The sequence below is a fragment of the Pteronotus mesoamericanus genome, unplaced genomic scaffold (genome assembly GCF_021234165.1).
Source record: "Pteronotus mesoamericanus isolate MK-2021 breed Mesoamerican mustached bat unplaced genomic scaffold, CSHL_Meso_final contig_100, whole genome shotgun sequence".
Classification (NCBI taxonomy): Eukaryota; Metazoa; Chordata; class Mammalia; order Chiroptera; family Mormoopidae; genus Pteronotus; species Pteronotus mesoamericanus.
In genome coordinates, this window is record NW_026554999.1 from 19,166,019 (window position 1) to 19,305,896 (window position 139,878).

A 139,878-nucleotide genomic window follows, 5' to 3' on the forward strand; every position below is an offset into this window, starting at 1 on the left:
GTAGATCGGAGGGGGCTGGGGGGCTTCCAGGAAGAGGCAGCATGTAAGCTGAGATCAGAAAGAAGCACAGGAGTACGGAGGGCAGGCTGCATTCCAGGGGCAGGTGCTGAGAATGGAGAGAGGCGGCCTGTTCCAGGGTCTCTGAAGAGATGTGTGAAGGTGTACAATGAGCCCAGAGGTGTGAGAACCCAGCTGGGGCAAGGACTTGGTTTCCGTCACACTGAGAGCCATGGGGAGTCAGCAATGGGTTCTGAGCAGGACGGTGACGTGTCAGGTCAGTATTTTTGAAATGATCGCCCTGGCACCTGGTAGAGGTCTGGAGGAAGCACAGTGAGGAGCGGTCTGTGTGAGAGGGTGATGGGAGTGGCCTGACTCCGCAGGGATGTACAGTTAATGCTGCCCGAACTTGGTAATGGACTCGGTACGAAGGTGAAGGAGAGAGGAGCCATGGCAGTGCCTGATTCTAGTGGGATGGCTGTGGGAGGGCAGGGGCACCATCCGCACGAAGGGAATCGTAAGTTCTGTCCAGGACATGCTGAGTTTTGAGCGTGCCTTTGAAACTGTCAAGAGGTGATGAGTAAGTTAGAATCTGGGGGCTGGACAGGGCAATGTGAGTTTTCAGCACCCTGGAGCATGCCGAGGAGGAGGTCACTTTCAGGAGGGGTGCAGAAGCGGGCAGAAAGGAGAGGGCCCGGCACCAAGCCTGGGGATGCTCCTAACAGTCAACGGTCAAGGAAAGGAGGCTGCCCCAGGCCAGGTGTAAAGGAGTCAGGAGAGCTCCTCCTCCTCACAGGGGCCAAGGGAAGTCTGGGAGGAAGGGTCAGCAGGTCCCCACTTCCCAGAAGATGCAGGAGAAGGAGACTGAGTGCCCCCTGGAGGTTGCTGGTTACTGCAGCAAGATCTGAGTTGGGTGGAGGCAGGTTCTAGATCACAATGGCTGGTGGAGGGTGAAGGCCATGGGAGAAGGCTGACAATCTTAAGAAGTTTAGCTATAGTGGAGAGAATGAGAAGTACAGGATTTTGGAGACAGCAGAGGCTTGAGCAAATGTGACTGCCAAAGGGAAGGACGTTTACTTTCAAGTCTTGCATACTGACAGGAAGGCAGAAAATAGAGGGCGGGAGGTAGTGATGGAAAGGGGAACCTTAGAGCAAGGAAGGGTGAGCAGGAAGGGGCCTGCCGGCCTGCGAGGGAAGGAGGGCTTTCCTGGAGAGGTCACGCAGCTGGCGCAGCTGGGGGGAGCGCTGCTTCGCTGAGGGCAGGGGTTGGGGGCACTTTGACCATAGGCTCTCACTAGCTGCTCCAGCCCGGCTTGGTTCAGGAACAGGCAACGGTGTCTGTGTCCACGGGTCCTGGGAGGGGCCAGGCAGGCATCATAACACAACTGGACCCTGTGTGACAATTGGGAGTGAGACAGGGTCCGGCTGATGGGACCCTGTGGGGATGCGGGCCCAGGTAGCCCAGGTGCTCCCACTCTCTCCACCTGGTGTCATGCGAGCTTCCTTCCTTACTCCCCCTTTCTCTCACTTGGTGTATAGTTCTTTGTTTTCCCCTTATCATCCTTCCCTTCTGCTCTGTGCCAGCCACTGGCTCTTAATAGGTGAGCAAGACAAAAGTCTCACCCTGCAGGAGCTCATGGATTGGTGGGGACCCAACTCAAGACTCAGCTTAGTGACCAGAATCTGGTGGGGGTTGCCTGCGACCCACCCCAAGTCCGTGAGGTAGAGGAGATGGGAGGTGCGGGGCAGCTTCTTGGACACTTGGAGGACAAGCAGGAACAGGAAGCAAGAGCATTCTGGCCAAGACGATGAGGTGCTGAAGGGTACACGAAACAGGCACCAGGGGGGTGTTTTGGAGCAAGCAAAGCTGAAGGGAAGGCAGGGCCGAGACCCCACAGCTGTTTAATTTTATGTAGAGATGACCAGGAGCAATGAAAGGGCTTAAGACAGAGGAGTGACTGCTCAGATCTGCATTTTAGAAAGATCCTCTGACTGCAGTCTGGCCTTGGGGGCAACAGTTGTGTATCGAGTGGAGACAGGGAGGTGGCGGGGAGGCTACAGTCACCCAGGAAGGTGGTTGATGGTGTCCTGGGCTGGGAAGCCAGTGGGAGGTGGAGAGCAAGATGAACACACCTGGTATGTTACTGACCTGAGCCTTCACCGTTTGCCAGGCCCTGTTCTAAGCACCAGAGACAGGTAGGTGTATTACCTCATGTAACCCTGCAAACAACTCTTGGAGATATACCCTATTATTATCTCCATTTTACAAGGAAGGAACTGAGGCTTGGAGAAGCTTGGGGACCATATAACAGGAGAGGGCGAGAACAGAGTGAAGGGTGTGCTGATGGCTGACGACAGGAGGACGCAGAAGGGATTCGGGGGGTTCCAGTCTCTGGCTCCATAAGGTGAGAGTGCCACCCACAAATCCCCGGCTATGGAAGAGGATGGGCTAGGGATTGGAGGAGTTGGGTTTCAACATGTCATCCGGGGGCCTATGTGACATCCAAGCAGAGCCGTGGCCTGCAGAGTTGGACATTCATTCAGGCATGAGGCTCTGCAGAGAAGATGGGCTACAAGTAGAGATTTGAGGGTCATGGCGCAGCAGTGGTGCTTGAAGCCATGGGCACAGACAAGGTCGGCCAGGGAGCACGGGGTGAGTGAGGAGAGACGCCCCAGTGGAAGGGCTGCTGAGGCAGAGTGGTGGCAAAGGGGCCCCAGGCTGCCTGGGGGGCCTGGGGTGGGAGTAGGGGGGAGTCCCAGAACATGGGGCAGGAGTTGGGGCAGGGGTGGGGAATGGCTCTCCATAGCATTTCACACTGCAGAGACTGGGTTAAAGAAGTATCCACTGGGCACAGAGAGCAAGGGACACTGCCAGGCCTTGCTCGAGAAGTTTTCACCCAGTGGGTGGGCTGGAGGGTGGCAGAGGAAGGAGCTGGGAAGGTCAAGGGGGGAGGTGGAGAAGCAGGGCCCAGGGTGAGGCCCGTCTCAGTGCAGGACAAAGTGGGTAGAGGTGACTGAGTGCTTACTGTTGATAAATGAAGTTTTTCTTTTAGCATGTCCTAAAATTTTCCACTTACAGCCTTGATTTTAATTAATTTGCAGAGCTTCAGTAACTGAATCCTACTGGGAACTTACACAGCACAGTAAATTTCAGCTACCTAGAATTCTTGGCAAATGAGCCACTCCGGAAAACCAACATTTACTTGGATGAAAACACTTGAAATAGAGGATTAGTTACTTTGTAAAAATGTGTTTTTTATGAAAATTATCAAACATATAAAAGTAGAGGGAAGACTATAATAAACCCATCATCCAACCTGAACAGTTACCAATTCGAGGCCACATGCTGTGCTGCGCTCTCCGCACACCCCATGCTCTGGGGTACTTGGAAGCAGATCCCAACTATTATATCAATTTCTCCAGAAGACTTTAGTACGTTTCTCCAAAAGACAAAAGATGTTTAAAAATGTAAACACAATACTGTTATTATCCCCCCAAATTTTAATAATTCCTTAATTCAATCAAATATTCATTGCTCAAATTCCCCCAGTTGTCTCATTTTTCCCCAGGTGGCTGGTTAAAATTAGGCTTCAAACAAGGTTCACACACTGCATTTGTTTGCTCTGTGTCTTTCTATTTTTCATGGCGTTTATTTGTTGAGGAAACCAGGCTACTTGGAGGCATGAGCCTGTGGGAATCTGGCAGAGAGCTGAGCATGACAGTGGAGAGAGCAGGGCAGGGAAGGGCGGGGTGGGTGCTGGCCACTCAGTCAGGACATCCACCTGCATGACCAAGGCAACAGGTACCGCGCGGAGGCCCGTCTCGAGCCAGGAGGAGAGCCCAAGGCTACTGAAAGGTGGGTTTGTCTCTGGTCCCTGAGGTCCCTCAGCTGGGGGAGCTAAGGGAAAGTGGAAACATGGCCTGAACTGAGGAGCAGGGGCAGAGCTCAGACTGGCCAAGGGTCAGAGGCTGCTCCCTGGCAGACTGGAAGTGAGGGAGGGCCAGGGCCCGATGTCTGTGCAGTGGGGAGGGTGAGTGCAGTGCCAAACACCAGCTCCTAGTCAGCACCCAGCTCCTTCCTGCCTGGCCCATCGCTGGAGGCCCTCCTTGGCCTCCCGGCTAGGGATCCACCCTGGGCCCAGACAACAGATCTTCTTACAATACTCTTGGTCAGTAGCCCTGATCCCTTGCTCTGCCTTCTCCTTCTCTTGCTCCTGGCCCCCCACAGCCCTGAGGGGGACTGCCCTCCTCAGCTTCAAAGGACGAAGGCTGGCATTGCCTGGATCTGAAATACTATCCTGGAGCCATAATGGAGGTTGAGGGTGGGGTGGGGACCAGCCATGTTCAGGGTTCCTCCACGTGCCAGTGTGTTTGACTGCCCGGGCTGGCTACGACCAGTGAGAAATGGGCCTGCTAGTACCAGCCTCTGCCCAAGACGGGTTCAGAGCTGGGGCAGGCAGTGCCAGGGGTCCAGAACCCCTCCCAAGCTTGTCTTCTCTTCCACCCACCACAGCACATCTCTATCCACCAGCCTTGGCTTCTCTTCTCTGCCTTTTTCCTTCTCTGCCCTAGCGTTTTTCTTATCTACTCCTTCTGCCTCTCCATGGGGGACCTCCCATGCCACCTACCCCGTATCTTAGACTCAGGAACACACATTTACACGCTGAGTCCCAGACACAGAGACACAAGGCACCTTGGGCCAGCACAAACCTCCAGCCTCCTGGTTCTACACCACTGAGCCTATGACTGTCCATGAGAACCAGGGTGCTGCCTGAGTGGAGCACCCTCATGGCCAGTTCTTCTGCCAGAGGGACACCAGCTCTGCAGGCTTGGGAGTGTCTTAGCCCACAGGTCTGTGTTCAGGGCCTTCCAAACCCAGACTTACTGAGAGTCTGTCTTCCAGTAAGAAGAAGAACGACTAATCTTGTTCAAAAAGATTTTTGAGGACTTACAAGGACCTATGCAGTGGAAAGGAGCTTAAAGTAGGAAATGAGTAAGAAGAATGAGGCTTGCCCTAGCAGGTGTGGCTCAGTGGGTTGAGTGTCATCCTGCAAACCCTAAAGGTCACCTGTTCGATTCCCAGTCAGGGCAAATGCCTGGGTTGTGGGCCTGACCTCATGTTGAGGTGCATGTGAGAGGCAACCAACGGATGTTTCTCTCTCTCTCTCCCTCCCTTCCTCCCTCTATAAAAATAAATAAAATATTTTTTAAAATAAAAAGTAGAAGAATGAGGCTTAGGGTTGGGGTTGAGGCATAAAATGAGACCAGGAGCCCTGGCTGGGTAGCTCAGTGGATTAGAACATCGTCCTGATGAGCCAAGGTTGCAGGTTCAACCCCTGGTCAGGGCACATACAAGAATCAACCAATGAGTATGTGCAGCAATAAATCAATGTTTTCCTCTCCCCCTTCCCCTCTCTAAAATCAATTTAAAAAAATTAAGTGAGTCCAGGAACATGGTATGTTGCCAAAACATAGGTCTGCCCACACTTCAGAGCTGGGCCATGGATCTGATTCAGAGCCTCCTAGACGGCAAAGCAAAGAGAAAAAGCAGGTCCACTGTGTATTTCTGTGTCTATGAGATGTTAAATTCTGGAAAACGGCACCACTATTCCTGACTGGGACCAGAACAGATATCCCTTTAAGATGACAGGCCCTATCTCAAGGCCCAATCCTGCTCACAGAGGCACGAGGAGGTAAACAAAGGAGGGCCTGTTTCTCACAGGGCCAAGCCAGGCTCTGCCTCTAGGCCAGGATGGCGGGGCCTGTGCCACACTCACTGTTATGGGCCTTAGCAAGTCTGGGATGTCACAGACCCTGTGGGGGAGCAGATCACCCAGTGTATGCTCATTGTCCGTTCATTCGTTCATTGATCTTTTTGTTGGACTCCTTCCCCTATGTCCCTCTGAGCCCAGCTCTGAGACAGGGGACTGCACCGGGCTCAAAGGTGCTCACAGTCTGGGGCAAGGTCCCATGAAGAATCTACATGAGGCTGAAGGCATATGTGTAGTAGACAGTGGACAATCCTTGCCTCTTGCTAGTCACTTCAGAGGCAGTGGTGGCTTCCAAGGGGCCCCCAGGACTTCTGGCCTTGCAGCCTCTGAGTCTCCCCACCTCCAACCCTGGCCTTTGCTGAGTGAACAGGCTGAAATAGCAGTCTCTGGAAAGTCCTGGCTGGGACTGGGCCCTGGGCCCTTACACCCCCCACCAGGAAGGTTCCCCCACCCGCCCAACCCCAGCCTCGTCAGAGCGCCCTGGAGTCCCCATGTGGCTATTCTCTCAAAGGGCTCTCCGGTGTTCTATGGTCTCAGGCATGTCCTTTTCCCTCATAGGGCCTCAGGTTCCTCATCTGAGAAACAGAAAGGGTTGGGCACAAAGCTCTCTCCTGGTGGAAGCAGCTCAGACTTTGGAGTTAGATGGAGCTGAGTTCCAATCCACTTATTTACTTACACTTTTCTGAGCCCCAGTTTCCTCATCTATAAAATGGGGTCTGTTAAAAACAGACTGCACGGACTTGTGGCGAGGCTCCAATAAGGATGCAGGCACAGTGCTCTGCATGGGTCGCATGTACTTCCATCCCGTGCCAGGCTCCAATGCCCTCTTCTCCAGCGGATTCCTTCCTGTGTCTGACCAGCCAGTCTGGTATTTAATGGAAGGCTTTTCTGGTACCTGCTTCCTCCTCCCAGAGCCCAGCCAGGCAAGTGAGAGAGAATAATGGGGAGGAGGAGGAGGGGAAGATGGGACCCAGGCTCTGAGTTGCCCCGGTCCACAGACAACATGCCAGGCCTGGAGGAAGTGCTGGCCCCATCCATGTGGAACTGAAGTGGCACAGTGTGGAGCTCCTGTCCTCTTCTCTGGCTCCTGTCCTCTTCTCTGGCTGGGAGGCGGACATGCAGATGAGAGTGGCCAGGCTGGGGCACCAGGGAACCCAGGGCCTGGTGAGTGGCTCCTACCAAGGCCCGGCAGAGGGGTGGGTCAGCGGGGGGACAAGCCCAGGGACCCACTGTCCCACAGGGTAGTTGAGCAGCTGGGCCCCATAGGCCGTGTGGTACCCCCGGGGCAGGGGCCCAGTTGGCTCTGTCCTAGAGGGTTCTGCCTGGAGGGATGGTATCAGGATCCCCTTCGACTCGTCAAACCAGAATATCCAGCTGAGTAGTGGTCTCCTGCCTCCTCCTTGCCCACACCCGCACCCGCACCCTCCCCTTTGTGCCTGAAGCTCAGGCTCCTTGTCGGCTCCCATGGAGACAGCCCTACCATCCATGTGCCAGCCAGTGAAGAGCACAGCCGTCTGAGCTGCTTTGGGAAGCACCTTGGCCTCCCCCCGACTCCTGCACCGCATCCACACTGCCCACTTGTGCCCCAGCCCCAGCCCTGACAAGGAGCCCACGCCCCATAGGGCTGTGCCCTCCCTGCTCATCAGACATAGTGCCTCCCTGGGATTCCTCCCACTCAGTCGCAGCTGTGCCTCCTCGGGGAGCCACCCCAGGGAGTCTCCAGCAGCCGCAGATCAGTGGAGGTAGTGAAACGATGCAGGTGAGGCTTGTGCTCAGCGCTTTCATTCACATCGCTGTTTCATGCCCAACACTCTTGAGAGTGGGGAATATCAGTTCCCAATTACAGGTGAAGAAGGTATTGAATTCCAGAGAGGTTAAGTGACTTGCCCGAGGTTCCACAGCTCTGTACCTACCAGAGATTTGGGGCCAGGATTGCCTGTGGAGGGTCCACACCCATCCCCCAGCCAGCTCCCACGCCCTTCCCACTCTCCAGAGGACGGGCCTACCCCTCCCTCCCCACCTACTGCGTCCTTAGTAGCTGGGCCCGTTCCCCAGTGTCTCTCGCAAACATCCTTTAGCTCATCACAATTAGGATAATTGCTGACATTTATGGAGCGGAGCTTACTGTATGCCAGGCGCAATGCCAAGCACTCCATATTCATTGTCTTAGTTAATCTTTGGCACAATGTTATGAGGTAGTTTCAATAATTATCCTCATTTTGAAGATGAAGAAGTGGGAGTTTAGGAAGGTGAGGTCACAGCTTCAAGGCGCACGCAGGCGGCTGCTCTGCTCAGAGCTGGCTTCTCCCTGCTCTGTGCCAACTGCCTCTGGTCTGAAGGGGGCAGTGACAGGCACTCTGTCACGAGCAGTGTCTGTGTGCTTAGAGAAACACAGGAACTCTCAGGTTCGAACCACACCCTTCCCCTAATTCCCCAGAGCCCGCTGCGCAGCCCTGCAAGGCAGGTCATATTGTCCTCATCCACTAGGATTCATCTCATGTTGTCTGTCCTGAGTTGGTCCTGCTACAGCCCAAGCTTGGCAGAGGGACGGGAAAGAGACATCCTACCCAGAGACACAGGGGAACTTGGAGTTCAAGGAACAGGGAAGGAGAGAAGACGAGCAGGAAGAGGTGGTAGCCCTGCGGGATTCAAGGCAAAACCCCACTTTGGGTCCAGCCTCGGTCCCCCTTAGGAAGAGTCAGAGAAAAACCCTTGGCCTCTTCTGGAAACTCCAAGTGCTGGCACTCTGCCAGGCAGACGTGCTCTCCTGCCCCTCTCTTCTGCCAAGGGAGCAGACTCTATAGCAAGGGAGATTCAAGCCAAACCCCAGGGACATGGCCCACAGCAGGTCATCCAGTTGGGGGGAAGTGGCACTGGAGGCCTGGGCAGAACTGCCTCTGGGACCACCCCACTCTCCAGGCCTCGGGTCATTGTGGCCCTGCTGGACTCCAAGTCTCCACAGAGATGGAGCCAGCCGGGTGCCGGGGCCCTTGTTACCAGGACTTCCGGAACTGGCTTCAGAGCATAGATCACCTACTGGGAGCAAAGTCTGCCCACGAGCAAGCCCTACTCACACACAGCTGCTTTTGTTTTTGCAGGGCATATGAGTGAGCAGGGTGTGCAGATTACAGAGCTCAGAGCTACATAGATCCTGTGTGGTCTGTCACCCATGGCCTCAGCAGACTCATGCCTGTGACACCATGCAGTGTCCCTGGAACATATGAGCAACACATACATGAGATCTTCCTCCCTACACAGAATCCTAAGTGGCCCAGAGAACATGCCTGTGAGGGCCAGCATGAGACCAGGATGCAAACCTCTCCCTGCCATTCTGACATCCTGCCCCACTTTAGGGCCAGGGGAGCCTGAGACTCACAGTTGGGGACAATTTCCCCAGCTGGGGGCGGGAGAGAGGAGGGGGCTCCATCTGCAAGGTGCTCACTCCCTCCATGCCCCTCAGGTGTCCCTCCCAGAGACCTGGATTTGGTCTGCATCAACGTGTGGCCCCCGTTTTGGTCCCCTGGAAGTTTCTTTGAGATCTCCGCAGCCACCAGAACCCTGGCAGGTGAGGGCCTTGTGAACAGGTAAGAGCAGAGGAACAGTGCCTGATGAGTCATCCGGAGCACACACACCTTCTCAGGAGCACTGGGTGTGGGGCTGGCCATTTCCTCAGTGCGCCACCCAGGCAAGTCACAAGTCCTCTCCTGTCTGCTCAAAGAGTTGTCGAAATTCTCAAATAGGATGGAACACGACCAGCTTTTATTCCAGTGTTAGCCCCTTAAGGGCCCCTAGCTGGGAGCTGTGGATCAGGTGGAAGAGGGACAGTGACAAGGGACGTGTGGGGAAATGGCGCAAAGGAGTAATGGAGAGTCCATGGAGGGACCAACGGTTGGTGCAGGCAGACAGCGGGAGTTCGTGAATGCCAAGACTTTGGTCTTCAGACTCTGGGCACTGGGGAGTCAAGGAAGGTTTCTGAGGAGAGCCTGCTGCCCAGTCCTACAAGGCATGACATGGTTAGAGCCATGCTCAAGAGATGACCACGACGTGGTCGCTCCTGTCAGTAGCGCCCTGGCAGTGCAAAGGTGTTGCTCCGTCTGCCCCTGTGCCTCTAGCTCAAGGTTGTCCGATTTTCCTGTTCACTGGAGGCCCACTGCTGGCTAGGGCAGGGGCAGCTCTCGCAGCCCACCGATCTGCTTGTCTGACCCTCACACCTTTCTTACTTTCTTGAAGTAAGTATGATAAGGGTCAAAGCCGCCTAAGGCCAAGCGGGTCTCTTGCCTGTCTGAAGTACAGCGGAATCTAGGGGGCGAGGGCTGAGTGAGTGGGCTGCTTGGGAGGCAGGTCTTCGCTTCCCTTCTCTAGCCCCCTTTCCAAATGACCGTGGTGTCTTGTCCTCTCTGACCTTCAGTTCGAGTGAGCCAGGTCCAGAGGTAGTGTCACCCCTGGGCCAGCCTTGGGGGAGGGCTCGGGGAGAGGGAGCCCAGGGGCCCCTTCCCTCCCATACGCCATCGGACCTGCCATTCCAACCATTATCTCTACCTGCTCTTCAAGATTTGCCAGGCCTTGTGCTGGGCAGTGCTGGGGGCAAAGGTGACCCAAAGCCAGGCCTTGTCCTCAAGGACCTTCCAGGCTGGCTGGAGGCTGGCACAGAGAAGAGGTCCTAGCCGGCCAGGGAGCAGGGAAGTCCGCCTGCAGGAAACGAGCGTGACGGAGCAGTCAGCTGCGCACAGGAGTGGTGTAGAGGAAGGTCTGCGGCCTGAGAGAGCCGCGCGGCTCAGAGGCCCAGGCACTGCAGGGCCTACCGCTGAGCTGAGAGAGAACCAAGGCTCTTCCCTGGCTGAGGTGAACTTGTGGTCAGGGAAGGGGACTGGTGTGTGGGAAGCCCTGCGAGAAGGCTCCCCTCGTTCCCAGACCTCCCATAGGTTTCAGGCCCAAGTGTTTGTCTTTCTCCTCCAGGCTCCACAGCAGCCCTTCCTGTAGATGAAGCAGCTCTGCCTGGTGAGGCAGCTGGAAGGGCTACAGGTGAGGCTGGCCCTGGGTACCAGGGAAGACATGATTCCAAAGCTGAGCTCCAAAGAGGGTAGGGACCCAGGGAGCAGGCAGGTGGGGCAGGGGCCAATTTGAGTATCATAGGATCTTCTCTTTCAAACCAGCAGTCCTTTAACCAATGGGGAGGTGGAGGCTATATCTAAGCAGTCGCTGGGGCTTAGGTGCTCTCTCTTATCCCCACCCCGCCACCCAGACACATTTTTCCAGGGGGGAGTCTTGGCGGCAGAAGTCATGTCTTTCTGCTCCCCCCTCTCCAAGAAACCCCCAGGAGATAGGATCCATCGTGTCACCCCAGCTAGCCGACTGTCGCAGCCCTGCACCAGCCCCCAGGGGAAAGAATTTTTGACCTGGATGAGGCATTAAACAGACACAACCAGATCCGGCAGGGTCTCTCTGAGCAGTTGGCCCAGGCAACTGGAAGAGCAGCTGGGGACCCCAGGCAAGGCCGGGCCTGAGGGAGCCTGGGTGAGCGGCCCCGGGAACACCCTTGCAGTCTGGAGAAGCTGAGCTCCCTACGCACTGGATCCCGGGCACCCGTGGGCTCCCTGTGTCCAGAAAGAGCAAGCACTGTACTTGGGAACTACTGTCCCCTAAAGTCTGGAGGGAAAGAAGGACAAGGGTGAAATGCTGCAGGTCACAGCGCCGGGTGGGGGGATTGTGCAGGAGGGTAGCTCTGCACAAGCAAATGCCCAAGGAGCCTCACAGCTGGGCCTGGAAAGAAGAGATGCCAGGGATTTTGACATGGGTCTGTAGACAAGTGATAAAAATAGACTGAACGCCAATTTGCATGTAGCTCCACACGTGACTTGATTCACGCACGGCTTGCTTAAGGCTCAGCTGCACCAGAGTCCTCGTTCCATCTCCTCCATGGCCATCTGGCCTCTCCCTAGGGAATCAGGCCCTGTGGCAGGGCCAGCCTGGGGTCTGGGAGTGGGACTCAGCCAAGATGTTCGATACTGAGCAGAAGGGGCCAGCGACTCCTGTGTTTTTTGCTGAGCTCTGGTAGCTCGAAGTGTGAATCTTATGTCCTCAGGCCAGAGCAGCTGAGGCTGGGCTACAGGAGTGGGGAAGGGGGGTGCGCCACACTCCAAGGCTAGGTCTCCCCAATCCTACTTCCAGGCCCAGGATCCTTCCTGCCAGGTTCTATTCACTTCAAAGAGGCCACCTCTCCAGACTGCTCAGCAAGGCAGGGGCCCAAGCACTGGGAGCTGACTGGTACTGGCCGCAGCTTGGACTGTGCCCTGGGGGAAGCGGGGAGGAAAGGACTGAATGGGGCCTCTGCCTCCTGCAGGGGCAGAACCACTTCTGGAAAGTGGAGGGGTTCTCAGAAGCCCCAGCAGTGGCCACTGTCTTTGGGGACAGGGACCACCCTCAGGGAGAGGAGTTGGAGAGGAGGGGGAATCCAAAAGCCGAAATGGGCAGGGGTCAGATAAACTCAATGTGTCCATAATGAGGGGGCCCAGGAGTCCGGTAAGGCCTCTAGAAGGGAGAGGAGTGCAGTGCCATGGGAAGGTGGACTCTGACAACAGAGGGGCTGTACCCCGGGCCCTAGAGAAGAGGCTTGCTTTTCTGCGGGACTCTGCCAAGGTCAGCACCCTGGGCTGTGGACAGTGGACTTGCCCCAACACCTGCAAGAGATGAGGTGAGGGCACAGGGCTGGGAGGGGTCATGAGGGCGGCGGGAAGAGAGGCCCCACTCCACCATTTGCTTCTCTGCCCGAGGTTCATCCATGAGCCCGTGATTCCTTCTGTCCTTTCCAGAGCACCCAGCCCAAAGCCCATCACATAGGGAGGAGCTGGGGGCAGAGTTAGGTTTATTGAGTTGACCTGAACTTAATGGAATCAACTTTAAAGTTCTGAACGTCCTAGTTTAAAAGCATGAGAGGGCCCCCACTTGACATTCCCACTCCAGAGAGGGTTAGCAAATCTGAGCTCCTGGCAGGAGGGGACATTTTGATGGGGTTCTTGGAAGGAGCACAACAAAGACCCAGTCATGGTAGGGTGTCCCTGACTTCCTTTTGCCCCCTCCAGTCTCCCAGCCTCCCAATCTAGGACAGGTGTCTGGAGCTACCCATAGAGCCCTGGGGGCAGGGGGTCACTTTGATGCCAGGAAGGAGGGAAGCTTCCGGCTGAATGCTGTGGCTGCAGCCCAGCTCCTATCCCCACATCTTGCCTGGGAGTGGGAAGATGGGATGAGGGGGAAGAGTTAAATCCCCTGGGAGCAGGGGGTGAAGGGCAGGGCCCCGGGAGCCTGAGGTTGAGACAGGAATCTTCAGGGAGATCTTTCTCTGAGCTGAAGCTGTCTCAGGATTCAGGAAGAAGGTTTGGGGTAAGAACGGTCCCCAAGAAGGGGCCCTATGGATGGCACCTGTTCCCCACCCAGTTGCTGCCTCTGGGAATTATGAGAAATGGTTAGGCAGTTTGGGTGCAAAGGAAGGAGGAAGGAGTCCTCTCCCTTGGTTTCCACTCCCCACCAGGGATGCAGCAACTCACATGGCTTCAAGAACCCAGGTCTTCTATGCATCCGTGGGCATCAAGCATCTTTTCTTAGAGCTGGCTCAGACCTGAGCCTCCTGTAGAAGGACCTCCGGGACCCAATGGTAAGGGGGAAGGAAGGGGCACCCATGGGGGTTCCACCCTGAGACCTGGGCTCAGCCCCTTTTTCTAATGCTTCTGCAGCCCCAGGCCCTCCTATCGTAGACCGCCTCTCTTGGGACCCCTGGAAGGCACACCTGTGTCTGTATCTGTGTGTGCGTGCACACGTGCACTCAGGGACACAATTCATCTTCTCTCTGCCTTCTCTGCTCTCTGGAGAATCCCACAGACTCAGTGCCAGCAAGGCCCTGGAGACCACTTGGTAAACTCCTTCAACAACTAGAAGAGAAATGGGAGTAGGCTGTGCCCAGGGTCACTCAGAGCAGCCTGCTCTTCCCCATACCCCTGCCTCATCTTGTTCTTTTTCTGGCTTTTACCACTACCCTGTCTCTTGCTCTCTATTTCTTTATCTCATCTCAAGAAACTTTGGGCCCCTGAGGATCCCGGGCCCCAGGGCCTCCCAGCTGTCCCCAAAGATGGGAACATGGAAGCTGAGGTAGGGGAAGCAGCTTTGTTCTCTGCCCTCTCTCTGGGTGCCCTGGATGAAAACCGGAGCACCCCAAAGCCTGAGATAGGAAAGCAGAGCCCACAATGGCCCAGATTCCAGGTCCTTTCCCTCCTTCTGAGTAAGAAGCTGATCCAGGACCTTAGAAGTTTCCTTTTCAGAAAGCAGCAGCCAAGGACCCCTACCCACCTGGCCAGCCCCCAGGGGCTTCCTTGTGCCTGCAGCCCAGCATCTTCCTGTTCTTCCTCCTTATCTAGACTGTAGGTTTCTTCTACTATGCACACAGTCCAAGTAGGCCTTCCCATAGGCAGCGCTTTCCATACCTACCTGGCTTGGTTCTGGGGCACAGTCATTTGATTTGTGAGGGGAAGCAGTAAGGCCCAGGTCCACCTGCCTGGCCTACCAGCTGGCAACGAGCAGTGCCCATTTGCTCAGTAATCACTACTAACCATGTGCTCAGCCACTGACCCCATCTGGATCCTGCCCTCACAGAAATCACTCTCTAGCGTGAGAAACTGACAAGTACATGCTAGTCATATCCTATGCGGTCAGAGCCATGATGGCAGGGGCTGTAACAGTACAAGAAAAAACACTTGACTCAGCTTGGAGAGATCAGGGAATCAACCTCGAAGGAACACTTGATATGGGTCATCGAGGCAAGTAGTTTTCCAACCTAGGTAAAGGCATGAATACCGAGGAAACAGCATGAGACAGGGCATGGAAAGATGAAAGAAACACAGTATTTTGGAGAAAAAATAGCAAGAGTAAAGAGTGGGATCAGTTTGTGAAAATGGGCAAAGAGAATCACAAAGATTGGGAGGAGGTCACTGTTTCTGCTTGGTGGACATTTGTTAAGCAAATGAAACATTTAGAGATGTAGGGTGTGCGGAAGAGCTCAGAAATGAGATGGACAGTTCTTGTTGATGGAATTTCAAAACAAGAATAATCAGTGTACGCAAGTGTGGTCCTGGAGGAGCAGGGAAGTGTGCTGAGCTTTCAAAGCAGTTGAAGAGGGGATGGCAGCCAAGGTATGAGGTGGAATGATGATGGGTTTATGTGTTACATGGTAACATATAAGGCTGGAGCTACCTGGACAGACCTTGAATGCCAGGGGGAAAGTGTGGTCCTGATAGGACAGGCCAAAGGGGCTATGGAAGGTTCCAGAGCAGCGGATGCTGTGGTGCAGTGAGTGTAGTAAGTGTAGTGAGCCTGTTCTCAAAAGCCCAGAAGGGAGAGGCCCGAGTAATCTTCTTCTCTCCCTAGGAGCAAGGTGGACCTGGACAAGAGCCTTCAGGGCTGTCTGCACGCAGGCAGCCTTCCCCTTAGTCCTACCCATGCATCCTTAGGGCCTGGTGGTTCTGAGAAGGCAGCCCCTTCCCCCAGCATGCGTGCATGACCCACCTCAAAGCCCTGAAGGAGTGCCCACTTCTCATCCCTGGGAAGTGGGTGGTGTCTGGAGGCTGGAGGGAGAGGCCACCTCCCTCTGGGTGCCCAGCTTCTACTCACACCTCAGCTTTTGGGGAAGCTGCAACCTTATTAAAGGTGATTTCTCTCTCCCCATGCTTTGATACCCTCATCCACCTTCCAGGTTTTCCTTCATCTGAAGGCTTCTGTCTCCTCTGGAGAGGTAACTGGGAGTCAGCTTCAAGCACGCAAAGAGGCCAAGGGCTGGCTTGACCACAAAAAGACTGGATGCCCTACAGACCTTGAGCCCTGGACAACTGTCCCCACATTCATCAGAACAACAAGAGGCATCGCCAGGTGCCTTTCATGGGTCACCCCAACCTGCATCACCATGGACAACTCTCTCTCCCAACTCCCTTCCGCTCCAGGGGTCATAGGGGCAAGCATGTGATGGAGAACTCTGTGAGGCAACCCATGGAGCCATAATTGGTATTCCCGGTCCTCGGCTCTCTCCACCTTTCCGGGATTGAAGCTCTCCAAGAAGCTGCTGGGGCAGCAGGTTGAGGGGAAGGACGGGGTAGGGCCCAGGCCTGGATTTTTGCCCCTCACTGCTACTCTCTGGGCAGAGTAGGGAGCAGGGTTACCCGGGACACACATCAGCACAGCCCACTCACTCCCCTGGGAGCAACCCCACCTCCCAAGGCCCTAATTCATGGCCAGCGGCCCGGGGCAGAGCTGGGCGTTGGAGGCGGCAAGTGGGAGAGGCGGGAGCACCGAGCAGGCACGTGGTCCCGCCACCTCAGCCCCGTGCCCGCCCCGCGTCCGCCCTGCGCCCTGTGCGGAGGGGTTCGCTAGATGGGGGCGGGGCCGGGGGTGGAGAGGGAGCCGCGGCGGCGGGAGCTGTCCGTGCGCCCTAGTGCTGAAGTGGGCGCGGACGTGCCTGGCGCCCGGTTCCGGGGCAGCGAAGACCATGGCGTTCATGGTGAAGACCATAGTGGGCGGCCAGCTGAAGGACCTCACTGGGAGCCTGGGTGGCGGCGAAGACAAGGGGGACGAGGACAAGTCAGCGGCCCAAGCGCAGGGCATGAGCCGAGAGGAGTATGAGGAGTATCAGGAGCAACTGGTGGAAGAGAAGTGAGTGGGATCCCTTCCCGGCTCCAGGGTCTCTCTTCCCCACTCCACCCCTCAGCCGCCCGGCCCACCCCTAGGGCAGCCTCAGACTCCAGGCCCCTCCTCTACTTCTCTAGACTGGTAAGAGGCTGGGGTGTGCACTTCTAGGCTGCCCTCCCCACCCCCAGCCTCAACATCTCAAGGCCAGGACCCCGCCCCAGCTTTGCATTTGGCCTAAGGAAGTGGGGGCAGGGGCAGAATGGGCCTGGGACCCCGTGGGGGCACGTGCATTTCTGCAGAAACAAGTAATCCTTTAATCCGATCTGGTACCAACATCTGTGTCTTCCAAATGGAGCTCCTGAGGCTCTGAGAAAAGTGGTGCAGCTGAGGGGGGCTCAGAGTCAGGGAGACAGATCCTGAGATGGGGGCATTCAGAGATACTGAGGCCACTTGAATGCGTACAATGCTGGGACAGAGAGGCACCTAGGGTGGAGTTAGGAGCTGGATTCCAAAGCTTCTTGGGTCAGATCCTAGTTTTGCTTCTTTTTAGCTGGGTGATTTTAGGCAAGTTACTTAAACCCTTCTGTACCTTGGTTTCCTGTTTTGTAAAATGGGGATGGTAATTGTAAGACATGCCTTATATTTTTATGAGGATTAAATTACTTAATACAGGTAAACTGCTTAGCACAGCACCTGGCACATTGTAAATCAATAAATGTTAGCTATAATTATTTCACTTAATGTTGATAACAGTTTTGTGAGTTGCAAAATCTTATTCCCATTCTACAAGAGAGGAAGGTAAGTGACTTACCCAAAGACAGACAAAAAGCGGTAATGGAGCCATGCATGAACCCAAGTCTGTTTCAAATGCTCTCCCCCCACACTCCAAACAACCTGTCAGGGAGGGAAGGGGCAGGCTGAGTCTGAGGTCGAGAGGGATCTTTGTTCGGAAGTCAGGCAGACTGATCCTCTCTCCCCATAGCTCTGTCCAGAGGCAGGTGGGGGGACTATAAAGGGCGCCCAGCTGGGGGGACAGAACACAAAGGCCAACAGCATCTGCCAGGTCCCAGCATTCTGCTGACACACAGGCCCACAGGCGCTCCTCCCTTTAGTGCTGGCAATGACTCTGCCCTGGCGCCCCTGTAGGATGGAGCGGGATGCGCAGTTCACACAGAAGAAGGCAGAGCGGGCCACACTACGGAGCCACTTCCGAGACAAATACCGGCTGCCCAAGGTAAGCTTAGGAGCCAGGGCTGGAAGGCATATCTGTTCCCTGAGCCCCGGGCCCCAGACTCCTTTGTTCCACTCTGGGAGTCATGACTCTCAGCTCCTAAGACTGATGGAGACCATTTGTTCTTTCACTCATTCACGATTAACTGGAGCCCACCTATGACTAGGGCTTGGTGAGGAGGGGTAGCCCAGTCCTCTGAAACTGATAGGTTTGTGTTTCTGGAGCCACTCCAGGCCCCTTCTGTCCTCCAATCCACCTTCTCCCAATTTGAGCCAGGCCCAGGCAGATGAAGAGTTGGAAGGCAACGAATTTTTCCAGGGGAGTGAGGGTTCTTGGGGCTTCTGAACACTGGGGGAGGAGAGATGGGGGGAGAAGGCAGCACCCTGTGTGTGCCAGGCACTTGACCTTCCCGTCTTTATCTCCCTAACCCCTCAGTAGTTCTGCTGGATAACTGTCACCTACATCTACAAAGAAGGAAGCTGAGACTCAGATAGACTGATGGACTTGGCTAAGATCATAAAGTCAGTGAGTGATGGAGCTTGAGCTTGTGAATGCTGAGCCTGCTCCAAGACCCCTGGCTGCTTTCCAGGGTACGGGTCTGTCTCTAGAGAGCAAAGTAACTCCTTGGTTGGCTGGGCAGCCAGGAGGATGGCTCCCCTAGGCACTGCTGCACCAGATGGGCTGTAAGTGTTCCATTCCTGTTGCCTAAGGAGAGAACTGGGGCACAAGCCACTCTCAGTGTCCAGAACTACAGTAGACCCTGAGGAGAAACAGAAATACAGTGCTATAGTATGCTGACCTTGATCTTCCACTTGAATTGGAAGATCAGATATGTAAATATCACTCCCACTCATCCAACAAATATTTCCTGAGCCCATGGCTGCCTCTTATTCCCCGCAGGGCACAAGTCTTTTGGAAGCCTCTCAAAGAAAGAACAGGTCCAGAAAGCTTGCCTTTCTGGGAAGTAACCGAGTTAAGCATAGCTAGGAATGGAGTCATTCCTCAAATGTTTGCATTAAGCATGTGAGGGACACAACTCCTGCCATCAGGGAACTCTGAGCCTAGCAGAAGAGGAAGACTTGGCTGTAATTGAGTAGGACATAAAGTGGAAAGCCCAGGGCCCTCAAGGGATAGGAAAGTGCAATGACAAGCAGTAGGCATCTTGCAAAGAGAGCACAAATATTGGGATCAGTGACATAGGTTTAAATCCAGCTCTCCCACTCCAAAGTGGATAACCATGGGCAAGTTACTTACTTAAATTGTTTGAGCCTCAATTTCCTTATTTGTAAAATGGAAAAAGCAATAACTACCTCACAGGGTTGTTGTGAGAATTAAGGGCACTCAGCTCAATGTCAGCCATATAATAGGTGTTTGATGAATGGTATCCATCACTATTATTGGTAATGTCCTCAGTGTAGTTAATGATAATCAATACACAACTGACTGTAACAGTTTGACTCCTAGGTATTTCCATTTTGTCCATACTCACTCTGTTAATATCTCAGAGTGAAGTGAGGTGGTCTGAATGTCAAAAGCTTGATCCTGGGATGTGAGTGGGATCTGAGTTCACAGGAGCATGGGTCTTAGAATCTAGGAGACTGGAACCCAGTCCAGGTGTCCTCCCTAGCCCCTTAGCTTGGGGTCTCCACAGACCTCCAATGCCAGTCCAACTCCCTCTTCTCTTCAGAACGAGACAGATGAGAGCCAGATCCAGATGGCAGGTGGAGATGTGGAGTTGCCCCGAGAGCTGGCCAAGATGATTGAGGAGGACACAGAGGAGGAAGAGAGGGCCTCAGTCCTTGGGCAGCTGGCCAGCCTTCCTGGCTTAGACCTTGGCTCCCTCAAGGACAAGGCCCAGGCCACACTGGGGGATCTCAAGCAATCAGCTGAGAAGTGCTCCATCATGTGACTACTTCCCCTGGGGTTGTTTGACCAGAGAGCTGGAGCCATATGACCTTGAAGAGCATGTCTCCACTTCCGTGGACCCGCACTCCACCTTGGATTTTTTCCCCCTGCACCAGGCTAGCCCGAGGACCCTTCTCTGCCCCAGCCTGCTTTCTGGCTTCTCTCCCTCTCCTCTGGGAGCAAAAGTCCCCACTCCTCCCTCTACCCCATCAGGACCCACCCTCCCTACTCAGCCTGGGGAAGCCTCCCAAGATTGTAGGAATAGGCCATGGACCAAAATTCCTGCACATAGATGCACCGATACAGACACCCAGGGGAGCAGAGACCTTGGTGTGTGTAGAGGTGTACACCATAGATGCATCCAGGCACACGCAGACACATACATAGGCCAGCTCCCTGGTGACGAGCCTCTCTAGACACCAACAGAGGGGCTTAGAGGGGGCTTTAGGCAGGTACCCTCAGCAGACAGGAAGCCTGAGTTTGAATCTCCACATTTATTCTCCTTGAAATCCACTGCTCTTTCCAGGCCTCATTTCATCACCTATAGAATGGGAGTGAACAGGGTGATTTTTAAGATTCCTTCTAACTTGGCCTCCCTGGGCCCTCATAGCCAATCCTATATCCCTCTTTGTGCAGGGCAGCCGCTGCTACTGTGGGCTCTGGCTATTGAGAGTTAAGTGATGCTGTGCAAGGGACCAAGTACCAAGGGTGAAGTTGGCACCAAACAGTAGCCCAATTCGCTCCAGGACTTCTCTGAGCTGAGGGCCCAGGGCCTAGACAATTTCTGTTTTGCTTCTGCAGAACTCTCTCTCTGGATTCCATAGCAAGATTTCCTCTCTCAGCTCAGTAGGTTGGGTGTTGTCCCTGCAAACCAAAAGGTCACCGGTTTGAATCCAGGTCAGGACACACGTCTGAGTTACAGGTTCAGTCCCCGGTCGAGGCACATGCAAGAGACAATGGATTGATGTTTCTCTCCCTCTTCCTCCCTCCCTTCCTCTCTCTCTAAAAGTAAATAAATAAAATCTATGAAAAAAATAAAAATTCCAAATGACTTATCTTCCTACTTCTTACCGATCTCCAAAAGTCTTGGGGTTCACAGCCTCCCCAATCCTGCATTGGAGGGATGTCCTCTACCTCTTCATTACAGCTTCCCAGGAGCACTAGCTCCTATACGATGTTCAAGCTCTACCCTCTGGACAAGGACGGGATCCCCCAGCATTGACCAAGTACTAGGTCCAGCTTCTGGGCTTTAAGGAGATTACAGCATCCAGCTGCATGGGCAGGGCCTCTGGGGCGTTGCTGAGACTTCAGGAGGTGCCACAGCTCAACCACAGCTGTCTCTGGCACCTGTGCCTCTACTGCCTCCTCACCTTGGAGATGGAAGGTGTGACCAAAGAAGGCAGGGCAGCTGCATTCCAGGCCTGGCATTGTTGTGTGATTTTGACAAGGTTGATTTTCCCCTCCGAGCCTGTTTGCTGTACTGTGTAATAAAGAGCCCTGCCTCCTCAAAAACGAACAATACATGTTTCAAAGGGTGACCATTTTAAAGCACTTGGCACATGATAGGCCATGCCCATAAATGGTAACTCATTCTTTTAAAAAACTGAAGAGCCCAAGTCTCATCCAGCTCATCTGTGGAGTGTCCAGGGAACCAGCCAGGAGGGTCTATCCCTGAAGTCTGAGCAGGAACAAGGTATCAACACCACCCCCTACCCCATCCCTGGCACTGGCTTGTGGAGGGGATTTAGAGGCAGAACAACCATCAGAGGGTTTGGTTTCAAGGGCAGTTCCCATTAGGCCTCCTTTGCAAAGCAAGAACAAGGCACATAAAACCTGTGCAGTAGGTCATGTGGGCAGCATCACGTGGAAGAAAGAAGAAAGGATGAGAAATTAGCAGGGTGAGGGCAGGGAAGGACACAGGCCCAGGATTGGGCAGTGCTGTTGTTGCTGTCATGCTGGGTCCTTCTTGAGGATCACCTAGGCTGTCCTTAGGTTTGTCACTGGACAAACCGCCCTGCTGATCTTCCTGGGGCTGGAGCAGACCCAAGTCCAGGCTCTATACGGTGCGTGTGGGAGGAGGGGGCATGGGCCTCCTCACAGTGTCAGCAGAAAGCCCACGTCAGCACTCCCCCCTCCAGAGGCATCCTGCGTAATGGGACTGGACAGACAATTTTACCCTCAAGGATTTACAGGACCAAGAGTGAAAGAGACAGCGAGACTGGGCTGTGGGGAGGCCAGGGCTCACACTCACCGAACCCTCACCGAACAGAATGGCAGGGGTCTGGGGTCAGGGATTGGGAGGAGGCTGAGCACCCCCTCCCCACAGCCTGAGAACCCCAAGAAGCCCTGACCCATCCGCATGTTCTTGGAATTGGAGGAGGAGGCCGTGAGGTAGCAGGAGTCATCTCTGTGCTCTGCAGAAATGGGCAAGGCAAGCAGGCAGAAGGTCCCCAGGCTCTGCAGGCATCGTCCTGCTTCTGCTCTTCCTGCCTTTGCTCGCTGGCTTCTCTGTCAGTTTGTGCCTCTCTCATCCATGACCCTCCACCCTCTGGCCCATGCCTGGCTCACACCCATCCTACACGGATGCCCTCAGCTGGGGGCTACCTGCCCCATTCCCAGGCCCTCAGGGCCTATCTCAGGAGGACTACTCTCTTCACATCCCGTTTCTACTCCCATTTATTTAGATAATCACTTGCTCCATGACTAGTCCACCCACCTGGTATTATATGCGGGCAACAAAGAAAACCACTTGCCAGCAGAACTTCCCTTTTCATAGTGATTAAAATCCCACCAATAAGGCCCCTTAGTTCAGAGGAAGGCATTTATCTCCCCAGTCCCTCTCCCCCGTCCCTCCGGTTCTTCTTCCCTCTTTCGTCCTCTCACCCTGCGGACAGTCTGAAGATACAGATGCTGAAAGATGATGAGACAACCCCACCTACCACTCTTTCAGGAAAGGGACAGAAAATATGGCTGGCCTGCTGTCCCTCACCCCTACCCTTAAGCTCTCTAGCCCCACAATATGGGGGGTTTCAAAGAGCTTGGGTGAGCACAGGTCCCTGCTCTGCTCAAATCTCCTTCCACCCATCCAGACGGCCGAGGCCTAGTTTCCAGAGGGATAGGGGTGTGGATCATAAGTGAGTGTCCTGAGGCCAGTTGGTTCCTGAGGTTTGCATTTGGGAGTCTCCCCACTTCCACCAGCGGCCAGCCAGTGCCTCCTCAGATGATGGAGGCTCCAGCAGGCGAGCTGGAACATCTGGGAAAATGTTTGCTGAGCTGAGCTGCTGCCAGTGCCCACTGACCCAGCTCACGCTTGAGGCTGCTTGGGGTGGGGAGCCACAAAACCTGCCACCCAGCCTCTGGTCCAGTACCTGCCAGGCAGAGCTGTTCCCAGAATCCATGTGAGGCTCCAAGAGAGCAGGGAGGCCAGGATGGGCTTTGTCAGGGGAGCAGCAACGTTGAGGCTGCCTCAGCCTTACTCAGAAAGTGTGCCTGCCTGAGGCCTGTTAGTTTGTGGGATTTCAAATGGATAGGTGTGGGTATGAGTCACTCTGGGGAAAACGGTTACTGATATGCTCCCCTCCCTTGTGCCCCAGAATCAGGGTTGTGTCGTCCCCCTCTCAGAGAGGGCAGGAGCGACAGCAGTCTCCTAGACAAGAGCCCTCCTCGATGACCTGCAGGAACCAAGGTTCAACGACCTTCCGAATCTCCCGTTAGCCAAAGGGTCAGGCCGGGCACAGGGACACCTGGGCCCCTGTCTGCTCCAGAGGCCCATCCACTGTCCCTAGGGCTGGCTCCTTGGGAGACAGAGGTTCCCAGGCCTGGGGGCTCCTCAGCCTGGCTCAGTGCTGGCTTTGGGGACTGAGAGGATGTAGGAGGACAGGGCAGGGTGAGGCACCCTGACGCTGGCGGGGGAGGGGTGGGGGGGGTGTCTACCTTGCTATAGGCACTTTCAAAGTGTTAAAGGTGAGAGGCAGAAACAATTATCCCTAGGAAGAAAAGATAGGTATTTTTTAAAAGCAAATTAGATTATTTCCCATAGGCTTTTGCCACTTGAAGGGAGCCCTAGAGGGAACCCCGCCTCCTCCCGATCCCAGCATTCCACCTGGGCTGCCTCCCTCCTTGGCAGGTGGCTCAAACACAGGGCCAGCTTGGAGGCCATCTAAAAACTCTGCCCAGAGAGGGCCCAAGCCCCCCAGGGTCCCACTCACCCAGTCCTTACCCAAGAGAGCAGAGAGGCCAGAGGACTTACCCAGTCCTCTCCCGGCAGGCAGCCAATGTAGATGACAAACGATTGGGGTCTGCAGGCCAACTCCTCCATCCCATCATCTTAATCAGTCTCTCCTTCCCATTCAATCTTCTCCATTCACCCCGAGCAGCTCCATTCCTTCCTCTCCTTCCTTCCCTCCTTTTACTGAGACTTTTTTGTCCAGCTCATTCCCAAAGATAATCTGAAGTACAATTCTCTCCCTACACCCGAAAACATTTTATTGAATTCTGTGCACCAGGCTCTCGCACAGGTGTTCATTACACCCTTACATGCTTCCCCAGGGCACTTCACTTCATCCTGGTTCTAAGAAATTAGCTAGCCCAGCAGTTTTCAACCATGTGCCATGAGAATTTTTACATCACGCAGTTACCTGACTAGTCAGGTGCACTGACCTTTCTTCCATTAAGCTTTTGGCCCCAACCTTTTTGGCACCAGGGACCAATTTTGTGGAAGACAATTTTTCCACGGACCAGGGGGGTGGGGGGGAAAGGAGGCAGAGCTCAGGTGGTAATGCCAGCAATGCTCGCCCCTCGCCACCCCCCCCCAACTCCTGCTGTGCAGCCTGGTTCCTAACAGGCCACAAAAAGTTACCAATCCGCAGCCCAGAAGCTGGGGGCTCCTGCCTTAGACTGTCAAAAAAATGACAACAGCCAACACAGCCTTTTGGTGTAAATGAGTCAAAAGTATACCTATTTTGTCAGATCAGCAAAATATATACATTAAATGTTTTATTTTTAGAGAGGGAAAGGGAGGAAGAGGGGGAGAGAAACACTGATTGGTCGCCTCTCACACCCCCAACCAGGGACCTGGCCAGCAACCCAGGCACTTGCCCTGACTGGGAATCAAACTGGCCACCTCTCAATTTGCAGGACACACAACCCACTGAGTCACACCAGTCAGGGTGGCAAAAAATACATTTTTTGGTGTGATGTAGAAGTTTAGTAATTAATTTATGTGCATGAGATGAAAAGATTGAAAATCTCTGGGCTAATCAATGGGTTTCTTGGCCAAATGGCAGAGCTAAGACTGTAGCCCTGCCTCCTGCCCTCCGGACCACTACCCTGCATTGTCCCCTGATGGCCAAGGCAAGGACTCGAGGGAAGTTTCATTTCTTTAATGCTGGCTGAAAGGTTATCTTGGTGGTCGGTGTCTGGTAAGTCTATCCAACTCCTGTCTTGGTGCTTCTTGGGGCTGGCGGTGGGGTGGGAGGTGGGCTTCCTATCCCTCAAGTCCCCAAAGATGCTTCCAAGTGCTTTTTAGGCCAAGACCTTCAGGTGGAGGGTGAGACTGCTGGAAATTACCCCAGCTTTCAGGTATTCTGGAGGGCTGCGCATTGAGTATGAGCCACCTTGAACAATGTACTCGGCCCCAATCCAGCTTCCTGCTCACTCAACAGCCCAAGGAAAGGAGTGGGAGGCCAGGGATCACGTCTAGAACAAGGGAGTGTGCAGTACAGAGCACAGGTTTTACAAGACTGCGCTCCCACCACGGAGACCACCCGTCTCCAGATGCTAAGAGAACAGGCCTAGGCCTGGCACCCAGGCCTGTGCCTGTCCCCTTCCCACCAGCCCTTTAGGTGGTGGGCAGGAATGGCAGCTGGTCAGTCTGACTGCTGGGGCCTGAGGGCAGGAGGCAGACGTGGCTCTCACTCTGCCCACCACCCTGTGGCCTCCCCCAGCCCTCCCTGAGGTTACCCAGGTTTTCCTGGGGCCTCTATAGCACTAGCCTAGAAAAAGGGCTACCCACCTGACCTGCGCATGTTCTCCTTCCAGGACAAGACAATCACAAGTTCAGAAAACAGATTAACAAGGAAACAATGAATGACACTCTTCAGACTCTCTGGCAGGGGAGAGAGACAACCCCTGCCCGAAGGAGGCACTGAAAGGTGGAAGGGCTAGAAATCATCAACAGCTTTTCAGATTTTAAACACAAACCCCCAATAACCCTAGGTGTGCACACTCTTCTCCAGATGAAAGTCCTTTGTCCTCCTAAAGCCCAGGTCGGGGCTAAGGAGCTATGAGCAACACCAACGGAGAGATGGGGAGACCCAGACCCAGAAAGGGGAAAGTGCTTGCCCAAGTGCAAATGCTGGGGTAGCAGCCATGTCAGACCTGGAAGGTTTTCTGGCTAGTGGGTCCCCAAAATCTGAGGGGTCAGGCAGCCCCCATGCCTCCTGCTCCCAGCCAGTAGCAGCTCTGTGGCACACAGGTGTTCCTCCAAAAGGGGCGGAGGTGGGAAGGATGAGGATAAAGAAACCCTCCCCTGATACTTCCTGGGCCAGAGCAGGAACAAGGTATGAGTTTCTCCAATTTGCCCCACCCTACAAAGTATATTATTTTCATGGCTTGAAAGATTAACTTAAAATACTGAGAGGGTGGGCAGGCATCAGCTTCCAAGAAGACTGGGAGTTCTGTGGGGCTGAGCACCGGCTGTGGGGTAGGTGGTCCCTGAGGGATCTTAAGAGCGCCCTGGTCCAGCGCTAGGATAGAAGTGAGTTGAAATAAGGGCTCCCAGGAATGACAGGGGTGGGGCACAGGGTACAGCAGCCCCTTGCCCTCTTCTCAGAGCAAAAACAGAGCCTAATGCCCCAAACTGACAGGCTGAGTCCAACAGCCACCAGTTAACCAAAGTCATCTGAAACACTCTTCTCCCCAAGGCCTGCTCCCCTCCCCTGGCAGCCAGGCCCAATGCTCCCTGCACGTACAAGGGCTGGGCTGTCAGAGCCTTTGAGGGGTAGAGTATCTTGAGGGGTGCTGGGGACTCTGAAATGCGGTGGTCGCAGAGTTGCCCATTCAGGAAGACTGCTTCACCAGGGTGCACAGGGCCACAGAATTCTGGGCATCAGTCTGGGTGAGTGTCCCCCAACTCCAGGTGGCCTGTGGTCTGTCCAAGTCATCCTTTTGGGGTCACTGCAGGGTACAAGCTGTGGAGGGATAAGGGGCGAGGGTCAGTGCCAGGTTTCTGGCAAAAGAGGCAGAATCCAGGGCTGCCCTCAGCCTCCCTCATCCTCGGGAGAGGCCGAGACCCCGGGGCAGGACTCACAGCTCCGAACAGACTCTGACAGCCCCTCCTTGTCCAGGGTCTCATCTTCCCAGCGAGACTCCCTCATCTATGGAACATAAAGGTAGCACAGGGCGTGAGAGGAAACCGGGCGCAGGCACAGGAGCTACATCAACAGCCACTGAGCAACGGGGAGTGAAAGACAAAGAAAGTGGTGGAGATGCCTTCAGATGGGGACCCGGAAAGAGGGACACGTGGTGGTGGGGTGGTAAGGGGAGCAGAGGACAGAGAGCCACAGGCAGGACACACATAACCTTGCTCCAATGGCGTCCCCCCATGTGCCCACCTTGACCTGTTCTTTCAGGTATTCAGCTCGAGCCATGAGATTCTGAACCTGCCAAGGGTGTGGGGGAAGGGCCTTCAGCGTGAGGTAGATCCTCCTCACTCCTGCCGCTCTCCAGAAGCCTCTGTGCATCAGAACAACTTTCCTCTGAGTCCTTTACCTGCTCCCTCTTCCAGAAAGCCAACCTGACTAAAGCAGCCCGGCCAACTTTCTGTTGCTGAGTTCCATACCCTGCCTGTCCCACTGCCTGACCTGAGCTCCCAAGTCTCCCTGTGGAGCGCATGGGGCCCCCAACTTATCAAGTCTGTGAGATCTGACTCCCAGACTTGAAGCACCCTAAGGGAACCCAAGGAGGTCCTCCCTGATGGAAGTAGGGTCAAAGGAGAAGATGAAGCTCCCCAACTCTCCCAACCCTAGTGGGCACCTCAGTGTGAAGCAGCTCCCGCCTCCGGCCTGGGGGCTCCCCTGCAAAGAGAGGGAGGGTGCGCAGTGAGAGCAGGGCAGCAGGGGCTCAGGGAGTGTGGTGATGGGAGTCTTACCGGCCAGCAGCAGCAGCAGCTCCCCCAGGCTGTGCTGGTACAGGCCTAGGGCCTCCTGCTCCCCTCCACCTTCTTCCTCCTGCAGCCAGACACCAGGAGGGTCAGGACTCAGATTCCTCCCTGCCCCACCTGGACCCCTCCCACTGGGTACAAACCTTGGCCATGGCAGCTGAAGCCACTTCCAGGGCAGCGAGGAGGCGTGGCTTGTCCCGCGCCATCTCTGGGATGAGGGGCAAGGGCTCAGGGTGAGGGAAGCAGCTTGTTTTTTGTCTCAGGGAGCCGACCCCAATCTGCTTCCCGCTCAGGCCGGAGGGAAGCTGCTGGGGGCCTGGTGGTCAGTTGAGCTGGACTTACCTCTGAGCAGATCTCGGGCAGAGGCCCCCTGCCTCAGCAGGGCCCGATTGGAGGACGACACGACGGCCTTGAGCTCCTCAGCCCGGGACACATACTGCCCCACCTGCGAGGGCACGGCACAAGGGGCTGTCCCACCCTGCCTCCCTCACTAGCACCCACCTTTAAGTTCTCCCTCTAGATCTTCAGTGACTGTCCCTTGCTGTAATGTCAGGGGCTGCCCTGACCCTTTCCCAGGGCAGGAAATTCCAGTTCTAAGAGAGCCAGTCCCCAGTGGCCCCTTGACCCCTTCACCTGTGTCTTCCAGGAGACTCACTCACCCACCTTCGCCTTAATCACCTCCTTCCGCTGGGCATCTACTTCATCTGCAAACAGTGGTGGTTTACATGAGGACCTTGCCCCATGGCAAACCCTCTAGAATCTCCCAAAACACCAAGTTCCAGATTTACCCTCTGCCTTGTCTCCCATAAAATTCTGAATGGAGAGTCGCTTCTGGAATCCCTCCACAGCAACCATGGCCGACCCACCCCTGATACACCCAGGGCCTCCAGGCACTCACAGTGCAGGGCAGGCACGAAGAAGTCCAGGGCTTTGCAGTAGAGAGATAACGCGGCTGTGGCATCCCCCTCCTGATCCTTCTTCACAGCCTGCACCACCAGGGCGGTCTGGGGGTGTGCAGACCAGGAGTCATGCCCACCCTCTGTTCACCATGAAGCGGGAAGAGCAGGTTCCCTGAGACCTCCCTCTGCCCTCTGTGGGGCAAGTCACCTGTTTACCCCCAAAAAGGGTAGATGAACCCCCAACCTGCCCTCACCCCAGCCCATCCCGGGAGGCCTGCTCACTGCTCGTGCCAGGCTCTCCCCACTGGGCATGTGCTCCAGGTCCACCCAGGGGTGGGCAAAGAAGTCCTGGAAGGAGATGCGACAACCAGGGTCCCGCTCCAGGAGCCGCTGCAGCAGGTCCCGGCAGTCTCGGGAGAGAGGGGGCCGAAGCGGGAGCTGAGGGAAGAGCAGGGGACAGGTCATACTGGGTTCCAGAATCTCCCCCACCCTGTCCTGGTATGTCCCAGAGGCACATGTTTGACAAGTGGAGAATCTGAGAGCCTGGAGGAACAAGTCTGGGTGACGAGGCAGGAGAGAGCCAAGCCTCCTGCCGAGGTTCCTGCCCACACCCTCCTGGAACCCTGGACTGTTGTAGAACCTCCCTGCTTATGCTCGTGGGAAGGCGAGACCTGTCTACACAAATCTGTGGGCTAATCTGGGTCCCGAGAACTGGATGGCGCTTCAAGCATGCCCAGCACCACAAAGCAGCCTGGAGCCAATATCCCAGTCTGTACAGGGGTAGTGCAGTCCCCAGACTGAAGACTCTGACTCCCTCTGTCCCCCAACAGATAGCTGAGGCCCTGCAGGACCCACCTCGATAACCCGGTTACTCCGGATCTTCTCTTCCAGTTCCATGAACGACCTGGAGGCAAAGGGGGGCTGCCCGAAGAGGGCTTCTGTGGAGGGAGGCAGAGGGCAGGCTGGGACGTAACAGGGTCCAGCCTGGTCTGGCCCACTCCTGGGAGGGCCTCATACCCGAGTCAGCCTTCTCATTAAAGTCCTTCAGGAGTGGATAGACAGGGCTTGCCGGAGGACACACAATGCAGGCCTCACAGGGAGGGGGCAGGGGACAGAGCTCTTACCGTACAAGATGACCCCCACGGACCAGAGGTCGACACGGGCGTCATATTGCCTCTGACACACCATCTCAGGGGCCATGTAGAGAGGGGAGCCGCGGAGCACATGCTTCTCATCCCATGGAGACATGTGCTGTGCAAAGCCAAAGTCTGCAGGCAAGAGGCCAGGCAGAAGGGCTCAAATTCCAGCTGCCTCTACTCTTGGCCTCTGAGGTTTCATCCTGAGCTCAAGCACAGGACTCATCTCTACCCCTCAGGCCCACCAGGATCAATCCCGCTTCCCAGCCTTTGCTCACCATTAACCTCGAACATCCTCCTCCATCTTCCTGTGGGGGCATATATCCTACCCATCCTACACAGCCCCCTCAGGCACCTTTTTCCAGGAAGCCCACACTCACACCAGCTATGAGGATAATGGCCCACTAGGAGGTGGAACCCTCCCTTGCTGTCCCACCAAGCTCAGGTTATACCACACTCTCTGCACTACAGCCTCAAGTCAATTCTTCTCCAAACCCTATCAGGAACCACAATCACTCTTCCCCCTCCTCACACCCTCTAACACTGCCATAGGCTGAGTCATAGTTTGAGCCCCAATCCTGATGACATACCAACTTTTGACCCTGGTCACACAACGAGTTCTAACCCTGATCCAAAACCATTATACTACTAGAGTCGAGTGTGGGTACCCTTTTGGTGATGGGGCCTGTCCCTGGATCTCCCAGCCTGTCACTGTTTGAACTCTATAGAAGGCTCCATGAGGACCAGGGTGGTTGTGTGCACAGCCACCCTCCAAACACCAAAGCTCTATTCAGTTCTAGGGACCCAGATCAGCCCAGAGATTGTTGTGTAGACCCAGGCCTAGACTTTCACTGCTGTTTCAGACTCACACCTGCCAGCTTAAGGTGGGGCTTCTCCAAGGAGGTCAGCAGAATGTTCTGTGGCTTCAGATCCAGGTGAGATATGTTCCGTTCATGCAGAAACTGCAGGGCACTAGCTAGGGAGCAGGACACATGCAGAGAAACAGGTCAGAGGAGCCCATCTCCCACCTGCCTCTTGCCTCCCCTGGCTTAGATTTGCTCCTGCAAGCCTGCACAACCCCAGTTCTGGCCTGGCTGGTCTACTGAATGCCTTACAGAGAAGTACGAGGTTCCGAGGTTCTGATGCCGTCTTTCCTCTCTTGGGCCCCTTGACAAGTCTCTACTCTTTCTAGAAGCCTTCCTGGATGCCCCAGCCCTTTAGGCCCTTGCTCGTTCTCTTGGCAAAGCACTTGGGTACTACCCACTGGGCCCTGGACTTCTCACAGATCAGGGCTTCTGCCTCTCTGACTCTCGTAACATCCTTAAGCTAGGGATTGGCACGTGGCAAGGATGGGGCCCCATAAATCCAAGTTGGGAAAGAGACACCTGCCAAGAAAGCAGGGGCTCTAGGTCTGTGTAAGGGTGTGGTGGGAAAACAGACCATGGGAAGTCTGGATCAGAGGCTTTTACCTAACTGCTGCATGAAGACACGAGCCACCTTCTCAGGCAGAATTCGACGGGTATGGATGAAGCGAGACAGGTCACCCCCTGCGCAGAACTCCATGATAAGGTAGATGTTGTCACTGTCCCACTGTGGTTAGAGGCAGAGAGGCAGCTTGAAGAGAGTGTCTCTTCTCCAGCCTCGTTTGGGGGTGGCCCCACCACAGGCCTGCACCTGGAAGTCTTTCAGCTGCACGATGTGGGGGTGTCGAATGCCCTTGAGGATCTCAATCTCTGTCAGGAGGTTTTCCACGGATGCCTTGTTTAGACTCTTCTTGGCCACGCACTTTATGGCAACCACTTCTCGAGTGTCCTTCTGCTGGGGCAAGAGATTTGAGGGCTCTGCCTTGAGGGAGCCAGGGCCCATGCCTGGCCAGAAAGGCTCTGGTTCCCTCTGCCCTGCTCTCCCTCACTGGGCCTACCCATTCACACCTACAACCAAGCTTCCCAGCGTCCCTTTGTCAGGCCAATGAGGCCCCTCATTTTGGAATCCTGGCCTCTTCACCCAGTCTGGTGATCTCCAACCTTCTGCTCCATAAGCCCTATGAGCCTTTCTAGAGTACCCTGCTAAGTAAGGCATGTCAGTCAGTGCTCTGGAAGTGCCTGCTCTGCTTCCTAAGCGGGTCCAGGCTGCCAGAACCCTGTCCAAGACTTCTCCCAGCCGACCAGGTATCCTGTTTTGAGCCCATTCTTCAGCCACTGACATAAGGCTCCATCCAGGTCTCCACAGGCATGTCCGAAGGTCAGATTGGGACGTGGCAGGCCGTGGACACCTAACTACCCTTATATAGTCTCTAACCTCCCCTAGTTTCCCAGCCTGGCACCCTCCTGGGCGCGCTCAGTGTCCAGTGGGCAAAGGGTCAGGCCCTCAAAGTTCTCGTGCCCCAATGCTGGCCCCGCCCCGCACCCACCTTGGCATAGGCCTTGTATACCGTGGCATACGTGCCACTGCCCAGGCGTTCGGTGAGAATGAAGCCGTCCAACCGCGGGGGCGCCCAGCCAGACCCCGCCATCCTGACCACCAGGCACTTCCTGCTTCTCCGCACGGGTTCCGGTTCGGAGCTGAAAGGGAGGAGAGTGCAGCGACAGAGCCCGACTCCCACGCTGCCCCTAGCGGGGCCCGCCAGAAGTGCAGCGCGAGGGGACGGGCTGGCTCTCCCGCCCATGCTCCCCGCCCCCTCCAGCTGCTCTGCTCTGAATACTGCCCACACCTCCTCGGTCTCCATCCGCAATGGGAATCACATGATCCGCAAGCTCCTTCTGGGAGTACTGTGGCCCCGCCGAGCTCCGCTAACGAACTAGAGGCTAGCAGATGAGGTCACTGGGAAACTCTTCAGGGGCTCGGATAGGGTCTTAGAGATCGCCCACGTGAGGAGCAAGGGTTGGGGGTGGGGAGAATCAAAGAGGCCCCTCCCCGCAACACCAGCAGCCCCGAAAGCGGAATTACTGGGACAAAAAAGTAGCATGGAAGAAGCCAATAGTTATCTCAGGCAGGGGCTCGCCCCTGAGGGATAGACCTGTCCCAGACGAGCCAGGGAGCAGGATGGCCAGATGCAGCATCTTGACTGACCCCTCACACCTATAGAGGGCCCTTTGCCTCTACGCCCCGTAGGCCACCCTCATCTCCCAAATCCAGCAGACGTTAGAACCAGTGTTGTCTGATAATGTCTTTTTATTTAAGCACAAAATTGAAATACAACATATACATTTGTACATGGAGAAAAAAAATACTAAAAAGGAATTTACAAAACCTTGGTCACTGTCATTAAAATATCATTCAGTGGCTCTGGAGTGGAGTAGGCTGGCAGCCTCTGGGTTGACCAGCTTTTTGAGAAGTCCCCTCAGTCCCTGAACCCATTCCTACAGCCTCTGGAGGATATATGGTGCAGGTGTTAACTGTGGACTCCTAGGTGCCCATCACAGTGACACACGTCCTAAGGAATCCCCAGAACCAGTGGAGGAAGGTGACCTAGACTCTACTCCTACTCAAGGTATAGGAGAACACTAAAGGATGAGTCTGGACTGATTGGCCCAGCCCTTCCTGAGAGTCACACAAACTAGATATTGCTGATGTAGGGGGCAGAGTGGGCAGAATCAGAGGCCAAGGCAGAGCACAGCTGACCCCTAGAAGAGGAAATCAAAACGGATGCAACCCACACCAGGACAGACTCCCCACTCCCAGAAGACTGCTAAAGCATGGGCAGGACAACTTGGGGTTGTCCTCTGTCCCTCCCCATCCCCCAAACCAACCAACCCCAATGCACATTCAGTAAGTCTAAACAGGGAAGGGCTCAGGGAGGGCTCCTGATGGCCAAGGATGCTGCGAACACAGGAAAGCGCAAGGGGGCCGAAAGGCCTATGATTCTATTTGCAGGAAACATGAGATAGGGGAGGCTGAGGAAAGCAGGCCAGAGACCTGTCCAGAGTGATCTAGGGAACAGAGCTGTCCACCAGCCCAAACCACAGCTCATCTTAAGGGGAACTCTTGAGCCTTGGCCAGTGTGGCTCAGTTGGTTAGAATGTGGTCCTCCTGTAAACCCAAAGATCTTGGTTTTGATTCCCGGTCAAGGCACGTGCCTAGGTTGCAGGTTCAGTCCATGGTCAGGGTGCACGTGATAGGCAACACATTGATGTTTCTCTCTCACATCAATGTTTCTTCCCCCCTCTCTAAAACCAATAAGCATGTCCTCTAGTGAGGATTAAAAAAATAATAAAGAATAAAGGGGAGACCCTTGTGGAGTCATCCCATGCTAGCAGGAAGGGAAGACAGAACTGTGGAAGCCACAGGCTGGTTCTGTGGGTTGATTCTGGCCGGGCTGCTTGGGGAGGAGTAGGGCTCAGGGCCCTGGCAGAAATACAACTCCAGCTGGGGTGGGCCCAGGTTGGCCAGTTATCCCATGTGTGTACATGTGTGCATGTGTATGTGCATGAAGGGGAAAGACAACTTCAGTTCCACTGCTTCCAGGGAGACAAAAGAATCCTATCAAACCACCATCAGAGGACAAAAGACAGCTTTGATTTTTTTTCTTTTCTCTTGTGCAAAAAAGTCCCTATCCCTCCCTCCCCTTCGGTGGAAGGGAGAGCTGGTTGATGAGGAAGGAGGAAGAGCCATGGCAAGACCCTCCCTGGGTCTGTGCTGGGCGTAAGTACTGCTCAAGGCACCCATGGAAAGTGCAGCTCAGAAGGCACGCAAGAGAAAAGGCGGGGGCAGAGGGAGGAGAGTCAGGAGGACTAATTCCCCTGGAAGGCTCCTTGGGCAGCAGATGATGCAGCACTTCGGAAGGTCCTGTTGCTGAAGATGCCCTGGGAAAATTCCTCTTGGGCCTGCTGGAAGCTGGCCCCCGTCCGGCGGTACAGGGAGTGCACCTGGGAAAAATGCTGTGGTGAGGGAGACCCACCCTGTGGGCCCACAAGTAACCCAAGCCTGTCTGACCACCCCCCACCTGGCCGAGCCTTGGAGAAAGCCACTGGACCTTCAGGGATTCAGGAGGCCCAACTGCTGTGGTGAACATCCCCATGGTGAAAGCAGGAGAGAGGTGCCTGCTTCCTCGGGTTTGCTGCTGGCCCAGCACCCACCACTCACCCGCTTCAGGAGGAAGAGTGACAGCACGGCACAGAGGGTGAAGAAACCAGCCACCACCATCATGATGATCGACACAGCCAAGTTGTGCTTCAGGATTGACAGGGCTGCAATCCAACCACTACAAAGGGAGGAGGAGGCCAGAGAGGGTATAGTGGGAGTGGGTCCCAGAGATCATGGGGATGAGGGGCTCTTCTCCAAATGGCTGCTGTATGCTGACCACTGCCTAGGCCAATAGGTCCCACAGAGCCCACATGGACTCTCTGGGCCATGTGAGGTCTGGAAGGGATGTGGCTGCTGCCCTCACAGTCAGGACTAGCCCTAGGTAGGGCCTTTTTCTGCTGTTTTGGGGGCTGGGGAGACATGGAAAGCCTGGCTCCTCACTCCTGAGGGCCCAGACTCTGGAAAGGAGAACTACTGGCCCACCCACTGCATTCATCCTGTCACCTCTCCTCCTCCCACTGGGGCCCATCAGTTGGTCATATCTCCTTCCTGAGCTTTAGCTTCTTCATCTATAAAAGGAGATATCCTCATACTTCATGAGTTAAAAAGTTACAACATAGTTGTCAAAATAGTGTAGTACTGGTGCGAGGACAGATATATATGCTATATAGATCAACAGAATAGACTCAGAAGTCCAGAAACAGCCCTACCCCTAGCTGGTGTGGCTCAGTGGATTGAGTACTGGCCTGCGAACCAAAGGGTCGCTGGTTCGATTCCCAGTGTAGGGCCCATGCCTGGGTTGCAGGCCAGGTCCCCAGGAGGGGGCGCGCAAGATGCAACCACACATTGATGTTTCTCTCCCTCTTTTTCTTCTTCCCTTCCTCTCTCCAAAAATAATAAAAAAATCTTAAAAAAAAAAAATTTAGCCCTGGCTGGTATGGCTCAGTGGATTGAGTACTGGCCTGCGAACCAAAGGGTCACTGGCTCGATTCCCAGTCACGGCACATGCCTGGGGTGCAGGCCAGGTCCCCAGTACAGGTGCATGAGAAGCAACCACACATTGATGTTTCTCTCCTTCTCTTTCTCCCTCCCTTCCCCTCTGTCTAAAAATAAGTTAATTAATTAAATAAAATCTTAAAAAAAAAGTCCAGAAACAAACCCACACATCTGTCATCAACTGATTTTCACAAGTCTGCCAAGAACACTGAATGGGGAAGGATGGTCTCTTCAATAATGGTGATGGGACAATTGGATATCTACAGGCAAAACAATTAAGTTGGACCCTTACTTCAACCATATGCAGAAATTAATTCAAAATGGGTAAGTGACCTAATGGTAACTCAAACAATAACATTCTTACAAGAGAACAGAGGCAGCTCTTCATGACCTTGGATTGGCAATGGTTCTTAAATATGACATCCAAAGCACAATAAAAGAAAGATAAATTGGACCTTATCAAAATTAAAAACTCTAGCCCTGGCTGGTGTGGTTCAGTGATTGAGCATTGGCCTGCAAACTGGAAGGTTGCTGATTCAATTCCTGGTCATGGCACATGCCTGGGTTTTGGGCCAGGTCCCAGTTGAGGGTGTGTGAGAGGCAAACAGTTGATGTTTCTCTCTCTCTCTCTCTTTCTCCCTCCCTCCTCTCCCTCTCTATAAAAATAAATAAAATCTACCAAAAAAAAAAAAAATTAAACGTTCTAGTATATCAAAGGACACTATCAAGAATGGAAAAATAGAATAAAGTCATAAATTACATATCTGATAAGAAGCTAGTATCCAAAATATATAAAGAACTAAATGACAAAAAGACCATCCAATTAGCAAAGACCTTAAATAGACATTTCTCCAAATAAGATATACAAATGGCTAACAAACACATAAAGGATGACTAATCAGGAAATGGCAGTCAAAAACCACAATGAGGTATCATGCTTCTAGGTCGGCTATAATAGAAAAAGGAGAGTGGAAAATAAATGTTGGCAAGGATGTGGAGAAACTGGAACGCTCATACACTGCTATTTAGAATGTAAAATGGCCACTGTGGGAAACAATTTGGTAATTCCTCAATAAATTACACACAGAATTACCATGTGACCCAGCAATTCCAGTTGAGATAAAAACCTCAAAGAAACAAAAACAGGTACTCAAAAACTTGTGCAGAAATGTTTGTAGCAGCACTATTCACAACAGCAAAAGGGTGGAAACAACCCAAATCCCTATCACCAGTAAGTGGATGAACAAAATGCAACATATCCAAACAATGAACTACTACTTGGCCATAAAAAGAAATGATGTACTGCTCCATGTTAAAACATGAACCTGGAGGACATCATGCTTAGTTAAAGAAGACAGACAAATCCAGAGACACAGAAAGCAGTTTAATGATTGCCAGGGGCTCAGAGAAGGAGGGTATAAGGAGTGACTGCTTACTAGGTATGGAGTTTCCTTCTGGGGTGATAACAATGTCCTGGAACTTTCCCTGACCAGTGTGGCTCAGTTGGTTGGGCATTGTCCTACAATATGAAACGTCTCCAGTTCAATTCCCAGTCAGGGCACACACCTGGGTTGTGGGTTCAGTACCTGGTCACAGTGTGTACAAAAGGCAACTAACTAAGTTTCTCTTTCACATCGATGTTTCTTCTCTCTCTCTCTCTTTTAAAGATTTTATTTATTTTTAGAGAGAGGGGAAGGAAGGGAGTAAGAGAAGGAGAGAAACATCAATGTGCGGTTGCTTCTTGCGCACCCCCTGCTGGGGACCTGGCCTGAAACCTAGGCATGTGCCCTGCCTGGGAATCGAACCAGTGACCCTTTGGTTCGCAGGCTGGCACTCAATCCACTGAGCCACACCAGCCAGGGCCACATCAATGTTTCTCTCCCTCTCCCTCACTTCCCCTGTCTCTAAAAATAAATAAATAAAATCTTTTTAAAAAATGCTGGAACTAGATAGTATTAGTGATTCCCCAAAACTGAGAATATACAAAATGCCATTGAACTGTATACTTTAAAATGGTTTCAGAGATACATAAAATGATATATTTTATTTTAGGTGTATCTTACAATCAAAAGGGAGTGCTATGAGGTGAGATGAGAAAGGCATTGGGAGTCTAGAGGCTGCAAAGTTCATCCAGGTAGGCAGAGGTAGGGCAGTGAGGGGCAGAGCCAGGACCGGAAATCAAGCTTTCGGACATCTCGTCCAGGGAGCAAACAGCAGTTATTAATCATTGCCTTTTTACCAAGATCTCACTTACGGTAATGAGTAATGAAATTGGGTCACCAAAGAGAAAAGGGGCCAGATTATAAACAATAAGATGAAAAAGAAGAAGGGTAGTGGAGGGCAGGGTGCACTTGGCTCTGGGTTAGGGGTAAGTCAGCCCCCTCCCTACTGCTCTGGACTTGCCAGCTCCACTGGAGAGATGGGACCAAAACAGCACATCCCTTACAGGCTCAGGCTTTTAGCCAAGTGCCAGCCTGACCTTTCTGTAATGTTCCCTGTGCAGTGAGACAGAAAGGAAAACATCAGCTATCAGCTTTTCTTTCTGAGACTAATTTTGAGTGGAGGACTACAGCACCCAGGAAGCTCAGCCAACTGTATGCTCAAAGGAGCTCATCCAGGAGAGGCTAGGATTCCATCTCTTGAGGTTACAGGGTCTCCAGACAGTCACAGCTCAGGAGCTGCAAAGACCAGGGCATCCATCAGCAGCTGCCCAAATGCAAGAGCGTTTGGCACCTGTGGAAGTAGCACCAGCTTCTCGAAGGGTGCGGCAGAAGGAAATGAAGAGTCTGCAATCCAGTGCAGGACACAGCCCAGGTAGCCTAAGGATTCAGGCCAAGTTCACCCACAACACCCCAAAAAGTAGTAAGCAAGGCAAGACAGGGAGTGGCTACTGGTGAAGAACTGAAGGCAGATCCAAGCTGGCCCAAGTTAACACTCTCTGCCATGGTGGGAGACGGGCCAACTGTAGGGGCTCTCAGGGGCCTGCAAACAGGGCGAGAGAGGCTGAGCCAAGCCTCCAAAGCATAGTTTCCTCTGTACTGCTCCAGCTCTCACCTGTCCCCCAGGCTAGGGATGCCGATCAACTGGATGACATAGATCCCTATTTGACAAAAAAATACAAAGAAGAACACGAAGAAGCTGAAAGAGTTGTCGGACCTGTGGAAAGAGGGGGGAAACCAGGAGTCACAAGAGGGTCTAGGACTCATTCTTCAGCATTTTTCACACGGTCTGACATTCCTCCTTACTAGAAGCCAGTAGGCAGGACTGGAGAGCAGACAGAGTACCAGAGGACCAGGCACACTGTCTGCAAGGACACACACAGAGATACAACGCCCCCACCCCCTCCGCCCATATCCAAAAAGGGCTTGCCTTTTTCACTGCCTTCCAATTTAAGGGGTCAATGCTTGACCCCTTTCTCAAAGAGCGAATAAAGTTGCTTGCCCAAAGGACAGTATAAAGAGCTTAACAGTCCATTTCCTGGAGTACTTATGTGCATTTCATAATAGAAAAGAAAATCTAAGTCAAAGGTATAAATCTTTAATAATTAAACTGTAGGCCTGAGTGGCAGAAAAGGTATTTGGGGAGTAGAAAACACTAGACAAAACTGGTGTTTTGAGTACCTCCATTTCCATGTACTTGAAGGCTAGAGTACAGGGAGGGTTCAGGTCCTACCTGCTGAGTGCTGGGGTGGGAGGGGGGTGGGGGCAGGTTCTTCCACTGCCCTGCTCCCTGTTCCTGGGGCCGACTGGGCTCCCAGCTCTGAAAGCATCAGCTCTGAGGCACAATTCCAAAACCCTAGGATCCATTAAAGTCCACAGTATCTATTCTAGGTCAACAGGTCAAATGCTGGCACTCAGCAATGCCCTACAGTTACTTGGGAGGCAGGGGGAGGGGCATAAGCAAACATGCAGAGATAAGCCATTCAGAGTGTATCTCAGAGCCTGACTATCACAGAAGCATACTCTAGAGCAGCGATTGTCAACTTTTTTCATCTCATGGCACATGTAAACTATTTACTAAAATTCTGCAGCATGCCAAAAAAATATATTTGTCAATCTGACCAAAAAATAGGTGTAATTTTGATTCATTCACACCAGGCAGTTATTGTTGTGTTGGCTGTTGTCATTTCTAATTTGACAATCTAAAGTAAAAGAGGTGAGCACCCCTGACTCAATAGTCAGGTACTGCATGTTTTAAAAATTCTTGTGGCACATTAGTTGAAAATTGCTGCCCTAGAGCCTTGGAAGGGAACGAAGAAGTCCCCTCCCTCTCCCCAGTGACTGAAATCCTCCTGTACCAAACAGACTGGGTGCCGTGGAAGGGCAAGTAAGGCTCCTGCTCCCTCTCTAGATCTCTAGATCTGTCCTGGTCAAGGGACAAGGCCCAGAGCAGACCTCAGGTACAACTGAGGAAAATGGCTCCTGATACCTACCAACTCTGGCTGTGGGAGGGAATGGGAAGTGAATTTCCCACAATTCTATTCTGCTCCGACTGGAATGGAGCCTCAGGGGTCATGGCCCTAGACCTGCTACCTGGGATGCCAGCTAAACACTCCCCCATTGCCCCAGCCACACTCACCTGAAGGCCTTATAGATGGGTCGGTACCAACAAAGGAAGGCACAGGGGGTGAAGATCACAAACCACAGGATCGAGAGGCCAAAGTCTACTCCCTTGCTGCTGTCAACTAAGAACCAGGCCAGGCAGGCAAGTAGGTTCAGAAACAGGGTCACTGAATGCACTGTGGAGGGGGGAGACAGACGTGGGCTGGTGCCAAAGTGGCTGAAGGGCTCCTGGACACGGCAAACCACCCCCTGGAGAGGAGATGAGGTCCATGCTGTCAAGGCAGCTGCAGCAAGAGTAGAGGACCTCGATCTATACACAGGCAGGGCTAGTTCCCATCCTTGCTGTTCTGGGACCTCACAACCAGGGACCAAACCAAGCTCCTAAGAGGTGGTGACACAGCCCAGGTATCTGAGGGGTGGTGGTGGAAAGGGTGCAGACCCAGGAACTGATCCTTGGGGAATGGAGTCTTTCTCTAAGCAACTCTTTTCCCTAGCCCTGGATGGCCCACAGGGGAGCAACAGGGAGTCTTTTATCCTCACCCCGAAGCCCAGGGGTATGTAGGGAGGGGAGGGCTTCACCTAAGAAAGACCTTTTAGAACAGTGAGCTCCACAAGGACTCAGAAACCTTCTAGATACATGGTATGGACCGGCCCTTGAGAGGAGGTTCCCAGGACAAAGAGCAGACTTCAGAGGGCCAATTTTGTGGGCAAAAGGTCCCATTGCAGTCTGGCCAGCACTGAGGAAGGCTGGAGACCAACAGGGAGGAGCAGCCAGAGCATAGATAGGGCTCTCAAGACACAGCCCATTTTAGCCTTGAGCCCAGAGGGGCTGGACTCACACATCCAGAGGTAGTAGAGCATCTTGCATATGCGCTGGTAGTCAGCAGGAATCTCTGTGGAGAAGTCCTGATAGAAGCAGGGCTTGACAGGGCACCACAAGGGCAGGGGTGGCCAATTGTTCTCTCTCACTGTAGAGAAAGAGATGATGAGACAAGGCCCAGCTTCAGCAGCAGCACAGCGCAGTGCACATGCCGGCCCAGTTTATGGGCCAAACCAGGGCTCCCAGAAGGGCACCAGCAAGCAAGGTCTTCAAGGGTATAGAGTGGGAAGGGAAAAGGATGATAGGACATAAACACACACAAACTCAGTCCAAGATAATGGACTCCAAATGCTTTGGGGAACCCAGAGCTAAACAGCTTAAGTGATTATTTTTTGAACAGCCTATAACCAAGGAATTATGGGAGCAGTGCCCCAGCTCTATCTTCTTTAGAACTGGAAAGGAGTGCAGAAATAATCCATATCCATTAAGATTACATGATAGGCCCTGGCTGGTATGGCTCAGTGGATTGAGCGCCGAACTGCAAACCAAAGGGTCGCTGGTTCGATTCCCAGTTGGGGCACATGCCTGAGTTGCAGGCCAGGTTCCCAGTAGGGGGTGCTCAAGAGGCAACCACACATTGATGTTTCTCTCCCTCTCTCTCCAAAAAATAAATAAGTATTTAAAAAAAAAAAGATTACACGATAGGTCTGACTTCCACCTTACTGCTCTCCCCAGGAGTAACACCATTCTAAGATGATCAAGAGCTAAGCAAAGACCTGAGGCTGCCCTAGGAACAAGCAAGCTGAGGGAACCCTCCTGTACCAGGCCTGGTAACCCAGGGCTCCATGCAGCCTCCCTTACCATGTAAGTTGGCCACAGAGTTCTGCAGCTCCCGCTCCTTGCGTTCCAGCTCGGCTGCCTTCCTGTCCAGTTCTTCCTGCTGCCGCAGCAGGCTTGCCTGGGCTGCAGAGGCCACAGCCTGGAGCGAAAAGGGGAAGTGGGAAGCAGTGAACACGAGAGACAGAGGGACAGTGCTGGCCTGACGGGAAGTCACAGGGCCTGTGCCCCATGCAGGGAGCGCCAACTGGGAGTCCCAGAGGAAGTTCCCACCCCCAGTGTCTTGGGCACCTGAGACCATCACAGAGAGGCCGCGGTGACCTGTCCCCTACTGCCCTTACAACACCTCTGGCCCCCTCACCAATACAGGGTTCCCCTCTCCCTTTCATTCTGAAGCTTGAGATAGAACCACCCCGCAAGGCTGTAGTCCAGGCCAAGTTCAGTTATACTGACCTTTGGGGTGTCAGCAAGGGCAAAAGGCCTCACAAGAAACTGTCCTGTAGCCAGAAACCCAGAGGCCCAAGCCTCGATGGAAGAGCCTAGAAGGGGTGTGTGTGAAGGGAAACAGTGCAAACCTGCTAGAGTAAGTGGGCAGGAGAGACGCTTGGGCCATACTGTGTGTACCTGGAGCCTGAGGAATGTACACTGAAGCACCCTCCCCTGCTCCTCACCTGACGTCCACCTGAACTGTAGCTGGCTATATCCCAGGATAGCCCCTCAGGGCTGGCCCAGCCCTGCCCTGCTTGGCTTTCATGGCATGCGGAGCCCAAGCTTTGTCCCCTCTCCAGACAGAGTAGTGTCTCCAAGTGAGGCATCTACGGGACTCTATGTGAAGCTTAGCAGAGTTGGGGCCAGAGTTCCAGCCCATGCCCTGCCCCTGCTGGGTGCTACAGCTGTTGGGGCCCAGTTCCTCCTGAAGGCCACAGTCCTTTTTAGGGAGCAAATATCAAACTTCTCATCTCATAGGATGATAAGCCAGGCATAAGTGTATATACATATGTGTGTTCTCTCTCCCCCAAAATGAGTTCTCCAAAGAGCTAAAGCTACCTTCAGTGGGTAAATTTTAGGCACTAGGCAGCAGGACCAGAATTGACCTCAGTGAGGGTCTTAGCCTATTTCCCCAAGCCTCTGACTTCAATTGAGCAGGACCCAGGATGACATCACCCTGCTGAGCAAGTAAGTCCCCTCTGCCTCACAGGATTCTAGGGCCATGTGTGGGCCCCAGAGTCACAAGGTTCCAGGGTCCCATGCAGGGGAAGCACTTTCAGAGGAAGTCTGTCCAGACAACGGGAGCAGCTTGCGACCAGTAGAGCTCAAAGCCCAGCTTGGGCCGGGCCGAAGGAACTTTGCCTTCACTCCTGCTCACCTATACTTTGCCTACCTTCGGAAGTTTTCGTATGTAGCTGTCTCTGAGAATACTATTTCCTCCTAGTAGCACCTGCCTCTCTGAGAGGTCACTCACTGCCAGGAATCTGGTAGGCAGGAACTTGCTGGCCTGTCTAAGCAGGAGCTGCAACATACAACTCCACTGTGGGTCATGCTCACCAGGGGCAGTGCAGAGCGTGGGGAAGAACAGCAAGGCAAGAGGGTGGAGAGTTGGGCACCAACCAGACAAGAGTTACAGTATTTGGTGAAGGGACAAAGGCAGGAATACATGAGGTTAGAAGAAAAAAGATAGATTCTGGACCCTGAGTAAGAGAGAACAAGTCAAAGGCCTCAGGAGGATCTAGAATGGCATGATGGGCAACGCTCTTGTCTGAAGATATCCAGGACTCTAGCTTGGTGGGTGGGGCTTATTTTTTGGTGTTGGCAGTGGCATGTGGGGTAGGGAGTGAAGGTATAGGTGAGCAGTCTCTCCATATGCAAGTGACCAACTCCAAAGATATTATTATGAGGGCCCCTGAAGAGAAGCCAGGGAATAAGGCCTTTTGCCCACCCCTCCATCTCAGGACTCAGCTACTAGTCTAGGTGCAGTACTTCCCTTTCTGGCAAGGAGAGGCAAAGGGGATCTTTGTCAACAGTACCTGGGGGGTTGGCTGGGCAGGCTCCACTGAGGGTTGGAGAACTGCTGGCTGCGAGGGCCCGGGGAGCTGGGTGACGGGAACCGTTGTTGCTGCATTTGTCTGAGTGGGAGAATCAAAGGAGTGAGGAGAGTAGGACTCCACCAGCTGACCATGTAGGAGCAAACCACAGGAGGGTAAGTGATGTGCCCTTACCTGTGAGGAGTACTCCCCTGGGCCTCCCTCTGTAGCTTCTCGGCCAGCAAGCCTCAGGCCCTGGGCACTGTGATGCCTAACCCAGCACTCCTGGCCTTTCTGGACTCAGAGCTCCTGGCGCTGCCCTGCCCTCTTCAGGGAGGGGCCCAGGTCACGGATCCCAAGGGGAGATTTGGTGTCTACCTAATCTTACCCCCATCCCCCACATTCATGTTAAGACTGTCCCTTCGAGGACTGCAGCTTCTCAGAGAACTGTGTCTTGCTAAGGCTCCTTGCTCCAGAGACCCTGGCACCAGCCAGAGGACCTAGGCACTCAGAAAGAAGGCATGCTCACCAACCTCTGAGAAGGGGTTGAATTCAGCCAGGCCACCTTGTGAGGCATGGGTCAGCTGGGTCACAGACGGGTCCTGAAAAGGTGAAAAAGAGCCATTAGATGCTGAGGAAGAGAACTTTAATAAGGAAGGGACATCACCGTCTGAGGGCTAGCAGGTAACCCCAGGGAGGCTTGGCTGAAGTGAGGCTGCTGATGGCCCTCCCCAAAGAGCCTCTTCTGAAGGCTTCAATGCCCAGCCCCTGCCACAGAGCTGCAATCCTTTTCCTTTTCTGGAAAAGGAGGGGTTCAGCCCAGATGATTTCCCAGAAGAGATACAAAGCAAGTTTTACACTTTGAGGCCTGGGAATCAATACTGCACATGTTCTTGCTAGTACCCTTTATAGATTTGTTAACAGTTCATAGTATTTAATTCCAGGGAGTGGGTTTTTTTGGCCAGAGTGGCGGTGAATGGGTGGATACTTTTCACTTTATAGCTTTCCTGTACTGTTTTTCTTTTCTTTTTTTTTTAATCCGCAACCGAGGACATGCTTATTGATTTTGAGAGAGAGGAGAAGGGAGAAAGAAAGAGAGGGAGAGAAACATCCATGTGAGAGAAAAACATCAATTGGTTGCCTCCCATATGCATCCTCACCAGGGATCAAACCCACAACCTAGGCATGTGCCCTGACTGGGAATCAAACCTGAGACTGGTTTACAGGACAACATTGCAACCAACTGAGCCACACTGACCGGGGATCTGTACTGTTTTATTATTTATTGTTTTATTCCTCTTAGTTTTTTAAAGGACAGTTCGAGTTGTAAAACAAAAACATGCTACTGGGTGCCAGTGCTAATTTGATTAAATCAGGTACACTTACTGGGAATAAAAACATAAAGGACTCAGATAAAAATCCAGAAAAGTGTTTTTTGGTTGTTTTTTCCCCTCCTAGATTCTTTTTTTTTTTTTATTTTATTTATTTTTAGAGAGAGAGGAAGGGAGGACTTGAGAGGAAGAGAAACATCAATATAAGAGAGGAACATCAACTGTTGTCCTCTTGTACACGTTCGGACCAGGAACCGAACCTGCAACCCAGGTATGTGCCTGACGACCTTTCACTCTTTCACTGAGCCACACCGATCACGGCTCTTTTCCTAGATTCTTTAAAAAAACAAATACAAAAATGTCCTCAGACCACAGCTTGTCCTAAGTTTTTAATCTTCCCTTTCCTATCTGATCTCTGCTAAAGCCAGCCCTGCTGGCCTAGGGCCTGCACAACGCTCCCTGCCTCACTCCTCACCCAAGCAGCCTTCCTGCTGGCCTGAGGCCAGTCTGTCTTCATCCTGCCCCTCACCAAGCAGAGCTCCTTATACATCCCCGCTTCCCCACAAATACAGGTATAGGCTCAGGTGTAGCGCAACAGCAATGCCTGTGCTCTGAGAGAAATGGCTATGAAGGGTAAAAAGACTGCCACTGGACTCGGCCAAGGCCCCTGTTACAGGCCTCACCTAGGCTTCCCTGTCTGCACACCTCACTATCCCGCACTATTCATCCAGATGCTCCTGTCCTTCTGGCCCAGCCTCACCTCCACCAGGAAGCCTCCATAGGTTTGATTTTTAAACACAATGTTAACATTAAATAGACCCCCAGGGTGCCCTCTCAATTTTTCTATATGGAAATGGACACTCACCATGGTGCAGTACTTGTCCAAGGTCTCAAGATGGGAGCTGGCTCTATATTCTAAACATCTATAGAGCTCAGGGTCACACTGAAGATGTGTTCTAACCTTTTCACACATAACGAGTCTCTTCTTCCTACCTGAGCCACTGGTTCCTCGAGGGCAAGAATCTGTCCAAGCTGCCCCAGGGCCTAACCCAGACCTGGGCACATAGCCCCAACTCCCTCTTGTTGGGCCTCACCCTCGCACTTACACTGGAATCCTCTGCAAAGACTTAAGGTGGCTCTGTCCTTCTTGTTGGACACCATCCCTGCCTGGTGGCTCCTACAACTTGGACATAGTGACAAGCTGAGGTTCAGGAGGCCACCTAGAGGTGGAAAAACTGACCTTGAGGTTATTTGTTTTGCCTGAATGATGAGCAGATTTCTCTCAGAATTAGTGGGCTGACTTCCTGCAAGAAAGATCTGGGGCTCAGTATCTGCTCTCCTTCCAGAGTCAGCAGACACCAAGCCACAGCGGAGTGAGGGAGCTGAAGTCACTGAAATCAGATCCACCATCCAAGGAACTGGTTACTCAAGTCTGACTCACTACAGGACAGAGGACAGAGGGGCGGCTCTGGTAGCAGTTTCAGGTACTGGCATACACAACTGTCAGAGGTACACATTTAATAAGAAACCTCCACTCCCATGAAGAGTCCCTTACTAATGTCAGCCAGAAGAGGATTCTAGGGGGCTAGGGGCTGCCTGCACTATCCACATCAATTCCTCTTCCTTTTTCTAAAATCTTAAAGACACCAGGCTCACCATTAACAAAACCTGTCTCCACTAGCAGGCTGTAAACTCTGCAGCCAGGCATCTAGTTCATACTCCAGCTTCCTAGCTCTTGGTGAAGGGTCTGTGCAGAGCAGAAGCTCAGGTAATGTCTGAGAATAAGTGCTGCATATGCTGTAGGCCCTCTGCTTTCTCTAGGAGGCACTTCCTAAATGCTAGGGTATAGAGAAGGAGGCACCTGCGTCACAGTGGTGGCCTCCGGGCCCAGAAGCACCTTGCCTGGGAAAAGGAGCCTGGAATGCTCTGGGAGACATGGATACTTCCCACGTGAGGAAATCTGGGCTCTTTCTGAAAGATGTGGGTGGCTTCAGGAGAAGCTGAAACCTGAGGATAGAGGAAGCGGGGAGGAGAGACTGAGGAACGGAGCTGACACTTACTGAGTGTCTACTATATGCCAGGCTTACCACACCAGGATATTATTATGAAATTCTAGTCACCCCAGAACTGGCCACTGTGTCAAGTCATCCGAAAAGAAGGTTCTACCAGCCTTTTTCAATCTGGTTCTTTGAGAGAATAAAGCCCCAATACCCTAAGGCATCCACTGTGTGCAATGACTTGACTTCTCTCCTGTGGCAGATGGAATTGAACCATTCTGCTTATATTCCACCCTTGACAGAATGGAGAAAATGGTCACTCCAATCATGGTTTCTATGACCTGTGGCTCAGCTGAGGAGCCCTGGCTAAGAAAAGCTACACCCCTCCTTTTCATTGTACCTCACGACCACCTTGTGAGGGAGGAGTATTTGTAGTACACAGCTGGAGGAAGCCTCCACTCAAAGGGGAAGCATCCAAGATCGCAGGAGTAGTAGCTGAACCCAACTCTGAATCTAAGTCGATGTCCTCAGAGATACAAGTGGTAAATAGGAGAGGGAAAGGCCCAGGTCTGCCTTGTTCAACAGTGCACCCCCAAAGCCTGGTACAGCACCTGACAATTAGAAGGTGCTCCATTAACATGTGGCCAAATAAATGAATCCTGCTCTGGAAGAACACTGACGGGGGCACCATGAGTGACTGGGACAACTGCTTCTGCTCATTTCTTTATTCCTGGGCCTCAGAGAAATCCTTCTTGGGGAACACCCTTTGTAGGACACATGCGGAGAGGCTCGCGAATAAGGACCACACGCACTGGCCTGAATGAGGACTCAGCTTTTACTCCGAGTCACAGATAAGAAGCCAACAGCAGTAATCTTCTTTCTTACTCAGCATGCATCAACTAATTCATAAGGGGGTTAAGCAGTTGTTTAAAAGGATAATGAGAGCTAAGTTCACCTACAAAGAAGTAACCTAAAACCTCCTCAGTGCCAAAGGCTCCAAACTGGCTAATGCCTTTTACTGAATTTATAATAAATGAAACACTGTGAACTCAGTTATTTCAACTCAGTTAACAGCCACAAATAGTGGGAGGGACACACCAAGACAAACAAAACAATAGCTCTTGCCCTTCTAGAGTCCACAATCTGGTAGCTGAGACATGTGCACAAGAACCCCACGTGGAATGTGGACAAGGGAGGAGAAGGGAAGTCCGGGCAGGACTTTGAGGAAGGCAGGGTTCCAAATAGGAGGGGGGAAGGTGAGCAAAGGCCAAGTGAGTAAGTCCCACCACAGCTCTGGGGCAGGGGAACACTTTCATGTCACTGGGGTGTGAGGGATCCAAGAGAAAACGGAAAGTTAGACACAAGCTCTGCCAGGAAGAAGCCTTGAAAAACACACTTGTTTTCACTGGTTTGGCGATGTCTTTCTATGCGTTTCACAGGTCCTGCTGTGCGCTAGCTCTCTATGACTTTTCCTTGTTTACCCATCCTACACTCCACCCAAGCTCCCAGTGTGGGGTTTATACCTGGCTCCAAATGAACATTAAATAAACACCTCATAGGCTAAAAAAACTCAAGCCATTTTCCCTGGGAGACATATAGTTACCAATCCTTTAGAAGCTCTGTGAAGTCCTATTTGCTTTGGAGGCTGTGTGTCACAGAACAAGAAAGGATAACCATCCACAAATAGTCTGGCTGGGTCCCAAGTGCACAGGGAACCACAGTTAACTTTGGTACTCTTTGACTCAAAATCTAAGAATTCATCCTAAGAATATATGACAAAAAACACATAAAAATCTGTATCTGCAAAGACATTTATTGCACCAATATTTACAAGAGGAGGGGAAAAAGCAGGAAACAACTTAAATATCTTGTGACCATAAGCACCAGTATGTTTTGGTGCATATTCCCTCAATGGCCTAAGTAGCCATTAAAAACTGCAGGTATAAACATAGGGCAGCAATACAGAAAAGGCTTTTTTACATGCATATATTTTGTTCAAAGTACTCATGAAAAGAGACTGGCAAAGCCCTGGCTTTTGTGGCTCAGTGGACTAAGCACCAGCCTGTGAACCACAGGGTTGCCAGTTCAATTCATGGTCTGGGCACATGCCTGGGTTGCAGGCCTGATCCCCAGTGGGGATCACGTGAGAGGCAACCACACACTGATGTTTCTCTCCCTCTCCTTCCCCCTCCTTTTCCCTCTGTCTAAAAATAAATAAAATCCAGCAAAAAAAAAAAAAACCACTGGCAGAAAAATGCATCAAAATAACAACAGTTGCAAAAGATTGGCAGAATATGGATGATTTATTTTGTTTTCCCAAATTTTCTATAACATCATTACTATCTTATCTTTACTTTGAAAAGACATAGACATATTTTTAAAAAGAGCCTGAATACCCATCACATGGGTCAGGTGCACTCTTGGGCCTCCGTCCCTGCCATGGCAGTGATGCACGGATCACCCAGGCAGTAAATCTGAGGCATCTGCACTGGCCTCAAGAACCCCATGACCTGGCACAGCACCCCTCTCAACAGTCCATTCTCAAACTGAGCCACTTACCACTGTCTTCCACCCCTGTCTGTTGACTCCCTGTACAAGCCATTACACATGAAGCACAGGGCAAGGGCGCCAAGGAAAAGCATTGGTTTCTGCCTGCAGGAAGCAAATAGTACAGAGCACAAAACAGAAACCAAGGCAAACAGAGACAGCACATGGTCAGTGTTACAGGTGGTGCGGGCAGATGCAAGGGGGTCACAGGAGGGAGGGGCTAAGCTATCTGAGAGGTCAAGAAAGGCTTTACTGAGGTGGAATCTCAGATGGATCTTCAGAGATAATGAAAGAAATTTAGCAGGCACTTAGGGGGAAAGGCAAAAATAGCACTTGCAAAGACTCTGCAACTTTAAAAACAGCTTGCACGTGTTCAGGGAACAGGAGAAGGATCTGGGGGCTGTGGAGCAGGGTGTGTAATGAGAGCAACCAGGAGCACCAGGAAACCAACCTGAAAAAGGGGTAGGGCCAGAATGCAGGAGTTTACACCTTACCCTATGGGCAATGGAGGACTAGAGATTGTGAGCAGGGGTCGATCACTGTGATCGTCTCCACCAGCAGAGGGGAGAACGCAATGCCAGGGTAAGAAGGATGCCAGGAAGACTGGCTGGGATAAACAGTTCAGTGAGTGATAGTGAAGACTGAACTAAGGTATGGAAGCTGGGGAGGGAAGGAATAGATTCCAGAGAACGTCTTCAGGTAAATACCACAGGCTCAGCTACTCTCTGGGTTCGTAGGGGTATGGCAATACTACAGGGCAAGAAGCGGGGAGGGGTGGGGAAGGGAAAGGAAGGAGTTGAGTTGCCAGCTTGGGTGACTGGGGAACAAAGCCATCAGTGAACATAATAAATGATCATAAAACAAGAGGAACAGTGTTTTCGGGAGTGGGTGTGTGAAGGCCGAGAGAGGATCTGAGAACACACTGGGTCAGCCTGGAGATACACGCAGAACATATCTGGCTGGAATGGTTGACTATGTCCAGGTGACAGCTGAATACTGGTTTGAAGCTCAGAAGAAAGGTGAGGGCTAGAGTTCTAGATGTGGGATCGTTGTTAGGTGAATGCTATCCTGAAACTATGTATATGGAAGATATTACTCAAGGACAGAACTCCATGACACCACTAAATATATGAGATAAATTTCTTTTCCTGAGACAATGCTCTTGTTCCACAGCAAAGTTCTATCAGGTCCACCTAGTGGTTTTGAGAATTCCCAAAGTTAGAGTCAAGCTGGAGCCTACCCTCTCTGGGAAGTGGCAAAGCCATCAATGTCTGTGCAGGACACTTCATATAACTTTACTCACACCCAAAGCAAGTATGGACCACTGTTTTCTCCTTCTGCAAGAGAAACACTTTAAATCTTTGGAAAGCAGCCACAGCACTGAGATTATCTTTTAACTGCAAAGAGGCAACATATGAAAGTGACATAGTGTGATTTGGAAACTCATGAAGACCTAAGCAGAGGTGCCCAACACCGTGGGCCACATGTGGCTATGAATGGAGCCCAGTACAAAGTCGTAAATTTATTTAAAACCTTTTTTTTGCCCTGGCTGGTGTGACTCAGTGGATTGAGCGCCAGCCTGGGAACCAAAGGGTCACAGGTTCAATTCCCAGTCAGGGCACATGCCCGGGTAGCACGTCAAGTCCCCAGTAGGGGGTGCACAAGGGGCAACCACACATTGATGTTTCTCTCTCTTTCTCCCTCCCTTCCCCTCTCTCTAAAAACAAATAAAATCTTTTAAAAAAAGAAAACAAACCTTTTTTTTGTTCATCAGTTTTCATTAGTGTTTGTGTATTTAATGCATGGCGCAAGACAACTCTTCTTTTTCCAGTATGGCTCAGAGATGCCGAAAGGTTGAACACCCCTGAAAGGCTTCCTCTGTTCAGCACCACCAGCTGGCGCACTGCGCCGCGGCCCCCCCCCCCCCCCCGTGAAATCAATGCTGGCCACAGGGCTAAGCAGGCAGAAATGCTGAGGAGGAAAGCAACACTGCTTAAAAACCTGGGTAAAAAAAGCAACCTGGGTAACCTGCTTGGTAGCAGACTGCTGAAAAATCAAATGAACAATACAACACCTACCATTTTAGCCCTCTAACTCCTCATTACCTGATAAGACTGAGAAATTTTTAGGCGCAGGCACGCTGGCATCAGTCCAAAGCAGGACCTGCATCCCCAGAGAGTATAGGGCAGATGTACATCATTAATAGAGGGTTTAGGGAGTGCCAGTGGTGGTTGTGAAATCAGCAACACTTGGCTTGCAGTTTCCTGCTTCCTCCTAGAAGTCTGGTAAAACTTCTGTTGCACTCTTGTGACAACTTTCCTTTCACAGCTCTTACTTTGCAGGAGGTTTTCTAATCCCAATTATAACTGTATGCAAGGAACAGGTCATTAAAGCCCATGCCCACAGTGTGGGGCAGGAGTGGCTATGGGGAGTGGGTAAGGAAGTCAACTTAAAAGTGCACTGAGAGTTTCATGGGATATTACTACAGTTAGCAGAAAAAGGATTGCATGGTTTAATAACTCTGAGAAATGCTGGGTCAAATAAAGTTGAGTAAATGTCTACTGTAAGATTTTTCAGAGCCTTTAACAAATTAACAAGCTGTATCAATCTTCAAGACAAATGGAGTAATTAGTGATTCTCAAACTTATTTGACCACAGAACTCTGAGCACCTTTCAGGACTGGTATTATTCAGAACACACACCGCTTTAAAGTGCTGTCTTAAAAAGCATAATACCACCTGTATTATTCCAACTCCACACACTGGGGATAAAATAGTTTAGCTAATACTAATCTGTTACTCTCACCCCACCAGTACTCTCCTTTTAAGAATGGTGGCAGTAGTGATGATGTAACATTGTTTCCTTAGCTGGCCTAAATAGCCCCAAAGCAGAGCTTCAAAAATCTTTTAAACAGCACTATTCTAATAATCAGACCCAGGTTTGGGCCTTTCCTGCTGCAAATTAGCCAGTGACTCTGGCATGTTACATCCTCACTGGGTTCTTGGTTTTCTCATCTCTAAACTGAAGGGGTTAGAATAAATTTCTGAGGATATTCCCAGATCTAGTAGCCCACCATGGACTCTGAACACTAAGTTTATTTTCATAACCCACCACTGAGTGATGGAAAAAAGGACTGTTCTGAGGGCTGGCTAAGTGTGACAGTTTCTGAGCCTATCACCTCTCTTCTGAGCTCTGTGCCAACACCCTGGGTAAATGAAGCTGGGCTCACACCCAGTCACCCATAGGCTGCACCCTCCCAATGTTCCAGCCCTGGCAGTCGGAACCAGATACTACCATCACAAGGAGAGGAAGGGCAGCTCTCCAGGAGCTCAGGGGCGTCACTTCCCAAGTTCCTTCTTCCCACAAACTGTGTGCCAAGAGGAAAAACCCAGCCCAGAATGAGAAGAGTAGCAGTCAGCCAGCTCTCTTTTTTCCTACACAGGATTCCCCACCAGATGTTGCTCTTCACGGGCCCACAGCTGCTTCCTGTCCTGCCACATCCTGGGATTGCCTGATGGACAGACTGTCTTGCTTGAATGCAGAAGTTTCTTACCAAAGTTTGCACAATCATTTCTGGGGCTGGAGATGCAGTTTAAGACTTTCAAGCTACTATTAATACAGGGCTGAGCTCAGGCCAACTATCTTGCACACTGCTAGCACTGGGGACAAGTTCTCTGCATCTTTGAACAGCTGATTGCTTCTGTCAGATAGCAGCAGACATTTTATTCCTGATTCTGACAGGAAAAAAAAAAAGCAAATGATTGCACGGCACACACCAAAAGGCTACCAGATCCTTACTAAAACTCAAACTCCATTATTATATAGCTAAACAGTTATCAGAAGACACTACTAGATATTATACAGAAAATACTGACAATATTATACAGCGAAACAGTTACCAGAAGACACTGGCAGTTAAAATGCAAATATTCCTTCTTCACTCAACTAATAGAGATGACTGAATTACATTGAAAAAGAAAGAAAGAAAGAAAAAAAAAGGTCCTTGCAAAGGTCAAGAAGCTACAAGATACATTAAGATACAAGAATTCCCTGATGTTACAAAGAATGAGCTGCCAAAATTTGCCTTGAGGGCTCCCATTGGCTAAGCCACCTTGAGACCAAGAAAGAAGCATAAAATTTTCACTCTCCTGACAGCATGGAGTAATTCTTTTCTAGTTTCATTTGCCTTGGCTTTGACCCTTGAGAGGATTCTAGGAGGGAAAGCTCATGCTGTGAGTTGCGGGGAAGGACCCTTCCAAGGACGTCCCCACCACATGCAGGAAACTTTAAAGGTGCCAATGACTGAAGTCCAAGCAGGATGAGTTGGTGACATCCTGACAGCAGAAACCTTGGGGCTCATAAATCACAAATCAGCAGAACTGGTTTTGAGCATACATGAAATAAGAGGCATAGCATCTTGGGCCCTAACACGAGTCCCAGTTGTTCATCACAGAAAAGGAATACCCCTGTGCCCTTAGGTCAAAGGCAGAAAGGTTTTGGCTTTAAGAAGGAAAACTTTTGATCATTTGTTCAAAAGGTGAAGCCAGCTCATAGGTCAGCGCATCGCAACTACCCTGCCACCACATACAGGTCCATCAGGTCAACATTCCTTGTGTTTCAAGACCCTCAGAACTTCCTCGCTTTCCCCTCTCTAACCCGGGCCCTCCTATCTAGTCAACCTAGTCCATAGTAGACCCACAAACGAAGTGTGGAATTCTTATCAAGGCCATATTTCAGCTTCTCACCCACTCCCCAGTCTTCCTTTCCTGACAAATCTTGGGGCCCCTCCTATACCTTATACGCTAGTTTGGTTGCTGGGGGAAGCGGAACTGGATTGTCTTGGGAATTCCACAGTTCTCCGTCCCATTATGTTGCCGTCACCCTCTTCCTAACGAGACTCAAGTCAAGACTGCAGCGTTGTGGTAGCCATACTTCCCCCTCAGGTGAAGTCACGTCTGTCCCTGACGCTGGGGGAATCCTCAGTCGGCTCCAGCCCCCTTCCCCAACAATACCCGGTAAAAAGGGACTCGTCTGCTAAACTAGAGGGTCCCCCTCTTCCCAGACTACAGCGCCAAGCCCCTTTGGCCGGGCTACCTCCTGCTAGTCCCGCCTCTAAGACGCTATGATAGGCCAGCCCTCAGAGCCAGCTCTCCCATTGGGCAGCCAGCCCGTCCCTCCTACGCCACGTCTCCCGGCTCTCGCGAAAAAGGCCCCGGTGGCGGCCTTTGGTAATAGAGAATGCTGTGAGCTGAAACCTCTACCTGGAAGGGGTTTACGTCCATTGGGTCCGCGAAGGGGTTGGTCTCGAAGGCCGACATAGCGGTCGGGGGCCGATAAGCGAGCTCCGCGAGCGCCTCTGCCTTCGGGCACCGAGACCCAGCGGCTGTCCGGGTACACCCTCCGCTTCCGGGAGTGAGCCGCCGTACTGGCGCAGGCGCCGTGCCTTTCCCTAGAGGCGTGATCCCGCTCGTCACAGAGGTCCGCCACGCCCCCCTCACCACTATGTTGCAACCTCCCGAACGTGCTCAGCTTTCTTTCTCCTTCCTTGTACCTGTGCTTCTGAGGGTCTGGGCGGTATGAATGAATTGGGCAAGGGTGTCCAACCTGCAACCTTTGGGCTGCATGCAGCCCAGTATGGCCGTGAATGCGGCCCAACACAAAAGCGTAAATTTACTTAAAACACTACGAGTTGTTTTTTTTTTGTGATTACATGTCGCAGTGTATTTTATATTTGGCCCAAGACACTTCCTCTTCCAGTGTAGCGCAGAGACGCCAAAAGGTTGGACACCCCTGGTAGAGAGTCAGAGGTATAGTCGGATCGCGTCCCACTGCCTCTTGATCTGACAACATCCAAATTTGTGTTAGAAGCTTCCCAAAGAAAATTTTCCAAGAAAACTCCCCAAAGAGGAGCCGGAAAGTTAACCCTTCACTTTTCTGAAGGGAAGCACTAGTGCAGTCAGGGGGCAGGAGTGTGAGCCTACCTCTGCACACGAGTGTTCTGGTGGTAGGGGCCGAGCAGAGGAGTTTTCTATTGAAGAACCAACCGTGCAGCTGTCCCCAGACTGGCTGAGCGCTGCTCCTTTTAGGCCTTGCCCCCTGATGCCCAGACAAGTTTAGGGCCTAAGCTGGGATTTGAACCTGAGTATCGAGCATGTATTAAAAGGATGAAGGAGTTTAGCAATACAGCCATCAGCCACGGAGGAGATGGCTGCACTCTCCACAAACTATTCATTGAAACACCCTATTCATTCACCTCTCTAGCTTTGTTCGTCACTACTACCACCAAATCCAGCCATTCCTTACCCTGGATTAGTACAGGGGTGCTAATTGGCCTATTGTTCATGTTGTAACCAGAGATCTATTTAAAGGGGTCAAAATTATCATGGAACTCTATGTTTAAAATCATTCAATTATTTTTCAGAAAGGTCCGGATTCTTTGTTTGGCTTCTTGGTCCTGCAGTATGTGCCCCCACCTATCCTTCCCACACCTTCTTTTGCCCACCCCCATGCATTCCAGCCCTCCTAGTGGCTTTTCAGTTCCTCAACCTTTCTTTGTTCCCTCCTGCCTCAGGGCCTTTGCACCTGACACTCCTTTTTCCTGGTATACTCTTAGCCCCTGCCTTCATCATTACCTAGTTAACTCCTAGTATCCTTCAAATACAAGCTCAGATGCCCCTTAGGAGTGGCCTCTCTTCACGCTGTAGGCTAGATCAGCCCCCTAACCAACATATAACTTATGACCCTGTACTTTTCCTTTGTAATACTTATTGCAGATTGTAAGTACACACATGTATAGCTGGTTATTTACTTATGTCTGTCTCTCCTACTAGACTGTAAGCTCCACAAAGGCAGGAGTGGGGTCTATTTTACTCACTACTGTATTTCTGGCACTAACATGTTACCAGTGCATTATAAGCATTTAGTAAATATTACTTCCCTTATCCACTTCTCTTACCTTCTTCTCCCCTGTCTAAATCCCAACCATCCTTTAAGGTCCAGCTCAACTTTTCTCCAGGATATGTCCTCAAGTGGAAGAATGTGAAGGGATCCATGTTTGTGTCCAGTCCCCTTAGAAACTACCTACCTCTAACCCCTCACAGCCACCCCTCCAAGGGCAGTGTAAGGAAAGACTTGTATTTCTCCTTTACTACTGACACAGAATACTTCTGTGACCCGACACAGGTTTGGTTTGGTTTTTGCCAAACTAACCAATTCTCTGACACCAGCTGGGTGTTATTCAATTGAGTTCTGACACTACCCGGAATTAGTATCAGTTCCCACAAGTTAATGGCTCACTCCCACATGATGGCCCCCACTTCAGATGGCAATCACGAGTGTCAGATTCAGACTGTAATTTTTACTTCTATAAATCAGAGTTCTTACAATCCCCTCGTCAGGTTCCATAATTTGCCAGAATGGCTTCCAGAACTCAGGGAAACACATTTACTGGTTTCTAAATATTTTTTTAAAAGATTTTATTTATTTTTAGAGAGAGGGGAAGAGAGGGAGAACGAGAGGGAAATATCAATGTGTAGTTGCCTCTTGTGCACTCCCTACTGAGGACCTGGCCTGCAACCCAGGCATGTGCCCTGACTGGGAATTGAACCAGCAACCCTTTGGTTCCCAGGCTGGAGCTCAATCCACTGAGCCACACCAGCCAGGGCTGTTTAGTGATTTCATATATAAGATATGATAAAGGATACAGGTGAAGAGCTAGTTAAAGAGATACATAGGGTGGGGTCTGCATCCTGAGTGCAGGAGCTTCTGTGCTGTGGAATTCAGGTGCAACACCCTTTGGCACATGGAAGTATTCACCAACCTGGAAGCATGCATGATCATGATTGCTAGTTATCTCAATCCTTCCCCTCATCCCTCCCTGGAGGATGGAAGGTGGGACTGAAAGTTACAAGCTTCCAGTCAACGCTTGGTCTTTCTGGTGACCAGCCACAGCTTGAGGCTATCCAGGAGCCCACCAAGAGTTGCCTCATTAGGACAGAAAGTGCTCTGATAACCCAGGAAATTCCAAGGAATTTAGGAGGTCTGCCTCAGAAACCATATTCAAAGACTAAATATTAGAACAAAAGATGCCCCTAGTACATTTATTACTTAGGAAATTACAAAGGTTTTAGGAGTTCTGGTCAGGAGCTGGTTATTATATTACAATATCACAGGCAGCATACAGAGATCTTTGCGGTCTGCAGCCTGAGAACACAGTCTATGCAACATGAAGCTGTCCTGCCTCCTCCTTGTATGCCCAACCTAGTATAATGGTGGACTGGTAAAGAAAGACTGGAACTTGTTATTACCAATGTAGAGCTGACCCACCCATCTTTCTCCAAAGACTCCTGGGATCTGTTTACTTCCCTGTGAAAGAGACATCATGCATTTATTTACTCATTCACATATTCAATAGGGGAGGAAGTAGAGCAGACTGGAACTCTATGCTCTTGTACCACTTACTTCATCTTTCCAAGACCCATTTTTCTCATCCTTAAAGAGGAGCTTGTGACAGTACCTATCCCACAGGGTCGTCTTGAAAATGAAGCGAGAGAAGTCTTGAAAGGGGCTTAGCACAGGATTTAGTAAAAAAACAAACAAGTGTTAGTTGCTGCAATAGCTTGAGCCCTCAGCTGGGCACTGGTAGAAATGTAATGCTGAATTAGACACATAGTTTAGTAGAGAAGAGAGAGAGGAAAGCAGGTCCTGACTGGATCATAAAGTATGATCAGTACTGCTAGAGGCAGACAAGCAAGAGGTAAGCGTGAAAAGTTCTAGGTTCTCTAAACACCCTAGTTTTCCTTAAAGATACATTTTTCTGTTGGTGGAGAAGGTGGAATGGGGTGGAGGCTTTGTCCTATCAATCTATGTTCTTCCCTCCCTGTGCAGAGATACTCGGAGGAAGTAACTGTAACTGGCTTCAGTGGTAGTCGTAGTGGGAGGTGTTCTAAGAACACCCTATGCCTAAACTAACCCCTTGCTCTTCTAAAAGGTTCATGTAGCTGGGGGAGTGGGGATAAGGGAAAGGAGAGATATTAAAAGGTAGGCGGTATATGAGGCATGCTGTTTGTATGATTCTTGTGTTTTCCATTTTATTATTCCTTAGGGTATGGTAAAGCTTCCTTTGAAATGCAGGCTAATTTATTTGAGCCAGGGGACCCCAGGAGAGGTTCATGTTCACAGCTGGACATAACAGAGAAAACAGTAACCCCTCTTTTCCTGGTCATGTGTGGTAGAAGCTGTGGGAATCAGTGTGGTTAAAGGAGATGGGGACGCAGAGTCAGGACTCTGTAGCCCCTTACTCCAGCTTCCCGGGAGCTTTGGCAGCTGTGTTTTTGGGCCCCTCCAGCTGGCTGCCCTCCTCCTGGGCTATTAACTGAGGTCCAGATGTCATAGCCTTTCTCCACAGGATATAGCAAGATTATTCCACATCCAAGGCCCAGCCCAGCCTTTGCCATGCAGGGCTCCTGGTGACTCCTTGACTTTTGTGCTTTGTGAGCAGCTCAGCCTGGATAAGGGGTCGGGGTTCTGGGTCCTGCAGTACTTAGTGCAGGGAAGATGAGAGGAGCACCCAAGTGCTGACCGCCTTCCTGCTGTCATCTGACCTCCAATAAGCCTACCAGGGCAGCTTTATTATCCCATTTTACAGGTGAAGAAAGTGAAGCTCAGAGGGTCTTGCAGGTGACATTTGCCATCATGATCAAGCATCAGTGAAGCCCTGCTTAGATCACAGCAATTCTTTGTTTAAACCAGCTAATGAGTGTAAAACTCGGAGTAAAACCCGAAGTCTTCACAATGGCTTCCAAAGTTACGCTCACTGCCTTTCCTCTCTGGCCACGCTCGTCTTGCTCGTTCAGCTCCAGCCACACTGGCTTCTTTGCTATTTACTCGAGCATATGACAGGGACATTCCCATGTTCCAACCTTATGGGCTTCCTTCTAGCTTTTTCTTTTGCCCAGAATACTCCTTTTCACCTCCAAGTCTGTGCTTAACTGTCAGCGTTTCAAATGAGGCTTGCCTACACATTTTAAATTCTGCAAACTGCCACCCACCTCCTTTCCCTAGCACTACTTTTCCAACGTACTATAAGATTGATTTATTATACTTGTTTTCTTATCTTCCCTTCACCAGAATGTAAGCTGTACAAAGGCAAAGGAATAGGTATCTTATTCAATATCTCTTTCGCCCTTAGAACCACCCGTGGCATTTGGCAGGTTCTCAATAAATGTCCGGTGAGGAAACAAGTGAAAGAATGCTGAGATCTAAGATTGTAGGCTGGAATCCTCTGAGCTGGTGGAGGCTTTTCCAAGTTGCTGGAGGGCGGAGGGGCCACAGGGCCTCCCGGGTCTCTCAGGCCGCGGGGAATAAGCTTAAGGAACTACGTTTCCCATGAAGCTCTGGGTGCAGAGGGACCGCGGGTGCTGCCGGGAAGGGTAACGTGCGAGAAGCCACGTCCAGTGCTGCAAGGATGACCGCTCAGCGAGGTGAGCTCTGCGTCGGAGTGCAGTCGATCGAGGGGGTGGATTGCGTCTTGGGGTCCCTTTCCGACTTGATACGCTAGGTCGAACGCACCCTTGGGACTTCTCGGAGATGGACAGGCCTCGGGCAGATGAGGGACACCAGCGATGGGGCTGAGTCGTTATTGCTGCCCTCGAGGAAGGTCTTGAGCGGGGGGCTGGCTGCCGAGGATCGAGTGCGGTGGAAAAGTTTCTTTCCGCTCCCTTCCCCTCACCTCAGCGCAACTATCTGCCTCACATCTGCAGAAGATCCTCACTGGCCGTTTTATAGGTGGGAACATTGAGGCCTGCGGAGGACAAGGGTCTCAACTAACAACTTACAAACCCCTTATTTGACTTATTCCCCCAGACAAAACCCTGAGTTGTCAAGTTTCCCCGGGACAGTAGAGTCAGGCCTCGGGTGGAGTGGAAGCTGACCCTTTTTCTGTGCCCCCAGTATTCCCACTTTCCTGCGTGGTGCAGCAGTATGCCTGGGGGAAGATGGGTTCCAACAGTGAAGTGGCTCGGCTGCTGGCCAGCAGTGACCCACTGGCCCGAATCTCAGAGGATAAGCCATATGCAGAGGTGAGAGCTGGGCTGTGTTTCAGCCCACGTGACCGCAGGTGAGACCAAGGCACTCCTCCACACATAGGGCCTGAGGCAAGTCAGTGGATCACCAGGGAGGGGGAGGAAATAGAGGAGGAGGAGGAGGCCCTTTAGGCTCCAAATCAGTGCAGGGTGATGAACCCCGATGGTGGCAGAAAGGTTTTCTCATAATAGGCTGGGATTTCCAGTACTGTCTTCCTCAAAGAACTCATGGCACTTACTGAATTTTGTCGTCTTTGACAATTAAAAATTTTACTTTTACATTTTTTAAAAGTAGATTTTATTTATTTAATTTTAGAAGGGGGGAAGGAAGGGAGAAAGAGAAGGAGAGAAACATCTATTGGATGCCTCTCCTACAAGTCCTGAACAGGGACTGAACCCACAACCCAGGCATGTGGCCTGACAGGGAACTGAACTGGCAACAATGCCCAACCAAGCCACACCAGTCATGAGTCCGGCCCATTTAGTAGAGAAAAAGACAAAGCATGAGGAGGCTTTGGCTTCTGACTCTGAGACCTGCAAAAATGACTTCTAACACCTCACAGAGCCATTTGAGAGTCAGATTTTCCGTGACCTTGACAGTGCAGGTGTCATACTTGTGGACAGATGAGAAAATTGAGACCCAGAGACAGGAAATAACTAGTCCTAGCCTCCACAGCTGGTTAGAAGTAGAGTCTGTGTCTCCTGATTCCTGATGTTCTGGGGTCTGCTGCATCCCTTCATGACCAAGATGGCATGAGCATTTATATTCAGCCTTAGGAGGCCTGTCTTAGGACTCCGCTGCCCTGTTGGGAACACAGGGTAACTGGGATTAAGGCAGGCAAACTGGTGATTCTAGGTTCTCCCTGCTTTCCTCCCAAATTTCCTGTTTTTCCAGCTGTGGATGGGGACCCACCCCCGGGGAGATGCCAAGATTCTTGACAATAGCATCTCACAGAAGACCTTAGGCCAGTGGATCGCTGAGAACCAGGACTGCTTGGGCTCAAAGGTCAAGGACAGCTTTAATGGCACGTTGCCCTTCCTCTTCAAAGTGCTCTCAGTTGGAACAGCCCTCTCCATCCAGGCACACCCTAACAAGGTACAGGGTCAGAGTGTGGTACAATCAGGGTAGAGAAGAGCTTATGTTAGGGCCTGCTTAAGACTTACTGCTGCTTTTACCCCACCCATGCCAAGCTTTAGCTCAAAGCTAAATCTAGGCCTGACAACTCCTGGTTTAGCTAGGTAAGGCCAGGTACTCATGACACTTGCTGGCAGCTAATTCTAAGTGAACAGCAGACCAGCTTGTGCCAGGGGAATTTCTCCGAGCTTTTTCTGAGCTCTCTCCACCCAGCCCAGGACAGTTCATATCTGACATTTACCCACTTGGCTCTCTGGGAGAGTTTGCCATTCAGGGCAGGGCAGGTACCCTAGCTGTTGCCTCAGCTTCACCTCCAGAGAGCTTTGTGCAGCAAGCCCATGAGTCACATCATAAGCATTTGTCTTCATTTCTAGATGGGCAAAGTAAGACCTAGAGAAGTGAGGGATTTACCCAAAGTCATACAGCTTGTAGTGGCAGAGTGTGGCCTAGTGTTTGGGTTTTCTGCTTCACAGTCAAGGTCTCTTAAAGTCTGCCCCAGTCTCACCAGATTTGGTGCATGTCCCTGCTCTGGGTTGGCTGAACCTGGAGTTTCTGCACTATGCTTTTGACTGGGCTTGTTGCCAGAAGTAAGAAGCTACTGCTATCTGGTAACTGGGGAGGGGAGGGAGCAAGGCCTGGGTGGGATCGGTGTCCTGCTAGGTGATGGCTGCACTTTGACCATCCTCTTCCCCTGGCCATCCCACAGGAGCTGGCAGAGAAGCTGCACCTCCAGGCTCCACAGCACTACCCTGATGCCAACCATAAGCCAGAAATGGCCATTGCCCTCACTTCCTTTCAGGGCTTATGTGGCTTCCGGCCAGTTGAGGAAATTGTGACTTTTCTGACAAGTAAGGTTGGGCAAAATGCTGAGAGCATGCATATTGGGCCTAGGATGCATGGGCATCCCAGGATAGAGCTGGAACTGTGGCCAGGAACAGACAGAATGTTACAGGAACTGAAGGGCTGGTTGGCCTTATGAATTCTTGAAGCCACTGGGACAATCCCATGAGACCAGGCTCAAGTGGTGTTGCAGAGGGCTAGTGGTGAACAGTCAGTTTTCACTGCAAAGTTTGCTTAGCATTGCCTGACTCCTTGGTTAGGGATGGGGTGGGTAGGCCTTCTGCAGCTTCTCACTTATATAGGTACCATTTTGCCATTTTTTTTTTTAAAGATTTTATTTATTTATATTTAGACAGAGGGAAAGGGAGGGAGAAAGAGAGGGAGAGGAACATCAGTGTGGGGTTGCCTCTCGCATGCTCCCTACTGGGAACCTGGCCCACAACCCAAGCATGTGCCCTGACTGGGAATCGAACCAGTGACCCTTTGGTTCACAGGCTGGTGCTCAACCCACTGAGCCACACCAGTCAGGCCATTTTGCCATTTCTGATATGGGCCCTGGCCTGGCCTTCCTGCAGAAGTGCCTGAGTTCCAGTTCCTAATTGGAGATGATGCGACAACACAGCTGAAGCAGAGCCTGAGCCAGAACTCCCAGGCTGTGTCCTCTGCTCTGCAGAGCTGTTTCTCTCACCTAATGAAAAGTGAGAAGAAGGTGGTGGTGGAACAGCTGAACCTCTTGGTGAAGCGTATCTCCCAGCAAGGTAGGTGTCATTGTAGGCCTGGGGGGAACATCCTGTCCTAGGCCCTGACACTAGGCAGTGGGGCACAGGGCTCTCAACTGCTTTGTCAAGTGCAGCACTAAAACAGGTCTGACTTAGATAGCCTGTTGGTGACAGTCTTTGTGAAGCAGGCCCCTCAGTTGAATGATGCTTCCTAACTGGCCATCTTCTCTAGATGGCTGGAGACAGATTGACCTGGAAGACAATTAGGATGTTTTTGACCAGGCAGTGAAGCATTGAGATTTCCCCCCAGCCCTACAGCTGCCACCATTGGATGGATTTGTACGTTGTGGCTAGGTGGCAGGAAGACGAAAGGGCCTCCTCCCTCCCCTCCATTGGTCTGATGTCCAGAGTTCTCACTCAGTAGATAGTAAATACCTGCTCTGTCCCCAACCTTGTGCTAACTAAGGAGAGTTCAGGAAATGACTGCGGTGGGTGTGGTCACCTTTGGTTTGAAAAATCAGTATAGTGAAAAACAAGGCAGAATGGACTCTTAAACTATGAGCTTATGTGGCACATGTGAGGAGGCCCCAGCTCCTTCTCCAGGTGACTCCAAAACTCTCCTGGCTCTGTCTCTACACATTTCCCCTGTTACCTTTGAGCCACAGGAACTATCCTACTCAGGCCTACCCTATGTTTTGTTTTTTGGTGTTTTCTCTGCTTGCATGCCTGTCCTATCCTACTCAGGCCTACCCTATGTTTTGTTTTTTGGTGTTTTCTCTGCTTGCATGCCTGTCCTATCCTACTCAGGCCTACCCTATGTTTTGTTTTTTGGTGTTTTCTCTGCTTGCATGCCTGTCCATTTAGGGATTCTTGCACTCACAGAACTGATTCCTCCTGCCTAGAGATCCTGTGGCACCAGTGAATTTATATCATGTGTACACATAGGCCTTGGACCTGTCTCCTTGACCTTTGTGTGTGTGCCCAGTGCTTAGCACAGAGTAGGCATTCAGCTGTCTGTATGAACCCAGAACCACCCTCTAATCCAGACCAGCTGGTTTCTTTATTGTGGCACTGTCACGCCCTACTTTTACTTACAAATACTCTCCCTCCAATGAATTCAAGACATGTCAGCTCCCTGCCCACTGCCCCAATCCCCACCCATTTCCAAGAAGCCTTCACCGACCACTCTAGCCCCAGTTGAGCTCACCCTCCCCTGGTCAGTCTGCAAGGACACCTTTTGGCCCCATGGTGCATTCTTCCTCATGCTATCTGGGTGACCACCTTCACAGGTAGCCTGGGATTGAGTAAATTTCTGAGATGCAGTACTTTCAGTGCTAAAAAAAGGAAAGACATAGGCTGGGATACACAGAACTCTTGGATTATCTCTTAAGATTTTGAGCTCCTAGAGCATTGGTTCTCAACTAGGGGACACTGTCAATTGTCTAGAGACACTTTTGGTTGTCAAAACCTGGGTTGGCGTGCTAGTGGTATCTTGAGGATAGAGGTGCTAAAAATCCTACAATGCACAGGACAGACCCCGCAACAATTACCTGGCCTAAAATGTCAGTAGTGCCAAGGTTGAGCAACACTGTCCTAAAAAACCCCAAAACATTCTAGCTCTTTCAGTGCCTAGTGTAGGGCTGGGCATATAGATGGTCAAATGAGAAAAATGGTATCTGGACAGGCTGGAATATCAAGGAATACTGGTCTCCAAGAGGCTGGGCATATGGTTGGGAAAATTTGCCCACCAGTGTCTAGATTCCTGTGGATAGGGACTTCTCCAGGACTCCCTAGCTAAGGTGGGGCTGTGTATGGCAGTGAATATCACTAAGTGACCTTGGGGTACTCTGACCCTCAGTGGCAGTTGGTAACAATGTGGAAGACATCTGTGGGGAGCTTCTGCTGCAGCTGCACCAGCAATATCCAGGTGATATTGGATGCTTTGCCATATACTTCCTGAACCTGCTTATCCTGAAGCCAGGGGAAGCCATGTTTCTGGAGGCCAATGTACCCCACGCCTACCTGGAAGGAGGTGAGCCACATTTCAGCAGTAAGCCCCACTGCATCCCTTTTGGGCCTTGTTTCCCCATCTAGACAACGGGGAGAGGGTGGTCAAGGAGACCTTTAAGGTCCCATCCAGCTCTCACCCACGAGGGTTCTGGGAGTCAGCAGGGCAGCAGCCAGTTGGGGTGATGAGTGCCAGGTTAGTGTCAGACACTGCTAACATCTTCTCACTGACTATACAAGGTCATGATACTCTCATATTAAACCCTGTTGATGTATGGGAACCACAGTTTGAACCTAGGCTATACCTGGGTCAAGACTGTTCTCTCTGCCCTCACTGGGTGGCTCAGTTGGTTAGACCATCTTCCTGATGCACCAAGGTTGCAGGTTTTGATCCCTGGTCAGGGCACATATAGGAATCAACCAATGCATGCATAAGTAAGTGGAACAACAAATTGATGTCCCTCTAAAAATCATTAAATTAAAAACAAAAAACCACCTAATGGCAGCTGTTCTCCTCCCTGCATCACACTGCCTTCTTCATTATGTCCTATCAATCCAGAGGTTTTACGTTAAAATACATGTTGCCGCAGAAAGGTGCTACATTTTGACTGTTGGCCATTTATCCACACATGGACAGGATTTTGTGGGAGAATTAGAGTGTGAGGAGGGTTGGGTGTTCCTCCAAGGGTGCACATGACTGCCCCTGACAATAGTGGGTGACCTGTTATGTTTTTGGCATCTCTTAGCTCATTCTCCCAGAGAATGCAATTCTAAGCACGGGGTTTGTGGCGCTCAAGTTAGAAGAACCAGCCTTGGAGAGCCTAACTCCAAGGCATCCTCTTTAGCTTAGCACGTGACAATTCTCTACCCCCAGACTGCGTGGAATGCATGGCGTGTTCAGATAACACAGTACGTGCTGGCCTGACACCCAAGTTTATCGATGTGCCAACTCTGTGTGAAATGCTCAGCTATACCCCCAGCCCCAGCAAGGACAGGCTCTTTCCTCCAACACGGAGTCAGGAAGACCCCTACCTTTCTATCTATGACCCCCCTGTGCCAGACTTCACTGTTATGAAGATAGAGGTGAGTAGGGGGCAATGGTGGGCCTTTTTTGTGGGGCATGAAAATCCCTGACAAAGGCCACAATGTGTATTGTACCTGGGCTGGGTCTCCTTTCTGTGAAGCTCATTTGGTGAGAGATGGCTACAAGGCCTGCCTACTCCTTTCTGTGCCAGGGACCAGATGTACGCCTCCATGCTGTCAGAATCTGAGCAATGGAAGATAAGGCAGCAGAGCACTTCCTCTCGTTGCCCTTGCTGTTCTACACCTGTGAGCTGTAGGAGCGGAGTCTAAGCTGCACCATTCTTTTGTTTCTTCCCGCTCAGGTCCCGGGCTCAGTCACTGAGTATAAGATCTTGGCACTGGACTCCGCCAGCATCCTCCTGATGGTGCGGGGTATGGTGACAGCCAGCACTCCCACAGCCCAAGCAGTAACCCCCCTGCAGCGTGGTGGGGTACTCTTCATTGGGGCCAATGAGAGTGTCTCACTGAAGCTCACTATGCCCGAGGATCTGCTGATATTCCGTGCCTGCTGTCTGCTGTAGAGGCTGTCTCCATACTGGCTCTCCTTCCTAGTAACCTGAAATCCTGACCAGCCTTTCCTCCTTAGGCCCAGCCCAAACTCACCCCTGCTCTAAACTCTGAGGTAGTGACTCCTGAGCAGGCCTAGGCTGAACCATCTTCCTAGGAGGGGGGGGACCCATGTGAGGGTTAAGAACCAACACTCCACTTATATTCTCACACCTGAACCAGACTCCACACAGGAGAGCAGCTGTTTTCACTACAGTGTTAGGCTGGTAAAAATCTATGATAAGACTCAGGTAGAGCAAAAGGGTAGGTAACCAATTTCTTTATTGATTTGAGAGAGAAACATTGATTTGTTGTTCCATTTATTTATGCGTTCAGTGGCTGATTCTTGTGTGTATCCTGACCGGGGATCAAACCTGCATCCTTGATTTATCAGGACAATGCTCTAACCAACCTATACCCAGGCAGGACCTTACGTAACTGATTTCTAGGAACAGGGTTCTGGCCTTGGGACTGCCCATTTCCTCAGCAGCTGAGAGGAAGTGAAAAGGGAGGCTGGTGGGCCAGTGTTGCTCCTCATCACCCTCTTGCTTTGTCAAAGCAATTGAAGATCTTGTGTTGAGGCTGTGGGGTAAGAGGCACTGAGCCTTTGGCTGTCTAGTCCCTGAAATGGGTAGGCCAGACTTCAGAGCCCTTTTGTAGGAAGGGGTGGGAGCAGAGGCCAGCTACAATCTCCGATGTAGAGAGCTTGCAGGCAGGCACTGGGCCCTCCAGATCTGCAGAAAGGAAAGTGGGTCTAAAGAGCAAGATTCTCCTGGGTTAGAAAAGGCCTTTGGGCAAGGAACAGCACCTAAGGCCAGCAGGCTGGGTTTGGCCACACCTACTATTTACATAACTGCCTTTCCTGCTCTCAGGTTACAAAGTTGTGTAGATGGTGCCAGACTGGCCCTTCACAGACGAAGTTTGCCAGCCACTTCTCCAGAACACATTCAGTCATTGTAGATACAGCGACATGACAATTCATCTTGTGAAGGGTAACTTTTTCTAAACTGGCAGGAAGTACCTAGGAGAGCATATACTCTCCCTGAGCCTACCCTCTCAGATGTGACATACTTCTTCAGGAGGTTACAGAGCTGTTTCACCACTTAAGATTCTGATCAACAGTCTTAGATCTTACCACCCCAGACTAAGCAGGGGCCCAGGCTATTGGTTCCTTCTTGGGGGGTGGTAAGGGTTTAGATTCTCACAAAACTGAATTCTAGGAAACTACATTCAAAGAAAGTCCTGGCCCTGGCTGGTGTGGCGCAGTGGCCTACGAAACAGGGTTGCCAGTTCGTCTCCCAGTTAGGCACGTGCCTAGGTTGCAGGCAAGGTCCCCAATAGGGAAAGTGGGTCTAAGAGGCAATCACACATTGGTGTTTCTCTCCCTCCCTTACCCTATCTAAAAATAATAAAATCTTTAAAAAAGAAAAAAGTTCTGGACAATCTGTTCTGGGGTTTTTATTGGCCCCCAAATTTCCTTAACTAAAAATAAGTAATAATCACCTAGGAAGACAGGGTCTGCTAAGGGGAGCTCATTCTAAAGAGAAGTGATGTGCAAAGACTGATTCCACCTATGGCCTCCAGTGAGGCAGGCCTGAAAATCATGTCCATTGTCAACAGGAAAAAGAAGAGGAGGTCCTACAAGGAATGGTTACAGCTGGGGCTATTAGGCTACTTCTTCATTTCAGAATTCGTAAGGGACAATGACTGCAGCCTGGGCTTTTCTGAAAAATGCTATTACAACAGAGAGAGCTCAACCAGTGTGACTATTTATTATAAACTTACAGAGCTTATAAGAACCCCAGAGCTTATAAGAAGTTTAAGCCAGGGGTTCTGTAGAGTACTCTGTAAATACCATACAGAACCACTCCCACCTGTGAAGTAAGCCGAACTATAGCCTTCTCCCCAGGGGTCACCTGTAGAACATCCAGCACTCTCAGTGAAGGCAGATTGGCTCTGGGCACGTTGGTGCCTTTTGGTGATATGTTAGCCTCTGGCCCCAAACAACTGACCATTTTTATTCTGTCTCACTGCACACTGTGCCCCATTTCCAGTTCCTGCAACTTTTCCCACAAAGGTAATCCCTTCCACTCAGGGTGAACCAGCTCTGGAACATCCTCTCAGAGACTGTTGCAGCCAAATACCCTAGTACTGACTGACTGCAACAATCACCTGGAGGGCCTTAGTCATGGGATCCTGTTGCTACCTTCACCCCCAGCTTCTGTCAAATGCTTAGGCTACTCTGTCCACTGTATTAACCAACTCCCCAACAGAAAACTGCCCCACACTTGGCTGTCACAGCACTTTCTGGCCTTCACTGGGTTTCCTGTTACCACTGTTTTCTTTTACATGGTCCTACACCTGAGCCTTCTGCATGTGTTTCTCTACCCCTGCACAAACCAGAAAGGCCTGGATATAGTCTCTGTGGATGGGGAAGGGGTTCAAGATGGAGATGTCCTCACTCCTCGCAAGCATCTGAACAAAGTGCTCAGAATGGGTGACACCTGTGTAGAGTTGCAGAGCCCCATTCCAGAAGAGAATAACCATCTCCCTCCCCTACCCAGACCCCAACATCCCTGTCCTATCTCCTTCCTGCCATGACACCGCTAGATTGGAGAATAAAAGTTAGCTACAGCCCTTGGGACACTGTATTCTTCTTAGCTCTCTGAGACTTGAGAAAAGGGCCAAGATAGATGTCAAACAAGCACTAATAGGATTATCCTCAAGAGCACAGTCATATACCTTTTTATCTGAAATTCTCTTGTCTTCCAGTCAGCTGGTAGTAGTAGAACAAGAGAATCCATGCCATCCCTCATATACTCCTAGTGGTCATAGGATGTCAAATGAGTCAACAAACCAGGCACCTTCCCATGTGGTGCCCACATTCCAATCCCGACTATCATGCTCCTTAGGCTGGGAACACTGTCCTCACCATGGTTCTAGGTAAGGCAAAACACAGAAACATTGTAAAACTAAATTCTAGGGAGAGGTGTGGTCTAGCAAGGGTCATGGGGATTATGCCATCTTTGCTGTGTTCACATGGGGGTTGAGAGAGGCTCTGTTGCACCAAGAGGTTCACTGTAAAAAGTCCACTCCTAAGTATCCACTGTGAGGTACATGCTGTGATCAGAGGAATCTCGAGAGCTGGACACAATGGGATGGCCACCACTAGAGTGAAGGGAGGCCCTCTGCAACGGCAGATTATCTCCTCAGGCAGGGATTTTGGGAGCTGATACAGGTCTCTACTCCCCATCCTGTCTGTGAGCCTCCATCTAGTCAGAGCCCATAGCGAGTTTACTTCTCACCCTTTGCTACTTCTCCACTTTAAAAGGTTAACTGGAAGGCACCTGAATGCTCCCCGCAACTCTCAGCTGGTATAACCAAAATCTGTAGACAGGCTTCTGGGCCAACAGCTCAAAATCTGGGTGGAGAAACTAGCAAAGACCAAGCAGAAGACTGGCAACCAAGTTAAGACATACAAGTATGTACATAATGGAGCAGTTTCTCTCTAATTAGGCTCACCACAAGTCACTAAACCTATGCAGCTGGATCAGTTGGGGATGCTCTCGGTCCAGGGATTCTAGAAGCCTATGTCATCAAGCAAACTACTGTCCTCCCTCCAATAGTCAGGCACAACCAGAAGAGGGCCAAAGGGCTCTGCTTTATGCCCTCTTGAAGGGCAAACATCTTGGAGCTAGGAAGAGGAGGAGAGCTTAAGGAACTTCTTGAACTGGTCCCACATAGTTAAATTTTTTTTCCCAAAGATTCCTAGCTTCGAGGCACGAAGTGCTATTTTCTGCCTCACCATCAAGCACAACCTGGACAGAAAAGCTTTTTTTTCCCCTCCAAAGAGCATGACTACACATACCAGTCAAGATGTCTTCAAATGTTTTTCTTAGCCAACTTTGTCACTTACTGTAAGAGCCAGAATTCCTGTATTCCTACCCTTATTAAAGTGTTTTCACTAAACTCTGCTCCAACAGCAGAGGAAAACTGCAGAATTCCACGTATCACCCTATCACCCAGATGGGGGCCTCTGGCCTGAGCAGCACCAGGTAAGGAGCAACTGCAGGTCACTGACTTCCTGGAAGGTCAGTACCTCAAGTGATTCTGGGGCTGACGGCAGTTCCCACTGCACTCTGTTTTCCTATGAAGAACCAAAAGGGGCCTGCAGGCATGACAAGCAGGGCCCATTTTAGGGGGTTATGTCTACTGGAGGGTACAAGAGAAAGAGTCCCCAAGACAGCACCAGGAGCAGGAGCACGTTGAGGAGGCCATAGGCTTGGGGGGAATGAGGTCCAGGTCCTCATCATCTGGAATCTCATCCAGGTGATACCCATCCTGGAGCAGCTGGCGGCTCACATCCTGGTTCACCTGCTAAGAGCAGGAGAGAAAACTATAAGCCAAGCTGCAAAGCAGAAATAACTGCTGCCCAAAATGCAGACCCACCTTCCCTTACCAGAGAGCTTCCTGTCAATGCTCCACCCTCAGGTCAATCCCACACATGCCTGGACTACAGGCGGAAGTGCCAGCTTTTCCTACCTGTGCCCCAGCCAGCGGTGAGGGGCATCCAGGGCTCTCAGCCAGTACTGTCCAGGCTGCACAGTCACAAACCCCCCGAGGAGCTACTTTCACTAAAGAATACTAAGGAATCTCATGTAAATACCAGATTCTAGATTATGTTTGATAATCATTCCCACTGGTAACCCTGATTGGTCCTCATGATGTCTGGATAATATGGGACGATGACACCAGAACGATGGGGTAAAATAGTAAAGGAACATAAATACAGAACAGGGTGGATAACAGCTTTGTCTGCAATGATGGTTAGACATACTGTCCTTTGAGGCCAGCAGAACTCGTTTCCTGCAAAGTGGAGTCTGTCAGCCTGGCTTTACCAGTTCTGCTGAGCAGAAGGAAAGTCAAACTGGGAACAGTGCATGGCTTACTCTGGGTCCTGGCTAATTTTTATTTTCTTAGTTTGAACAATCTGAGGCACCCAGATATTCAAGGAGGATACAATGTACAAACTGCCTCTATTTCTTGGACAGAAACTTGGAGGTAGCCAACAGTTTCTAGGAGAAAAAGCAAGAAATACCAGCGGTGTACAGTCATGTTACTTCACTTCTATAACAGGCAGTAAACTGCACATGCCAGAACTCTACGTCCCTTGTTTCTGTCTGGGACAATAACTCTGGAAACATATCCAAAGGCCAGCCCAAGAGTACCTCAGTCTGAATTCCTATAGATGGAACAGAAGTTGTTTGGCCTGGAAGAAAGCAAGCTTGGTAGAAGATGGCCAGAGGAGGGAGAAATGCTAATCCCCGATATAAGATAATCAAAAGAAGGAAGACTAGAATTACTGTGTGACACTGGAGGGCATGCCTAGGACCACCGAGTCCAGGCTGCAGGAGACATTTCAAATTAATGAGGGAGACTCACCTCTAAGAGCTACCCGAAGAAGAAATTATCCATATGTCTTAGGGGGAGGACAGGCAGCAATGTTTCTTGGAGGTAGTGAGTATCTGATTACAAGAAGCCAACAGAGGCTAGTAAACACGTAGCTGTGATTTATATAGAGAGTTCCTTCTCTCAGTGGTAGCATGGACTAAAAAATTTGTGAGATCATTTCCAGCCCTATGAGTGTATGGTTTCCTGGACTTTCAACTGCCCTCCTCAGACACCTATACCTCTGTTGTGGGAAGAGGGCAGAGTACAAGACTGGAGAACCAACCGGAAGTCTGGTACAGTGCTATGCATACAGCAAGCACTAGACAAGGATTTGGCAGTGGTGGTGACACTGCCTGATGCATGGCCCCGCGCAGGAAGGCACTCTGGACTTGCCTCTGCAGAGGAATACCCGGAAGAGTATCTGGATTCCAGCTCCCCATCACTAGAAGAGGAAGACAGTCAATTCAGGGGGATGCCTGTGGAGCACAGCTGCAAATGGCAAGGTGGAGAGCATGCAAGGGGGTCTATAGGACTTAAGATTCTCCCAGACAAGGCTGATACTCCAAATCCAAGAGCAGCATGAATCCTCTAAGTCCGCTAAGCAAGCCATCTTGGTAAGGGATAGTGCTCCAAAGAAGACAGCCCTGGAACATGCACGAAGCATTTTGGAAGACATAAGGAACTAGCAAAGGTACCAAGCAATCTACAGTTTACCCAAGTCACTCCCCAAGGGGTATTATTACCAAGGAAAGCACTCACCTGTCAGAGTTGAGGGACACCAAGTTTTCATCTGGACTCTGACTAAGAGCAGTATAGCCCTTGTTAAACTTCACTGACCTGGGGGAAGATGAGGGAAGAAATCAATCATAGATAAAAGCACCAGCATTTACAGGGAAAGCCAGAATCCACGCCCTTATGGAATAAGAACTGACTGCACTACTCCTGACTTGCCTTCGACTTGGTCACACAGCCACTACTGCCAGGCATGTATCTCGCTACAACTCCTCGGAATATGCACTTCCCCACTGCCCCTACTGCTTCCAAGGAAAAGCCAAACTTTTATCACTCAGGAAAATTCTCCACCACCAGCCACCGTATTTAACTAGAGAAAAGAAAAACCACAAGTCCTCATACAAATCTCTTCACCCGAGTTTCAGCTTCTATCTCTAAGAGGTATTGAATAAGGTCCTATCCAACCCTGAGTTTACCACTCTGTTTTAAAAAATATATACATCGTTGGCTCTTCCCACACTGCTCTCCAACATCACTCCTGGGGACCCAGCCGACATGCTCCTCCCTAACTTCGTGAATGATTCTAAGCCCTGACAAAACTCCTTGTTTTCCAAAGCCCTTGCCCTGACACCATCACGTTATTAAAAGGTGGGGTGGGGAAGGTCGTTACTCTTCCTATTTTAAAATAGTGAACCTGACAGGTTGACGTCAGGGGAATCCCTAGCTGATCCTTAAACCTGAGTTCCCTGTCTTCCTGCCAGGGGACTATGGGAAAGTGTTTGCACAGAGGAGGTGGAGCCGGCTTGACACCTTTTCCCTGAAGAATCGGGGCGGTTCGGCGAGGCCCCCAGCATGCCTTTTTTTCGCAAAACAGCCTTGGCCAGGTCCCGGTGCTTCTCTGCAAATCAAAGAGGCCCAAGTAAGCGGGGTCTTCCCCACTCCGCCAGGTCTCCCAAACGCTAGGCACCCGCTCTTGTCGAACAGATTTTCAGGTACAGGAGCGGGCTGCAGGTGCCTCTCCGTGGTCTCCCCAGCGGAACTCTGGAGCCCGCCCGGGGGCCGCGGCAGCCCGCCCAGGCAGAGCCAACCCATCCGGCCGCACTCACGTAGCTTGGTCTGAATGGAAGGCACGCGCATCACCATGTACGGCCCCCGCTTCTCCACAGCTGCTGGGGACCGTTCTCCCAGTCGGAGGACTCCGCGGCCGCTTCGCCCGGAGAGCGGGCCCGCAGCTCGTGCCACGTGGCCTGGGGCCCCGCCGGGCCGGGGTCCCGAGATAGAGGTACCTGCAGTGTGCCGCCCTGGCTCCCCGGTCGCCATGGCCTGGCCACGCCCCACCTAGTGGCTACCGAGCAATAGTCTAAGAGCGCGTTGAACAAGATAGCGGCGCGCAGGCGCGGTCCGTACACAAGGAGCTTCCGGCCACGCCTACTGAGGGCGTGGCACCGCCTTTCCGTTCTTCCGGGGGCGGGGCAGTTCCAGTCACTCCTTCCTGGAGCGTTGCGGTACTTGTGATCGGTCAGGATCGGGCCTTGCAGAAGCCAACTGTCTCTAGTCAAAATCAAATGTTGATATTTATGGAGGGTCCGGGTGTGCCCCGCAGGTCCTATCGCCACAACCGGAGCTCCCCAAGGGCGGACCCAGGAGAGCGTGGATTGAAGCAAAAAGAACTGTACGAGAAAGGGCGGTGTTAGCGCTCTTCAGGAAAGGAAACAAGCCCAGGAGAGGTTCAAGGACTTTGTGGAGGTCACATAACTAGAGGCAGTGCCTGGGCTGATGGAACTGACGCGAAAACCACGTTACAGGAGTAACAACGAGCTTCAAAAATTAAATTGAACCATGTTTAAGTTGAACGTAGTGGTGTCTGAGACGTTGGACGAGGCCAGACCCTCTGTAGGCCTCAGTTTCCACATTTTAAAATGGAACTAATGTCACTATCCCTCATACAGCGAGCAACAAACAAGGGTAAAATAGGATGTAGAAAGAAGGGTGAAAGTGCGCAGTGAATCTGTGTGTAGTAGGTAAGGCACGGAGCTGTCATGGCTCATGACTTCTCTGGTCCCAAGGAATGTGATTGTAGTTGGCTGGAAAGAACGTCCAGATCATTGTAGAAACTGCCAAATCTCGTGAGGATGTTCAGAGGCTAATGCAACTTAAAAAAAAAAAAAAAAAAGCATTTGTAGAGGAGAACGGAGAGAGAAAGAAATGTCAACATGTGAGAGAGCGATTGGTTGCCCCTCACACTCCCCCCAACGGGGGACCTGGACCACAACCCAGGTACGTGACAGGGAATGCAACCGGCAACCCTTGGGTTTGAGGGAGGATGCCTAACCCACTGAGCGACACCAGTCAAGGTAGCTAATCCAACTTCTGACCCCGTAGGGCTGCACGAACATTTGGATTGGACTATGCCTTACACAGCATAGGATAAAAGAATTTAGAGCTGGTGTTTTGTTGTTGTTGTTGTGTTTGTTTTTTTTTTTTAAATTACAGACACAAAGGAATGCTTCTTTGTTAGATTCCACCTCTGTTTTGACCCCTAGAAACAGTGGTTCAACTTAATATTTATTCCTGACCTCCCAATGAAACTGATTGTTACTCCTGTTATGCAATGAGGCTTAGACTTGGTCAGATCCACTAGGTTAAAACAAACAAACAAAAAAATCACTAGGAAAGTGGTAAACTAGGAATTTGAACTCAGCTCCCTGTGGACTCCAAAGAAATGGCTTTTCTCATGGCTATACTATCTGTTAAGCTGATGGGACCTCACCAAAGACCAAGGAAAATGTCATCAAAATCCACTTGCCACTACATTTGCAGGAACTTGTAGCAAAAAAAAGAGTCTGAGTGCCCTCGTCTGTGCTCCTCCCGAATCTTTCATCGTTAAGGTGCAGTTCATTGCTGTATGATTGAACATGGACCCTAAATCCAGATTATTTGCTCTACCACTTACTGGCAAATTATTTAACCTCCTTATGTCTCAGTTTCTTTAGCTGAGAAGTGGGGATCATGATAGTATCTATCTAATAGTATTGTGAAATTAAATTGTCAAGTACATAGGAATGGCACTTGGTGCTCAAGAAATGTAACCTTACAAAGGTTACACAGTGTTCTAAGTACTTAGTGTTTATTCTCTCACTTGGCTTTATGCTCCCCAAGTGCAGACTGCCTTACTCGTTTTGTATCCCTTATTCTTAGCACAGTCACAGTAACACATATATCTTGAATGAATGCCCTATTTTGCCCTTTTAATTTTTAGTTTATATATTTAGAATCATAGAACTTTGGGACTGGGAGGGATCTGAGAAATTACCTAGTCCAAACTCATTTTATTAATGAAGAAATTATGATTGTCCAATTGGCCTGGTTATGGACAGTTTTCTTTTCCATTTAAGATACTATGTTTGCTGGGAATCTAAGAAAAAATAAATTACTCCCTACTCCCCAAAACAAACCACAAAGAGTAAAACCTAGGTGGAAGGAGATGAGTATCCAAGACACTGCCCCTGTATACAGAGCACAAAAGCCCCAATTTCTCACGCTATCTACTCAGACCCTAACCCAGAGTGACTTTGCTGACACCCCTGCTGGACTGGGGATCCTCAGCTCCTCCATTTAGCAAAGCTTTATTTATCTAAGGCATAGCAGGTGCTATGCCAGGCCCTACAGATCAAATGATGAACAGGACAGGTAAGGCACCCCCTAATTTTTTGTTTGTTTTTTACTTTTCATGATTGATTTTATTGTGTTTTTCTTCCATTACCATTTAGTCTCCTTATACCCACCTACCCCTAGTAATCACCAAACTGTTGTCCATGTCCATGAGTCCTTTTCCCCTTTTGCTCAATCCCTCCACCCTCTAAACTCTACCACCCCTTAGCTGTCATCCTGCTCTCTCTCTATGATCCTGTCTCTGTTTTGCTTGTTAGTTCAATTTGTTAATTAGATTTCACACATGAGTGAAATCATATGGTATTTGTCTTTTCTTACTGGCTTATTTCACTTAGCATACTGTCTCAAAGGGTAAAATTTTCTTTTTTACAGCCAAGTAGTATTCCATTGTGTAAATGTCCCATATTTGTTTTATCCACTCATTTACTGGTAGACACTTGGGCTGCTTGCATGTCTTGGTGATTGCAAATAATGCTGTAATGAGCATAGGGGTGCTTATGTTCTTTCAAATTAGTGTTTTGGGTTCCTTCGGATATATTCCCAGGAGTGGGATCACTGAGTCAAAAGGCAGATCCATTTTTAATTTTTTGAGGTATTTCTATACTGCTTTCCCCAGTGACTGCACCTGTCTGCATTCCCACCAACAGTGCAAAAGGGTTCTCCTTTCCCCACATCCTTGCCAGCACTTGTTTGATGATTTATTGGTGGTAGCCTTTCTGACAGGTATGACGTATCTCATTGTGGTTTTAATTTGCATTTCTATGATGATCAGTGATGCTGAACATCTTTTCATATGTCTGTTGGCCATCTGTTTGTCCTCTTTGGAGAGGCACCTCCTACTCAGTTGTACTTTGTTGCTGGGGGTGGGGCAAGTGGGGTAGGTAGGGTAGAGGGAAATTCTTGGCTGTTAGGAACAAAGACTTCCACCCTGATTTCAGGCTCTCCTGTCCCCACTGGGCAGTCACATCCTTTATTCTTAGCTCCAGTTCATGACAATCCCACCCATTCCCTAACCTTTCTGCAGTCCTGGGACAGATGAATCTTCATCATCAGTTGAGAATTCTGGTTCTGCTGTCTACTGGTAAGTATCTGTGATTAGGCATAGGAAGGGATGGGGTACAGTGGTAAATTTTTTTATTGAGGTACACTTGACATAAAACATTATATTAGTTTCAAATGTACAACATAAGAATTCTGACTTCCAGCCAAGATAGATACATAGATACATAGATACACTTTGCCTCCTCACACAACCAAAAGAAGGAAAACAACAAATTTAAAAACAAAACATAACCAGAACTTCCCCAAAATCAAACTGTATAGAAGTCTGACAACCAAAGACCTAAAGAAGAAACATTCCTTCAGACCAGTAGGAGGGGTGGAAACAGGCATTCGGGGCAGAGAGGATGCACAGCAAGGTGGTGGTTGGAGGACCAGGCAGGCAAGGCGGTGGCTGGTGGACTGGTCGATCCCCCATTTGCAGGCAGATAAACCAGGAGGAACAGCTGGGGAGTGAGACAGACTGCACAACCCAGGGTTCTAGCGCAGGAAAAGAAAGTCCCAAAACCTCTGGCTGTAATAATCTGTGGGGGGTTGCAGAAAAGGGAGAAACTCTCAGTCTCACAGGAGTGTTCATTGGAGAGACGCACCGGGGCCTAGACGGTACACAAACCCACCCACGTGGTAATCAGCACCAGAGGGACCCAATTTGCTTCTAGGTAGCAGAGGAAGTGGCTGAAAGCCCTATGAGAGCCAAGCAAGCAGCATTGTTTCCTCCCAGACCCCTTCCACACATGCAGCATTTCAATGCAGTGACCTGGGTTGCCCCGCACTGATGAATACCTAAGCCTCTGCCTCTTCCAATGAAAAAGGCGCACGGAGACAAAGAAATATGGTGCAGATGAAAGAACAGATCAAAACTCCCAAAAATAGAACTAAGTGATGAAGAGATAACGAACCTACCAGAATCACAGTTCAAAACTCTGGTCATCAGGATGCTCACAGAAATGGTTGAGTATGATCGCAAAATGGAGGAAGAAGTGAGAGCTGTGCAAAGTGAATTAAAGAAAAATATACAGGGAACCAACAGTAAAGGGAAGTAAACTGAGACTCAAATCAATGATTTGGAGCAAAAGGAAGAGATAAACATTCAACCAGAACAGAATGAAGAAACAAGAATTCAAAAAAATGAGGAGAGGCTTAGGAACCTCTGGGACAACTTGAAACGATCCAACATCTGAATCATAGGGGTGCCAGAAGGAGAAGAGGGAGAGCAAGATATTGAAAGCTTATTTGAAAAAATAGTGAAGGAGAACTTACCCAGTCTGGCAAAGGAAATAGACTTCCTGGAGATCCAGGAAGCTCAGAGAGTGCCAAAGAAATTGGACCCAAGGAAGTACACACCAAGGCACATCGTAATTACTTTACCCAAGATTAAAGATAAGGAGAGAATTTTTTAAAGAGTTTATTTATTTCATTTTAGAGAGAGTGGAAAGGGAGGAGAAAGAGAAGGAGAGAAACATCAGTGTGTGGTTGCCTCTTGCATGTCTCCCACTGGGGACCCGGCCCGCAACCCAGGCATGAGCCCCAACCAGGAATCAAACTGGCAACCCTTTGCTTCGCAGTCTGGCACTCAATCCACTAAGCCACACAAGCCAGAGCTAAAGATAAGGAGAGAATCTTAAAAGCAGCAAGAGAAAAGAAGACAGTTACCTAAAAGGAGTTCCCATAAGACTGGCAGCTGATTTTTCAAGAGAAACCTTGCAGGCAAGAAGGGGTTGGAAAAGATTATTCAAAATCATGAAAGGCAAGGACCTACATCCAAGATTACTCTATCTGGCAAAGCTCTCTTTTAGAATGGAAGGACAGATAAAGTGCTTCCCAGATAAGGTCAAGTTAAAGGAGTTCATCACCACCAAGCCCTTATTATATGAAATATTAAAGGGACTTATCTAAGAAAAAGAAGATAAAAAACTATGAGCAGCAAAATGACAACAAACTCACAACTATCAACAACTGAACCTAAAAAAAAAAACAACACAAAGTAAGTAAACAACTAGAAAAGGAACAGAATCATAGAAATGGAGATTAGAGGGAGGGGCATGGGGGGGAAATGGGGGGAAGGTACAGGGAATAAGAAGCATAAATAGTAGGTACATAATAGACAGGGGGAGGTTAAGAATAATATAGGGAATAGAGAAGCCAAAAAACTTACATGTACGACCCATGGACATTAACTAAGTTGGGGGGATGCTGGTGGCTGGGGGTTGCAGGACAGAAGGGATTAAAGGGGAGGGGAAAAATGGGACAATTGTAATAGCATAATCAATAAAATATATATAATAAAAGTAAATGCACAAAATAAGGACTTGATATTTGTATACATTGCAAAATGATCACCGCAATAAATCTAGTTAACATCCATCACCATGCAAAACTACAAAATTATTTTTTTCTCATGATGAGGACTTTAAGATCAAATATGCAATACAGTATTATTAACTATAGTCATCATGCTGTACATTACATTCCCATAACTCATTTATTTTATAGCTGAAATTTTGTACCTTTTTATCCCCTTCACCCATTCCCCCCTTCTCACAAGCACCAATCTGTTCTCTGCATCTGTTGAGTTTGTTTTGCTGGTTTTGGTTTTTTGCATTACCCATACGAGTGAGATCATACAATATTTGTCTTTCTCTGACTTATTTCATTTAGCATAATGCCCAAAGTCCATCCATGTTGTCACAAATGGCAAGATGTCATTCTTTATGGCTGAATAAGTGTAATTCATTTTGTCCTTTTATTGGCTGAGTTGTATTATACTTTTTCCATTAATCCATAAATAAACATTTAGGTTGTTTCCATATTGTAAATAGTGCTGCAATGAACACAGCAGTGTGATGGGGAGGCAGACTCTGTCCCGCAGAGCCGATCCAGGTCATCACAGATAAGGAAATAAAAATAAGCCATTCCAGCCACTTTCTTGGTCTGCCAGGGAAAGGGAGTGGCAATTCCTTCTAGTGGAGAATGCCCCAAGCCCCTGTGTTCCATGCAATGACTTTTATTGAAAGGGTTATCAATGGGGGCTAGGTAGTAGGTGATCTCATTATATCAGTATGTTAATGTTTACAGAGAATAGGTGATGTTTTGAAGAAGACAAAGGACAGGAACACACTAATTTGCATGGATCTGAGATGAGTAAACATAAGAGCACCAAATGGTTTAGGGTCAGGGTCTGTGAATAATGTAAATTTCCTTCCTAGCTTAAGCTGGTTATCATAGCTTTGAGGGAAAAACAAAGCATGCTTCAAGTAATTTACTTCTAGGCCTGATTTCTCCTGGGAACCGCCCAATCCAGTCTAGGGCTGCCTCTAGTATTGTTTCAAGCCTGAGCCAGGCAGTCAGAGCAGAGCAGTCAAGAGATAAGGAGACTTCTTTCAGATAGAATGAGGACACTGGCCATATCAAAGCCGAGGGGTGAGGGTCTTTTGCACTTTCTCTGTGTCCCCCAAGTCCTTCCCTGATCGCCCCTATGCGACTGTGCCTGTCTTGTGCTGCCCCTGCCATTGAGGGTTCTTACCTGTCATTGAATAACCAGGCATCCTCCGGGGCCAAGCAGGGTGATGAGAGGCAGGCAGGGGCTGCGCCCCTGCCACGGGGACAGGTTTTGTCTCCTCAGTGGCCTATTTTCCCAAGGCCTCCTTGCTTAGCTTGAGCCTTGGGGCCCTCTCGCCTGTCATCAAGGCTACCGTTCCTGAAACCAGGGGGACAGTTCCCAACAGCAGTGCACTTTTTAAAAATAATTTATTCATTTATTTTTAGAGAGAGGGGTGTCGGGGGGAGAGAGGGAGAGGAACATCGATCAATTGCCTCTCTCAGGTGCCCAAACCAGGAAGGACCCGCAAGCCAGACATGTACCCTCACTGGGAGTTGAACCAGTGATCTTTTGCTTTGCAGGAGGATGTTCAACCAATTGAGCCACACCAGCCAGGGCATATAATCTCTTCAAATCAGTATTTTCATTGTCTTCAGATAAATACCCAGAGTGGATTTGCTAGGTCATCTGGTAGCTCTATACTGTTTTGTATAGTGACTGCACCAAATTACATTTCCACCAACAGTGCACGAGAGTTCCCTTTTCTCCATATCCTTGTTAACACTTGTTATTTCTTGTATTTTTGATGACAGTCATTCTAGCAGGTGTGGTGTGATATCTTATTGTGGTTTTCACTTGCATTTTGTTGATGGTTAGTGATGTTGAGCATCTTTTCATGTGTCTGCTGGCCACCTGTGTCGTCTTTGCAAAACATGTCTTTTCAGATCTTCTGCCCATTTTCAAATAGGATTGTTTGGTTTTCTTACTGAGTTGTGAGTTCTTTATATATTTTGGATATTAACAATTTACCAGATACATTATTTGCAAATATTTTCTCCCACTCAATAGGCTGCTTTTTCATTTTGATGGTGGTTTCCTTTGCTGTGCAGAAGCTTTTTAGTTTCATGTAGTCCCGCTTGTTTATTTTTGCTTTTGTTGCCTTTACTTTTGGAGTCAGATATAAAAATCATTGCTAAGATCAACGTCAAGCTCACCACCTGTTCCCTTCTAGGGGTTTTATGGTTTCAGGTCTTACATTCAAATCTTTAATCTATTTTGAGTTAATTTTTGATATAGTGTAAGATAGTAGCCTAGTTTCATTCTTTTAGTGTGGCTGTCTTCTTTTCCCAACACCATTTATTGAAGAGACTCTTCTTTTCTTTTTGTTGTAAATGAATTGAACATATATGCATGGGTTTATTTCTGGGGTTTCTGTTCTGTTCCAATGATCTATGTATCTGTTTTTATGCCAATACCATACTATTTTTATTACTATAGCTGTGTAATATAATTTGAAATCAGAGAGGATGAGGTCTCCAACTTTGTTCTTCTTTTTCAAGATTGCTTTAGCTACTTGGGGTCCTCTTATGGTTACATACAAATTTTAGGATTGCCCTATTTCTGTGAAAAATTTCATTGGAATTTTGATAGGGATACATTAAATTTGTAGATTGCTTTGAGTAATATGGACATTTCAACAATAATTTTTCCAATCTATGAGCAAAGCATATCTTTCCATTTATTTGTATTTTTAATTTTTTCATCAGTCTTTAAAATTTTTTTGATTTATTGATTTGAGAGAGAGAGAAATTTGTTTTTCCATTTCTTCTTGCATAATTGCCCTGACTAGAGCTTCTGATACTAGATTGAATAAAATAGAGTGAGCATCCTTATTGTTCCTGTCTTAGAGGAAAAGCTTTCAGTTTTTCACTGTTTAGTAGGATGTTAGTTGTGAGCTTGTCATATATGGCCTTTATTTAATTTAATTTTATTCATTTATTTATTTACTTATACTGCTCCCCTAAACAAGGCCTGCTCTTTATAAATGGCCCTTATTATATTGATGTACATCCCCTCTATATCCACTTTGTTGAGTTTTTATTATAAATGAATATTTTTAAAATATTTTATTTATTTATTTTTAGAGATGGGGTAGGGAGGGAGAGAAACATTGATTTGAGAGACAAATATCTATTGGTTGCCTTTCATGAGCCCTGACTGAAGACCAAACCTGCAAACCAGGCATGTGCCCTGACTAAGAATTGAACTGGCAACCTTTCACTTTGCAGGATGATGCCCAACCAACTAAGCCACACCAGTCAGGGAATAAATGAATGTTGAATTTTGTCAATTCCTTTTTCTGCATCTATTGAGATGATCAGATGATTTTTATCCTTAATTTTACTAATATGGTATATTACATTGATTGATTTATGGATGTTGAACCATCCTTGCATCCCTGGAATAAATCCCACTTTATCATGGAGTATTATCTTTTTATTGTATTGTTGAATTTGGTTTGCTAATATTTTGTTGAGGATTTTTGCATCTATATGTTCAGCAGGGGTGAATTTTCTTATCCTGGTACTTCCTTCTGAGGCTCTCTTTTCCCATCTCACCAGGTTTCAGACTCTAGCCTTTGACTTCTCCCATTATCAGAAGAGCATTGATAACTGACAGATAGAGCCCTTGAATCTGTAGGTCTTTCTGGACTCCTAGGTCATTCACCCCACCTTCATCTCCACATTAATTCATGTCACTTCCCTCTAGGGAAAAGATATTCCCCGATTTTTAGAACATCTTCATATTCCACTTTTGCACCCACTTCACAGATGTATAAGGAAACTAAGGGTCACAGGGGTTAACTGACTTGGCCAAGGCCACAGCATTATAGAAGTGAAGGTAGAATCCTTAACTGCCTCCAAAAGCCTGTCCTCTTTTCTATGGGTATTTGAAATTTTTAACTTATCGATTTGAGAGAGAGAGAAACATCAATTTGTTTTCCAATTATTTATGCATCCATTGGTTGATTTGTTGTTGGTGGAAATTGGACTCTTCCATGGGATCACAAGGAAAGCATTTTGAGGACCCACATATGGGAGATTGTGGTGTGGCAAGATGATTTATTTGGGTGGAAATAGAAGCTGCCTCCTGGGTTCCCAATGTTCCATCTCCATTTGTGCCACCATGGAAAAAGTCCAGTTATGCCCTCAGCAAGATCAAAACAAAAGCCCGTGTCCAGAGTTTCTGCTTTGTATTAAAGTTTAGTCCTTTGGAGTCCACAGGTGGCTGCTAAGTGGTCTCAGTCCCCATCCAGGTAGTTTAGCTTGTTCCCAGCTGCTCCAGTAGCAGAGTCTGTGTGGCTGTTGGTCATCCAGATGTAAGACCACATGGCTGTGGAGAGAGAACACGTGAGTACGTGCTCTGAGTATGCGTGAGAGAGAGAGAGAGAGAGAGCACTTCTTTGTTTCCCTGGGATTATATTATATTAGGTTGAGTTTGAGATGGACAAGATGTTTTTTAAAAGAACCAATCAATTTCCCAAGCTTCCTTGGGCTTTTTGATGGGTCCATCCCCTCATTTGACTGACAGGTTAAGCACCTCCCCATGTGCCCCCCAACAATCAAGTACTGGAGTAGGGAAGAAATGCTGTAATCCCCGGGAGTATAAAGCTGTAGCTCCGTGGTCAAGCAAAGAGGCTTATGCCCCCTGGTTTATTAAGCTCAATGTTTAATTTCCTTTGCTTCCTTTTGTTATTAATAATTAGCTAACTACCTATGGTAACAGATTCTTGTATGTGCCCTGACCAGGGATTGAACCCACAATCCTGACATATTGGGAAGACACTCTAACCAACTGAGCTACCTGGCCAGGGCAAGACTGTCCTTCCCCCCCGCCGCCCACCACCAATCCCATGTGTGTCTTTAATGTTATGGACTGAATTGTGTCTTTTCCTCTACTCCTTCAAATTCATATGTTGAAACCCTAATCCCTAATGTGACTGTATTTCGAGATAGACCCTTTAAAGGGGATTTAAGGTTAAATGAGGTCATGAGGGTGGGGCCCCAATTCAATAGGACAGGTGTCATTATAAGAAAAGAAAGAGATGACAGGGATGTGTGCACAGAAAAAAGGGCCTTGTGAGGATTCAGCAAGATACAGCAAGAAGGCAGCTACCTGCGAGTCAGGCAGACTAACTGCTTCCGAAACCAGTCCTGCTGGTTCCTCGATCTTGGACGTTCAGCTTCTCGAACTGTGAGAAAGTAAATTTCTGTTCTTTAAGTCACATGGTCTGTAGTATTTTGCTATGGCAGCCCTACCACACTAATAGAAATGATAGTCTCCAAAATTTCAGCAAGAAATATGCAGAATCTACTTCCAGAGTGTAACATTTGCTCTAACAAGATACTTTTAGAATTAAAACATTGGGGAGAAAACTAGTCATAAAATAAAGGCATGGCTACAGTAGTGGAGACCCAAGCCTGGCAGAGAATCATATCACTTGTCTTTGTTTTTGAACAAACTTCCTCAATGTAGGAAAATGATGGAAAACTGGGGAAAATGAACAATGCCTTTGCAAAATAAAAAGATGGACTCCATGTGCTGCTAAGGACAAACTACCTGGCATCTCGTTAAAGAGAAGAAAAATTGGTGGTAGCTAACAAAGTTGATAATGAATTGCTAGGGTTCATTTTCTCAAGTACCACAATCATAAAAATGATTATAGTAATTGAGACCTGACCTTACCAATTTTTCATTCTCACTATAACCCTGCAAGGGATTTGAACACAGGTTTGAACCTAAGCCCCATTTTCTACATTGTTGCCTTTCATCAAATGATGGGTAGATGTAATAAAAAGATGCTAGGGCATACTGACATCTCGAGATGACATAACTGGAATTTTACATCATCTATGTAATATACTTGTCAAAAATGTTTAACTGGATTTTAACAATGAGGAAACAGTCCAGCAGAAGCAGATTGTAGGGCATTCTACCTTACCACTGGCCTAGACTCTTCAGAAAAATAAACTGAATGTATTTTATACCAAACTTTTTGAGGCATATTGATAGTATTATGGTTATGTAGGAAGAGAAATTTCTTATTTTTAGATGTCTACTTAAGTATTTAGGGGTCAGTACTGCAATTTACTTTCAAATGGTTGAGGAAAAAAATGAGTATATTTACTAAGTATCAAACAAATGTAGCAAACCATTAATTGGTTTGAAATTTTTCAAAATAAAGATTAGGGAAAGAAAAAGTTAGAGACCCCATTCTGTTATGTTAGAAGCCATTATCAAGCTGTGAAGGGATCCTCTTCTTTACATTGTGAACAATATTTACTATATCTATATATATTTTAGGAGAGCTAGAATCCATTAAGTGAAAAGATGTGCCTATTTTCTCTGGCACAGCAAAGCAGTCGATCCAACTTGGTTAATGGCCCTGTGGAGGGGGTGGGCACGGGGCGGGCGGTGTGGAGAAGGCATAGACATTTGTTGGAAATAAGAAATTTATTAGTAGACTTAGCTATTCACCTTTGCCTCTTACTAATAGACTTGTGATTTAGATGTTTGCTTGCTTTGAGATGATTTCTATTATTTTGGATTAGAGGTTGGGAAACTTCTTTTATTTGGCCAAGTAAAAAATATTTTTGACTTTGTGGGTCATGTACTTTCTGTTCCAACTACTCAACTCTGCCATTGTTGTGCAAAAGCAGCTATAGATACTGCACTACAGTGTGAACATACTTAATGTCACTGAATTGTACACTTAAAATTTAACATAGTAAATTTTATGTGTATTTTACAATGTAAAAAAAAAAAAGCAGTCATAGATACTATGCAAATGAATGTGTAGCTGGTGTTCCAATAAAATCTTATTAATGGACAATGAATTCTGAATCTCATATAATTTTCACATAATGAATTTTTAAAAAAGATTTTATTTATTTTTAGAGAGAGAGAGGAAGGGAAGGAGAAAGAGGCAATCAAAATGTGGTTGCCTCTTGCGTGCCCCTCACTGGGAACCTGTCCCACAACCCAGGCATGTGCCCTGACTGGGAATCGAACCTGCGACCTTTTGCTTCACAGTCCGGTGCTCAATCCACTGAGCCACACCAGCCAGGACTGAACTTTTGTTTTTTTTTAATTGATGTTAACCTATTTAAAAATGTAGAGACAATTCTTAGCTTGCCAGCCATATAAAAACAGGTGGTGGGCTGAATTTGGCCCAGAGGCCATAGTTTGCCACCCTTACCTTAGAGATAAAGGATATACATCAAATGATTTAAAAGGCAGCACTCATTTCTACAGTCTAAGGTGTTGCCATAACAAACTTTATGGGGTTTAAAAGTTATAATTTACAAAAAAACTTATCACCCATCTGTTTCTAAAATCATGAATGACTTACTCAAGTAAAAACTAAATTTAGAAATCTCAACAGAACTTAAGATGCAAAGGGAACAGTAATCATTATTTTTCCAGCTACCAGTTGTATCCACTTACAGAGTAAAAATCTCCAGCATACAAAAGAAATACCAATACCTTCTTCGACCATCTTTTGCATCACCTGCTTGGGACTTAATAGTTCTTTACCCACCCTCCTCCCTCTGCCTAAGAGCACTTCTCACCTCCTATAACTCAGGATTGACCTCCCTTAATTCCATGGCAAAGAAACTAACATTTGTTGAACATTGTTTTATGCTGACAATTTCATTTAATCTCATTAAATCCTAACCATCCCCACCTCAAGAAAAAATGGCTTTTGGCCCTGGCTAGTGTGGCTCAATGGATTGAGTGCTTGACCTGCGAACCAAAGGGTCACTGGTTTGATTCCCAGTCAGGGCACATGCCTGGGTTGTGGGCCAGGTCCCCAGTGGGGTGGGGGGGCGCATGAGTGGCAACCACACATTGATGTTTCTCCCCCTCTCTTTCTCCCTTCTCTTCTGTCTAAAAAATAAATGAAATCTTTTTTAAAAATGGCTTTTAAAGTCCTCCATTCATGATTTCATATATTACACATGTAAAAATACAAGCTGTGCACTTTAAGATTAGTACATTTGAATACATGGAAGTACAACTTACTGACCCAATCATTACAAAAGCCACCACCCAAATTGAAATATTCACACCATGGAATACTATGTCCCATTAAAGAGCAGGAGACATACATGTATCGGCATAGAAAATAATAGTCCTGCCCTAACAAAGGGGAGAAAAACAGGTTTATAAAACAACACACAAAAATATATACACGTGCACAACAGAAACATTTGGAAAGATAGTCATCAAAATACTACTCGTGGTTATAATTGGGTGGTGAAATTTCAGGTGTTTATTCTTGTACTTTCCCGTATTGTTTCACAAGCATATATTACCTTTATAATGAAGAAAATCAGTAAAGATATTTTTATTTGAAGGAAAAAAGGCCACCACCAAAAGTGATTTGTTTGGGTTTTTTTTTAATGTTTAAACTCTGGCCAATGTGGCTCAGTTTTTTGGAGTATTCTTCTGTAACCAAAGAGTTGTGGGTTTGATTCCCAGTCAGGACACACGCCTGGGTTCAATCCTCAGTCACAGTGCATATGATGCCCAGACTGGGCATGTACAGACTGGGCACGTATGGGAGGCAACCAATTGGTGTTTCTCTTTCACATCAATGTTTCCCTCTCTCCCTGTCTCCCTTCCTCTTTCTCCAAAAAGAATGAAAAAAATATCCTTAGGACTTCCAGTTAAGATGGTGGTATAGGCAGACATGGCTCACCTCTTTGCAAAACCACATGAAAATTACAACTAAAATAAAGAAGAACCTTCACTCAGGAATGTCAGAAATTGAGCTGAATGGAAGTCTGTCAACTATGGAATAAAAGAAACCACATCCATCCAGGCTGGTAGGAGGGATGCAGACATGGAATGGGCTAGTACATCACCCTTGTGTGGTGGATGAAAATTTGGGAGGGATAACTTGGGAGCGAGGAGTCCAAGCCCCACACATGACCCCTCAGCCCAGGATTCCAGGGTGAGGAAGCTAAATCCCCACAACTTCTGGCTACAAAAACCAGCAAGGTTTGAGTTGGTGGATTAACTTCTGGAGCCCCAAGCAGTTCCTCCTAAAGAACCCACACGTGGACTCACCTACTCAGATTCACTCCCTCTGAGCTCCAGCACCAGGGTAGCAGCTTGAAAGGTAGGCACCAGTGGTATACAGAGAGAAACTGAAGCGTCTGGTATCAAGGCGAGCAGAGGCCATTGTCCCTTTGCTAAACCCTCCCCACCACTGTGCTGGTAAGCTGGTGCCATATCTGAGACTCCATCAACTTGGCTAACACTGTTTGACCAACTTTGGAGATCCCCAGAGGCTCTTCCCCACCCAACTTACCAGCCCGCCCAAACTGCTTTTCTATATAAATGGCTGGTCGTGGCTCCTAAATCCTACCAAGCAAGTAACAACTGGCTCCAGTGAGCTATAGCCGCAGCCAGATTAGATTCACAGCTTGGCTTTGCCTGGGAAACTCCAAGCCCAGTGCAAGTAATTGCTTCACATCTCAGATTGCTTTACAGCTCAGGCAAGTTGCCAAGGGCAAAACATGGCGGAGGTGCTGACTTTGACCTACGCCACCCAGGAAACCCCAGGACCAGTACGCTACAGACCACGTCAGAGGAGCACCACCTTGTCCCTGCACAATTGATCTTCCACAGAGGGCAGAGGTTGGTGGTCAGTGGTCACAACCAACCCTTGCAGCTGACTGGCCTGGGTAAATCCCTTCCATTGATCTACCAATAGCCACCAAGGCTCAACTACAAGAGAAGGGTACACTCAGCCCACAGAACTCTGCTGGGCGCACCTCAAATACCCTGCTTGAGTGATAGGGGAGGTTATGCCACTGGACCCTACAGAACATCTACTACACTAGGCCACACTACCAAGACACAAAGTCAAAACAGCTTTACCTAATACATCAAAACAAACACAGGGAGGCTGCCAAAAAGAGGAGACAAGGAAACATGACCCAAATGAAAGAACAGATCAAAACTCCAGAAAGAAGAACTAAACAAAAATGGTGATAAGTAAATTATCAGATGCAGAGTTCAAAAATACTGTTTATAAGGATGCTCAAGGAATTCAGTGAGGACCTCAGCAGCATAAAAAAGACCTGGTCAGAAATGAAGGATCCACTAATTGAAATAAAGAACAATTTGCAGGAAACAACAGTACAGTGGATGAAGCTGAGAATCAAATCAATGATTTGGAACATGAGGAAGCAAAAACCAAGCAATCAGAACAACAAGAAGAAAAATGAATCCAAAAAATGAGGATAGTATAAACAGCCTCTGGGTCAACTTCAAGAGATCCAACATTCACATCACAAGGGTGCCAGAAGGAGAAGAGAAAGAGCAAGATATTGGAAATCTACCTAAAAAAGTAGTGAAAGAAAACTTCCCTAACTTGGTGAAGGAAACAGATATGCAAGTCCAGAAAGCATGAAGTCCCAATTATGATGGATGCAAAGAGGCCCACTCCAAGACACATCATAATTAAAAGACAATACTCTGGCTGATGTGGCTCACTGGATTGAGCACCAGCCTGCAAACTGAAAGATCACCGGTTTAGTCCCTGCGTCAGGGCACATGCCTGGGTGCAGGCCAGGACCCCGGTTGGGGACGTGAGAGGGGCAACCAGTATCTCACACAACAATACTTCTCTCCCTCTCTGTCTCCTTCCCTTTCCCTCTCTTTAAAAATAAATAAATAAAATCCTTTAAAAAATAAAATAAAAGGCCAAAGGTTAAAGACTCTTAAAAGCTGCAAGAGAAAAGAAGTTAGTTACCAGATGGTTTCCAGATAGGAGGTGGGAGGAGAAGGAGTGAAGAGGTGAGGGAATTAAGAAGTACAAATAGGCAATTACAGAATAGCCATGGGGATATAAAACACAGTATAGGAAATGGAGTAGCCAAAGAACTTATACATATGACCCATGGATATGGACAATGGTGAGGAGTTGCCTGAGGGAATGGGGGGTGCTGGGTGGAGGCGGGCAGAGGGAAAAATCAAGACAACTGTAATAGCATAATCAATAAAAATAATTGTATAAAAAAAGAAAAATGTCCTTGGGTAAGGAGTAAAAAAATGTTAATCTTTATTGTGGTTATATATATATTCCAAACTCTACACACGCACACATATTCCAAAATATTTATTTACAGATGAAATGACATGATACTTGATATATCATTAAAAAATATTTGTAGTTGGGGTAAATGAGGATACAGATGTAGACTAGTCATGAATTGATAATTGCTGAAGTGGAGTGATGAGTTTATAAAAATTATTAATAATACCACTTTCATAAATGTTTAAGATTTTCTTTTTTAATAGTTCATTTTTCATTGTATTTTTTCCATTATCATTTACCCCCTTTCCCTCTTCCACCTCCATCCACTGCTCTCCCCAACACAATCACTATATGTCGTCCATGTCCATGAGGTTTCTTTGAAACTCAGTCCCTCCACCCCCCAACTCACCCTGCCCCAAGTTGTCATCCTGCTCTCTATTTATGAGTCTGTCTTTATTTTGCTTATTAGTTGGTTTGTTCATTAGATTCCATGGAATTTTCTGTAATAAAAAGTTACTTTCCTCTTTCCCTCTAAATGTCCCTGCTTTTGCAATTTCAGCAATTTCAGCAATTTCAGCCACTAACTGACTTCACATCTGTCTTCCTTCATAATCCTTCTAGTCTCTGTTTTCAGAGTTCGAGGCCTACTCTGCCCACTAATGCCTGAGATTTAACAGAACCAGGGTCAATTGTAGTACCTTCTCTACTGTGCATTGAGCACCTTTTCTTGCTCTTATTTTCCTGTGAATGGCACCATCACTCAAATTTGTGAAAAAGGCCTTCCAGAGTTCTCATTCCCCATGACCAAATTAGTTACCTGTACCTCAAGATTGTGAACTCTCCCTGGCTGAGTTGGTTAGGGCATAGTCTCATCATCCTGATGCACCAAAGCTGGGGGTTTGATCCCTGGTCAGGGAACATATAGGAACCAACCAATGAATGCATAAATAAGTGGAAAAACAAACCGATTTTTTTGGACAAGGTTTTACTTATTGATTGATTTTTAGAGAGGGGGAAGGGAGGAAGAAAGAGGGGAAAAATGTCAATGTGAAAGACAAACATCAATCAGTCGCCTCCCATACGCATTCCAAGACCAAACCCACAACCCAGGCATGTGCTCTGACCAGGAATCGAACTGACAAACTTTCACTTTGTAGGATGACAATCAACCAACTGAACCAATCCAGTCAGGGCACAAGTTGATATTTCTTCCTCTCTATCCCCCTGTCACTGTCCTCTCTCTAAAATCAATAAATACATTTTAAAAAATTTTTGTTAAAAAAAGTATGGGACTATCAAAATTCATATCTTCCCATTTCTACTGCTACTACCCTAATTCAAAATTCTCATTAAGTTATAACTATGCTGCCATACAGCATAGTTGTATTGTGCCCCTCCCTCCAGTTCCTCCCAGCTCCAATTCTGTCTCTCTTGTTCATTGCTCTACCTTTAGTACCTGACACAATGATTAGTATATAGTACCTGTTCAGTAAATATTTGTGGCATGAAGACCATCACAGCACTTATTTCACCCTTATAGATAGTTGTGAACCTATGTTCCTTCCTCAAGCTCCTTCCATGACCCAAAGAGCAGAAACCATTTTAATCATTTGCCTTTCTCCTATATGTGAACAGCCCGTGATTACTGACATGGTCCTTTTCAGTTAGTTATAGTAAATCCTTTAGATTTGGGTAATTAAAGCAGCAGATATAAATGTGATTATGTATCTACATATGGGAATGTCAACAAAAATCCCTCCTACCCACTCCAGTGATATAAAAGCCAAACAGGTGACACAATAGTTAAAATTAGCTCTTAGACCGGCCTGGTGTGATTCAGTGGATTGAGCGTCAGTCTGTGAACCAAAAGGTCACTGGTTCAACTCTCAGTCAGGGCACATGGCTAGGCTGTGGTCCAGGTCCCCAGGTGGGGGCATGCAAGATGCAACCAGTTGATATTTCTGTCACATATCAACATTTCTCTCCCCCTCTTTCTCCCTCCTGCCCCTCTCTCTAAAATTAAATAAATAAAATCTTCTTTTTTTTTTTTTTAATTACTTTTTAGGGGCTGCCCCTGAGGCTGTTTCAGGGAAGTACAGGCAGCCAATGGAACCCAGGATTATCAGTAGCTCTACCCCAACCACCAGTATCTGCTCTGCAGGGGTCCCCTGGAGTTTGAAGCTCAAAGACTGTCTGTGGCCATGGGAGGCACAATAGTGGAGCCTGCCTCATGAAGCCAACTTTTGAGCCCATTCCTGGCCCACTGGGGAATAATGGGGGCTCTGGGTTAAGTGACATCACAGAGGGGGTTGGAGACCTATTGGTGATTGACCCTGAGGTGTTGAAAATGTCAAGGTTTTTCATGGAGGTATGGCTGTCTCCAGCAGAGGCACCTCAATGGAATTATCATTGCAGATGGTGTGACCAGTGAGATCTGCTGCCTGGATGACCCACCCGCACAGATAAGGGAAGAAGAGAGATGGGGGCCACTGTGGCCTCTGGCACAGCCAAGGGAACAAGCACGCAGCAGTAGAACAACAGCCAGTCTTCTCTGCTGAGACTCAGTTAAAACTCTGACATATCCATGGCTATTTCATTCCTATATAACCCCAAGGAGCCCAGACTGCAAGCCTTCATTGGCAACTGGTTCTTCTGCTTTCACAATCAGAATGTGGACATTTTTTCTTTTCTTCTTCTTTTTAAAATTATGTTTTATTATGCTACTATAGTTGTCCCCATTTTTCCCCTTTAGTCCCCCTCCACCCAGCACATCTACTCCCTCAGGCGATCCCCACACCATTGTTCATGTCCATGTGTCATGCGTTTAAATTCTTTGGCTACTCCATTTCCTATAATGTATTTTACATCCCCATGGCTGTTCTGTAACTACCTGTTTGTACTTCTTAACCTCTCACCTTTTCACCCATTCTCCTATACCACTCTCCAATCTGGCAACCATCAAAATGCTCTCTGTATCTATAATTCTATCTCTTTTCTTCTTGTTTGCTTTGCTTGTTTTTTAGATCCAATTCTTGGTAGACATGTATTTATTGCCATTTTATAGTTTTGATCTTCTTTTTCTTAAATAAGCCCCTTTAACATTTCACATGATAGTGGCTTGGTGATGATGAACTCCTTTAGTTCTTTCTTGTCTGGGAAGCTCTATATCTTCCCTTCAATTCTAAATGATATCTTTGCCAGGTAGAGCAATCTTGGCTGTAGGTCCCTGCTTTTCATGATATTGACTATTTCTTGCTAATCCCTTCTATCCTGCAAAATTTCTTCTGAGAAATCAGATGACAGTCTTATGGGAACTCCCCCATAGGTAACTCTCTGCTTTTCTCTTGCTGCTTTTAAGATTCTGTCTTTATCTTTATTGGCATTTTAATTATGATGTGTCTTGGAGTGGGCCTCTTTGCATCCATTGTAATCAGGATTCTCTGTACTTCCTGAACTTGCATTGTTGCGCTGCACAGTGGCTAGATTGGGCACCGTCGCAGGGGAGCACTGCTGGGGTCAGCACTCATCCCTGCCCAGGCAGCAACAGCCACGCCGGGGGGAAGGAGCACACAGCAGGGAGCGCGGTGCTCCCTGAATCTGAGGGAAACCGTCGGGGGCCAGCTGAGATGGGAGCAGAGCTCTGAATCCCACAGAGCCCGTCCTGGGGTTGTCACAGATAAAGGAAATAAACACAATATGTCACAAACACTTCTCTGTTTGCCAGTAGAGCAAACGTGAGCACTTCCCTCTTAGTGGAGAAGCCTGTGGCACATTCCTTTAGTGGAGAAGGCCCTGTCACCCTTTGTTCCAAGGATTTTATTGAAAATCTTATCAGTGGGGCTAGGTAACAGGAATGCATATGTTATCTCATTATATTAGTATGTTAAATTTCACAGAGAATATATGATGCTTTTAAGAAGACAAGTGACAGGAATACACTGATTTACAAGGGTCCAAGAGGAGACCAGTATAAACAAGAGAGACTAAAGATAAGGGCAAAGTCGACATAAAGGAGCCTAAAGATATAGGGTAAGGGGTGTAAATAATGTAAATGTCCTTCTCAGCATGAGCTGGCAGAGCTTTGAGGGAAGAACAAAACACTCTTTAAAGAATTTACTTTTAGGCCTGATTTCCCTGGGAACTGCCAGATCTGATTTAGAGCTGATTCCTGCACTGTTTCAAGCCTGAGCTAGGGGGCCGGGACTGGGGAGGGAACTACCAAGAGATAAGGAGACTGCTTTTCGGCTATAATGAGGACTCTGGCCATGTCCAAACCACGTCAAGAGGTGCGGGCCTTTTTGCCCTTTCTCCGTGTCCCCCAATTTTTTCTGCTGCCTATACCAGTCTACGCCTGTCTTAGGTTGCCCCTCCCGCGAGGGGTCCTGTCATTGACAAGGACCTCACAAGGTAAAGCAGAAAGGCAAGAGCTATACCCCTGCCGGAGGGACAGGCTATGTCTCCTCAGGAGCCTGTTTCTCCAAGGCCTCCTGATTATTTCCATCCTTGGAGCCCTCCAGCCTGTCAGCAGGGTTACAGTTCCTGAAACCAGGCAAGGCATTTCCCAACATTGCAAGTCTATTTTCTTCACCAAGTTTGGGAAGTTTTCTTCCGTTATTTTTTTTTCAAATTTCCAATTTCTTGCTCTTTCTCTCCTCTTTCTGGCACCATTATGATGTGAATGTTGGAATGCTTGCCCTGGTTAGTGTGGGCCAGTGGATTGAGCGCCGACCTGAGAACCAAAGGGTCGCCGGTTCAATTCCCAGTCAGGGCACATGCCTGGGTTGTGGGCCAGGTCCCCAGTAGTGGGCATGCAAGAGGCAACCACACATTGATGTTTCTCTCCTCCTTTCTCCCTCCCTCCATCTCTGTGTAAACATAAATAAATATTTTTTTTAAATGTTGGAATGCTCGAAGTTGTATGAGAGTCTGCTTACAGTATCCTCTTTTTTGGGGTTGGGGGAGGATTTGTTTGACTTCTTGTTGTTCTGATTGCTTGTTCTTTGCTTCCTTATGTTCCAATTCATTGATTTGATTCTCAGCCTCATCCACTCTACTGTCATTCCCCTGTAAATTGTTCTTTATTTCAATCAGTGTATCCTTCATTTCTGACTGGATCTTTTTTATGTCATTGAGGTTCTCATGAAGTTCCTTGAACATCCTTTTTTTAAAAGATCGTACTTATTTATTTTTAGATATGTGGGAAGGGAAGGAAAAAGAGAAGGAGAGAAATATCCATGTGCAAGAGATACATTGATCAGTTGCTTCTCGAATGCCCCCAACCAGGGACTCTGCTCACAACCAGGCATGTGCCCTGAATGGGAATCAAACCAGGGAACTTTCAGTTTGCAGACTGGTGTTCAATCCAATTAGCCACACCAGCCAGGGCTCCTTGCGTATCCTTATAACCAGTGTTTTGAACTCTGCATCTGATAGATTGCTTATCTCCATTGTCTTTAGTTCTTTCTCTGGAGTTTTGATCTGTTCCTTCATTTGGGCCATGTTTCTTTGTCTCCTCATTTTGGCAACCTCCCTGTATTTGTTTCTATGTATTAGGTAGAGCTGCTATGACTCCCTGTCTTGGTAGTGTGGCCTAATACACTAGGTGCCTGTGGAGTCCAGTGGCACAGCTTCCCCTATCACCAAACTGGGTACTCAAGGTGTGTCCTTTCTGTGGGCTGAGTACACCCTCCTCTTATAGTTGACCCTTGATTGCTATTGGCAAGTCAATGGGAGGGATTTACCCAGGGCAGTCAGATGCAAGAACTGGTCGTGACCACTGACCACCAACCTCTGTCCTCCATGGAAGATCGGCTGTGCAGGGACAGGATGGTGGTACTCCAGCGTGTTGTGGAGCTATCCACTGATGGTGCAGTCCAAGGCCAGCCGCTACCTGTGTTCTGTCTGGGGCCACCCTTCATGAGCTATAAAGCAATGTGTAGATGCCTGCTACTTGCGCTGGGGTTAGAGATTCCCAGGCAGAGACAAACTGTGAATCTAGGCTGGATCCTCTAGTGCCAGGCCTGGGGTCACTTAGCAAGAAGTACTGGGACTGGGGACTCACTTAGGCCACCTGTTCTTTGTTTGTTTGAGAGGATTTAGGAAGCTGTTAAGCATGAGCCAAGACCAGCCATTCATATGGAAAAGTCACTGTTAATGTATGGTTGTGTCTGTAAGTTTAGTGGGACAAGTCTCTGGGTGTCTCGCAGGCTGGGCAAACAGTGTTAGCCTGGCTGATGGAATCTCAGATATGGCACCCACCTGCCAGCTCTGTGGCTCTGTTGGGGGAGAGCTCAGAAAAGGGACAATGGCCTCTGCCACCTTTCTGTCTGGACGAAAGCTGACCTCCAGCACGTGCCTTGATGCCAGACACTTCAGTTCCCCTCTGTGCACCACTGATGCCTTTCAAACTGCTACCCTAGTCCTGGAGCTCCAAGAGAGTAGGTCTTTGTGTGTGGATTCTTTAAGAGTAGCTGTTTGGGACTCCAGAAGTTTTTTCCCACCCACTCAATCCCCACTGGATTTTGCAGCCACAAGTTATGGGGACTTATCTCCCTGGCACTGGAATCCTGGGCTGGGGGGCCTGGTGTGGGGCTGATACTCCTCCTTCCCGAGATATCCCTTGCAAATTTACACCCACCACATGTGGATGTTGGGAACAGCCCATTCTGTGTCTGCACCCCTCCCTCCTACCGGTCTTGATGTATGTGATTTCTTTAATTCTGTAGTTGTCAGACTTCCATTCAACTAAATTTCTGACAGTTCTGAGTGATGGTTCTATATTTTAGTTGTTATTTTGATGTGATTGTGCAAAGTGGCAAGCCATGTTTATCTCTTCTGCCTGCTGTGGGCAGCAACACATTGCGGGGAGCGCAAGGTTCCTGGATCTGAGGGTCAGTATCCGGAGCCAGCCAAGGAGGGAACAGGGCTCTGAATCCCACAGAGCCTGTCAGGGTTGTCACCGATGCGGGGAATAAAAATGAGTCATTGCAAACATCCCTCTCTCTTTGTCGGGAGAGGGAAAAGGACACTTCCCTCTAGTGAAGAAGCCCCCAAAGCCCCTTTTTCCAAAGGCTTTTATTAAAAGTGTTATCAGTGGGGCCAGGTAACAGGAATGTGCAGCTTATCTCATTACATTAGTATGTTAATGTTTACAGAGAATAGATGATGTTTTGAAGAAAACAAATGGCAGGAACACACCGATTTACATGGGTCCAAGGGGAGACTAGTAAACACAAGAGTGTAAACATGAGAGCGCCAAAGGGTTTAGGAATAGGTTCTGTGAATAATGTTAATTTTCTTCCCAGCATGAGCTGGCTCTCATAGATTTCGAGGGAGAAACAAAGCATGCTTTAAAGAATTTACTTCTAGGCCTGATTTCCCCTGGGAACCGCCAGATTCAGTTTAGGACTGTCTCCAGTATTGTTTGTAGCCTGAGCCACGCATGGGAGAGAGAGCTGCCAAGAGACAAGGAGACTTCTTTCAGATAGAAAAAGGACTGTGGCCATGTGCAAGCCGAGCCAAGGGGTGTGGGCCTTTTAGCCCTTTCTCTGTGTCCCCCAATTCCTTGATTTTCTGCCTATACTGGCTGTGTCTGGCTTAGGTCATCCCTCTTCTTGAGAGATCTTACCCATCTTTGACTACCAGCCATCACAGGGCCAAGCAGGGTGCAGTGATGGAGGCAGGGTCTGTGCCCCTGCCAGGGGACAGGTTTTGTCTCCTCAGTGGCCTGTTTTCCCAAGGCCTATTTGATTATTTCCAGCCTTGGGGTCATCTTGCCTGTCGGCAGGGTTACAGTTCCTGAAACCAGACTAGGAGTTTCCCAACAGCTACCATTTTGACTAGAGGTTGATCAGGACCTTGATCTTTTTTTTTTTTTTTTTTCCAATTAGTTTGCTTTCAATATCATTGTGTATTGGTTTCAGGTGTACAACATAGTCATTAAACAGTCATATACTTTACAAAGTGCTTTTTCCAATATTTCTTGTACCCACATGGCACCATACATAGTTTTTGCAGTATCATCGGATATATTCCCTATGCTGTGCTTTACATTCCTCTAACTATTGCAACTACCAATTTGTACTTTTTTAAAAGTATATTTTATTGATTATGCTATTGCAGCTGTCCCACTTTTTTCACCCCCTTATTCCCCTTTGCGCTGCACCCTCCCTCCCATCAGCATTCCCTCCTACATTAGTTCATGTCCATGGGTCATACATATAAGTTCTTTGGCTTCTCCATTTCCTATACTATTCTTAACCTCCCCCTATTTTATACGTACCATTTGTGCTTCTTATTCCCTATACCTTTTCACCCATTCTCCCCGCCACCTCTCTGCTGGTAACCCTCCATTGCTATGATTCTGTTCCTGTTCTAGTTGTTTGCTTAGTTTCTTTTTGTTTTGTTTTTTAGGTTCAGTTGTTGATAGTTGTGAGTTTGTTGGCATTTTACTGTTCATACTTTTGATCTTCTTCTTTTTCCTAGATAAGGCCCTTTAACATTTCATATAATAAGGGCTTGGTGGTGATGAACTCCTTTAACTTGACCTTATCTGGGAAGCACTGTATCTGCCCTTCCATTCTAAATGAGAGCTTTGCCGGATAGTATAATTTTGGATGTCGGTCCTTGCCTTTCATGACTTTGAAAACTTCTTGCCAGCCCCTTCTTGTCTGCAAGGTTTGTTTTGAGAAATCAGCTGAGAGTCTTATGGAAGCTCCTTTGTAGGTAACTAATTGTCTTCTTTTCTCTTGCTGCTTTTAAGATTCTCTCCTTATCTTTAATCTTGGGGTAAGTAATTATGATGTGCCTTGGTGTGTGCTTCTTTGGGTCCAACTTCTCTGGGACTCCCTGAACTTCCTGGATCTCTTGGAAATGTATTTCCTGGGCCAGGTTGAGGAAGTTCTCCTTCATTATTTGTTCAAATAAGTAAGTTTTCACATTCTTACTCTTCCTCTTTTCCTTCTGGCACTTCTATGATTCAGATGTTGGAACGTTTGAAGTCCCATTTTTAAAGCCTCTCCACATTTAAAAAAAATTCTTGTTTCTTCATTCTATTCTAGTTAAGTGTTTATTTCTTTCTGTTCCCAGTTGTTGGTCTGAGTCCCAGTTTCCTTCCCTTCAGTGTTGGTTCATTGTATACTTTTCTTTACCTCACTTTGCATAGTCTTCACTTTTACCTCTGGTTTGCAACTGTACTCAACCATTTCTTTGAGCATCCTGATTATCAGTGTTTTGAACTCTGCATCTGATAGGTTGGCTATCTCCTTGTCATTTAGTTTTTTTTTCTGGAGTTTTGATCTGTTCTTTTATTTAAGCTGTATTTCTTCATCTCGGCACACTTGTTACATTGCAAGGAGCGGAGCCATAGGCATTAGCCATAGTAGGGCAACTCACGTCTCTGTTGTGGCGCTTTATGTTGGGGGGGTCAGAGTAGGAACAATGCTGCTTGCTTTGCATTGAAATGCGACTGGCTTTCAGTCACTTCCCCTGCTATCCACAATCAAATTGGGCCCTTCTGGTGCTGATTCCCAGGTGGGTGGCTTTGTGTACATTCTAGGGCCCTGTGGGTCTCTCTAAGAACCCTCCTGTGAAGCTGGGAGTTTCTCCCACTGCCACAACCTCCATGGATTTTTACAGCCAGAGGTTTTGGGACTTTCTTTTCTTGTGCTGGAACCCTGGGTTGTGCAGTGTGTTTTGTTCCCCAGTTGTTCCCCCCAGTTTATCCACACACAAACATGGGACTGCCAGCCACTGCCTTGCCACGTGTCCTCTCTGCCCCAGTTGCCTGTCTCCGCCCCTCCTACCAGTCTGGATAAATGTTTCTCAACTCCTTGGTTGTCGGACTTCCATACAGTTCAATTTTCTGGCAGTTCTCATTGTCTTTTGTTTTTAAATTTGTTTTCCTTTTGGTTGTGCAAAATCTATTTACCTACCCCTCCATCTTGGTGGGAAGTTCCCAATTTGTACATCTTAATCCCCAAACCCTCTCCCCTCTGGCAACCACGAGTCCACTCTCTAAGTTATGAGGGTTTCAATTTTATTTTGTCCACATATAATGACATATGGTATATGTCATTCTCTGACTGGCTTATTTCACTGAGTATAATACCCTATAGGTCCATCCATGCTGTCACATATGGTAAGATTTCATTCTTTTTTATTGCTGAAGTAGTCCATCGTGTATGTGTACCACTTGATTTTTTTTTTTAAGTCCTCACCCAGTATGTTTATCGATTTTTGAGAGAGAGGAAGGAAGGGGAGGAAAGAAACATGAATTGGTTACCTCTTGTACACACCCCAACCAGGGATTTAACCCACAAGCTAGGTATGGTGCCCTAAATGGCGATCGAACCCACAACCTAGGTATGGTGCCCTGACCAGGGATTGAATGCATAACCTATTGGTGTAGGGGATGACGCTCCAAAGAAGCCACCTGGCCAGGCCCCACCTGTTCTTTATCCAGTCATCAATTGATGAGTACTTGGGTTGTTTCCATGTATTGGCTATTTTAAGTAAAGCTGCAGTGAATATAGGGGGTGCATATACTCTTTTGAATTTGTTTTGGGTTTTTTCAGATATATGTTCAGAGGTGAAATTGCTATGTCATATGGTAGTTCCGTTTTTAATTTTTTGAGGACCCTCCCTACTGTTTTCCACAGTGACTGCACCAATCTACATTCCCACCAACAGTGCATAAGGGTTTTTGCCTCATCCTCTTCCAGCCATGTTGTCTGACAAGGTCCGGATATGGGGAGAGAAGCTTCAAGGAAAGCGTCCTCTGGGAAGAGGACGTGGCATAGGGACAATTGGTAGTACGGGAATTATATTACTAGGAGTCATAATTTTCATTGTATATATGATCAACCTGGGAAAGATAAATAAGACACATGAGAATGAAATGGATAGGCGAGCCTCGGATGTAATTCTAGTTTCCACAGAACTAGACACAGTCACCACCACTCCTGAATCATCTGTAACTGTGTGTCCAGATTGTACTAACAACTTACTAGTTAAGTTAGCAAGGAAATTTCCCCCGAATATCCCTGAGAAACAGTTTATAGATGAACTACAACAGGCGGAGCTCATGGAGCCAGCTTATACTCCTGTGCCTCCGCCTCTGGTAGCTAAGGTCATTAAAGAAAATAAAAAGAAATTATACAGACCCCTTCACACAGCTCAGGGGTTGCCTTTTGTAGCCTATTGGATAAAAGGAAAATTGCAGTATCCCCTTCAAGGAGTTAACAGCATGAAAAGAATCCCTGACCACCGCCCCCATTGCCCCATACAGGAGTTTACCAGGAAGGCATAAGAATAGTCAATAAAGATCGAGTACATATTCCCTACGCTAGCTTGCCTTTCATGAAACGCTTGGCACGAGCAGGACCCCCCTAGTGCTTACATACAAAAGAATAAAGAAATAGCTTGAGGAGGCAGTTACGGACATATTATAAAAAATGTCCCTACTTATTCAGGAAAGAAGAAGGTAGGGAGGATTGACTAGCTGATGAACCATAGAATTATGAGAACCAGGAAAAGCACAAAGTTAGGTACAAAGTCTGCTCTTAGTAATTGCTTCTGCTCAGCCAACCCACAACAATATGTAACCGCAAATGTCTGATGCTCGCCAAAAATAAAAATATATAATATATATGAGATTTGCAATAAAGCGGAACAGCTTTGCTCTGCCTCTGAGTCGTGTAGTTGTCTGTCTCCCATTGCCGACACCTTACCCACCTTCAGGACCCCCTGGATCCTGCTGCAGCTGGACTGAGGCAGGTTTTGTTTTCTCCACATCCTTACTGACACTTGTTTGTGGACTTATTGATGATAGTCATTCTGACAGGTGTGAGGTGGCATCTCATTGTGGCTTTAATTTGCACTTCTCTGATGATTAGTGAGGTTGAAGGAACGTGGACTTTTTCCACCAGCTGCTTAACATGTACATCTATATGGATGAGGATGTGGGTGATGCCATCAAGCCCTACAGAGCCCACTGTTGCTACCAGAGCATTAACATTTCCTTCCAGTGCCCCTTGTTGTTTGGAGCCTAGTCTTCAACCATGTACATTTCCACTCAACGACACTCTCCGACACTCTCCGACACTCCCCACGAGACCAAGCTATAGAAGCCAATCCTTAGATGAGCTGAAGCCAGCTCACCAAAAGAGGGCTGCCCAGACACAGGGCTGCCTTCCTTTAGAGGGACTCACCAGCACCCAAAGTCAAATGCTACCTCCAGTACAAGTCTCAGCAACAACCTGAAATGAACAGCCAACAACCTCAAAGTGGAGAATCAGGATGAGTCTTTCAGACTGGCTCCTGATTGAGAATTCTCATCAAGTCCCTTATGGTGATCAGCATGTGGTGAGCCACACTCCCCAACCAGGAGCAGAAAACACAGCAACTGATGTCAGAGCTCTCCCTGCTCAACCATACCCTGCCTGAGTGTCTGGCTGCCAACTGCCCACTTTGATCACCACGTGATTCGCGTGCCCCATGCCCAGGCTGTTGTCCTCAAATCCAAAAACAAGGCTTCCAACCCGATCTCTGTGGAAGTCCTTGAATATGAAAATTTCAACACCACCATCCCCACCCAGATCCCAAAGAACTGAATCTGGAGAACACAGTCTGTAGAAAACCTGACTGAATGCAGGATCACCCATGAACAGGAGGCAGTCAGCTTCAACACTGTGCCCAGCTAAGACAAGAATGATGAAGCCTGGCCGGTGGACAATATAGGCAATTTGCAAGTGGAGCTTCCTGAAGTGCACACTAACAGCTGTGACACTTCTGTTTTATGTGGACAGCATCACCATCTAGTAGAGCAAGGAGCTTGTTAATTGCAGTGAGGGACACTTGACAGTGTCTTTCAGAGCAGCTGGCTCACACCCACACTGCCTTCAAAGAGACCCAGACCTTTCTACAGTTGATCTGGCAGAATTACGTGAGGTGATCAGAGACGGCTCCTCCTTGGACATCTCCCAAATTGGCAGTTCCTGTCAGCTATTGTCACAAGCATGGGGATGATCTTCTGGCAGGCCTCTCATCCACCTGGAAGAAAGTCACAGCCCTCCTTGCTCAATTATCTCCTGCAGGAGCCTAACAGTTATACCATTAAAGCATTCCTCATTGCCCACAGCAATTTTGTACAGTTGAGCTGGCTACTTGCTGCAAATCGAGACACAATAGGAACATCCTTTTGGATGCAGGCAGCCATATGATTTACATTGACTTTGACTTCATCCTGTCTAGTTTGCCCTGAAACCTGAGATTTGAGATGCCAGCCTTTAAGCTGACCAGAGTTTATAGACACCACAAGCAGCCTGGATGGTGACATACTGATTGCTGCTTGCAAACACATGGACAAGCTGGTGCAGATCATGGGGACCAAGCAGTGAGTTCTTAAGAGTTCTCACTTCCATGGCTCTAGCTCCATCCATAACCTCAAGGTGGTTTCATATTAACATGACTAAGGAGCATCTCCAGCTGCTGGTGAAGAGCATCATGTGGTCACCACCAAACTCTATGGCAGCTTCCAGTACCTCACCAATGGCATCAGTGGACCCTCCCTACCCATTCATTCAACCCAAGAAAAATGGAAGGCAAGAAACACAAAGGATCATAGGGTGACTGTAGACTTTGTCAGGGGGTGGGAAAATAAGCTTAGGGTTGGCTTCCTGGGACTTCCATGCTCCCATTGGTGTCAGTATTACAGCCTGACTCCAGGACTTAGTACCCTCTAGAGAGCAGAGGATAGTGGGTCTTTCTTCTCCCCAAGGTCTGAGAGGCTCTTTTCACAGGGCATCTTCTTAAGCTGTTCTGGTAGGGCTTGAACCTGCAGTTATCCTTTGGCTATGCTGCTGCATGGCTGTCCCCTCCCAGGGAATGACTCCTACCCTGGGTTCCCCCTGGTAGGTGGGCTCTGGCATAGGGTGCTGCATTTGCTGAGATTCCCCATCACAGGGGCCAGGAAGGAAGTTGCACAACCACTTCAAGCCTAGCCACAGGTAATTCCTTGCCCTAATCCCTTCCCCACACCCAGGGAAGTAGCTCTCAATTTTGTAATGATTTTTGTTTGAAATGAAGTCTCAACATAAACAAACACTCCTCCCCTAATCCTTTAGGCTGAAACATCATTCCCTCACAGTACCCGTATGTTTGCAGAACTTTAAAATCTGCCATGACATCTTTATATGTCATTATTCTGTGTACTATCTCCCTGCCCCTGAGTCTCTAAGATTTACAAGGGTAGGACTATTTTGATATTCATCACTAGGGGGAACCAAGTGAAGAGAATCTGGAGGAAAAACAGAGCAGCAGAGACTGGAACTTTGTACTACAAGGAATGAGAGGGAAAGAACTGGCCCACAGAAGAATCAAACCTAAGGACTATGACCTACTAACTACACATTAAATAGGTGTATGTGGCCATTTCAGTTTATTTCAAATTTATACTTCTTAAAATGGGGAGAGGAGGCTTTTTGACACAGTCAGCGTTTCATAAAGGTCACCTGAGTTAAAACCTTACCAAAACATTTACTAACTTTTTCTTACATGGTTTTATGAGAGAAGACATTGAAATTTGAACTGAACATTCAAATTCCCTAGATGCTAGAGTATTAACTGGCTATAGCGAAAGTCATTTTTTGGGGGAAGGGAGACGGGGCGGGGAGCGGGAAAGGTTTGTTGTTCTACTCATTTATGCATTCACTGGTTGATTCCTGTGTGTCCTGAGGATTGAACTTGCAGCCTTGGAATATCTGGACAACACTCCAACCAACTGAATTACCTAGCCAGGACAGGCGAACCTCTTTATGCAGCAGCTGATGTCCAGTATTATGGGGCCTCTAAAGACAGGATTTGTTTACTTTATTAATTCTCTCAAGATGTAAACCCCATTTATTCAGTTCTTTAAGCAGAAAGCCTCCAAATGTTCAACAGCAAATTCTTTGATGCCCAAGGCTAACACTGCAGTGCCAGGGAAGTACACATAGGAAAGGAAAAGTGCATTGAGAGAAGGTGGCTACCACAAAGCACATCCTCAAGACTATCTCAATGACCACTTTTAAATTTTATTTCACTTGTTTTGGGAAGGTATACTATTTGATCTATCCCCGGACAACTAATCCCCTAAACCCATGGTTTGCTAGCCCTGTCAATAAGGAAATTCTGTATAAATGACTTTTAGTCTTTAGCTAATTTACCAGCCAATGCACCCCATGTATGTTTATATAGCTGACTTTCATGTCAGATGGTTCCCAGAAAATTGAAGTTCTCTCACAGAGTGCCAACAAAACTGTAAAATTGATACCAACAGAATTATAATAGTTCATTTTCTGCTTTTCAATGAAAACACATGGAACAATAACTAATTTCAGTTCAAGCTCATTTACTTTTTATTAAAGTCCAAGTTACCATTACATGGTTTGGTATTCAATAAAGGAAAACTTGTTCAAATAAAGTAATGTTATCATCAGTATTTCCAGGTGATTGTTTATAATCAAGTAGCATTATCAGTAAATCCTTGGAAAGCCCATCTGTAAGAGAGAAAGCATGAAGAATTAGCCAGGAAATTAAGAACAGGTAAAAATCTTAAAAATAACCACCTTTAGAACAACAGCCTGGGAAATCATGGCCTCTGTGTAGCCATTTCTGTGGCTTTTTGTTTATACACCTGGTACTTACCATATTAGTCTTTTTAAAAAAATTGATTTGAGAGACTTTAATTTTTTTAAACACTGATTTTAGAGAGGGAGGGAAGGGGGGAGAGAGAGGGAATGGGGGGAATTTATTGATTAAATATAAATATCCCTCATTTATAGGAATTTATTGGTTGATTCTTCTTTGTGCCCTGACCAGGGGTCAAACATGCAAGAACCTGCAACCTTGGCGTACAGGGACAATGCTCTAACCAACTGGGCTACACTGCCAGGGGCTGTGTTAGTTTTCTTTTCCAATCAGAAAAGTGTTGGTGGGCTGCTCTTTAAAAAAATTTTTTTAGCTTTGGCCAAGTGGCTCAGTTAGTTGGAGCATCGTCCCATACACCAAAAGGCTGCAGGTTCAATTCCCAGTCAGGACACATACCTAGGTTACGGGTTCAATCCCCTGTTGCGATGTGCATGGGAGGCAGCCAATCGATGTTTCTCTATCTCTCTGCCTCCTTCTCTCTCTAAAATCAGTAAACATACCCTCGGGTAAGGATTAAAAAAAAGGAAAAAAAACTTTTTTTAAACAAATATGTTACTGCAGCAAGAAGATATTCTATAAAACAGAGATCTTCTGAACTCCTTGGAATAACACTTGATAAAAAAAATTAAGCCCAAGTGTTTAGACAACCGCTTAAGAGTTCATTTTGAAACAGGAACCACAGATAAAAGGTTCGAAACTCTAACTAGGAAATCTTCTATTCTGAATACCTAGTTTCTTCAAGTACTCACAGAAATTTTTAATAACACACAAAAACCTTTCCATATATTACAAAGATGAGCTATCTGACTACAGGAAGGTGGTGGTTGTGGAAAAAGAATTAAGACTTCTCTCCAAAAAGCAAGCCCAAAAGTAGATTACAGAAAAGCCTGAAGGCATTTTCTGCTTTTTCTGTCAGTGGGAAAACTGAATGTTCACTAATGATATCCTAACTGGGCTTACCGGTTCTGTATCTTGTGAAGATCTGATATATTAGTTCATCAAATAATTTTGGGTCCACTTTTATGTAAGCCTCATTTTTTAGCTGTGAGAAATAAGAGTATGGTTTTTGTAAATGCCTATACAGGGTATATGGCATAGTAAGAGCAATGAACTCTGGAGCTACTCTGCCGGGTTTACATGTGGATTCTACTACTTGGACTTTGGACAAGGTGCCTCAGTTTCATCATTAGTAAATAATAAAATGAGAATAATTATAATAGTAACCACTGCACAGGACTGTTTATGAGGATTAAATGAGGTGATATGTTTACAGCAATTAAAACCATCCCTAACACATATCAAGAATTATATGCACTATATGTTTGTTAAATTTTTTAAAAAAATTAGTTACTGCTTATATATTTTTTTTTTTTTGCAAATAATTTTCTGTATACTGTTCACTAACTAGACAATCTTATGGCTGGTTTTATTACCTAATCTGTCTTTCCATAGAGAACAAGGTATCAAATAAGTTTTTATTATAACTTGACTGTTAAATTCTAACCTGGGCACACAAACAAAAGCATCAAATTAATAAAACCCTGCTGTTAAAATTAAACAGATGTAGAAAAGTATGCAGGATAAATATCTTGAATGCCCTGAATTACCTTGTTTTCGGGGGGTGGGGTGGGGTGGGGAGAACTAAAGCAAATTTGGCAAAATAATAATAATATCTGAAAACCTGGGTGTGGTTAACATTTATTCTCTATGCGATTCTTTATGCTTCAAATATTTTATATAAATTTTTTATGAAGGAGACCTTTACTCCATTCTCCACCAGTAAGAGAACAATTATAACAACTAAAAATAACAATCCTAAAATAGAGACAGAGTCACAGATAGAGAGCAGGTTGGGGGGTGGTTTGGGGGGTAGAGTGATTGAGCAAAAAGGAAAAAGGGCTCACAGAAATGGACATGAGTATGGTGATTGCAACAGGGGGAAGGGAGTGCCAGGGGGATCAATGTTAACAGAAAAATACAATAAAAAGTAAATTAAGCCCTGGCTGGTGTGGCTCAGTGTTTTGCTGGCCTATGAACCAAAGGGTCACTGGTTCGATTCCCCGTCAGGGCACATGCCTGGGTTGCGGGCCAGGTCCCCAGTTGAGGTCCCCAATTGAAGGCATGCGAGAGGCAACTGATTGATAGTATCTCTCACACACCGACGTCTCTCTCCTCCCCAAAAATAAATAAATAAAAATCTTTAAAAATATTTTTAAAGAAAAAAAAAATTGACTAATTATCCTAGCTCCTTCAAGTTACCATTATTGGCACTCTCTAAATCTCTTATGCTCACAACCTCCAACAAGCCCATCAAAAGGTCTTACTGTGAGAACTCTGAACTCATTCACTACCTGGATTGTTTCCTGCTTTACTATTCACAATGGTATGTTGCTTACCCATAGGGTTTACACTTTGTCAAGGCCCAGTTCCTCTGGTGTGGAGATTCCCAGTTCATTTAAAGTTGGCCTAAGTTCTTGAATGACATAAGGGTAGATTTCCTTATGAGGTCCTGCTTTGTCCTGATGGCAAAGAAAATATTCAGATTTAGCTCTCTGAAAAGCCATTTCCATTTACAAAATGAACTTGAAACTGCTTTTAATCACATATGCAGAGGCTACAAGCAGAGAGTACAAGTCGCCTACTTTCAAGTTAACATATTCGTTCAGTGAAGACAGCAACTTTGTGGGCACTATTGAAGGTATATATTTAGGACACTTTGAAAATTACTAAGACAATTAGACTAACCCCAGAAAAAAATGTTCAAAGCTTGAGTTACTAGAAGACAAGGTGGTGATGACAGAATTTTGTGAAGGTAATTAAACATGTCCAGTAGGCAACAGGAATAATTAGGTTAACAGAGGAAAAGTTTTAAAATTTACCTCCAATTTGAGACCCTAACTGAATTAACTACTGGTGCTGAATGAATTGATAGCCTACAGAACCCTTAATTATCTTATCCACTGCAGATAAGTCATGTCACACTTTCTCTTTTACAGACCTTGAATTTCCTTCTTATGACCATGCCTTTCACGGAGAGCTACACTTAAGGGAATACTCATTTCCAGGGCAAGAGTCTTCACGAATGCTGCTATTCTACTGCCTTTAACAAATTCTAAATCTCCTTAGTTGTATTTTTTTAAATTATAAAATTCTTGTTGAAAATACAATATATTTATTTGCTCTTTATAGAAAAATCAGAAACTAAAACAAGAGGGAGAATATGCCTGCCTACATTTTCATCCATCTATATTTAAAAATATTTTAATAAAATAGGGTCGTATCACAGAAACTGTTTCATAATTTTCTTCAGTTAATGTTATACATATGTTTAATGTTAAACACATTTTTAAACATTAAGAGGTGTATAATAACCACTTCTGGGAAATCTTAAGAAACCAGTAACAACATTTAATTTCACATCACAAATAGCACAAAGATAAATTATAGCTAAACCTTTATATATCCTTAAAATAATTCTCAAATGGAAGTGCTGAACTTTAAAAGAGTACCAAGCACAGTTTTAAAGGCCTGGGCTGGGATAAAGTCAAACTATACTCCAGATAAATTATTAATTGTAATGTACATTGCCTCTAGCTATATAAGAACCAATTTTAGGTATTTTAACACATTCAAAAATACAGAACATGCTTATACCTAATCAACAGACCACATTTTTTCCAAAACAACTTTAGCATTATTTCACTGACCTTAACAACCTCTAGGATGCGAACAGCACTAGCAAAATCATTTAACCGTCTGCATGCACGCAAAGCAGCATCAATGATTTTGGGTTCTGGAACCAGATCATAACCAACAAGCGTGTTCATTCCTGTCAAATTAAAAAGAAGGGTTATATCAACTTGAAATGTTCTCACTTAAGCTGCAATTTAGTTATATATATTTTTACTGAAATATAGACATGTGATCTTGTCTGTTTTGATGTGGATATTGCGATTTAAAATAAATACAGATTTGGTCTTTGTCTCAGTTTCCAGCACAGAATCCCCAACCCCTTTGGAAGTGAGGAGGGCACAATGGTACCTGTTGTTATACTGAAGAGGAAGCCTTTGGACCTACACCCAAGAGTGGGGGTTGACTGCCAATAGAGGCCAACACTGTGGTTAGAAGATTGGAATTTTTAGAGCTTCCTGTCAAGATGGCAGTGCAGGTTACACAGCTCACCCCCTCACACAACCATATCAAAATTACAGCTGAACTGTAGAACAAACATCAGAAATTGAGCTGAATGGAAGTCCTACTACTACAGAATCCAAGAAAAACTACATCGTGACTGGTAGGAAGGGCACACCCATGAGTGACAGATAAAAATCAGCAGGGATATCTGAGGGGCAAAGGGTCTCAGTTTCACTACAGTTCCCCCAACCCAGGGCTCAAGTGCCAGAAAGAGGAGATGCCGCATCTTCTGGTTGTAAAAACCAGTAGGGATTGAGGCTTTGGAAGACAGAAACTGCCGGAATCATTGGAAGTTCCTCTTAAAGGGCCCATTCACAGGCTTACACAGACTCACTTGATCTGAGCTCCAGCACAAAGGCAGCAGCAGATTGAAAGGCATCGTAGACATATGGGGAGGAACTGACTTGTCTCGCACCAGGGTGAGAGCTGGGGGACAGCTCTGTCCCAGACAGAAGTGCTGGGTGAAGCTATTGCTCCTTTTCCAAGCCCTCCCCCTATAGAGCTACAGTGGGCAAGCAGGCTCCATATCGGAAGATTCCACCAACCTGGCTCACACTTTTTGCCCCACCCTGGTGATTCCCTGAGGCCCTGTCCCACCCAACTTTCAGGTCAACCCAAGCTGTTCCCAGTGACCTTTCTATAAAAATGGCTTGCCTTGGCCCATGCTTCAGATTTTCCTAAATTCTCTCAAATAAGTAGCATCTGGCTTCAGCAAGCCCCATACCTCTCAGCAAGTTGCCCCAAGCCTGGCAATAGCAGCACCATCCTTCGTTCACAGCCTGGCCTTGATTGGGTACCTCCAAGCCCAGCAAAAGTAGCAGCCATCTGCAGATCATTTTGTTGCTTATGCTGGGGGACCCCAGACAGAACACAGGCAGTGGCTGACCTTGGATGTATCAAGAGCAATCAAGGCTCAACTATAGTAGGAAGGTGTACACAGCCAACACAGTGAGCATAGCTCAAGTACCCGGCTTGGATAATAGGGGAGGCTATACCACTGGGACCTATAGGACACCAACTACATTAGGCCACTCTACCAAGCTGGGGTCATGCAGAAGCTCCTAATACATAGAAACAAACACAGGTAGGCTGCCAAAACGAGGAGACAAAGAAACATGGCCTAAATGGAAGGACAGAACAAAACTCCAGAAAAAGAATGAAACAAAATGGAGACAGGCAAGCTACTAGATGCAGAGTTCAAAACACTGGTTATAAAGATGCTCCATGAATTTTGGGGAAAGGCAGATGAACTCAGAGAGAACTTCAATAGCATAAAAAAGGATGTGGAAGTCATAAAAAAGAACCAGTTAGGAAGGATACACTAACTGAAATTAAGGACAATTTACAGGGAATCAACAGTAGAGTGGATGAAGCTGAGAATCAAATCAATGATTTGGATTAAGGAAGCAAAAAGCAACCAACAGAACAGCAAGAAGAAAAAAGAATCCAAAATAATGAAGACAGTGTAAACAGTCTCTGGGACAACTTCAAGAGGTCCAACAGTTGCATCACAGGGGTGCCAGAAGGAGAAGGAAAAGGGCAAGAAGTTGGGAATCTCTTTGAAAAAATAATGAAAGAGAACTTTTTTAATTTGGTGAAGGAAACAGGCATGCAAGTCCAGCAAGCACAGAGTCCCAGCAAAGAGGCCCACTCCAAAACACATCATCATTAAAATGCCAAAAGTTAAAGAGAATCTTAAAAGCCCCAAGAGAAAAGCAGTTAAGTTACCTACAGGGGAGTTTCCATAAGACTGTCCCCTGATTTCTCAAAAGAACATTTGCAGTCTAGAGGGAGTAGCAAGAAATATTCAAATTGATAAAAAGGACTTCCAATCAAAATTATTCTATCCAGCAAAGCTACCATCAGAACTGAAGGACATATAAAGAACTTCTCAGACAAGAAAAAAGCTAAAGAAGTACATCGCCACCAAACTAGTGTTATATAAATGTAAAAGGGTGTTCTTTGAGGAGTAAATAAAAAATATGAACAATAAAATGGGAATACATATCTATCAATAATTGAATCTACAAAACAAAATAAACAAACAAGCCGACCAGAAACAGAACCACAGATACAGAGAACATTTTGATGCTTGCCAGATGGGGAAGAGGGTAGGAGGGATGGATGAAAGAGCTTAAGGGATTAAGAAGTACAAACTGGTAGTTACAGAAGAGTCATGGGGATGTCAAGTATAGCACAGGGAACAGAACAGCCAAAGAACATATACACATGACCCATGGACATGGACAATGGGGTGGGGATCCTGAGGAAGTGGGGAGGGCTGGGTGGACGAGGGCAAAAGGGGAAAAACTGGGGACAACTGTAATAGCATAATCAATAAAATACAATAAAAAAAAAAAAGAGAGAGAGAAAGAAGATTGCAATTTTCAGTCCCACCCCAATTTCCAGGGAGGGGAGATGGGCTTGAGATTGAATTAATCGCCAATGGCTGAAGACTGAGTTGATCATGACTAGGTAATGAAACCTCCATCAAAACCACAGGTCAGCCCCATGATCCTTTTGAGAGAGCTTCCATGAGCCATTGGGCCATACCCCAAGTTCCATGATGACAGAAGCTCCTTCATTTGGGACCCTGTCTTATGCGTCTCTTCATCTGGCTGTTGATTTGTATCCTTTAATAACCTTTGTGCCCTGGCTGGTGTGGCTCAGTGGATTGAGCCCTGGCTTGCAAGCCAAAGGGTCACTGGTTTGATTCCCAGTTGGGGCACATGCCTGGGTTGCAGGCCAGGTCCCCAGTAGGGGGCACACAAGAGGCAACCACACACTGATGTTTCTCTCCTTTTTCTCCCTCCCTCAGCCTCTCTCTAAAAATAAATAAATAAAATCTTTAGCAAAACAAAACAAAACACCCTTTGTAATACATTGGTAATCCAGTGAGTAAGTAGGTTTTCTTGAGTTCTGTGGGCCATTCAAACCCAAGGAGGGGGTTGTGGGAACTTCTGATTTGTAGCCAATAGATCAGAAGCACAGTTTAACAACCTGGGCTTACAACCATCCTCTAAAGTGGAGAGTAGTCTTGTAGTCTTGTGAGACTGAGCTCTTTACCTGAGGAATCTGATTCTACCTCTGGGTAGGGCACATAATACCACACAACTGAATTCTTGGATACCCTGTTGGCGGCCATATTTGTTTGTTGTTGTGGGGCCTCTACACAATCATTGAAAATTGAGTCCTGGAACCCTACAAGGTCTCTATTCTCTTATTTATTAAGTGAGAGAATCTACTGTTAATAAATTCTAGATGGTAAAATCATGGTGGCTCTTTTACAATGAATTAGCAGAAAGAACTATGCAATAGACTGCAGATCGAAGGAAAACAAAAACAAAAACAGAATTACCTTAAGTGAAAACACTATTTTCATAATAATTTGCTGGGTTTTTCCCAAGAGGGTCATTTTCAACTCATATCATTAACTCTTAGTACAATATATGCACTTTGGTTGCTTTAAGATAGATTTAATTGGAAAGTAATCTAAAAACAACCAGAGAAATACTAAACGAGAGTTAATGAAGCCCAAATGAAGACATTAATGAGAAACAGAAAAACATTAGTGCACAGACTTAAATCAGTCAGCCAGAAAATGATTGGGCTAGATTACTTCCAGCTTTACACAAAATGACACCTCATAAAATTTAAGATTCTCTTACTGAAAGGGTAGAATTTGTTCTTTTCATTACTTCTCAAAATTATTCAATACGAATTTCCCTGGTTGCCCTGGCTATGTGGCTCAGTGAATTGAGCGCCGGCTTGTGATTCGAAAGGTCACTGGTTCAATTCCGTCAGGGCACATGCCTGGCTTGCGGGCCAGGTCCCCAGTTAGGGTCATGTGTGAGGTAACCGACTGATGTTTCTCTCCCTCCCTCCCTTCCTCTCTGAAATTAAAAAAAAAAAAAAAATTGAAAAAAAAAATTTCCCTGGTTGCAGCAAAATGAAACCACTACTTTTCTGCAAAGAAGTTTGAAATGCTTAGGTTTTTTACTTTTATTTTAAGATATTTAAACAAAAGACACCAGTGACTATAATGCTAGAATGAAGTTACAGACTGAACTCTTGGTCTGAGATAAACTGCCTACAATAAAGTAAGTTATCTACTAGTCTAACTAGTTATCATTAATGTCACACATGTTAAATACATACCTGTAAATTTAGGAAAAATAAGTTCTAGTTTACTTATACCAGACACTTATCCAGGGCAAGACAAATTATAATTAAGAATAAAAATAATAAAAAACCCAAACTATGACAAAGAGAGGAGAGGAACCAAATGACTACTTGTATAAATTATTTAAAAAACAAAAAATTTAATTCTTGTTCACCTTGACCTATTATTATAGCAGTGGTTTCAATCAGAGGTGATTTTGTCCCCCAGCACACTTTTGGTTGGCACACCTGGGGATGGGAGGGAGTAGTGACGGCGCCTAGTCTGTAGAAGCCAAGGATGCTGCTGAACATGCTACAATGCAAAGGACAGCTCTTGCAACAAAGAATTATCTGGCTCAAAATGTCAACTGTGCCATCTTTAAAACCCTGTTTTACAGGAAACACTCCCTATGGAAGCTATAATACTTTCCAACTGCAAGATGCATAGAGTATTCAGCTTACATAAAGTATGTTTTCAAAATAGTTGCTTTTAACAAAGTAGTGGAAGACTATAAAGCAGTTCATAGTTCTATACCAAAACAGACTGCTTAGCAGTCTATATTCACATTACCTTTACGCAATTCCCAGGCATCAATATCTGGTTTGTTGAAGTATGTCACCCAGCGAGCATCAAATTCCTCATCTGTCTCATGTGACCCATGGGAGTAGCAGCGAACTGACTGGATAGCTACAATGAAGCAAGAATAACGTCAAGGTACAGAAGTAGTACTTGATATAGCCTGTCAATACGTTAAGGCTTTTTTGTTTGTTTTCTTATTGTGTTAAAATATACACAACATAAAATTTATCATCTTAACCATTTTTAAATGTACAGTTCAATGGCATTAAATACATTTGATGCATTGTTTTTAATCAACTGTATGTCACAGTAGGAAAATTATTTAGTAGGTCAAATGAAACAAACCTTATGTATTGATATGCAAACACATCTTAGATGTATGTTTATGCTTTTCCCCCCTAGTGTGTAATGCTAGCTTGAATTGCTAATATTGGTTATCCTTAAAAAAGAAAACTTTATTTCTTTATACATTTCCAATATGTCTGAATTTTTTACAAAAAGCAGAGTACTAATTCCTAACTTAAAATGATGTTCATTCTATGCCCTGGCTGGTGTGGTTCAGTGGACTGAGCATTGGGCCTGAGAACCAAAAGGTCACTGGTTTGATTCCTGGTCAGGGTACACGCCTGGGTTGTCGGCCAGATCCCCAGCTGGGGGCGTGCAAGAGACAACTGATTGATGTTTCTCTCACCTATCGATGTTTTCCTCCCCTCTCCTTCTCCCTCCATTCCCCTCTCTAAAAATAAACAAATAAAATCTTTTCTAAAATTAAAAAAAAAGTATATTCCAAAATAAATTACACACTCTGACAAAGCAATGGCAATTTAAAAATTGTTTTCTCAAACTACCTCCACCCCACCAAATTTTGATAAATTCCCTAAGAGGGAACATTTTCTCTGACTCACACCCAATTAAAAAAACGAACAAATAAACAAGCAAACAAACCCACTTTATCAGATTTTTAAAAATATAACACAACCTTCCCATTTTAGTTGAAGCCTGTCAAACAGACATTGAATCAGGAGTTAGGAAATCTGGATTCTTTCTATACAGCTTCTCTATGGTAGGGGAGAGGGGAAAGAACATTTTAGGAAGCAGCAGAGTCTACAAGTATCCGACCATTAATTAACTCAAGTTTTATTTTCCTTATCTGTAAAATGGAGATACAACTTCCTTAGCAGACCATGGCCATTAAAAATGAAGGCCAGGTAACACTGCCTAGGACTTGGTGCTTTGTAGGCAGGCACTCAATAAATGGTAGCTAAAAATTAATCCTTATCTAATAATGTCTTAACTAATCTTCTATCTATGGAAATCGTAATTTATCAGTGGATCACCTTCAATAATTTCTTTACCTTCCTTCTGGGGAGTCCCAAATTGCCAACTCGTATTTAAAAACAAACAAACAAACATAAAAACCAAGCATGCTATTCTTCAAATAGCTTTTCCTGTTAGAAGAATTAGACAAACTTGGTATAGTTTCTTTCCCCCCCCCCCCGTTTCTTTATTTTATTGTATTTTTTTTCCATTACCATTTATCCTCCCATACCCTCTTCCACTTCTACCCACTCGATATAGTTTTTAATCATGTTTAAAGGCTTATTCAAAAAAAAAAAAAAGAAACAACAAACAAACAACTAAAAAAGACAACTACCCAGAAACCCTTGGGCTCTAAGTATATTATGAAATTTAAATGTTAGGCATATCCTATACATCTTTAATGCTATAAATGGCAAGAGAAAGTGGATGGGAAAAAAAAGGGAGGGAGGCAGGCAGGCAGGTGGAAAAGGATGAAAAAATTTGGAATACTAGCCAGTTCTGGAGATGGACTGTCACTGCTTGATAAAGCAAAAGGATTCTCACTTAAATTACCACTTGATCTATAGCAAATTATCTGTCATTAGTCACAGAGGACCACAGCACAAGTCCCAATCTTACCAGAGATCTAAATTACCTCCACAATCCAAGCCCAGAATGAAGTGGGACACGTATATAAATGGGCTGGAATTGGACATCTTTTAATTTCTATAAGAAAAAAGAACGGATCTCTACACCTAAAAGTATTTGGTAAGTGTAAACATTTAATCAAAACTATGTAGATATTTAATAACTCTTACAAGACTAATATTCACATTTATCAGAAAGCATAGATCAACAACAATGCTCCTACCCACTGTTACCAAAAATTTATAAGCTACTTTTTTCAAAAATTAAAGTTAAACTTAGCTAAACACTTAAATGTATGTGTAAAATGGTACAATTACTTTGGAAGACTGTTTAGCAGTTTCTTTTCAAATTAAACACACACCTACCATACGACCCAGCAATTCCACTTATAAGTATTTACCAAGAAAAATGAAATATATGTATTCCCTCCCTAGAGGTAATTATTAAGTGTACCTTTCTTACCACCCAGAGAAGTGTTTCATGATAACCAGTTCTTTTGCTCACTGTTGGGCATGGATTCACTAGGTGACTGATAGCTTTGTATTGTCTTCTAACTGTAAAGAAGATGATCAGCAACTGCAAATCCTAGTCAAGGAAATCAATGGATCACCTTCAATAATTTCTTTACCTTCCTTCTGGGGAGTCCCAAATTACCAACTCGTTGTACTTAAAAACAAACAAACAAACAAACAAACAAACATAAAAACACCCTGAAACAAGTATTTAGAATACTAAGCATGCACTGGGAACACATATGCCCTCCAGGAGGGCAAAAAGACTCACCCACATGGTTTTAAATTATATTCCTAATTCCAGTAATGAGTAGTGAGTGTCACCTCTATTCTCATAGGTACGAACATGTCCCCCATACGCTTAACATTTTGATTTTTAGTTAAACTGTATATGCAATCTCCCCTCCCTACCACTGACCCTATTTAAGTGTATAGCCTTCCCACCTGGTTGAGACTTGCAAGGCAAATTATTTTAGGAGACAACTGCTCTGCAGTTCCATACAACCTGAAGGTTCCAGGGTTAAAAAAAGGGAAGCAGCTGTAAAAAAAAAAAAGTTGGGCCAGCCCTGTCCCAGTGGCTCAGTTGGTTGGAGCACAGTCCATACACCAAAATGTTGCGAATTCGATCGCCAACGAAGGCACATACCTAGACTGTGGGTTCAATGCCCGGTTGGGGTGTGTATGGGAGGCAACCAATGTTTCTCTCACATCAGTGTCTCTTTTTCTTCTCCTCTCCCTTGCTCTCTGTCTAAAATCAATAAACACTTTCTCAGAAGGTCTTTACAGCTTCCATCTAAAAAAGCTATTTCTAATACTGCTTTTTGGCTTTCAGTTAAGCACTCTATTAAAAAAAAAAAAGCTAGAATATTTAGGAAAATTAAGGGGGTCATTAATCCCTTTGGTTTAAGCAGACAGCCTTCCATTTAATAACTAATCAGCTGGAACAAGGCCCAAAGAATGAACATTTTTGGAGGAGATTCTAGGAGCAAGTGAAAGCAGCAATTAATGCAGTTGGGTACATGAACAAACTCAAAGGGAGGGTTGAGTTGCAAGGCTTAAAAGCAGGCATGGACACTGGGGATCAACAATGGAAATCTCGAAATGTGGGAGTAGTGCAGAAAATGAAGGTTGGAAGGTAGTAAAAAGTGCCACTTAAATTCAGCCCTGCACCAAGAAAGGAAAAGAGAAAACTCCCACCCTTCCCAAATTTTCAGGGTAAGGATGTTGGAGCAAGGATTACATAGGTTTTAAGGGTTGACTAGAAAATCTAGGCATTGTTTAAAACATTTTAATTACCTAATTCAGCAGTTATTGGAAAACAACTGTGTCAAGTTGGAGGCTTCTTCACAGACCAAATATGGAATTTGGGTTGCTATTTAACTTCAGGAAACTTGAGGCCCCTCTTGGGTTAACTTCTTCAGAGCTCTTTCAATTATACTACCATTTGACCTTGGACCACCTCATCCAAGAACCTTAATTCTTTCTGACTTTCAATTGCATAAAACCTCTTCAGCCTCATACTCATAATAAACCCCAACCTATAATGTGCTAAAATGAAATGCACTATAATAAAATAATGTATCAAGCACTAGTGCTAGACAAGGTGCTAAGAGTTACTCTATTTCACTTAAACCTCACAACTACCAATTATTATCCTGATTTTAGAGATGAGGCGACTGAGTCAAGGTTAACTAACATGTCCAAGGTCACATAGCAAGAAAGTTGCTGACATAACTGTAAGCAATACTGACTCCCTGTGGCAACTATTTAGGTCTACACAGGACCAACACCTAAAATACAACTTTCTGTTTATGAATTATACTCGAGTGGGAATAGAACACTTAGGAGATAAACCACTATGCCCAAACTTACTAAGAAAAAAAAAGAAGCCCCTTAATTTGTAGTTTGCCAAAAACCTATGCCTTTTCCTCAACATGTCACAAAATGTAACAATTCTTTTGAAAGTCATAAAAACGTCCCCCAAATGTGTCTATACGAAAAAATTAAAGGAGAATTTGCTACTTTCACATTTCAGTAATGAGGAATTAAAAACCATAGAACCATGACAAACATCAAGATAGGCCAAAAATAACTATGGCTAAGAAACAGAAAGTGGTTCTGACACTAATTAAGGAGTCTCTTTCCCAAGATGGCCTTACATTTCCTCTTCTATAAAATAAGACGGTCTCCTTGGTCTGGGAAGTGCATCCCAGCCTTACCATTCTACGATAAATTATAGAAGATAAAGTCTAAACTGAATGAAGTGAAACACTTCTTAGTTGCTGAAATGTTTACCTAAAACACTCAAAATAGCCAAGAAAACCTTTTAAGTTTTGAGTTTGTGAGTTCTTATGTTAAAATATGCATGCTTAGGGGCTAAATGATGTAGCATATACGACCATCATATCATGGCCCAAGATCAAAGTGCGGTTACAATAATTAAAAGCACAGAGCTGGGCGGTCACTTGGAACACATATGAGGAAGGAAAAATAAGAGACCAGAATAAGCAGCACATCTCACACTGCAACAACGAGGCTTCTAACCTGAAGCAAACAATAAAGCCTCCATACATTTGTAGAATGCAGTATTCCTGGTCTATGGTACCCCATTTTCGAAACAGTAGCATTCTTACCATTACCTACTCTGGTTCTTTTCCGCACCTCAGAAAACAAACACAACGTCCATCTATCGTAAACGTGGAATTAAAACGTGGCACAGCAGGCTCTAAAAACTAACAGAAAGGTCTGTGAAGGTGACACAGAAAACATCAACCAATAAATGCCTGGTAAGAAAATATACTGTGTCCCACAAGGAGGCATATTGTGTTCTTGAAAGACGCTGGGGGCCGTGGTGCCGGGGTCCACGGAGATACCTCTCCTGCCCCTACGCTGAGCGGTGCGCACGGACGCTCAATGTCACCTTCGCCAATGCGCTGACGGCGGCTGACACTCTCAGGCAGGTGGCTGCAGGGGTCAGTGACGGGGCAGGGTCACGGCCCGGGGACCGAAAAGGTCGCGTGGACGCGGGAAGTGCGCTAAGCCCCCTCCTTGGCGCTCACAACCGGTCCACACTTGACTCGTCCGCGGTGCCCGCACCAGGGAAGTCGCCCTGATGTAGGCCCCGGGGGCACGCCCTCGAGTCTTCCACACCTGGAGGCAGCGGGGAGGGCGGCCAGCAGCCACTAGGTTCGGATGCCCGCCAGCACCGCAGCCTAGGCCGCGGGGCGAGCCTGCCCTCGAGTGGCGGCGGGGGACCAGGTCACCGCAAGGACACGGGGGCACGGGCGGTGGGGCCTTACCGGCGGCGGGACCCGGGGCCGGGACAGGGTGCAGAAGGCCTCGAGGGCTGGCCCGGGCGGCTGCAGCTGCTGCTACGGAGCAGCGGCGGAGAGCGGCGCCCAGCATGACGTCGATGGCGGCTCGAAGGCTGAAGCTGAAGAGAAGCCGGTGGCAAGCTCACCGGCCGTTTGGGAGCTCGCGGGGGCCGGACTCACGTACTACGCACGGTGGGCGGAGCGTGAGGCCCCGCCCACGTCAGCGTACGCGCTTCGGCAGGGCGCGACACAACGGGGCTCAGCGCGGGCTACGGTGCCACGTTAAGGACAAACCATTTCCAGGCCGCGTTTTGCCGGGTCTCTAGTTCAGTGGATGACGGTAGAGAGGAGGGGGCGGAGCGAGCAGTGGACGGTGCCGTGGTTCAAGTCCGGTTTCAGAGGCGACTCCATCACCTCAAAATGGGAATAATAATAATGACAAGTTATAATAAAAATACCTTTGCTTCACACTACCCCCTGTCTGAGCCTAGAATAAAAGAATGAAGGGGGGGAAAAAGCAACTGCTTACATATACGGCACCTTATTAATAACTATCTTTATGTCACAAATTCACAAGCATTAAAAAATGATTCCAACTGATGAGGGAACTCAAAGAGTTAATTTTTAGCTTTAAGTTATAGTTAATAGGCTTAGCAATTAATGCATGTAGAAAGCTATTGTTCCAGGAGCTGGAAAGTATGACAGGACCTACACTGACTCCAGGAGACCCACAAGCAACCCGACCTTTGTGCCCTAGAAGGACTGCAAGCGATCAAGATGGTATCTGAGCCATTAGTGCTCCAGGGAAAGAACATCCTGCTGCCCAGGACACAGATAAATAATCACACCTCAGCTAGGAAAATCGCTGGACTGCAGCTTTTAACTGATTAACCTTTTCCCTGATTTCCAAACCCCTTACCTACACTTTTCTTCTCTTTACAGAAAAGGTGGTTTGAGATGAAATGTAAGGTGGTCTTTAGGGTACATAACCCACTGTATTCTCAGATTGCCAGTTATCCAAATAAACCGCCCATAAAGTTTCAGTAGTCTCTATTTAATTGGTTTTGGTAGTGACAGGCAGCAAGAACTCTCAACTTTTCTGGTTTCACAACTGCTTCACTTTACAAATAAGAAAACAGGCTCAGAAATTAGGTTGTTTACCAGCAGTCAAGGTTCTATTTAGCAAATTTCCAATCCCAAGGACTCACCTGGATATTTGTGGCCAAGTTCTTGCATCCAATGTTAAATTTCAAGGCTTTTAACGTCTAATCTGGCCTTACTAACTACACCTTGACTTTGAGCTCCTTGCCACTTTTACCAGGCCTGCATTATCTCACTGCCACACAGAAGTAATGAAACAGTTTCTTTTGCCTTGGTATTTCTCATTCTCTATACCTGAACTCACTGAGAAAAGAAAAAAATGGACATTCAGTCTACTTTTCCTCAATCCAGGCCCTCTCTCCTAGGTATCAGCATCTGCATTTTTCGTTTTTCCTCCCTAGCAGTGTGGCTTCAGGGGTTACAAACCTGTCTGGAAGAAAGATAAAATAGCTTTTTGCCAAACACCTCTGACCTTCTCCTATCAACTTAACCAAAGGACACCTGGGAAAGCTTTGCCTTCTTTTCATTTCAATTAACATTCATCAAATCTCCAAGAGCCAGAAGCCCTAGATTCTGGCGGGGAGCAATGTACGCGGACGACCTCTGGATCTAAGGGTCATCGTCAGGGGCCAGCTGAGGTGGGAGTGGGGCTCTGATCCTGCAGAGCCTGTCCCAGGGTTGTCATGGATGGGGGGAATAAACACGAGTGGTCACAAACTCCTCTCTGTCTGCCAGGAGAGGGGGCATGGCTCTTCCCTCTAGTGGAGAAGGTAACCAAGCCCCTTTTTCCAAAGGCTTTTATTGAGAGGGTTATTAGTGAGGCTAGGTAATAGGAATGTACAGGTGATGTCATTACATCAGTATGTTAATGTTTACAGAGAATAGATGATGTTTTGAAGAAAACAAATGGCAGGAACACACCGATTTACATGGGTCCAAGAGGAGACTAGTAAACATGAGAGTGTAGTAAAGAGTGCCAAAGGGTTTCGGGTTAGGGTCTGTGAATAATGTTAATTTTCTTCCCAGCATGAACTGGCTATCATAGATTTCGAGGGAGAAACAAAGCATGCTTTAAAGAATTTACTTCTAGGCCTGATTTCCCCTGAGAACCGCCAGATGCAGTATAGGACTGTCTCCAGTACTGTTTCAAGCCTGAGCCAGGCAAGGGGAGAGAGCTGCCAGGAGACAAGGAGACTCGTTTCAGATAGAATAAGGACTGCAGCCATGTCCAAGCCAAGCCGAGGGGGTCTTTTTGCCCTTTCTCCGTGTCCCCCAAGTTTTTTGTCCTAATGCCCATTTTGGCTGTGCCTGGCTTAGGTTGTCCCTTCCATCAAGAGTCTTACCCGTCATTGACTACCAGCCATCTCAAGGCCAAGCAAGGTGATATGAGGGAGGCAGGGGCTGCGCCCCTGCCAGGGGGACAGGTTTTGTCTCCTCAGTGGCCTGTTTTCCCAAGACCTCCTTGATTATTTCCAGCCTTGGAACCGTCTCGCCTGTCGGCAGGGCTACAGTTCCTGAAACCAGACAGGGCGTTTCCCAACACTAGATGAGGAAGTACTGGGGAATATACTGCAACGGAATCCCGACTGGTCACTCTGCTGCTGTCAGTCTCTCCACTTTCTCTGCAGTCTTTAGATTGGCTCCTAGAGTGTTGTTTAATACAATTATGACTATAATTTATTATGTGTCACTGCATATTCAAACTATTTATTATCCTATCTAAACCTCATAACACCTTTATCAGATCAGAATTTAACCCTATTTTATGGATGATAGAATACACTCAGGGCATACTTGCCCAAGAATCACACAGCTAATACATATTAGTGCTTAGATTTGAACCCAGGTTCATCTGATTCCAGAAATTGTTTTCTTTCCCCACCACCCCTGAAAGTAGGCTTTGCTGACTTTTCAATGAATTCTGAACCCCCTACTACCTTGAGGGCAATTCTCAGCCCTTATCACCTGCATTAATTTTCTGTTGCTGCATAACAATTTACCACAAACTATGCAGCATAAAACAATACTGTAGGAACAATGGAGTCAGTCAGGCTCCCTCACCTGGATATCTGGGTGACTACGACTCAGGCAACCATGATAAGGGCCCGCATAACAGAATCAAGCTCTGTTATATAAGCAGTACTGTCATGTATTGGCACCCCACTGGCTTTGTGTTCATTTACTATATAAGAGAGTTAGGACTTTCTGCCTGTGCGTGTGGATCGCCCACCCCTGGGGTAAATGCATGTCAGACATCCTGATGGCTCTGTGTATTTTCTTCTGGCTGCCCAAATCCTGCACTAAGCTGCCTGGTCTCCAATGCTCGCAAGACATTTGGCGAAGTCAGCAGGATTCATCACAGTACAGTATGGAGCCATCTGCACCCCTAGAAGGGGGTTTAGAGGGGTGACAGTGTGTGGTATTCTGTGGCAAGTCTCCTTGCAGCTTGGGCTTCCCCCAGAGCTGGCCTAATGTTAGTGGTGCTTCAGACATGGTAGAGAGGGCTCTGTGGGTCGTAGGGGAGACCCTGGAAAAGTCAAGTGCCTGGGCGGCCGCACAGGCTGGTGGCTGGGTGTTTCCTACAGCCTTGCAAACTGAGACGGAGACTAAAATTCATGATGCGTCGAAGTTATGGGAACTCCAAGAGAGAGAGAAAGCCTTGTAGGCTTGGATATGTGCCCTGGAGTACCTCCAGACACAGTGGAGTTGTGGCAGTTCCCCCCACTGATCATAGTGAACAATTTGGAGGAGGGGGAAGAGGAACCTGAGGGCTGCCCAGTAGTGATACAGAAGATGAGATCACAGCAGCCTATGGCGCCTGGGGGGAATCTGGTGGGCCCCACCCAGATGGTTGAGCACCTCATGTATAGCCCCTATACGCAGGCCAAGCTAGTAGATCAGAGGAAGCAGTTTCAGCAGTGGTCTAGGGAGACCTTGGCAGTGTGGCTCCTCCACCTTTGGGATTTAGGGGTTGATAGTATTATGGGCACTGATTAGGAGGTGGAAAAGTTAGTTTCCATTATGACTCACCCCTCCCTGCCCCAGTGGCTACAAAATAGCCAGCAAAATGAAAGGGGGCAGGGATTTCATTCTCTGTTAGAATGGGTCATGGCTGTTATCTCTATAGTCTGGGTGGATGCAGCAGATGTGCCAGTTGCCGTGAGTAAATGGCAATTCTATGTGGACTTAGTGCAGATCTTACAAGAGTTAGGCATGCACCAGGCCATGTTTAATCCCAATACTCAGGGCCCCGATGATGAATGCTTTATGACAGGGATGAGGGATCTAGTACTGCAGCATGCCTCCTCTGCCTCTTTTGGATCCCTTGCGGCTATTTTGGCCCCATATGTCAGGCGCCATATTAATGAGGTCACTGCAATGGTAAGCCTGGGGGAGGCAGAGAGCTGGTGGCAGCAGAAAGGAGTTAGGATGGTGTCTTGGGCCCCCTCTGTCTCCCAGGGAAAAAGCAAACTCGTGCCAGTGACTAGGACTCAGATGTGGTCAGATCTTTTGGGGGCTGGAGTAAGTCAAAATAAGATTGACAGGAAACCAAATACCTACTTATTAGAACTGTGGAAACAGTTGCGAGCTGACCAAGGTTTCCTGCAGCCCCAGAAGAAGAAGGAGGTGAAGGGGAAACCAGAGGTGCAACTTGGGAGGCCTGTCCTGTTTGTCTGGAAGAGCATCTGGTTGTGCCAACCTCCTGAGGAGAGGGAGGAGATATCCTTAGGAAATCTGAATAGGGGGAGGGCCGAGGAACCTGTCCACAGGGGATGGGCAGGGACCAGTGGCCGCACGTGGAATTGGCTATCCAGTGGTCCCCTACAAATGTCCAGCGGGTCCTGGATCTAGTAGATACAGGGGCAGAATGAATGCTCCTGTATAGAAACTCTGAAAAATTTCCAGGGCCTTTGGCTTATATTGATGGTTGTGGGAGGCACAGTATGAAGGTGAAGGCTGTGCGGCTCTCCCTGAGTACTAGATAGTTGTCCCCCCATGAATATACTGTTTATGTGTACCCCATTCCTGAGTATATCCTGGGCATTAATGTGCTCCAAGGGTTGTAGCTGCAAACCACTGCAGAGGAGTTCCACTTGAGAGTGCGAGTGGTAAAAGCACTCTCTGCAGGGGCACGCTGAACATCCCCCCATTCTGTTGTCATCCCCACAAAGGGTAATGGTGGTGAAGCAGTACCAGCTGCCCGGGGGACAAGAGGAGATTACGGCAACTATAGGAGAGTTGAAAAAGGTGGGGATAATTCGGGCAGCCCACAGCCGCTTCAACTCCCCCATGTGGCCAGTGTGGAAGCTGGATGGCACATGGAGAATGATGGTAGATTATTGGGAATTGAATAAGGTCATTCTCCTAATACATGCAGTGGTCCCCCTCTGTGGTGGACTTGATGGACTGGTTAACCAATGAGCTGGGAACCTACCAGTTTATGGCCAAACTGACAAATGCCTTTTTCTCCATTGATATTGCTCTGGAGAGTCAAGGTCAGTTTGCTTTTACCTGGGAAGGCTGGGATGAACCTTTACAGTGCTCCCTCAAGGGTATTTGCACAGCCCTTTTTTTGCACAACCATCTGTCACGGGCTTGCAGTGGAAGACCTAGTTAAGTGGCCATAGCCCACAATGGTGCGCCTTTCTCATTATATTGATGATATTTTGTTATCTAGTGATTCTCTTACAGAATTAGAAAAGGCAGTACTGCAAGTATTGTCACACCTGTAGTCATGTGTCTGGGCAGTCAACAAAGCCAAGCTGCAAGGGCCTGGATTATCTGTCAAATTCTTGGGCGTTGTTTGGTCGGGTAAAACAAAAGTAATCCCCAATGCGGTAATAGGTAAGATCCAGGTGTATCCTACCCCTAGCACTGTGAAGCAGCGCCAAATGTTTTTAGGCCTGCTTGGGTACTGGAGAGTGTTCATGCCCCACCTTACTCAGGTTATTCATTCCTTATACACTTTGGTAAGCAAAGGAGTGAGATTGGACTGGACCCCGACCTTGGAACAAATGTTCCAAGGAGTGAAGCGCATCATTAAACATACTTGGGCCTTTCATGCCCTGGATCCTGCTAGTCCTTGTGAGCTAGATGTGCACATGACTCAAGAAGGCTTTGGGTGGGGTCTTTGGCAGTGTTCTGAACAGCTCTGACAATCCCTAGGATTCTGGTCCCAACTATTGAAAGGAGCAGAAGTACGGTACTTTCTAATTGAAAAGCAACTGGTGGCAGTGTATGCTGCCCTGTTGGCCACAGAGGCTATAGCAGGAACTGCCCCCATGACAGCAAGGACCACTTAATCCATTGCAAGGTGGTTCCAAGATTGGAGGCCAAGCCTCGCCGTGTGATTGCCCAGACGTCCACATTGGCTAAGTAGGGGGCTTATCTGCAACAAAGAAGTACTCTTTTGCCGAGTTGCAGGAAGTGTTGGGCCCTGTTACCTATGTAGATGAAAAATCAACTGCCTCTACTACCATAGAAGAAATGGAAGGTAGCCCCTTCCAGGAAGGGCAGGCAGCTATTCCCCTAGATGCACAGTATACCAATGATCCAGCAGGAGCCAGCCCACTGTGTATGCAAACCAGAAACAGACATGATCTGGTTTGACACTGGAGTAGGTCAGAGTAGCCAGTGAGCAGAACTGTGAGCCATGTGGCTTGTAGTTGCAAAATGAAGTACTGCCCCTGACTATTTACACAGATATTTGGGCGGTGTACCGGGGACTAACATTATGAATCTCTACATGCTGTGCAAATAACTGGATGGTTATGCATAGGCAATCATGGGAGCAGGCCTTGTGGCAAGACGTATAAGAATTAGGCCACTAGAAACAAATCACTGTACATTATGTGACCGGGGAGGCACCCCTTGCCTCCCCCGGGAATGATGAGGCGGATACTCTAGCCAAGGTGAGATGGCTGAAAATGGTGCCTGCTGGCCCATCAGGAAAGAAGTCACCCAGTGGCTGCACCATCACCTATTATAGAAGACCATGTGGTCTACTATAAAACCTTGGTGGTTACCTGTCACCTTAGCTGAGATACAGGAAACTTGTGAGAACTGTGTTGTCTGCTCACAAGAGCATCCCCAGAGGCCTGTGGGAACCACCGGGCAGCTGGTTTGGGGACAAGTACCGCTGACCTGGTGGCAGGATGACATGGTCAGACTCCTACCTAGTTCAGAAGGGTATAAGTACGCAATCACGTGTGTAGACATGGCCACCGGACTGTTGGCTGCATACCCTGCATGCCACCCAGATCAAAAGCAGTGATCGCTGTGCTGGAGCGTTTATACACTGTCTATAGGCAACAGTGATCATTGAAGGTGATCAAGAGACATACTTTACAGGGGCTATGGTGCAGCAGTGGGCTTGAGACATGCAAATTGATTGGAAGTTCCATGTGGCCTATTACCCCCAAGCTGCCAGAATGATCGAACTATACAATGGCCTATTAAAGCAGGGCCTGTGAGCCACAGCTGCCACCCCTACGTTGAAGGGGTTGGACAAAGTACTTCTAGACTGCCCTCCAGACTCTAAATGAGAAAATTAGGAGGGGAGGCTCAGCTTTAGTGGAAGTGTTACTCCACTTGACTGCTGCTCCCATTCAGTTACAAGTACAAACTAAGGATGCTTTGCTGAAACCAGGCACTGGGAAACAAGGTAATATTCTATTGCCTGCACCCAAGGACCTGGAGCGAGGGCAGATGGCCAGTTGAATGTGGCCTTGGGAGATAAAAGCACCACTCCCCATGCGGTGAGTGGCTCTTCCTGCCCCTTGGAGACAAGAAGTAGAGAAAAACTTGCAAATAGTGCCCTGGGTAATTGGAACATGGCCCCCAATATTGCAGGGTAACATACCCAGGACCAGCAGACCACAAAATGCTTCTCTGTGGCTCCTTCATGTTATCCTTATGGCCCATTATGAGTTCTTCACTCTTACTGCAAGTAGATGCTGAACCCTCAGTTGAGGTGTGAAAGGTATGGTATTCATGCCCAGAAAGGCCCCCTCTGCAAGCCACCATCTTATTGACTGACCAGAATTGCTTGTATTTTGCCTGAGCATCATGATTTTCCATTGTTACTTCCAATAACTGCTTTGTCTTTTTGTCCCTAGGATACAAACTAACACCTTAGTTGACTGGGTACACACTTGTGCCTCAGTGCCTAACCAATCAACGTGCTGGATCTGCACAGAAATCCTTCTGAGCATGGTTGCTGGCCTCCCGTGGTGCATCTCTCCAGCTTCTGTCTCAAACTGAACTTGGTTACAACATGAGTTGAACAGTGCACATTCCTTATGGAACACGTCCTGGACCGACATCTATGCTGGGGCAGAACAATAGTATGACCCGCCCCAGCTGTTAGTTGTTAGTCTGCTACTCCATATGGGATGACTCAGGGTTGCTCATGGCTAAGGCTGTGGAGTTGGCTGGACCAGCCCCGCTATGTATTAAGAATTCTAAAGGACAAGCCCAGGTGGGCTGGATTCCAATAGGTATGTGTCAGAAGTATACTCTTCAGCATTACTAGGAGACACAGAATAAGTCATGGGCTGCAGTTCCAACTGGAGCCCTCTGGGTGTGTGGCTCACATGAGTGGCCTTACTTGCCCAGAAATTGGACTGGCCATTCTACGTGGGGGTGGCCTTACCTGCCTGCCCAAGTTCAGAAAATTCTCACCATCTGGCCAGTAAACTGGGAAGTGTTTAAGGCATGACACCAGGTAAAACGTGTCCCCTGGTGGTGCTACCCATTAGCCATTTTTTCTCCTCAAGCTGTTTCTATCGTCACCGAGGCTGAGATAATTGCTTTAGCTTTGCACATTGCTCATGTGTTGAATACAACATGCGATTCCTTAAGCCTCTTAAATGAGGAAGTGTTATCAATGGCAAAAACTGGCCTTACAAAATCACATTGCCTTAGACATGCTCACTGCATCACAAGGCAGGGCATGTGCCCTAGTTGGGGTCAAATGCTGTGTTTGCATTCCAGATGTCCCTCACAACAATAGCTAAACTCTACGGCATTAGCTTCTGAGACCCATGCCATTGAACGCTTAACAGGTGGTCCCCTGCAGGAATACTGGGCATCCTTAACTACAGAATGGCAGGGGGTCCTTGCTGTCTTAGGTGGCAGTGCTTGTGTTTTGGTTGCTTGCTGCTGTAGCTTGTACTGCAGTTGCAGCATTTGGATGCAGAGATCTGCCCTTTTTACCAAAGAGCCCTCGTGGAAGACACTCTCACATAGATTGTATGGTGGGGAACCCTGAAGGGATGGAATGTAGGGACAATGGAGTCAGTCAGGCTCCCTTGCCCAGATATCCAGGCAACTATGACTCAGCAGTGTTCATACAATGATGATAAAGGCCCACATACCCAGAATCAAGCTCTTTTATATAACCAGTACCGTCATATATTGGCACCCTGCCAGCTTTGTGTTCACTTACTATAAAAGTGAGTTGAGACTTTCCACTGGTGCATGCAGATCGCCCCATCCTGGAATAAAAGCCTGTCAGACATCCTGACGGCTCTGCATATTTTCTTCCGGTTGCCCAAAACCCACGTTAACCTGCCCAGTCTCAAAAGCTTGCAGGACAAATACCGTTTATTTCCCAGTTTTTGTAGGTCAGAAGTTCAGGCATGGCGTAATTGGTTCTCTGCTGAGGGCCTCAAAAGACTGAAATCAAGATCTATGCCAGGAAAAAGAAAAAGATGTCATCCAGGTCTGTTGTCTCATCTGGACGTGAGTCTTCTAAGTTTGTTCAGGTTGTTGACAGAATTTAATTCCTTGTACTTAGGACTAAGTTCCCATTTCTTTTTGTTACCTGTTAGCCAAAAACCACTCTCTGATTCTAGAGACCACCCTTAGGGTCTTACCGCATAGCCCCCTCCATAGGCCCTCTCAAAATACCACAGCTTCCTTATTCAAGCCAACAGGAAACACTTCACCCTCTTTTAAAGACCTCATCTGATTAGGTCTGACAACCAGGGTAACCTCCCTTTTGATTAACTCAAAGTAAAGGGATTAGGGCCTTACAGATGCCACTGCCCCCGTTTCCCTCACCCAACCATAGTCAACCCCACCTTGTGCTTTGACATCACTACTGATGGTGAGTCCTTGGGCCATGTCTCCTTCGAGCTGTTTACAGACAAAATTCCAAAGGCAACAGAAAACTTCCATGTTCTGAGCACTGGGGAGAAAGGATTTGGTTATAAAATTTCCTGCTTTAACAGAATATTCTGGGATTTACGTGCCAGGGTGGTGACTTCACCTGCCATAGTGGCCCAGGCAGCAAGTCCATCTACAGGGAGAAATTTGATGAAGAGGATGTCATCCTGAAGCATGCAGATCCTGGCATCTTGTAATTGACAAGTGCTGGATCCAACATAAATGTTTCCTAGTTTTTCATCTGCACTGCCAAGGCTGAATGGTTGGATGGCAAACATGTGGTCTTTGGCCAGGTGAAAGAGTGTGGATGTTGTGGTAGCCATGGAGCACTTTGAGTCCAGGAATGACAAGACCAGCAAGAAGATCACCATTACTGACTGTGGACAACTCTAATAAACTTTATTTGCTTTTTATCTTAACCACCACTCCGTCCCTTTTGTAGCTCAAGAGAGAACCCCTTCACCCCCATCTGCTTGGAGTATTCTATAATCTTTGTGCTTTCACTGAAGTTCATGGGTTTCATATTTTCTTTACCCCTTCCAAGTCTAGCTGGATTGCAGAGTTAAGTTTATGAGTATGAAATAAAAACTAAACTAAAAAAGTAAAGGGATTAGTAACCTAATTTTGGAAATGATACCCCAGTAGATTCACAGATTCTGCCTTGATTATACAAGGCATGTACACCAGGGGGCATGAATCTTGGGGCCCATCTTTTAATTCAGCCTACCACATCAGTGGGGCAAAGGGGGGCGGTTTCTACTTTTTCCCAAATTGCCTCCAGTTGTGCCCCCAAGTCCCAGCCCATTCTGCTGCTTCTGGTGAATGCTCATTCCTGGATGGGTTTAGACCAGACATCCTGGCTCTTGCCCAAGGCCATTAGAGTCTTTTATCTCTTCTTACTATTTCCTATCCTTCTGGAGAAACAGCAGCTGGATTTATAATGCTTCAAGTATGTCATCATCACCAGTTGATCAGTCCATCAGATTCCTGCTGTAACCACAGCTTTCATTCTAGAAGAGTTATAAGGCGTTTCCTCTGATGTGAGCAGAGGGGGAGGGATGATGTTACTGAGGAGCTTGTGAGGACAAAGACATTGTTACACCATTTGAATGTCTAGTAAAGGGAAGTGCACATTCAAGAAAAGCTCTATTTTCTTTGGAAGGAAGGAAGCATGCACTGGGAAAAAAATTAATCCTGCCATTTCAAGGCTGGAAGGGCCCTTGAGGCCATTAGTCTGACTGATGTTACATTGCTTTCATTTTCCCAGGTGCCTACCTCCAATGATGGGGATCATACTACTGTACTAGACTGCTCCAAGTAGGGATTAACACGAGAAGGTGAGGAGGGTACCGCGTCCTGCATAGAGTCCCCTGCCCCCCACCCCCGTTACTGCAGATGGAGGAAAATAAAATTAGTTATTCCAGACACTTCTCGGTCTGCCAGGAAAAGGGGATGGCAATTCCCTCTAGTAGAGAATGCCCTGAGCCCTTCTTTTGAAGGGGCTTTTATTGAGAACCCCAATATGTGCAGGGGCATACAGCATGCATGCAAAGCTCACCAATCAATGCCAAAAGGCTATGCTTACAGAAAACAAATAGAGATCATAGAGAACAATTGAAGGAACACAGAGATTTGCCTTAGGTCAAGGTCTGGTACACAGGATGGTGCCCATACGGACCCGAAACCTGGGAAACTGATCACATTCTATGCTCGACCCCAAACATCAGTACTCACTAACTCTAGGGCATTCTTAACAAAGTAAGTTTCATAGGATTTAATGTATTCCTTTTCCAGGCCTAATTGTCCCTGGGAACTGCCTGATCCAGTTTAGGACTGTACCTGACTTTAGTATTGTTTCACTGACCTGGTTAGGCAGGTGGAGCAAAATAGCCAAGAGATAAGGAGACTTCTCTCAGATAGAATGAGGACTCCAGCCATACCAAAGCCGAGGGGTGAGGGTCTTTTGCCCCTTCTCCATGTCCCCCAAGTCCTTCCCTGATGGCCCCTATGCAACTGTGCCTGTCTTAGGCTGCCCCTGCCATTGAGGGGTCTTACCTGTCATTGACTAACCAGCCATCCTCTGGGGCCAAGCAGGCCCTGATGTGAGGGAGGCAGGGGCTGCACCCCTACCAGGGGGATAGGTTTTGTCTCCTTGTCACAGGTGTGCACAGGTAAACAGGTTCTTGGTGATCATGGACAAAAAATTGAACCAAATACACAGAGTTTATAGCAGAAAGTGAGGAAAAAGCAGATTTATTAAGCTACACAGAACATGGGAGTAGACCAACTCCAAGCAGAGCAGAGCAGAGCCAGAGAGAGAGAGACGGGGAGAGAGAGACAGAGAGAGAGAAAACAAGCCTGACCTCAGGGGCTAGAGGGCTTTTATTCCTTTTGGGGAGGGCTTTTACTGTGCATGCACAAGTAGGTATATTGTTTTAAAGTTACCGTGCATGTGGTTTCCCATGATTTCCTTGGTTGGCCACTGAGAAGGGGGTCCCACAATGCTAATTTATTATAATGACATTATAATGAAGCAGGGGTCAGGTAGCATCTTCTGTGAAGGTACATTCCTGATTCGCTAGGATTCAGTGCTTTCCCAAAAAGCAGGAACTGCCAGTCTTAAAACAGGGTCTCCGCCCTTTATTGATGTTCTTTATCTTAGCCCTGGGGCACCTCTGGAGTTTCCTCCTTCCTGAATATCTCCTACCTCATCCTCAGTGGCCTATTTTCCCAAGGCCTCCTTGCTCAGTTCCAGCTGTGGGGCCCTCTTGCCTGCTGGCGAAGCTACAGCCCTGACACCAGATGGGATGGTTCCCAACAAGAAGGCACTTGAGAGAATGATGTTCTTGCTGCTGTTGAACTATAGCTCTGCCATATACCAGTAGGCAAGTTACTCCAATTTCCTGAACCACAGCTTCCTCATCTATAAAATGGGAATAATAATGGAATTTCCCTAATAGGTTATGGCATAATTTCCTAAGATAATGCATGTAAAATACTATGTCTTGGCTGGCACACAGTAAGGGCTCAATAAATAATAACTCTTACTTTCTAGAACATGTATGCTCCTGTTGTAAAATTATAGTTCTTTTTCCAGGGCAGGGCAGGTTGTGAGATGAGGGACAAGGCATGGAGGTTGGGTGGGCGAACATACCAGACAGATCACCTGAGGATCAGGGAGGAGGGGTAGCAGAAGAAAGCAGCCTTCAGAGGTGATACTGTGGGGCTGCCATCCAATAGGGGATGGAGGGCTCTGGTGGTTTCTTTTCTTTTGTCTTTATTTCTTTTTTTCTCTTTCCTTTATTACATAATTTCCTAAATTATCACTTTTATGAGCAGAAAATTATTAAAGTGTATAATTTTTATTGAGCTGTAACTCACCATAAAATTCACCCTTTTGAGGTATCCAGTTCAGTGGTTTTAGTATATTCACTCTGTTGTGTAATTCCAGAACATTTCATCACCCAAACCCCCCCCCCACTCAATGGCACCCACCAACCCCACCAGCCCTAGGTAACTACTAATCTACTTTTTCTCTGTGGATTTGCTTATTTTGGACATTTCATGTAAATAGAAATACATGACATGTGACATGTGGTCTTTTCTGCCTGGCATCTTTCACCTAACAATGTTTTTAAGGTGCATCCATGTTGTGACATGAATCAGTACTTCCTCATTTTTATGGCAGAATTATACTCCAATATATGGATATACATTTTGTTTATCCTTTCATCCATTTATGGACATTTGGGTTGTTTCTACTGTTTGGCTATTATTAATAACGTTGCTATGAACACCCATGTATATGTTTTTGTGTGGACATAGGTTTTGAATTCTTTCGAGTATTTATCTAGGAGTATTATATAGGTCAAATGGTAACTTCTATCCTCACTTGAGGACATTTCTTTCACTGCTTCTAGAGAGAGGAAGGAACAGCGAGAAACACCGATGTGTGAGAGAGGCATCAATTGGCTGCTTCCTGTACTCACATCAACCAGGGATCACACACAGCCAAACTGGGAATTGAACCTACAATCCAGGCACGTACCCCGACCAGAGTTGAACCCACAACCTTTCGGCTATGGGATGATGCTCCAACCAACTGAGCAACTCTGGCCGGGGCCAGCCTGCAATATTTTATATTCCTGCCAACAATGTATACAGATTCCAATTTTTCCACATCCTTATAATTTTTTTTAACAAAGAAAGCTGAGTCTTTGTAGCTGCCCGAGCCGGCTGCTGAGCCGGCTGCCCCGCCGCTGCCGCCCCGTCCCCCCAACCCCCGGGCCCCCATCGGTTTCCTTTCAGGAAACCAGGCCCATGGCAGCAGACCTTTGTGCTCTTGAGTCCATTTGCTGCTATCCTAAAGGTTCTTTCTCTGCCTCCCAGCATCCTAAGCCAAGACCCTTTTCCAGCACCACTCAGTTTGTGGTGGCAACTCAAAACACTTCTTTTAGTTGAGTTTCTCTCTACAATAGTGTTTAAACTGTGGCTGAGTGTGAAGGGAAAGGGCAGGGGATTTAATTTAGTGTCTCTCTTACCAGTGCACTACTCTTTATTCATATTATGTATATTATGTTAGGGAATGGTCAATCTTTATTAATCATCAAAACCATATGATCTCACTTATTTGTGGAACCTAATGAACAAAATAAACTAAGAAACAAAAAAAAAAATCACATGAGGATTTTATATTTTTTAAAGATGTTATTTATTTATTTTTAGACAGAGGGGAAGGGAAGGAGAAAGGGAGGGAGAGAAATATCAATGTGTGGTTGCCTCTGGCACTCCCTTTACTGGGGACCTGGCCCACCACCCAGCCATGTGCCCTGACTGGGTATCAAACCAGAGACCCTTTGGTTCACAGGTCAGCACTCAATCCACTGAACCACACCAGCTAGGGCCATGAGGATCTTATTAAAATGCCTATTTCACTCTGACTAGTATGGCTCGGTTGGGCATCATCTCACAGACCTAAAGGTCACTGGTTCAATTCCCAGTCAGGGTACATACTTAGGTTGCAGGTCTGGTACCTGCTTAAGGCACATGTGAGACAACAGATCGACGTTTCTCTCATCAATGTTTCTCTCGTCTTTATTCTTCCCTTCTTCTACTTCTAAAAATAAATTTAAAAAGTTTTAAAGAATTTTTAAAAAATATTTTATTTTTATTTATTTTTAAAGGGAGAGGTGGAGGGAGGGAGAAAGAGAGGGAAATATCAATCAGTTGCCTCTAGCACACCCCCGGCTGGGGAGCTGGCCTGCAACCCAGGTATGTACCTTGACTGGGAATCAAACCAGCGACCTTTTGGTTCACAAGCTGGTGTTCAATCCACTGAGCCACATTAGCCAGGGCTAAATAAATTCCTTTTAAAAATGCCTACTTCAGGTCTTTCTTGGAAATTCTGGTCTTCTTGGTTTATGGTTCAGCCCAGACAATCTGTATTTTTAACTAGTGTCCTAGGTAATTCTGATGATGAACCGAAGTTGGGAAGTCTGACTTTATTATATCTCTTATCCCACAGCAATCTGGCACACTTTGCCAATAACAAAGCTGAGGGTCAGAGAATTAACCCATAACCCGAATCACTGGTAGTCATTCCTCCTCCAAAGCCTCTGATATGTTCAATTTCACAGCAGGCATTACATTTGCCTGAAGAATAGAGAGCCTCCCTCCATTCGGGACTAGAAATTCTAATAAGGACCTTGGCAAACATCCCACATTCCTTTTCCCTATTTCCACTGAAGGTGGTGAGAATACCTATTGTATTTGTTTTTTTAGGGCTGCTGTAACAAAGTAACACAGATTGGGTGACACGAAACAACAGAAATTTTTTCTCTCATAGTCTGGAAGCTACAACTTCAAGATCAAGATGTCAGCAGTAGGAGGCTGTCTAGAGTATGAATGCTCTTGGGAAGTCTATTCCGTGCCTTTTTCTTAGGGTCTGTTGTTTCCTGGCAATCTTTGGCATTCCTTGGTTTGCAGCTGCATAACTTCAATCTGCCTCCATCTTTACATGTTGTTTTTCCCTCTGTGTCTGTCTCTCCTTTCCTTTCTTTTCCTAGTCATATTGGATTAAGAACCCATCCTACCTCATCTTTCATATGAATTACATCTGTAAAGACCCTAAATCCAAATAAGGTAACATTCATTCACAGGTACCAGGGGTTAGGGCTTTAACATCTCTTCTGTGGGACACAATTCAATTCACAATATCTTTGATAGTTAGGTGTCAGAAGTCCCACCAGCATCCTCAAGTTGGGTATACAAACCCAATCACCATGGTGATCTAGGTTTTTAAAGAGCAGGGAGGACTCAAGGGTCCAGATGGGAAGAGCTGTGGCCAGGGTAGGGCAAGTTTTGGCTACTGTCCAGAGGCTGGACAGTTAAGGACTTTCATATGGGATCAGAACAGTTTAGAAATCTGGCTCAGCCAGTCTATTCATTCAATTGTCAGCTCTCTGTGGGCTTCCTATATGCCAGGAGCCAGACAAGGAGAAGGCAGGTAGGATTTATTCGATCTTGGCTTCTAGTTCAGTGAGGTGACTGACAGCCAGAGGACATTAATGAGGGCTAAGGTTAATGCCACAAGGAGAAACCCTTTTCTGTCAGTCCCCATCTCTGGCCCTGCTACTGCTGTCTCATCTCTTATCTCCCTGTAGCCTCTGGGATCCAGTCAGGCCCCTTCCAACCCATCTCCCACCAACACAGGTTTCGGAGGGTTCCTTCTCAAACACCAAACATAGCAGGGCACCCCCTGGTTTACATTGGCTCTCCACTTCTTTGTGGTTTCCCTCTGGCTTGGCTCCCATCTGGTACTCCAGTTTCACCTGCCACTTACCATGTATCCTTCAGGTGCTTATATACTTCAGACTTGAGGCTGCCTCAGCGCCAGACACACCACCACCACCTCTCTGTGCTCTGCCTGGAATCCCCTGCCCAGCCTTTTTGGTCCTTAGGCAACTAGCTTCATCAGGACCTCTGGGTGAGTTAAGTGTCCCTTTTCAGAGCTCCCATCCTCTCCCACTACCATGGCATTGTGCTGTAACTTTTTTTCCTTTCTCTCCACTAGATTGGGACCTCCTTAAGGCAGAAACAATGTCTGATTATTCTGTGATTCTTACTCCCCAGCCCCACTTCATGCCTAGACTGGGACCTGGCACAGTAACAATGAAGTCCCTCAAGGCTCAGCTGAATGTCCACTGCCCATCTGACTACAGGCTCTGCCCATGGATTACGAGCATACATTTATGTTCACAAATGGATTCTGATTGTGTGACCTAACAGTTTTGAGGGTGTGAGCCTTCACTGCCACTCCTAGCCTACAAGTGCCCCAAGCAAGGCAGGGCCCAGGAAACTTCCGAGAGAGGCCACTCTTGGAAAAGTGGGGTCACAGGGAGGCCCACTCCCTTGCATTCTGCCATCAGTTGGCTCCCAAAGTAGACTCTCTCTAGGTCTCCCCTAGCAACTTCTCCTTCCGCCCTTATTCCAGCACTTTTCAGGGTTCCACCTCAGCCTTGGAGGAGGTGTACATGGATGTCCATCATCTTCCTTTGGA

The 139,878-nt window shown here is 47.6% G+C and overlaps 7 protein-coding genes and 2 pseudogenes across 11 annotated transcripts; 5 read left to right on the plus strand and 4 right to left on the minus strand.

Moving 5' to 3' along the window:
- The first annotated feature begins 2,590 nt into the window (after window positions 1-2,590).
- On the plus strand, window positions 2,591-14,422 carry LMAN1L (lectin, mannose binding 1 like). Its single transcript, XM_054579139.1, is given in 18 exon segments — window positions 2,591-2,650; window positions 4,140-4,249; window positions 4,251-4,312; window positions 6,767-6,837; window positions 6,840-6,932; window positions 7,035-7,146; window positions 9,229-9,333; window positions 10,131-10,198; window positions 10,725-10,848; window positions 11,130-11,223; window positions 11,225-11,282; window positions 12,109-12,241; window positions 12,370-12,435; window positions 12,438-12,459; window positions 13,294-13,376; window positions 13,379-13,416; window positions 14,078-14,207; window positions 14,409-14,422. Coding segments are annotated over 18 exon segments (1,443 nt in total).
- A 1,868-nt stretch (window positions 14,423-16,290) lies between these two features.
- Window positions 16,291-19,570, plus strand: CPLX3 (complexin 3). Its single transcript, XM_054585249.1, has 3 exons — window positions 16,291-16,454; window positions 17,577-17,664; window positions 19,349-19,570. The coding sequence occupies exons 1-3, from the start codon at window positions 16,291-16,293 to the stop codon at window positions 19,568-19,570; spliced, it is 474 nt and encodes a 157-aa protein (XP_054441224.1).
- A 4,955-nt stretch (window positions 19,571-24,525) lies between these two features.
- On the minus strand, window positions 24,526-32,297 carry ULK3 (unc-51 like kinase 3). The gene is made up of 16 exons (XM_054565292.1): window positions 32,173-32,297; window positions 31,437-31,577; window positions 31,232-31,352; window positions 30,634-30,738; window positions 29,751-29,894; window positions 29,482-29,564; window positions 28,909-29,064; window positions 28,626-28,731; window positions 28,391-28,431; window positions 28,070-28,172; window positions 27,871-27,935; window positions 27,716-27,794; window positions 27,601-27,641; window positions 27,180-27,227; window positions 26,876-26,942; window positions 24,526-26,756 (listed from the first exon to the last, which is right to left on the minus strand). Exons 1-16 carry the CDS (start codon window positions 32,272-32,274, stop codon window positions 26,740-26,742), a joined length of 1,419 nt encoding a protein of 472 aa, XP_054421267.1. The 5' UTR covers window positions 32,275-32,297; the 3' UTR covers window positions 24,526-26,739.
- Window positions 32,298-32,923: 626 nt separating this feature from the next.
- On the minus strand, window positions 32,924-55,316 carry SCAMP2 (secretory carrier membrane protein 2). 3 transcript variants are annotated; one of them, XM_054565319.1, is made up of 10 exons: window positions 55,157-55,316; window positions 44,554-44,622; window positions 44,024-44,122; window positions 43,381-43,509; window positions 42,024-42,141; window positions 41,182-41,310; window positions 40,359-40,518; window positions 38,835-38,936; window positions 34,845-34,962; window positions 32,924-34,627 (listed from the first exon to the last, which is right to left on the minus strand). In XM_054565319.1, the coding sequence occupies exons 1-10, from the start codon at window positions 55,211-55,213 to the stop codon at window positions 34,493-34,495; spliced, it is 1,116 nt and encodes a 371-aa protein (XP_054421294.1). In that variant the 5' UTR covers window positions 55,214-55,316; the 3' UTR covers window positions 32,924-34,492. The 3 variants fall into 3 exon arrangements, with proteins under 3 accessions (XP_054421294.1, XP_054421279.1, XP_054421286.1); XM_054565304.1 differs by lacking the exon at window positions 43,381-43,509; XM_054565311.1 differs by lacking the exons at window positions 43,381-43,509; window positions 44,024-44,122.
- Window positions 55,317-60,318: 5,002 nt separating this feature from the next.
- Window positions 60,319-68,738, plus strand: MPI (mannose phosphate isomerase). 2 transcript variants are annotated; one of them, XM_054565334.1, is made up of 8 exons: window positions 60,319-60,376; window positions 60,846-60,973; window positions 61,872-62,072; window positions 62,818-62,959; window positions 63,527-63,709; window positions 65,529-65,702; window positions 66,552-66,760; window positions 67,063-68,738. In XM_054565334.1, the coding sequence occupies exons 1-8, from the start codon at window positions 60,361-60,363 to the stop codon at window positions 67,279-67,281; spliced, it is 1,272 nt and encodes a 423-aa protein (XP_054421309.1). In that variant the 5' UTR covers window positions 60,319-60,360; the 3' UTR covers window positions 67,282-68,738. The 2 variants fall into 2 exon arrangements, with proteins under 2 accessions (XP_054421309.1, XP_054421317.1); XM_054565342.1 differs by lacking the exon at window positions 60,846-60,973 and having other exon boundaries at window positions 60,337-60,376.
- Window positions 68,739-68,791: 53 nt separating this feature from the next.
- On the minus strand, window positions 68,792-74,851 carry FAM219B (family with sequence similarity 219 member B). Of its 2 annotated transcripts, XM_054565355.1 has the most exons (5): window positions 74,596-74,851; window positions 74,300-74,387; window positions 73,517-73,594; window positions 73,151-73,199; window positions 68,792-71,680 (listed from the first exon to the last, which is right to left on the minus strand). In XM_054565355.1, the coding sequence occupies exons 1-5, from the start codon at window positions 74,807-74,809 to the stop codon at window positions 71,516-71,518; spliced, it is 594 nt and encodes a 197-aa protein (XP_054421330.1). In that variant the 5' UTR covers window positions 74,810-74,851; the 3' UTR covers window positions 68,792-71,515. The 2 variants fall into 2 exon arrangements, with proteins under 2 accessions (XP_054421330.1, XP_054421339.1); XM_054565364.1 differs by lacking the exon at window positions 68,792-71,680 and having other exon boundaries at window positions 73,127-73,401.
- Window positions 74,852-93,854: 19,003 nt separating this feature from the next.
- On the plus strand, window positions 93,855-105,395 carry LOC129075214 (phosphatidylinositol 4-kinase beta-like; annotated as a pseudogene).
- A 1,629-nt stretch (window positions 105,396-107,024) lies between these two features.
- On the minus strand, window positions 107,025-122,251 carry LOC129064218 (cytochrome c oxidase subunit 5A, mitochondrial). Its single transcript, XM_054565378.1, has 5 exons — window positions 122,034-122,251; window positions 116,267-116,383; window positions 111,048-111,169; window positions 109,737-109,859; window positions 107,025-107,189 (listed from the first exon to the last, which is right to left on the minus strand). The coding sequence occupies exons 1-4, from the start codon at window positions 122,137-122,139 to the stop codon at window positions 109,746-109,748; spliced, it is 459 nt and encodes a 152-aa protein (XP_054421353.1). The 5' UTR covers window positions 122,140-122,251; the 3' UTR covers window positions 107,025-107,189; window positions 109,737-109,745.
- A 5,074-nt stretch (window positions 122,252-127,325) lies between these two features.
- Window positions 127,326-132,713, plus strand: LOC129075283 (peptidyl-prolyl cis-trans isomerase A-like; annotated as a pseudogene).
- The last annotated feature ends 7,165 nt before the right edge of the window (window positions 132,714-139,878 follow it).

Coding starts and splice junctions, on each gene's coding strand:
- FAM219B (XM_054565355.1), bottom strand. CDS start 74,809: ATGGCGACCGGGGAGCCAGGGCGGCACACTGCAGGTACCTCTATCTCG. Junction 74,388..74,595: donor TTCCATTCAGACCAAGCTAC/GTGAGTGCGGCC, acceptor TTTGATTTGCAG/AGAAGCACCGGGACCTGGCC. Junction 73,200..73,516: donor GTGTCCCTCAACTCTGACAG/GTGAGTGCTTTC, acceptor TTCCTCTTCTAG/TGATGGGGAGCTGGAATCCA.
- ULK3 (XM_054565292.1), bottom strand. CDS start 32,274: ATGGCGGGGTCTGGCTGGGCGCCCCCGCGGTTGGACGGCTTCATTCTC. Junction 31,578..32,172: donor TATACAAGGCCTATGCCAAG/GTGGGTGCGGGG, acceptor TTGCCCCAGCAG/AAGGACACTCGAGAAGTGGT. Junction 29,565..29,750: donor CGTGGGGGTCATCTTGTACG/GTAAGAGCTCTG, acceptor CTCCCTCCACAG/AAGCCCTCTTCGGGCAGCCC.
- LOC129064218 (XM_054565378.1), bottom strand. CDS start 122,139: ATGCTGGGCGCCGCTCTCCGCCGCTGCTCCGTAGCAGCAGCTGCAGCC. Junction 116,384..122,033: donor GGCCCCGGGTCCCGCCGCCG/GTAAGGCCCCAC, acceptor GCTTCATTGTAG/CTATCCAGTCAGTTCGCTGC. Junction 111,170..116,266: donor TGCCTGGGAATTGCGTAAAG/GTAATGTGAATA, acceptor TTAATTTGACAG/GAATGAACACGCTTGTTGGT.
- MPI (XM_054565334.1), top strand. Junction 62,960..63,526: donor AATTGTGACTTTTCTGACAA/GTAAGGTTGGGC, acceptor GCCTTCCTGCAG/AAGTGCCTGAGTTCCAGTTC. Junction 63,710..65,528: donor GAAGCGTATCTCCCAGCAAG/GTAGGTGTCATT, acceptor TCTGACCCTCAG/TGGCAGTTGGTAACAATGTG.
- CPLX3 (XM_054585249.1), top strand. CDS start 16,291: ATGGCGTTCATGGTGAAGACCATAGTGGGCGGCCAGCTGAAGGACCTC. Junction 16,455..17,576: donor GAGCAACTGGTGGAAGAGAA/GTGAGTGGGATC, acceptor GCGCCCCTGTAG/GATGGAGCGGGATGCGCAGT. Junction 17,665..19,348: donor ACAAATACCGGCTGCCCAAG/GTAAGCTTAGGA, acceptor TCTTCTCTTCAG/AACGAGACAGATGAGAGCCA.
- SCAMP2 (XM_054565319.1), bottom strand. CDS start 55,213: ATGTCGGCCTTCGAGACCAACCCCTTCGCGGACCCAATGGACGTAAAC. Junction 44,623..55,156: donor TGGACGTAAACCCCTTCCAG/GTAGAGGTTTCA, acceptor TCACCTTTTCAG/GACCCGTCTGTGACCCAGCT. Junction 44,123..44,553: donor AATTCAACCCCTTCTCAGAG/GTTGGTGAGCAT, acceptor TCTCCCACTCAG/ACAAATGCAGCAACAACGGT.